General features: G+C 42.4%; 1 protein-coding gene across 1 annotated transcript; it reads right to left on the bottom strand.

Moving 5' to 3' along the window:
• Nucleotides 1-7,408: 7,408 nt before the first annotated feature.
• On the bottom strand, nt 7,409-90,653 carry ZNRF2 (zinc and ring finger 2). Its single transcript, XM_084858213.1, has 5 exons — nt 89,430-90,653; nt 49,339-49,434; nt 15,251-15,356; nt 14,354-14,435; nt 7,409-13,615 (listed from the first exon to the last, which is right to left on the bottom strand). Exons 1-4 carry the CDS (start codon nt 89,908-89,910, stop codon nt 14,378-14,380), a joined length of 741 nt encoding a protein of 246 aa, XP_084714339.1. The 5' UTR covers nt 89,911-90,653; the 3' UTR covers nt 7,409-13,615; nt 14,354-14,377.
• Nucleotides 90,654-105,894: the final 15,241 nt, after the last annotated feature.

Genomic DNA, 105,894 nt, shown 5'->3' with positions numbered 1-105,894 from the left:
GTAGAGGGGGTGACACAAATAGAGGAAGTAAATGAGGTAGCACAGAGAGAGCGGGGTGGCAGAGAGAGAGAGAGAGAGAGAGAGAGAAGGAGTGTAAGAAAGACAGTGTGTGTGTGTAAAGGGGTGGGGGAGAGAGAGAGAGAGAGAGAGAAGGGGGTGGCAGAGACAGTGAAAGAAAAGGGGACGGCTCCATGCACTTTTGGCTCTGGCCCTCCCCACTGCTGACTCCAGCCCAACCCACCATCAGCATGCAGCCCCTGACAGATTACCCCTGAGGAAATGCAGCCCTCAACAGAAAAAAGGTTTCGCACCCTGCTCTAATGTATGAATCCAAGGTTCTGTGTTCAATCCCCAGTATCTCCAGTTCAAAAAATCTTCAGTAGAAAGGCTGGGGAAAACATTTGCCCAAATCCTTGAAGCAACCACTGTCAGTCAAAGTAGACAATGCCAGACTACATGGATCAAAGTCTGACACATCATATGACAGCTTCATGTGTTCGTATATGAAAACTTAGTGCTTTTTCTGGAGAAAAAGGTACTGGAACTCTTGGATTGTGCTTCCTTGGGAGTAGATGGCGATTAAATTGTAATGAAGAGCATTAAAATAGTGGAGAAACACCGTATATATAAAATAGAATAAAAGGTGCCAGAAATCAGTCCCTGTGAGTTCTACCAGAAAAAAGCACTGTGGAAACTGGATTGCCTTTGGATGGGTTCGAAGTTCCGTGTGGAGTGCTTTGCATGTGTTCTCCTCTGGGTACCACTTTTCCTTGGCATCAGTGTTAGCTCAGTTAGAATACTCTCAATTGATTCAGATTCATAAATTGTGCTGTCACACCTGGATCCTTAAAATGCCAAGCCAAAAAGATGAAACTGCCCCAGGGGATGGCTTAGCTCCCTTTGCAAGAAACAGACCAAGGCCCAGACATTGATCCATTTGGAGCCGAGTGGTGGGCCGCAATCCAAGAAAAAGCATGTTGCACTTTGCAAGTTGATCTGAACTTCAGCACCATCAGCCAAGAACAGACAAATGAAATTCACATCATGCTTGAGAGAGAAGCAAAGCAAGCCTATCCTCAAACTTCACTGCAGTGGAGAATGTTACGATGACCTTTTTATTTCATAAGTGTGATCCTTTTCTATAGAGGAAAACTTCTGTAAACTGAGAGGCCAAAATATCCTGAGCCAAGGGAATATGATCTCAGGACACTGAAGCAAAGAATGCAATCATGCAATAGCCTCCTGCCAGCATTAGCGTGTCTTTTCATTGGCATGTGATATTCGAAGCTTTACCTTGAGCCAGGCATCAATGCTGGACCCAGCAAGATTTAACAACCAAAAATAAATTAGAATGAGGCAGCTGTTATTTTGTTAAACCCCAGGGGTAAGCAGTCCATATTTATTTAATCAATTACATTTGTAGAATAAAGAAAACAGGGTTTGACATATGCTTTGAAATGCACACTTATGTCAGAGTTGCCCCTGTGCACAACAATTGGCAGAGTAGCTTGGAGTCTGAAGAGGAACCGCAAAGCGTGGGGAAGGAAATTTCCCAGGCCTGGACAGAGATGGATAGGCCTACTCCTCAAGCTTCAAAGGCACAGCTGGATGGAGAGGACCCCTCTTCTCCCATCCCTGTGAGAGATAGCAAACAGGGAGAAGGGGGGCTGGCAGAGCCTGAATTCTTAGACGCTACACACAGATGGAGCGACAAGAGAGAAATGGCAGGGGCAGAGCTTAGGCAATCTGCCTGATTGGCCTGGAGGAACGGCTGTGTTTAGAGTGCTTGTGAGATAGAGGCAGATCCCCACCCTCACCCCTTAAGTTAGGACAGCAAGCTCACCTGTTCCTCAGATGGTGGACAACTTCTGTAGTTTTTCCTTTGAACTTCCTGAAGGTATTTCCTTTGTAGATTGTGGATCACTGACAATTAGCATCTGAATGACCCACTGAATTAAGTGGATTAAAAGCCGTGGAACTGAAGTGTCTTGTCTGTATTTTGATTTGGCTTTTGAAGTTTTACAGCAGGGGCAAAGGGAAAAGTGATAGCTTGCTCACCGTCTGAGGAACAGGAGAGCTTGCTGTCCTAACTTAAGGGGTGGGGTGGGGATCTGCCTCTATCTCATGAGGACGCTAACAGGATATGCCGCAGAAGGCCACAGTAGGGGGTGGGGGGAATCGGAGAAAATCAGGTGCCTCGACTTGCAGGACGGGAAGCATTTTTTGCTAAGGTGAAGCCACCACTGAATAGAACCCCAAATCAGGCACCTCGACTTGCAGGAGAGGAAGCACGTTCTGCTAAGGCGAAGCCACCACTGAATACAACCCCAAATCTGTACATTGATTAATTAATTACATTTCTATACTGCCCAATAACTGAAGCTCTCTAAAGGATTCTCCTGGGTAAAATGTGTTGAAGTACAGTATAAATTAGGCTGGAGGATTATTTATTTAAAATTGATAATATAATTGGAGCAGGGAACTTATTCTTGCCAGACTTCGGTTTGCTGTGTTACAGGGGAGGCCGCCCAAAGACATTCACACTTTTGCTACTGCCTAGTGTTGCAGGCAGCAGGAGAAAAATATTTTACTGATGTTGGAAGATAGATATCACTGATCTATCTTTCAAAAGATAGGTGTGTGTGTGTGTGTCCTAAAACTATTTTAAGAATAATTAGGTAAATTGCCACATCCTTATTGGTGTTCACCAAGTGACAAGTGAATTTTATGAAGCGGAATGCTACGGATTGTGTTACAGACATCTGAATGTACTTAAAAGTATCTATTGTTTGATAGTGATTCTGACTTTTTCTTGGTCTTTTGTATGAGCTAAAGCAATAAAAATGGAACTATAACAAAGTATTCAAAGGACACAGGGAGTTTCAAAGGGTCACCTTTTGCATTTGGCTAGGCACTGTGGATACAGAGGATGAAAATGTGATGTCCACACATAGTACACAGCCAGTGTGGTCTAATGAGTTAGAGTAACCTTCTCCAATCTAGTACACTGCAGATGTCTTGGACTTCAACTCCTATAATTCCCAGCAAGCTAAGTTAGAGTGTGGGACTAGGAGACCAGGGTCCAAATCCCCATTCAGTCATGACGCTCACTGGATGATCTTGGGCCAGTCACTATAACCCTGTTCAGGCAGAATTCAGCAGCAATTCATAGGTTAATTAATCCTCAAATTGCAGGGATGCCCATGGTTTGTTCTTGGGTTAACATGGGGTTGTTTAACCCACAAATAACCTCAAGTGCTCAGGTTCCAGTATCACAGAAAAACCCGGAAACTGGAAATGGCTTGTGTGCTATATGCACGAACCCTGCAATTCGTGGATTACATCCAAACAGGGTCATTCTCTCAGCCTAATCTACCTCACTGGGTTGTTGTAAGGATCAAATGTGTGACACACAATACATGCTGTCTTGAGGTCTGTGGTGAAAAGACAGGATATAATCATCACACCCCAGATTTCCTCTGAAACTGTGCCTGTATCCTATTTGCCAGTAAGCAAAGAGCCTTATGCAAGCCCCATAGCCAAACCCCAGCAACAGGGCCTCAGTGGCATTGCCTGCGAGAGATTCTCCAAGTGCCAGGAGGCAGGAGTGCTCAACACCTACCCCACAGGCAGACTGAAAGCCTTGCCTTGGCAGGAAACATCAAGACCCGCATACAATTATTCATTGCGCTCTTAAGTTGCTTGCTCTTGCTGGGAACGAAGCAATGACGTTAATGGTGATACATTTGGGTTTGACCTGGGTGGCAGGGGCAGTCATTTTGAAATATAATGTGAAATCCAGAAATCCAGTTGACATAGCCAAAAAACCACAGCATGCAGATCCAGGGCTAGCCAGAAGGTGAAGAGATCCAAATCTCACTGGGAACAGCAAGGGAAGGAAATGGACTTCAAAAGAAACAGAAGAGACGGAGCATTTGACTAGAGCTTCCCTTGGGCACATTTCCAAAACAGAAATCAGTCCTGCCATACTTGCAGCGGAATGAAAGGGCACAGAAGCAAGCAACACTCCAGTTGTCACTGGGAGGAAGACCCCAGTTGCTTTGTTCAAAAGGGAATGAAAACATTCATTGCATCAATGCTTCTCCAAGATCTCTCTCTGGAGCTAGCTGTTCTGGTTTGTCAGAACTCTGCCTCTTCTGCATAAGCGCTGAAAGCAGGGAAGCCAAGACCACAGATCAGCAAAGGCCGGAACTTTCTGAGGCTTTGCGCAGCTTCGTGCAAAGGCAAGCCTGAAGCCGCTGCTCTCAGCTCAAAACTAAATATAGCCATGTTTGGTATTTTGATGCACAGTGCTAGATAACAGGCAGAAAGATTAGAACATATTTTGAACCACTTAACAGCAGGTCTGAATCCTCTTCAACATGCTCTTAACCACCCCACCATTGTCACTGGCCAGGGACTTACCAAGTCGTGGAAGGATGTTTTTTGTCCAGCCTTTGGATGTGAGTTTACAAATTAAAGTATAGTCATTCTTATTCAGGGCAATTCTGAGTCTGCAAGCAGGGGACGGTTGTTTTTCCAGGCTGATCTGCATGGACAGTGAAGGCTGGGGATCTTGTGGTGTTACATGCCATAGACATTCCGGGGGACATTCATTTTTATGAAATGGCAATCTGGAAGCTGTTTGGAGTGATTTGGTGTCACATGGCAAAGTTTACTGAGGGTATACCTGCATCAACTCTTATTCAGGGCGGTGGTGCAGGTAGGACTGGACCTCGGGGCTGATCTTGGCCCAGAGGGGGCCCAAATGACCATCCAGAGAATGACAGGTGATGGGTTCGTGGGCTGATCTTTGTCACTGCAGCATCCTTTCTCCTTATTTTTAAAAACATTGTATAGTCCGGGGTGGGGCACTGGCTGGGCATGTACATAGTTACAGATGCTCATATTATTATGTTTTCTTGAAACATATATTATCCTTTTCTATGACCAAATGGGGCTTATTTCCAAGTAAATGGGCTTAGCATCAGGGCAGTGGAAGAAAACTCCATTTTATTCCTGTAGTCATGATTGTGCTATGATTTTAGTGCATCATTTAAAATTTACACTTAAAATGCAAGACTGCACATGCTCAGAGTATTTCTTTAAAAAAAATCAGAGTTGGCAAAGAGGTTGCTGTTCTAACATCAGGAAAGGAGAAGCACTTGTAGAACACGGGATGGTGGTGGTGTGAGGAGGTGGGAAAAAGAGAACTATTGTGTAGTCCACAACTGAAACAACACACATGGTCATCTAAAGCCCCCCCCCACCATTAAGTCCAGGGTCTAAAATGACCTAACTGCATCATTGATTCAGGGATTGATGTGTATCCAATGCTGGTGGTTCGCTTTGCACCCTCTCTCAGCCTGAGCTGACCTACCACTAAACTGCACAGCAGGCTGGGTGGGGCAGGGCACAGCTTGCACACAAACTGGTGTGATACTGACACAGGGTTCCACTATGCCACATCATGCTGAGAAGGACAGCTTGTTGTGCTTTCGTTTCCTAGCACTGAAATGGAAGAAGCTCCTTTGCTGGTCCGCCCTTAGCATAATGATTAATCTGGTCCTGGTTGGAAGCCCAGACAAAGCAGCCTTCCCATTCCCTGCAGCCCACAAGCCACGTTCCATCACTGGAATTAGGGATGTCTTACCCAAGCAAGCCTGGTGCAGGCACGTACACTACATTAACTCAAGGCCAATGAAGCACAACCGCAGTAATTGAAGGGAGAGCCGATACAGAGCACTGAGATGGAGTCGGGCTGCGAACGGAGCCAACAGGTGCTCATTTAAATTCCACACATGAACTTCTGCACCTACTAGACGGGAATAATTTCCATCTGACTTCCTACTGCAAAGTCAAAATGTGGCTATTTTGATCACTAAGGGCGCCCACAGCGAGCTTTGGGTTTCACTGCACTCATCACCGACAGGGAACCACTGGCCACAGAGACCTCCCATATTGGCTGCCATTGGAAGCAAGTTGTCGCCAAAGACGGGAAGAAGTTCCAGTCCAATTAACAACTTTCCTTTCTGAAGATCTGAGTGTGAATTCAGTCCACACAATGTCAGAGACAGTTAATTATGAAAGATCCTGCATTTCAATCACGTTTTTTGCAGCATCCTTTAAAAAGGTGCGAGTCGGGGAAGGAGGGTTCCACATGTTTTAAAGCTGAACTTCAAAATTAAACAAAAAACAAAAAACTGCAACCTGTCAAGCTATGAAAAAGGTTTGCTTTACCTCAATGATGTTGTAAAAACTCATTTCTAATTCCACCAAGTTGCACTGAGGCAGTTGTCATATTACCTTCATTCAAGTGGTGAAACTGGACGTTTTCAGGCATGTGTGTAACACCATCAAATTTAACAAATGTACACAGAGAAAGAGAGTCCTGTTCATGCTGAAGGCTAAGAAAACTCTGTTTAGACAAACAATAGGAGAGGAGAGCATCAGAGGCACAGATGATGCAATTTTACTGGAGATCATATAACATAAATCACTAATCCCCATCCAGATTTTAATCTCTCCCCACCCCCACCCCCAAGCTCCAGTTTGATTCTCTTCTTGTGTGATCACACTGCTTTGCCTCCTTAACTTGCTGACCCTGGCTCTATTGTCAAGGTCAGCAAACTGGGAAAGAGAAAGGCTTTGGAAAAACTGCTGAGTCGGGTTTACAATCTTGACTTTGCTAGAACAAATTGAAGATAGCAAGAATATGGACATAGCTGCCTTATATAGAGTCTGACCATTGGAACAGGTAGCTCAGCATTGTCAGTTCTAACTGGCAGCTGCTCTCCAGTTGCTCCCCCTGCTGTATTACTTGAGATTTTTTAAGCATCAAGGGTGCTGGCAATTGAATCTATGGCCCTAATCCAGGATTAGGCTGCAATCCTGAACACACTTACCAGGGACTAAACTCCATTGATCACAGTGGGACTTACTGCTGAGCAAACATGCATAGGATTACACTGTTGAACATGTACTCTACCTCTGAACTATGGGCTCACCACAAATGTTACCGGCCCTGCTGGCTTTTGGTGTGAAGGGAGGATTTGAATGCCTGATCCTGACAGCACATGTTGATAGTTACAACTAAGCATGGCTGGCTGGGGAATGCTGGGAACTGTAGAACTTTTTTCTGTCTAAACATGCATAGGATTGCACCGTTAGCCACTGTGCCACAGTGGCATGAGAAGAGGGATAATCATAAGACCGAAGCAGTGCACATCTAGTGATACATCAGACAAATATCCTTCATTGAAATGCTTTCTAACACCATGAAAACCCATAAGCACCAAGAGAAAAGGCACCTCATTATATTGATGCGGTTATAAGCCAGAGTTTTGACTGAGTACACTTTTCTGTCAAGTTTTTAAAAGCTCAGAAGACACCAGTCATGATGGAAAGTGTGCTTCAAAAGGTTTATTAACACATCATTGTACATATTTTACACAAATGGAATGTTAAAACATACAACCTAGATCAGTAAAAAAATCATATGATTGTATACAGGCAGAACAAGTACAAGATGTACCTTTTAAAAAAAAATCCTCAAGCCATTTTCTCAATAATACAGCTCAATTTTTAAAAAATTACAAATAAGTTTACATTAGACGTCACTAATTACATTCTTTATCAGCAGGGTAATGAAGGAAGACTTCTCGCCCATGGCCACTACCAAAGGTTACAGCATTTCTTGGTAAGCTGTTTCATGCTCAAGAGTTCCATCTAACATGGTGTGGAAACGACCAGTTTGAACAGGTGATTTACAGTGGGCCCTTCAGAGGGGCATCTGAGGGTCTGAAGAGCTCACATCTTGGTCATTACAGTTCGTCCTGAATCATCGTTTGTTAAAAAGGCAGAGTTGGCAACTTAGCTTCATTCAAATGTGCCCTCTAATATCTTAGCTCCCCCTCCCCATTCCTCAAATTATTCAGATATCTTCTCAAGGCCAGTCGGGGTGGAAATCCTACTTGCTAAAACAAAATAAACATATCAGCCTCATTTTGATAAGCACATACACTAGACGAGAGGTTTCCACATTATGACCTGGTTCGCACATTACAGCAGCATTTGGCAGCAAATTATAGGTTACTTAACCCACGATTTGCAGGCATGCACAGGGGTTTGTTCTTAGGTTAACTTTAGGTTGTTTAACCCATGAATGACCCAAGTGTCCAGGTTTGGACATCACTCTAACAATGGGGCGTTCATAGGTTGTTGCTGCAAAGTGGAAGAGGCTCGCTGTTATGTGCAAACAGCCCCTATGTTTCAGGAAATCCTTGGAAGTCTATCAGGGATTCCACAATGAGAAGGTCAGAAAGGACAGACAAGTTTCCTGTTAAGACAGCTTGCCCGCCACTACGAACCCTGCCCTGCAAAACATCGCTGTAGGGAAGTTCTGGGGATAGCGTGCACCTTCAGTTCATGCAAAACCATGGTGAGGCCCAACAGGACTGGTCAGGGGCCTATGTGAACTGAGGGAACACTCCCTAGAAACTTCTGCAACACACAGTGGCTCCTTGGCAGATATGTCAACATGGAAAGGATTCCCTGGTGGTTTGAAGTTTGAAAACTGTACACCAAACCATTTGTCTAGGAACCACCTTTGCAGCTTGCATGAACAATTCTTTGCCACTGCCAACACTTAAAGAGATAGGGGAAAGGTTTTGACAAGTGAAGACTGGTTTAAGGATTCAACAAGGATTAACTGTATAGCTCTTGCAAATGCATTTAGGGCCATCCACCAAAACGTGGAGTGGCACTTTTTGACCACTTAATCTACAGATCTAAATGCATTTTCACATTATTAAAACTTCAATATCAATGCCTTTTAAGATATTGAGGGATATACACCAGGGGAAAAGAAACTCTTTCAGTCTGAGAGCTGAATTCTATTTCAGAGAAGCTTTCAGGGACCACATTCCAGTGGTGGGTGGGGCTAACAGCAAAAGAGGCAGGGCCAAAATACCAAAAATACCACCATATTTTAGCCTGAGGCTCTTACTGCCAGTCCCCAAGCTTTACTAGTGGCATTTCAACCTTTTAGAATGGGGGAAAAACTGCACAAAAGCTGGGAAGCCATTGGTGGGTGGAAGAAAGGGGGTGGGGCAGGGCCAGGAGGTGGGGCCATCTCAGAACCACTGGGCCTAAGATTCTGTATCTCTGATGTACGCTGTAACTTAATTTAAGAAAGAAAACCACCACTTATTAGAAGGGAGGGCCATCTTTTAAAAAAATTATTTTCGATTATCGTAGGGACATTCCAGAACCAAAATGGTGCAAATAGACTGATGATGAAGGGGAGGAGGGGGAAGGAGAAGGGGTGGGGGAGAGGGAGCAAAAGAGAAGGGGTGGCAGAAAGACAAAATAGGTGACCCCTCCTTTTGCATATGGCCTCATCCACTGCCTGTATGTGGTCCTTGACCACTTTCCAACAGGGGAATGTGGCTCTCAACTTCTAAAAGGTTTCCCACCCCTGCACTAAACATACCAAGGTCCTCTCTAGAAAACGCCTTCCAACATCCTCAGAATTTTCTAAGAATAACAACATTTATTGGTCCGTTTCTGGACTGCAACCACAATTTGACCTCATCATGGAGCTAATTTAGAACAATGCACTTCTGTCTTTTTACTATATCCAACAGAACACAGTGCAGATACTGTACTTAATAAAGAATCAGGCTACAGTTTTGAGCTTCTGAGTTTTGTTGCGCAGGGCTGGATCAGAAAGTCAGAGCCATCCGAGGATAGCTACCCCTATTGGATACAAGGAAGTGGTTACTGCAAAAATGATAGAAAAGGCTCCTCCTCTGGAGGAGTCTGTGGAATGAACTGCTAACTGAGGTCATTAAGAGTGTTGCTCAACTAAAAGAGGCAGAGTAGAATAAGGCTCAGACTGTAGCGTGTGCTGGCTTAGGAGGAGGAAGTAAAGAGGAAAGATGTGAAGCTTAAAGTCTGAGACAAAGAAGTATGAATAGCAAATTATGCTATCAAGAAGATCAGCACTCATTGGCAATGGTGAAGTGGGGACTTTCCATACCAGCATGTCTGTATCACAAAGCAAAATGCGGTATCATGTCAGGAAAACCCCACTCTGGCTCAAAAACAGCCAAATAAACACATTACAGGGCTTCGGGGCTGGTGGGAGAAGGACAGCAGATATATGTTTCTGGATTTTTAAAAGTGTATTAGAGCAAGCAAGCAATATAAACATTCTTTACTGGATCCATCTGTTTTTGCTAGGAGATTGAACTGAATGGAATAAAAGCTTCTGATAACTGAAATGAACAAGGGAGCATCCTCCAATTCCTTGGAGGACTTTGAATTGATGGATATAAGTAAAAAGACATGTCTGAAAAGTCCCTATAGTGTAAAGACTTATATTTCAGGGCCATTATATGGCATCCAACCCCAAGGTTTCACAATGTATTGTTAGATATATTTATACACGCTATCTCTCTTAAGAGCTCCTGTATGATACATGAATGTCACCTTACATTTTTAGGCATTTATGTAAAATGTATGAATAGGACTTTGGAAAAGGTGAAGCATGAGAAGTTAGCGTAGGTTGCAAGAACATTTACTTTTTGAAGTACTGGTTTGCTGAGATCAGGAATGGGGAACCTCTGGCCTATCGGCCAGATTTGTCCCACGAAGCCTCCCTCATCTGGCCTGCTGAGCCCCTCCCCGTCCCCCTCCAAACTGCAGATGGAGAAACATCAGGGCTCTTCCTCCATGTCCACGTCACTGTTTTCTCTATGCACAGAGAACAGGGTGGCCTGTTTCTCTGTGCACAGAGAAAACAGAACCATGTAGACACAGAGGAACAGACCCAGCTTCTTTCTCCGTGGACAGAGTACTTTAATGCCTCTCTGTGAATGGACAAAGGGGCTGACCCTTTTCCCCATGTAGAGGGAGGCATGTATAAGAATAGGAGGGGGGATGCACGTATGAATGGGGTGCATGTGTTTGTGTGTATATGATGTGCATGTGTATGAATGGTAGGTGTGTGTGAGAGGGTAGGAGTGACCCTGCCCACTTGGGGCTGTGATTGCACCTGCTGCTGGCACATGGCCTCTGACATGCTGCCAGGTGCTAATGCAGCCCTCAGGGCAAAACAAAGGTTCCCCACTCCTGCCTTAGATTGTCCCAACCTCAGCATCTGATTCCAGCACTACTGCTCCTTGAAAAATCATTGAATCCCAGCCACTGAAGCTGAGGCTCTGATTTAAGTTAAAGGGGTGAATGTCCCTGAATAGTATGATGCAGTGCTATTCCAGGCTACAGCTGAGAAATTTAAAGCCAATGTTAATGCAAGGCTTTACTGTCAGAAGATAAAGAGAATTTGAAAGAGTAGGGAAAGAGAGTAATCTGCTGCTGCAGCTGCCTACAGGCTAATAAAACTTCACACCATGCTTTATTCTTTTCCTCTCTCTAAAATATTACAAACATATCAGAAACTACTGTAATGCTTCCTTTCAAATGACAGAAGGAAGTTTTTGGCAGAAAACACAGATGCTTCCAATGTGTAAAATGGGGTGAGGGAGACATTTGCAGGGCAGACATAGCAGAAGGAGGGGTAATTAACCCTTCCTCATCTACTGCTTTTCTCTTGCAGTGTTCTCTGGCTGGTTTTCCTTGAGCTTGATGCTGAGACCAGATTTCCCCAACAAAAAGGGCTTTAAAGGGGGAGGAGAGAAGTAGATTTCTACAAATTTTTAAGTCATGGAAAAAAACTTGTCATCCCCCACCCCCAGGATTTTCAGGGGAAAAAGAGTCAAGCACTCTTCTCCTGTTCATGGTTCCTCCTTTGCAAATCCCCATCCTGCCTCTGTTCCACACACTGCAAACAAACACAGGATTGAAAATTCTTTGTTTGCCAAATGTCTAGTTCTGTCCATTACCGCTTGTTGAGTATGATCCTAATAATACAGCAACTGTCTACTTCTCCTTTTCCTGAAGTCAGCAGTGACTGCTGGCTACCACAGAGTATGTATCTACACTAAATAAGACATTATCAGTGGATTGTACGGTTGGGTTTGTGGCTTCTGAGAGGTGGCTAAGTAGCAAGGTATCAAGTGTGCACACACATATGCATTTATGTATAAGCTAATAGCAGCAGTTGTACACTTGCATTTTTACAAATAAGATTTGTTTTTGTTTTTAGAAAAATGGTCTCAAGGGAAGCAGAATTAAATCCTTAAGAATAATGAAATGATGTGATACACATTTTTGCTAATTAAACATGTTAAAAGTTTCCATCACCTTTATTCAACACTTTTTCATCTAATTACAAACCGCAAGATACTTTAATAGCTTCCATAACAGGTCCCCCTTTTTGTGTGGAAACAAATATATTATTAATAACTCACAATTTTACTTAGTGAGCCTATTCTCTACCCTACCCCAGACAACTCATTTTACAATTTATGGTAAGCCACAGTTGTGTAGTAAAATATTATTGGTTTAAGAATATAGGTGCTTCCTTCAACCTTATGCCTACAGTTATGTATGCTTTAACCCATTTATATCAATGAGATGAAGCATGAACAACTGGGAATAGAATTATAGCCACCATCAAAAGTCTGACCAATGGCATGGATGCAAAGTACTATGATCTGCTATGACCTGCCATTGAGACAACCTTCAATAAAAAACAAAAGCACACAAGAAGTCAGTCCAGGTCCCATCCCCCTGAAACGTCCCACTTTGCCTGCCTTTGTGACTACTCAGCTAGAGTTGGGCAGTCTGGAGGTTGACTTAGTACAAGAAAATAACTACCTGAAATATTTAAAAAATACCCGTTAAATTACCTTAACTGGCAGCACTTTGAGAGATGGTAATTCTCATTTCCCTATATATTTTTTAAAAAATATATTGCATAGCTGCTAGATTATGCTCTTTTTAAAAGAATGTTGCTGCATTGATACCCACAAGCAGTAAAAGTGAATTTTAGTATACTTATACAGAAATGAACACAGTATGTGGATTTCAATAACTCTATAGCCTGATCAACAATGTAAATTAACAATCAGCTTTGATTATGTTTTGCTCTTTGGGCTGCACTCTGACAAAGCTTCACTTAGAAAAATTTCCTAAATCAAGGAATGTTGCATTCTTTCACAGAAAAAATGTGTATAGACTGGGGAATTTCAGGAGTAAGTTCACAATGTTTGACGTACTTCATAGTTTGCCTGTATCCCCCGCAACCCACAGAGGATTCCAACCCAAGAATGGCATCTTCCTTGTATAATGTCCCAGAGTGAACTAGAGCGTACAGCTTCCAGTCAAGGAACGAAGTGAGAACATCCTGCTTCTGTACACAGCTTTAAAAAAATTAAACTGAAAGTTAGTAACTTTGGCCTGTAGATACAAAATAGATTCCATAAAGTCTGTGGGAAGAGGATTTTCCAGGATGTGCAGCATTTTCAGAATCCCTGTGTCTCCTTCAGGTGAGTGGTTGGTACACTGAGCTCCCAACTTTGCATCATTTGTCCCATCCCATGTTCCATCTCTTATCTCTCCCAGTCCAAAATGAACACAGGTCCACTCTCATATTAGCTTCTGAAGATGGAACTCCAAATCCTTTACATTTGATGATCAGTGTAAGAGACTACAAAGAAATTCACAGAGAAGAAAATTATATTTCTTAGAAGCAGAATATGTTCTGTAAATCATAGCAGTCTTGTTTCAGGAAGGAAATTGTGCCTCTCTCTCTGAACACAACATCATTCTGTGATTTAAAAATAATTGCCATTATGTGTGCAGGCAGCCATAAGCACTGACCAGTACTGACAAAACCTCTCTCTTGCATTTAATGTCTAATAGCAGCTTACCAGAGATGTTGAGAAGGAATTACTTTCTCCTTGGCATCCCCCAATACATCTCCCACCCACTTATTTACACAAATAAGCTGCTCTAATGCCACATACAGTGCAATGGGGAACCAAAGCCTCCAGTATTTCCCACGAAGGCAGAAGGAAGGACAAATAGAAGGGAGGTCGCAACATGAGTTCTCCCCACTATGGGGGGAGGGGTTGACTGCGTCAGTGATCCTGCATTCATCCCCAACATTAGTCATGGGACCAATGGTCTGAAGCCTCTGGCATATTCAGTCTGGAAGGATCAAATCCACTAAAAAAGTGCATCCAATACCCAAAATAAAGTATTGTGTGAATGTACCCTCATGAAAAGGGACAACATGATCACAGTAAGAAGAGTGAATGATGGACTGGAGAGCTCTAGAACTTATTACTGCAGCCAGTAATTGAATACACAACTTTATAGATTAGGCTGGTGAGACAATATTAACTTTAACTTATTAAACAGTAGTAAGAAAAAGTAGCAGCACCTTCAAAAACAGGAACTTCTGCCATTAATCCGAGGGATGCTCTGGACAAGATCTATTTACTTCAAACCATTCATCTATGCATCTATGAGAATGAGAAGAAAAATATTACTCAGGCTGAAATACGAAGACAAGTTATTCATGAGTCAGCTCCAATGAAACCAATAATTTATTTCCAAGTAAATGCTGTTTTTATCAGAATGTAAGCATCATAATAAGTAGGATTGCCATTAATAAATGACTTTTCCATCCATTAACTGGTCTGTTGTAGAGTTATGCAAGGATTATTTAGCCTTCAAATAACCCCCGCCGACCTGGTTTGCATGACACGTATACCCCCAGTTGGAGGCTGCGTATTCATAATGGCAGCCAGAATGCACCACAGCTCCTTGAAGGTAAATTAAACCACGATGGGCTGTCATGTCGTGAGAAGCAGGTCAATATTTGCATGAATAAGTCTTCATTGTAACTATTGCCCCTCAGCAGCTTCTTGCGGTTTGTTTTATGCATTATCAAGGCAGAGGAGACCACCAAAGCAAATTAACAACAAAAAAACACCGTGGAACATTAAATATACTGACAGGATAGATTTTAAAAATCACGATTATCAAAGTTTGTTTTGACAGTTCTTTTAAAGCAGACTTATTGACAACTCCTGTTAGATTTACAGGTACCACTGTCAGAGCAGATTCCTCCTGCTTCCTGCACCCCCCTCCCAATCTGCCTTGGTGGGTTGGAGGGGCTTCCTGAGCAGATTTAGGGGGGCATGCGGGTGGTGCAGGGGAAGGATAGGAAAGGTAAGGGAAGTCCTGTTGCACAACGGACTTCTGCTCACATGATGATGGATGTAGCCCAATAATACTACATTCAGGTACTGGATTATGTTTTGTACATACTTACCCTTTATGATATATGCATAGACAAGGTAATCGTGCTATTGTATCCCCTTGCTGCAGCTCTTCCAGGCATATTGCACACTCCCCAGCATCTTTACTCAGTACATCCTCTATAAAAACAGGTAAAAAATAGCAGAGACAAATATAAGCTATACCTCTAATATTAACAATATTCTAACAGAAAACAGGCAAGACAGATGAGGTCCATCAAGTCTAACATCCCACACAGCTAAGACGCTCACAAAATCAAATCACAGTGTGATGTGATTTAGTCTAATGGAAGACAGTTGCAAAACAAGCTGTTGGGAAGTAGGGCTGGGTACAGTACCTCACATGCTTGCAGATATGAAACAACATGGAATCTGCAACAAAATATTGCAGTATGGAATGCTTCTGTTTAGGGTTCCAGCCAGTTATGCCCTCTTCCAGGATACCTCATTCCATTCCCCCTCCAAAAGTTACCTGCATTCTGTGTCCATTAAACACACTCCTGTCCCCCACTCAGCTCAAGACTTTTTTCCTCCTAAAGGTGCTTTTTTTTTCTTCATTCCTGCTAATTTTGGGGGTCTCCCATACCTGGCCACACTTCGCTTTTCTGCGTGGCTGGTGCTGTTTTGGCTACATAAGGATCCACACTTGGATAATAAGTTTGCTATTAGTATATAGGATCACTGCCTTTTTGTGGCGAAGGGGCTGGCGTAACTCAGTGAAGCCATAAGCTATGCCATGCAGGGCCACCCAAGACGGACAGGTCATGGCAGAGAGTTCTGACAAAATGTGGTCCACTGGAGAAGGAAATGGCAACCCACTCCAGTATTCTTGCCAAGAAAACCCCATGGAACGTATCACAAGGCTAAAAGAGATGACGCCGGAAGATGAGCCCCTCAGGTCGGAAGGTGTCCAATATGCTACCGGGGAAGAGCAGAGGGTATTTCCAAGTAGCGCCAGAAAGAGTGAAGCGGCTGGGCCAAACCCGAAAGGACACTCAGCTGTGGATGTGTCTGGTGGTGAAAAGAAAATCCGATGCTGTAAAGAACAATATTGTTTAGGAACCTGGAATGTCAGATCAATGAATCAAGGTAAGCTGGAGGTGGTCAAACATGAGATGGCAAGATTGAACATCGACATCTTGGGAATCAGCGAACTAAAATGGACAAGCATGGGCGAATTTAATTCAGGTGACCATTATATCTACTACTGTGGGCAAGAATCCCTTAGAAGAAATGGAGTACCACTCATAGTCAACAAAAGGGTGGTACAATCTTAAAAATGATAGAATGATCTCAGTACGAATCCAAGCCAAACCATTCAACATCACAGTAATTCAAGTCTATGCCCCAACCACTGAGGCCGAAGAAGCTGAGGTTGATCGGTTCTATGAAGACCTACAACACCTTCTAGAACTAACACCAAAAAAAGATGTCCTCTTCATCATAGGGGATTGGAATGCTAAAGTAGGAAGTCAAGAAATCACTGGGATAACAGGCAGGCATGGCCTTGGTGTACAAAATGAAGCAGGACAAAAGCTAATAGAGTTTTGCCAAGAGAACACACTGATCATAGCAAACACTCTTTTCCAATAGCACAAGAGACGACTCTACACATGGACATCACCAGATGGTCAATATCGAAATCAGATTGATTATGTCCTTTGCAGCCAAAGATGGAGAAACTCTATATAGTCAGTCAAAACAAGACCTGGAGCTGACTGTGGCTCAGATCATGAGCTTCTTGTTGCAAAATTTCGGCTTAAATTGAAGAACGTAGGGAAAACCACTAAACCAGTCAGGTATGACCTAAATCATATCCCTTATGAATATACAGTGGAGGTGACGAATAGATTTAAGGGATTAGACCTGATAGACAAGAGTGCCTGAGGAACTATGGACGGAGTTCCGTAACATTGTTCAGGAGGCAGCAACTCAATCCATCCCAAAGAAAAAGAAACGCAAGAAAGCCAAGTGGCTGTCTGATGAGGATTAACAAGTAGCTGAGGAAAGAAGGGAAGCGAAAAGCAAGGGAGAAAGGGGAAGATATATCCAACTGAATGCAGAGTTCCAGAGAATAGCAAGGAGAGACAAGAAGGCCTTTTTAAATGAACAATGCAAAGAAATCGAGGAAAACAACAGAATGGGAAAGACTAGAGATCTCTTCAAGAAAATCGGAGATCTCAAGGGAACGTTTTGTGCCAAGACGGGCACGATAAAGGACAAAGAAGGCAGGGACCTAACAGAAGCAGATGAGATTAAAAAGAGGTGGAAAGAATACACAGAAGAACTATACAGGAAAGATCTGAATGTCCCTGATAGCCATGATAGTGCGGTCACTGAACTTGAGCCGGACATCCTCGAGAGTGAAGTCAAGTGGGCCTTAGGAAGCATTACTAACAACAAAGCTAGCGGAGATGACAGTATTCCAGCTGAGCTGTTTAAAATCCTAAAAGATGATGCTGTTAAAGTGCTGCATTCAATATGTCAACACATTTGGAACACTCAACAGTGGCCGCAAGACTGGAAAAGGTCAGTTTACATTCCAATTCCAAAGAAGGGCAACGCCAAAGAGTGTTCAAACTACCGTACAATTGCGCTCATTTCACATGCCAGCAAGGTGATGCTCAAAATCCTACAAGCTAGGCTTCAGCAGTATGCCAACTGAGAACTACCGGAAGTACAAGCTGGGTTTTGAAGAGGCAGAGGAACTAGAGATCAAATCGCCAACATTCACTGCATCATGGAGAAAGCCAGAGAATTCCAGAAAAACGTCTATTTCTGCTTCATTGACTATGCTAAAGCCTTTGATTGTGTGGATCACAACAAACTGTGGCAAATTCTGAAAGAGATGGGAGTACCAGACCACCTTACCCATCTCCTGAGAAACCTGTACGAGGGTCAAGAAGCAACAGTAAGAACCGGACATGGAACAACCAAGTGGTTCAAAATTGGGAAAGGAGTACGACAAGGCTGCATATTGTCACCCTGCTTATTTAACTTATATGCAGAGTACATCATGAGAAATGCCAGGTTGGATGAATCAGAGGTCGGAATTAAGATTGCTGGGAGAATTATCAACAACCTCCGATATGCAGACGATACCACCCTAATGGCTGAAAGCAAAGAGGATCTAAAGAGCCTCTTGTTGAGGGTGAAAGAGGAGAGTGCAAAAGCTGGTTTGAAACTCAACATTAAAAAAACTAAGATCATGGCATCTGGCCCTATCACTTCCTGGCATATAGAAGGGGAAGAAATGGAAGCAGTGACAGATTTTACTTTCTTGGGCTCCAAGATCACCGCAGACGGTGACTGTAGCCATGAAATTAAAAGACGCTTGCTCCTTGGGAGGAAAGCTATGGCAAACCTAGACAGCATAGTAAGAAGCAGAGACATCACCTTGCCGACAAAGGTTCGTATAATCAAAGCTATGGTTTTCCCAGTAGTAATGTATGGCTGTGAGAGCTGGACTATAAGGAAGGCTAAGCGCCGAAGAATTGATGCTTTCGAACTGTGGTGCTGGAGAAGACTCTTACGAGTCCCCTGGACTGCAAGGAGGTCAAATCGGTCAATCCTAAGGGAAATCAACCCTGAGTGCTCATTGGAAGGACAGATACTGAAGCTGAAGCTCAAATATTTTGGCCACCTAATGCGAAGAGAAAACTCTCTGGAAAAGACCCTGATGCTGGGAAAGACTGAAGGCAAAAGGAGAAGGGGACGGCAGAGGATGAGATGGCTAGATAGCATCACCGATGCAATGAATATGAACTTGAGCACGCTTCGGGAGAGAGCGCAGGACAGGAAGGCCTGGCGTGCTATGGTCCATGGGGTCACGAAGAGTCGGACATGACTGAACGACTGAACAACAACAACAAATATAGGAAGTCGCACATGATGATGTAATTAACATTTCAAGATATGGACTGGAGATAAAAGTTTTCCCAACCTTTCCTATAGTTCTAAGATAAATGCTTGTATCATGTACCCACAATCCCACAATGGAACAAAGATATTTATTGCCTGCAGCCTGATTAATATGGCTGAGGTGTAAATCCCTTCTCCCTTCTAATATTGCCAACTTCTGGCTAAATTGCACTGAGTGACTGCAGCAGCCATTATCTGGCACCTAGAGTATAGTTTACAAAGTGCGAGTTGGACCTGTCTGCTGTCTCTGTAGGATAATGGATAATGGATGCGATCCACTCTGTGACAGCCAGATCTCACAAGGCACACCTTTCAGAACCAATATGTTTCCTCCACTCCCATCCCCCTCAATCCTTTCCACCTGATGGGGAGGTTAAAATCAGCTTCTATATTGGGCAGTATTTGTTGGCATTTCTGTTTATGGAGTAGATATGGATTCAGATTATTTAAAAACAGAAGGCACATGACAATATGCCACATATGAATTTCAAAGCCGGTCACATGACAGAGCATAAAAACCTTAATCTTTAAGACTTAAAAGGATTTTCTTCCCTTAAAGTTTTTCATTACTCTACTGAAAAAGCAGAACACAACACAGACAAAAACTGGGAGTTTAATTTTATTACAAATTCCTAACTAATGAAAAGGTAAAACGCTTGCAAGTCTACCTTTGAAACTGTACAACTGAATAATCCTCCAAACTTGTCACATAGAACAGGAGGCTGATAATGTTTTTTTTTACCTCCTGAACTAAGCCATTCACACTCTCAGTTCTTTATTATTTGCACTGGATATAATAATCCTATAAAGAATATTTTAAAAGCAGGTGTTTACATGTATACTGATGTGATGACAGCTTCAGTGACGAACCCTTTAGATTCATTTAAACATTTGAACATAAGTCAACCACTTGAAGTTTTAGGATATAAATTAACAAAGTTCAGAGTTGTTACTTCCCTCCACAGAACTGGAGCTGAAGCAAATTAACTCTGAAGTGTTATAACTGGCATAAAATTCCTGCCAAACCTTTAAGTGTTAATTTTCAGATGATTTCAATATACTATCATGAAAGATTATATTATTTGCATTATTTTGTCTTTAATAAGAATTTGCAAAAGCTGGCCTAGTTAAAACATCCTTGGATTGCAAGAACTGTAGTGTTCTTTACCTACATTTGCTTTTTTTATTTTTTTATTTTTATAAATCTTCAGTTTCCAGTCAATCATTAAAACATTGGCAAGGTTTGATTTCCAAGTTTTCGGAGGATGGTTAAAATCTAAGGGAAACACAGTTGCCTTGGACAAGATGCCTATGTGTTTGTCGACATTATGAAAAGGTTATGTTTAACCTGCTAATTCGCTTTGTAATTTAATGCATCATGGATAACTCTGGGATGGATTGGATTTGCTGCCCAGTATCGTGCATGTCTTGGATAAGCAGATTTACATAAGAGTTTTCGGCTGAATCAGTTTACAACTTCAGGGAAATAAGGATATGCTCAGTTACATCTTTACCTTTTTCCATAATGCAACAGGCAATTTAATCTAGACAAGCAAATATCAGCAGATTGAACATGTGTGTGAATTCAGCAGTCTTTAGACTGGATAGTAAGATAATAATTTAAAAATAAGTAAATTAAACCCTTCACTAATAGAGGACACTAAGCAGGTGAGGGAAAATGAAGTGAGATTAAGTGATTGTGTATAACATATTATGTGGCTAGAGTGCTAAACCCAATGTAAGAAATCTGGGTTCAAATCTCTGATCACCTACAAACCTCAACCTTGCAGGCTTTGGGTGTGCATTTTCCCCCTCAAAGTAGAATGGGTTTTTTTTTAGAATTATCTTAAACAACAACAAAACATTTTATGACGGACCTGGACAGATAAAATGACCTTTACTCTGGATCAATTAGTGGGGGTTGATTATGAGTTTTTGTTATTTTCAACTTTGCGAGATCAATTTGATTTGCCTACTACAGTGGAATGGCAGTATTTGCAATTGAAACATTTGTTGGTATCTAGATTCAGTCCTGCTGCTTTTACTGCTTCGGAGTCTCCTTCGCTATTGGAAATACCTATTGAAGCTGATCAGATATATCAACCCACAATTCATGTTTATAAACCTTTATTATCAATGAATAAATATGATACAAGTGGTTTACAGCAGGAATGGAACAGGGAACTGGAATGTCCTATTTTGTTTAATCAGTGGATTGTCATCTTGGCATCTGTATCAGACATTTCAATGGATCTTTGGCTATGCCTTATTCAGCAAAAACTTTTGTTTTGGGTCTACTGGACGCCACAACATCTATTTAATAAAGGCTTATCAAATTCGGCTAATTGTTGGAGGTGTAATGCAGTCAATGCTTCTCTTATTCATATGTTTTGGAAATGCCCAATGGCCGCCTCCTTTTGGGAGGAAGTTATATGGATAAATTTTATATTGGAAAGCTCTTTAATATTTACTGATGTAAATGTTCTTTTAAATTACTTACCAGCTTCTTGGAATGTAGCACATGGTCAGCGTAAATGGAATTTTCACACCCTTTTGGTTGCTAAAAGTCTGATATTACAATATTGGAAGGATAAAAGCCCACCGCCTATAATGCAATGGACTGAAGACCTAACAACACTAGCAACATTTGAAAGAGTGGTATATGGACGTAAATTGCAGATGGACTTATATGTGGATATTTGGTCTGCTTTTACTGAAGTGTATGTGTAACCTATTTCTCTCTCTCTTTTTTTCTTTCTTTCTTGAATATTCTAATATTTGAAACTGAGGATTTTAGAATATGCTGTTGCATTTTTAAATTTTTAAATTTTGTTATGTTTTTGTTTTGTTTTGTTAAAACTCACAATAAAAAATTGGAAAAAAAGGGAAAAAAAGAATTATCTTAAACAGACAAGCCCCATTTCAAATCACAGTAATTTACCTTACTAATGCACTTACAAGCTATGAAGGGTCATTCCCACATCTACTGTATTTTTCCCACCATAGCCAAATAAGCAGACTATATAAAAAGAAGACTCACACATCAGATCTATTCCCCAGTCCCTCTTATACAAAGAAAATGTTGTCACCATAAACAGAGAAGCTAAAACTGAAGCAGTAGCTTCCACATTTATGAGGTTTGTCGCTCTGCCCCATATCAGCAGGAAAAAAAACTACAGGCAGTTTCATTATTCAGATACATGGATGCCCACAGGTGGGTAAGCTTCGGGCCTGTGTAATCCACTTAAAATAAGAAGAACCTCATGGCCCATGTGAATGCCACCTCAATGTTCCTCAGGAACTGCTATCCAGAACATGGCAGAAGCAACAGTAGTATAACTCTTTTCTAGTGTTGCCAACTTCCAGACATTTTAAAGATCTGGAACCTCTTGTGAGGTCAAGAGGCAATGTAATAAACACTCAAAGAATCATAGAATCAAAGAATAGTATGGTTGGAAGGGGCCTACAAGGCCATCGAGTCCAACCCCCTGCTCAATGCAGGAATCCAAGTCAGACCATCCCTGACAGATGGCTGTCCAGCCTCGTCCTGAACGCCTCCAATGTGAGAGAGCCCACTACCTCCCTAGGTAACTGGTTCCATTGTCGTATTGCTCCAACAGTCAGGAAGTTTTTCCTGATGTTCAGCCAGAATCTGGCTTCCCGTAACTTGAGCCCATGATTCCGTGTCCTGCACTCTGGGATGATCGAGAAGAGATCCTGGCCTTCCTCTCTGTGACCACCTTTCAAGTACTTAAAGAGCGCTATCATATCTCCCCTCAGTCTTCTCTTCTCAAGGCTAAACATGCCCAGTTCTTTCAGTCTCTCCTCATAGGGCATTGTTTCCAGTCCCCTGATCATCTTTGTTGCCCTCCTCTGAACCCTCTCCAGTTTGTCTGCATCCTTCTTAAAATGTGGTGCCCAGAACTGGACACGGTACTCCAGATGAGGCCTAACCAGTGCTGAGTAGAGGGGAACTAGTACTTCCCGGGATAGTACTTCCCACTCATGCCAGTCTTGTCTCAGAAAATTGTTAGAAAACCAACCACACCCTGTTGATCACCAATAGTACCCATTTAAAACAAGAGAACACTTGGCATACATTAATATTTCTCAAGCTCAGGGTTTTCAAGCTGTAAAGAAGATACAACATGTGATAAGGGGAGGTTGGGTTTGTACTTTGAATTCTCCGACATGTGTTCATTGTCCGATAGACATGTTTATTTCTCTAACATGAATATTAGTCAGTGAATTGATCTCAGACTTCTAAGCACAAACCCAGCCACAGCAGTTTATTACCAGTAGTGTGATAAGTGCAGAGAAAACAACAGAGAGAGGGGTGGGGGGGGGGGAGAGAGAATGAAAAGAAACTTGAACAGAAATCTTGGAGCAAACTGACTTGAACTACTGTGGAGGCTCCCGCCACTGCACTGCCTCCACTGCCTGCTGCCACAAGGCAAGACAGAGTGGGCAGGTAGCATTTGCTCACACCCTTGCTGCATGAGATCTATTGTAAGGAAGAGGAGATCCTAAAGCTCCTGGCCCACATTTGACCTGGTCCTTCTAACTTCAGATGTCACCTGCTTGCTGTGGAAGTTCATTGGGCACAAGTTAAGATATGTTACTTACTAGTCTGATATTTAAAGATTTTAGCACTAGAGGAGATATCTACTTAAAGGCCAGTCAATCAAATGTTGTTTGCCACATCCGTGAACTATCCTGAATAACTTGGTATACTTGGTGCTTCTGTAGACAGCTATATCAAGTAGATACTGGTAAAAGTATCAGCTTTTATGCACCCAAACTGCAAAATAAAAGTAAGCTTTTCTAAGTACATGCCTATACTTTTAATGCAGGGCAAGGCAGCATGAGTAAAAGCAGACAGCAAAACAAAAAACAGTATCTTTAATAAATATTTGTTTTATGAAAGCATCAAACAAGTATCTATGCACTGCTTTATAACAAGAATATTTGGCATTCAGATGATGCATCCAAAACAAATTATCTGTTTCAGCAGAAAGAGGGGCAGGCAGGCGGAAGGGGAGAGACATAAGCACTACAACTTTGCAAATTAAAGATCAGGCATGTTACCTGAATACTTTTTTTGTTCTTGAACCCTCAATGATAGCAGACCACCACAAAAGCAGCACACAATGTACACTTGCCTAGAAAATCAAGAGTGATAATTGATTTATTTTAAAAAAATAATCCAGAAGCATCTGAGCATAAAATGCTGTTCCTTGGCCAGTGACAATTGCTTTAATTTGCATTGATACTTTAAAATTTCCATAAATGTGATCTTTGTTTTAATGACTGACATTTTAATTGCTTTCAAGCAACTTCATATCCTTTTTGCTTACTTTATAGGCCAGGGCAAACAACAATGGCACCAAATGCCTCAAAGTATAATTCTATTATATGCAAAGAGACAGGCCTAACAAGTCTGTACATTTTTAAGAAATCTTGTTTTTGTTATTATGTACTACAGCCAGTGTATAGATTCAGCAAGCATTGTAGAATTATTTCATGCAAATATAGGTAAGTTCACAGCAATCAAACTCATTTTTAAAAATGGAAAATGTTGCATGAACAAAATAGCAGTAGACAATGCTCTGGCCTGCAGAATTGATTTTAGGCCAGGGTTTGTTCAAATTCTATGTCAATTCTTAGTGGTATTGGAGGAGTGGCCTAAGATAGATTAAGTACAACAGTCAGCCATATGTTTTCTTTGGAGTTGTCCTTCTCACATTGTCTCAGGTGCCACTTCACAAAATAGCATCTAGTTTAAATTATACACCTTCTGGGCCAGCAAGAGGCTTAGTGCATAACAAAAGTTGAAGAGAGACTGCCTTTGGGAATAACACACTTCTTCCAGCAACCGCCCAGATAAATTCTTCTGAAGCACCGTGCACTCTGAGACACTCAGTAATTCTTGAATAAATGAAAACTTAATAAAAACATACAAGGTATCTGTCAAGAGTTTGATTTAGCCTTCTAAAGTCCATCTTGCAAAGAAAACAAATCCAGGATGTAGCAAATTTTCACTCTGGTTGGACATAACGTATGAACCTTGCACCATCCTTCGAAACTTCTCCATGTTACATCATAAATCCCTTTACTAGATTGTTTACAGATTGCTTTAAGAATTAAGACAGCCTTACTAGAGGAGTCCAAAGACTTAAATACACTTCACTCAAATATACATGCAAGGACTGGGATGGAGTAAGGGTCCCACGCACTAGGAATTGTGGGAATATGTACAGCTAAAGTGGATGTCATTTCATATATTGCAGCTTGGAAAATCATTGTCTGCAGGGCCAAACCTGACATCTATTTGTTCAACCTAAATCATGTTGAGTGCCTTCCTAGAACTGCCACAGGGGGAAATGCATGAGCCTTGTTGACCAATAGCTGGACTCTATGCCTGCTGAAGAACTTTGCAGTACTTATCATGTTCCTGAGCTAAATGGGTCTATTATCAGAGTTCTGAAGTGATGGGCCACAAGATCAAATGCCTAGCACCTACATCCCCTAGGGTAACTATGGAATATATCTCCATGCATCTTTGGTCTAGTCAAACTGCTTCTACATTCTGTGTGTGGGAGCTTAGCAATTGCCTCCATCATCAGTCTCTTTATTGACATGTCCTCTGCAGCAGCAGTGTAGTGCTGGGGGATCGTACTGGGGCTTTGCTCCTGCACGTTTATTGGAGCCGGCTCCCAGCCGGGTCGCAGTCTGTTGCTGCTGCTGCAGGGGCAGATGCGGCAGGAGGAGGAGGGAGCAGAGAAAGGGAGTGTGGGTGACTGGTGGCTGCCTCTCGCCTACCATGCAGAGTCAGCCGGACAAATGGGGCGAGAGAGGGAGCCTGAAGGAGCTTTGCAGCCTTCTCTTGGCACCCCCTATTCTCCTCCTCAGCTCTCGGCTTCTCCACCTTCCACCCCTTGATCAGCCACCATGCCTCGCAACTCGACCGTCCCCAGCCAGCCAGCCCCTCAGCTTCCTGACCCTTTCCCCACCCTCCTGGTTGTCCTCGCTCCATGCCTGCGTGCCTGGCGCTGCCCTCGTTGTCCTGCAGCACCGGCCACCCGTTCATGGCTGCTGCTGCTGGCCACGACAGGAGCAGGCGGTGGGGGGGGGCACTGCCACCATAATTCTCTGTTGTTCGTGCTTATGTGTGGAGGGATTCTAGTGGGCTTGATGTGCAGACGTTAGCAGGGGATCATGTTTTAGCACCATGAAGTGAAAAGGTTTCACCATCTGTTTGTTTGCACATGAAGTTTGTCCTTCAAGGTGCAAGAGGAGGCCTGGGGTTGACAGTAGGATCCTAGGCTTGTTTACTCAGAAGTAAGTCCCAATGTGCTCAATGGAGTTTATGTTGGAGGGACTAGGGCCATGAGTCACTTAATCCGAACTTGAAGGGTTAATACGAGTATGGTGGGAGGGGATCTCTGAGAGGTCCTTCTGCCTTTTCCTCCTCTCCTCCCTCTACTTTCCTATCTTCCCTTCCTCCTCCTCCAAGTGATGCTGACCTCAGCCAGCTTACCTTGAGCTATAAGTTTGTTATATCTCCAGTAAAAGTTTGTTCCTAACCCACCACTCGAGTGCCTACATTCACGGCTACTGACAGGGGGCTGATTTGGACTTAAGTTTACACCCCTAGTGAGTGTAGTTATGCTGGTAGCCTTGTAGGGCAATCCTACTTATCTATTCAGAGGTAAGTACCATTATGTTCAATGGGATTTACTCCCAAATAAGTGTGTATAGCATTGTAGCCTTAAAGGAGTTGTGGGTCACCGCAGACTAAGTTCCATTTATTGTAATGGGGCATTGCTTCACACCTAGTTGCAATGTCTCTTCATAATAATAATTACTAATAACTGTACTATGATGATGATTACATGTTTCTTGAATTAAAAAGGACTAACCTTTTTAGTCCACACTGGAGGCATTCAAGATGAAGCTGGACAGCCATCTGTCAGGGATGCTTTGACTTGGATTCCTGCATTGAGCAGGGGGTTGGACTAGTTGGTCTTATAGGCCCCTTCCAACCCTACTATTCTATGATTTTATGATTAACCAAATATTTTCTAGCAAGTTGCTGGACATGACTTTGTGTGTGTGTGTGCATTTTCTTTTCAAATAGACCTTTTAATAATTCTGAATTAGGGTTACCAGATACCCCAAACAAAGTGACTGAAAGCTCATTTGTATTGTATAATCTTACAGGGTTGTATAATTTTAGATGGGGGCATGGGTGTGAGGGGGTGTGGCTGTGACTGTCATGAAGGGACCCTGCACTTCTGAATTTGCCACTACACTACTGCTCTGGAGTGGGAAATACTGCAACTTTTCTTTGGAGAATCCTACACATTCTATTATGTAACTCATAGACACGGTATCTATGATCTGTCAACTGGTATATTGAGGAGTGTGGGTCAGCTGTATTTATTCTGTGGGTGTTGATATTGCTTAGACTAGGTAAATCCTGTTGAGTCCCTTGTACCCTTTAGCCTGGTATTCTGGTGATATGTGTGTGTAATATAAACATCATCTAGATATAGTTATTGATATGGCTGGAAACTGGATATGTGAAATCTGTTTTCAAGGTGTTTAGTAGTCCGGATGAAAATTAGACTTCGGCATGGCCAAATACAGAGGCCTTTCCCCCTTCTCCTAGGTCTGATGCACAGAGACTTTGAAGAAGAATTACACTTTGGCATGGCCAAAGACAGGTGCCTTTTATTTCCTCTGCTAGGTTTGTGAGCAGCTTGTTGAGCAGTTCAAAGAGAACTCCCCTCCTTCACAAGGTACTTATCAGGTGAAAATTCAGTGTTTCAGCTAGATGTTGTGTGCCAACATATGCCACCATTAAGGCTATTTTGTTTAGGTAGGATGCCATTTTCTTATCCCCTTGTATCTGATCCTGAACTCCATTTATTTGGGTCAATAAGGCTTTAGCCAAAAAAATTAAAACACGTATCTGTAATACTTTTATGCAGCTGCTGAAGTCTCAATATTTATCTTGGGCATGCTCTCCAACTCGTAATCTATGGAACTCTCAGGTTGGACTGCCCCTTCTGAAGGCATTACAGTACCCCGGGGTAGAGCTATAGCATACAACTTCAGCACATGTGTTGCTCATCTGCAAGAAGAACCAGAGTCTATGAGTTATTAACTTTAAGGGACCAGCTGATTCCATCTACCCATTCTGTACTAACTGTTCAAAAGCAGCATCTAGAGAAACCAACAATTTCTGATTGTCAGCTGCTAATACTTATTTATAAGGGGAAATGGTTTGAAAGATGGAGGCTTGTGTCTGCTGGGGGAATGCCCAGACCCAGAGCCTTAACCTCTATCAATATCCTGCCCAGCATACTGTGATGGATTTGCCTTTCCTCTTCTACAGGCTCATCTGACCCTTCCTCTAGAAAAGACTTGGGCGTTTCACACAAACTTTCTCTTATGCTGAAAGCATTACATGAGGGGGTAACACTAACAAGTCCTGCCCCATGCATCTGGCTCCATCACTTCCTGGCATATAGAAGGGGAAGAAATGGAAGCAGTGACAGATGTTATTTTCTTGGGCTCCAAGATCACCGCAGACGGTGACTGTAACCATGAAATTAAAAGACACTTGCCACCTAATGCGAAGAGAAAACTCCCTGGAAAAGACCCTGATGCTGGGAAGGATTGAAGGCAAAAGGAGAAGGGGACAGCAGAGGATGAGATGGCTAGATAACATCACCGATGCAATGAATATGAACTTGAGCACACTCCGGGAGAGAGCGGAGGACAGGAAGGCCTGGCGTCCATGGGGTCATGAAGAGTCGGACACGACTTAACAACTGAACAACAACAACAAATTATTTTGAAGATAGGACACCAGCACAGGAAATATAGTGTGCAACTTAACTAGGGTTAACTGCAAAACACAAAAGGGAGTTTTGTGTCACCTTAAAGACTAACAGATTTAAAGACTAACTAGGGCCGACTTCATCAGCTGCATGAAATATACTTTGAATTGGGCTAAAAGGCCATTAAGGGCGCAATCCTATGGCTGCTAGACAGTGGCTAGATGGCCATAGGATTGTTGGGTTTCCGGGAGCTGACCTCGGAGCCTGCACTCCAAGATCAGTTCCTGGAAAACCACCTTCCTGCCCCCTCCCACCTTGTAGGTGGCACAGATCATCCCCAGGATCTACGCTTCGATGAGCAGCACAGAGCAGGGCAAAAGGGGGCGTTCCTGGGGGTTGGGAGTATGGAAGTGCCATTACGATGCTTCCTATGTGTTGTCTGGCCCCCCTCCCACCACTCCGAAGTCCAGTGGCTAGTCAGCCGAAATCAGCCATCTAGCCGTGAATACAGGGTGGACGGAGCATGGAGGAGTGCTCCGCCCGCCCTGCATCAGGTAGGTGGTCATCTCTGAGTTCAGAGGTGGCTGCCTAGCCTGATAGGATTGCTCCCTAAGAGCAAAAAGTATAGTCTGTGACATTTCCATGCGAAGCTCAGTGTTTACAAGACAAGAACAGTGAACATTCAACAACACTGAGTTGGGCAGTTGACCATCAGAAAATATTTGGTCAATTGATTGGCCAAATTATCAAATTGGTCCATAATGTAACAGCTCATTGGCAGCAGTATCTTGGCTGTTTTACTTCAATCAGTACCTTCAATTTTTTCAATAGCTACGTCCAATCTTTTGGAGTCATTGGTGGCTCCAGGCACTGAGCTTTGCCAGTGATGAATGCTTGTGTTCCCCTTCGGAAACGTCTACAGTTATAGCAGATGATAAAATAGGAGACGCTGTTGCTGAGTTTGCCCCTAATTACTGCAGGACCAGGGGGCAAGCAGCCCTCATTCCTGCCCTTCCTAATAAAATGACACCATAGTGAAAATGTACACAGTAGCATTCTTAGGTTAATAGAATATTTGAGAATATTTGACCATGGGCAGATGACAGTATTTAACAGGTAAATTCACTATCATGGATAGAAACACACACTAATACAATTTCACAAGGGGTCTCCCTTTAAGGTTTCTTTGTTGAAGAATGGGATAAGACTAGATGTAATCCTATAAGGCTTAAAGTATTTTGTTGTAGATTGCTATGGTAAAACCTGCACAGCCTCCTAATTACTCCAATTTAGTTCCCTCTGTGCACAAACTGTTTAGACATTCTGTTCTTATTGTGGATGCCAAGTGCTGTGTTTCACCATTTCTCTTTATGTTGGATTTTATATACAACTCCTCAGTAGAATGCAGCCAAGATAATTATGTATTTGAAAAGTAAGGTTAACACATTAGATTAAAACCTCTGTAACTTTGCCACTATATAATAATTAAGTAGATACTATTATAGAAACACTAGATTTCACCTCTATTTAAATGTGAACTGTAACTCTGCATGCAAAAGGCTACAACTTGTTGAAACGAGAATCTTGTGACACCTTAAAGACTAACAAATTTATTATGGCATAAGCTTCTACCGACTAGAGTTCACTGCATCAGATTCATGCTGTGTTATCCTATGTTGGTGTGTGTGTGTGTCTATACACAGACAGATAGACAGGTATGTACACACACACACACACACACACACGTACGTACGTGTTTGGGCGGGAGTTGGAAGCACTGAGTTTAGAGGGAAACAAAATGCAAAGAGTGACAATTATGTTAGAGGCATTCAAAAAGTAGTGTTGATAATAAATATCCTGGCATTGGTAAGCTAGTTAATACATGTCATGGATAAACATCCATTATCTTGATTCAAGTCATGATAGAACTGAAGGTCTTGGCAAGTTGTAATTCAGCTATTTCACACTGAAGTTTGACCCTGAATTTCCTTTTTACAAGAATAGCTGCTTTAAGGTCAGCAGCAGAGTAACCTGGAAGGCTGAAATGTTCTCCCATTCATTTCTGAATATTACCCTTTCTGATGTCAGATTTGTGTCCATTTAAGAGTGTTAGAGCCATGATGGATCAGACCAAAGGCCTATCTAGTCCAGCATTCTGTTTGCACAGTAGCCAACCAGATGGACATGGGAAGCCCACAAGCAGAACATGAGTACAATAGCACCGTCCCACTCAATATTACATGTGTGCAAATCTCCCCAAAGATGAAAAAAATGCACAAAACCCCCTCTACTCCGCTAATGAGTGCATTTGCACTGATTAGTGGAGCGGGCTGTTGTGCCACAAAGGCCCATGGGATACATGCCGGGAGCAGGCAGGAGGACTAAGGGGGAAACAAGTCATGGCAAACTGCCTGATCATCTGTAGGGAGTAACATGGGTTAGATATTGAGCAACCAACCCAGCATAGCTTATTTTCAGCATGTCTTATCATGATATGTGAACCGGCCTAATATATAGCCATCATGATTAGTAGCCATTGATAGGCTTCTCCTCCTATTTATTCTTTTGCATACAGACTAGCGCTGCTTGTCTTAAACAGAATGCAAAGTGGCACTATTCTCAGTCATGGCACAGCAGGTAGTTTCCAATTCATATAATCAAAGGATTCTTCCAGGGATGCTTTGACTTGGATTCCTGCATTGAGCAGGGGGTTGGACTGGATGGTCTTATAGGCCCCTTCCAACCCTTCTATTCTATGATTCTATGATTCTCTCAATAGTTTAGGCATGCCTATGCAAACTGAAAGCCAACAAAAGGGGGAACCCCACAAGAATTGCCAGAAATGCCAAAGGCAAAGGGGTAGAAAAAAGTGTGTTTAATAAAAACACTCTGAGACCTTTCGGACCCTCAAGTCCTTTTTCAGGATACTTCGTTAGAATGCAACGGATATCATTTATTCCATATTCCAGACTGAGAATATGGAGAAAATGATACCATTGCATTCTAACAAAGTACCCTGAAGAAGGACCTGAGGGTCCGAAACGCCTTGGAGTTCTTTTATTCAACATCCTTTTTTCTACCCCTTTGCTCTTGCTTTTATGCAAATTTAAATAAATAATGGTAATAGGCGTGTGCGCGCGCACACACACACACACACGCACGCACAGAGTCCTCTTGCATGATAAAATGGATTGTTTGGTTTTCAGATTAACAGGGATAATTAACAGAAATATATTTGTTTGAGATAGGAAAAAATCTCATTCCAGTGTAAGTAGCACTATCACAGATTCATAACCCTGGAGAAAATCTAAGGCAGGCACAAACTACAACTATATCTGGTGTCTAAGATACTGGAGAACACGGTAATATCCAGAGTTTTCTTTGCTACTGACTCATACAACATCAACTCCATGTTGCAAAAGATGCATTACATATTTAGTATTCAATGTAAACAAAATCTTAACTTGGTATTTAAATGTATTTTTAGATATATAAAGTGTGAAACACAGAACACAGTTTGACAGAAAGCACTGGGGGGGGGAGCCTGCTTTACTGAATCAAGCAGCTAATCTACAAAACAATTATGTTCTCTTATAAGATGCTTTGTTGTTGTTGTTCAGTCGTTAAGTCATGTCTGACTCTTCGTGACCCCATGGACCATAGCACGCCACGCCTTCCTGTCCTCCGCTGTCTCCCGGAGCGTGCTCAAGTTCATATTCATTGCATCGGTGATGCTATCTAGCCATCTCATCCTCTGCTGTCCCCTTCTCCTTTTGCCTTCAATTCTTCCCAGCATCAGGGTCTTTTCCAGTGACTTTTCTCTTCGCATTTGGTGGCCAAAATATTTGAGCTTTAGCTTCAGTATCTGTCCTTCCAATGGGCAGTCAGGGTTGATTTCCTTTAGGATTGACTGATTTGACCTCCTTGCAGTCCAGGGACTCGTAAGAGTTTTCTCCAGCACCACAGTTCAAAAGCATCAATTCTTTGGCTCTCAGCCTTCCTTATAGTCCAGCTCTCACAGCCATACGTTACTACTGGGAAAACCATAGCTTTGATTATGTGGACCTTTGTCAGCAAGGTGATGTCTCTGGTTCTTACTATGCTGTCTAGGTTTGCCATAGCTTTCCTCCCAAGGAGCAAGCGTCTTTTAATTTCATGGCTACAGTCACCGTCTGCGGTGATCTTGGAGCTGCTTCCATTTCTTCCCCTTCTATATGTCAGGAAGTGATGGGGCCAGATGCCATGATCTTAGTTTTTTTTAATGCTGAGCTTCGAACCAGCTTTTGCACTCTCCACTTTCACCCTCAACAAGAGGCTCTTTAGATCCTCTTCGCTTTCTGCCATTAGGGTGGTATCGTCTGCGTATCTGAGGTTGTTGATAATTCTCCTGGCAATCTTAATTCCGACCTGTGATTCATCCAACCCTGGCGTTTCTCATGATGTACTCTGCATATAAGTTAAATAAGCAGGGCGACCATATGCAGCCTTGTCGTACACCTTTCCCAATTTTGAACCAATCGGTTGTTCCATATCTGGTTCTTACTGTTGCTTCTTGACCCTCGTACAGGTTTCTCAGGAGACAGGTAAGGTGTCTGGTACTCCCATCTCTTTCAGAATTTGCCACAGTTTGTTGTGATCCACACAATCAAAGGCTTTAGCATAGTCAATGAAGTAGAAATAGACACTTTTCTGGAATTCTCTTGCTTTCTCCATGATTCAGCGAATGTTGGTGATTTGGTCTCTAGTTCCTCTGCCTCTTCGAAACCCAGCTTGTACTTCCGGTAGTTCTCAGTTCACATGCTGCTGAAGCCTAGCTTGTAGGATTTTGAGCATAACCTTGCTGGCATGTGAAATGAGTGCAATTGTACGGTAGTTTGAACACTCTTTGGCATTGCCCTCCTTTGGAATTGGAATGTAAACTGACCTTTTCCAGTCTTGTGGCCACTGTTGAGTGTTCCAAATTTGTTGGCATATTGAGTGCAGCACTTTATCAGCATCATCTTTTAGGATTTTAAATAGCTCAGCTGGAATACTGTCATCTCCGCTAGCTTTGTTGTTAGTAATGCTTCCTAAGGCCCACTTGACTTCACTCTCTAGGATGTCTGGCTCAAGTCCAGTGACCACACTATCATGGCTGTCAGGGACGTTCAGATCTCTCCTGTATAGTTCTTCTCTGTATTCTTTCCACCTCTTCTTCATCTCATCTGCTTCTGCTAGGTCCCTGCCTTCTTTGTCCTTTATCATGCCTTTGCACAAAACGTTCCCTTGAGATCTCCGATTTTCTTGAAAAGATCTCGAGTATTTCCCATTCTATTGTTTTCCTCCATTTCTTTGCATTGTTCATTTAAGAAGGCCTTCTTGTCTCTCCTCGCTATTCTCTGGAAATCTACATACAGTTGGATATATCTTCCCCTTTCTCCCTTGCTTTTCGCTTCCCTTCTTTCCCCAGCTACTTGTAAAGCCTCATCAGACAGCCACTTGGCTTTCTTGCATTTCTTTTTCTTTGGGATGGATTGAGTTGCTGCCTCCTGAACAATGTTACAGACCTCCGTCCATAATTCCACAGGCACTCTGTCTATCAGGTCTAATCCCTTAAATCTATTACTCACCTCCACTGTATATTCATAAGGGATATGATTTAGGTCATACCTGAATGGTTTACGTTCTTCAATTTAAGCCGAAATTTTGCAATAAGCAGCTCGTGATCTGAGCCACAGTCAGCTCCGGTTCTTGTTTTTACTGACTGTATGGAGCTTCTCCATCTTTGGCTGCAAAGTACATAATCAATCTGATTTCAATATTGATTTCGATCTGGTGATGTCCATGTGTAGAGTCGCTTCTTGTGCTGTTGGAAAAGAGTGTTTGCTATGATCAGTGTGTTCTCTTGACAAAACTCTATTAGCCTTTGTCCTGCTTCATTTTTTACACCAAGGCCATGCTTGCCTGTTATCCCGGTGATTTCGTGACTTCCTACTTTAGCATTCCAATCCCCTATGATGAAAAGGACATCTTTTTTTGGTGTTAGTTCTAGAAGGTGTTGTAGGTCTTCATAGAACCGATCAACCTCAGCTTCTTCGGCCTCAGTGGTTGGGGCATAGACTTGAATTACTGTGATGTTGAATGGTTTGCCTTGGATTCATACTGAGATCATTCTGTCGTTTTTGAGACTGTACCCCAGTACTGCTTTTCCCACCCTTTTGTTGACTATGAGTGCTACTCCATTTCTTCTAAGGGATTCTTGCCCACAGTAGTAGATATAATGGTCACCTGAATTAAATTTGCCCATGCTTGTCCATTTTAGTTCGCTGATTCCCAAGATGTCGATGTTCTCATGTTTGACCACTTCCAGCTTACCTTGATTCATTGATCTGACATTCCAGGTTCCTAAACAATATTGTTCTTTACAGCATTGGATTTTCTTTTGGGCTATCAAATGCAAACCACTGCATAAATGCAGTGAAAGATAAGGCTCAGTGTCTGCCGTCAAGTGCAGTTCCCAACAGTCATAAGACTGCAGCAATTGCATACACTATTTAGGATATCCTCTGAATGAACTCTCAGGTTAAAAACTGATAAAGTATAGGACATTTTAGGTAGTTCCTATCCAGCAGAATCACATAAGGCAGAGGGCTATCACTGTGCATTTGTTGTAAGAGCATTCGTAAGTACATACAAATACTTCGGCCCTTTCTTGCCGACAAAGATTAAATAGCAAAATTATCTTACACATACAAAAAAAGACACTGTTTTTTCTTAAATCTTTTCAATGGTATTTTGTGGACTTTTTATTAGCATCTCATTAATATTTGTGGAACTATCCATTCCAATGGCAGAAGTATTTCAGTTACCTTCTCAGGGGCAAAAAGCTTAAGAACATAAGAAGAGCCATGCTGGATCAGACCAAGGGTCCATCTAGTCCAGCATTCTGTTCACACAGTGGCCAACCAGCTGTCAACCAGGAACCCACAAGCAGGACATGAGCGCAACAGCACCCGCCCACCCATGTTTCCCAACAACTGGTGTACATAGGCTCACTGCCTCTGGTACTGGAGGGAGCACATAGCCATCAAGACTAGTAGCCACTGATAGCCTTTTCCTCTAGGAATTTGTCCAACCCCCTTTTGAAGCCATCCAAATTGGTTGCCATCACTACATCCTGTGGTAGTGAATTCCATAGTTTAACTGTGCGCTGTGTAAAGGAGTCCTTTACACAAATCATGGATTTGTATAAGGGCAGTATGATACTGGCAGTTTTATTCTCAATCCCTTTTCTAATTATGCCTAACATGGAGTTTGCCTTTTTTACAGTGCCACATAGGTTGACATTTTCATTGAGCTGTCCACCACAATCCCAAGATCTCTTTCTTGGCTGGTCACTGCTAGCTCAGATCCCATCAAGTTATAGTTGAAGTTAGGATTTTTTTGCCCCAACGTGCATCACTTTACACTTGCTTACATTGAACCGCATTTGCTATTTAGATGCCCATTTTCCAAGAAAGAACCCTTTGGAGCTCTTCACAATCCCTTTTTATTTTAATCACACTAAATAATTTGGTGTCATTGGCAAAGCGGGCCACTTCACTGCTTACTCCTAATTCCAGATCATTTATGAACAGGTTGAAAAGCATTGGTCCTAATACAGATCCTTGTGAGACCCCACTATTTACTTCACTTCATTGGGAGAATTTAACATTTATACCTATTCTCTTCTTTCTGTCCTTTAACCAGTTAGTTACTGATCCATAAGAAAACCTGTCCATGACTGCAAAGTCTGTTCAGGAGTCTTCAGTGAGGGACTTTGTCAAAAACCTTTTGGAAGTCCAAGTAAACAATGTCTACTGGATCACGCGTGCCTACATGTTCATTGACACTCTCAAAGAACTTTAAAAGGTTAGTAAGACAGGACTTACCTTTGTGGAAGCCATGTTGATGCTTTTTCAGCAGGGCTTGTCCTTCTATATGCTTACTAATTTTATCTTTAATAATGCCTTCAACCAATTTACCCGGAACAGATGTTAAGCTAACTGGCCTGTAATTTCCCAGATACTCCCTGGATCCTTGTTTGAAAATTGGTGTTACATTGGCCATCGTCCAGTCCTCTGGTAGAAAGGTTGATCTTAGGGACATGTTGCATATTTTGGTTAGAAGATCAGCAATTTCATATTTGAGTTCTTTGAGAGCTCTAGGATGGATACCATCTGGGCCTGATTATTTATTTGCTTTCCATTTATCAATAAGGCTGAGAACTACATCTTTTGTCACCAAAATTTGCCTCAGTTCCTCAGACTCCCTTCCTGAAAACATCAGTTCAGGCGCAGGTATCTGTCCTATAACTTCTGCAGTGAAGACAGATGAAAAGAATTCATTCAGCTTCTCTGCAATCTCCTTGTCCTCCTTCAGTACTCCTTTTGTCATCCAATGGTCCAACTGCCTCCCTAGCTGGTTTTCTGCTTCCAATATATTTAAACAATTCTTTATTGTTGGCCTTGGTATTGTTAGCGATATGCTCTTCGAAATGCTTTTTTTGGCATCTCTTATTGTCTGCTTGCATCGCACAAGCTTTGTGCAAGCTTGTTCTTGTGTTTTGTTTTCCTCAGTTGGGCAAGACTTCCATTTTCTGAAGGAAACTCTCTTTTCTCTAATAGCTCCCTTAACACTGCTCGTTAATCATGCCGGTGACCTCTTGGACTTGCTGCTACCTTTCCTAACCTGTGCTATATATTTTAGCTGGGCTTCTATTATTGTGGTTTTGAGTAATGTCCAAGCATTTTGAAGGGATTAAATCCTCAACTCCCCCTTTTAACTTCCTTTTCACCAGCTTCCTCATTTTAGAGAAGTTTCCACATTAGATTTACTTAGTGTGTGGGATTCCCAATACGGCTAGTAAAATTGGCTGAGGGGAAGGTGATTGAGACATCTGCGTGCTCTATCCCCTTCCGGTCCACTTCCTAACTTCAGTCATTCTGGTGCCATGCCTAAAGTCCCCTCTAGCCTGAAGGTGTTGTTAATGAGTGCTAGGTAGGCTAGTGGAAAAGGGTGTTATCTCCTCTAATCTTATAGCTGAAGAGCACGCCAACTTGGCCTGTATCACTAAAGCCTGGTTGGATGAATGGAGAGGATCAGTCTCTCCCAAATGTGTCCACCAGGGCTTCTTATGCAGCACCAAGCTCAACTAGAGGGGTGGGAGGTAGCCTTGATCTATAGGGATTCCATCTCCCTGGTCAGATACCCCATCTAATAGTCAGCCAGTTTGGGGAGTTCATATGTGGTGCTGGGCATCCGAGACATGATTGGGATTCTACCGCCTACTCTGCTGCCTAACAGTCTCCCTGTCTGAGCTGACTGAGGTGGTCTCAAGCATAGTATTGAGGACCCCAGAGCTTGTGGTCTTGGGGGATTTAATGTTCATGCCGAGACTGCCTTGTCAGGAGCAGCACAGGATTTCATGGCCACCATGTCAACCATGGGCCTGTCTCAGATCATATCTGGCCCATCATATGTGGCAAGGCACACTTTGGACCTGCTTTTCTGTGCTGGATTGGGAGAAAATGATCTGTGGGTAGGGGAGCCAGTACTGACTCCATTGGCATGGACAGATTTATCTGATCAGTTTTGATCTTCAGGCTACCTGTAACCTCTGCAGGGGCGGGGGACTGAGTTTGATTGTCTGCCACTGGAGGCTGATGAATCTGGATGGGTTTCTGACGTCTTTGGCGGATTTTCCTGCAGGCTTAGCTGGCAGTCCTGCTGAGCTCCTGGTCACTGCTTGGAATGAGGAGATGACCTGGGATATCTATATGGTCACTCCCAAACGTCCTTGACCTAGTCGTAAAACTGTGTCAGCTCCTTGGTGTTCTGAAGAGCAGAGAGTGATGAAACGACTATGTTGACAATTAAAGCACAAATGGTGGAAGACTTGTAACGAATACAATCGAACACAGGTAAGAATCCATTTGCAATCTTATTCTGTGATGGTGGCAAAGAAATCTCACTTCTCTGCCACCACTGCATCTGTTCAGTGTTGTCCAGAGGAGCTCTTTCAGGTGGTTAAAGGCTTCTCAGGTGTAGGCTCTATAATACAGCAGGTAAAACCCTCAAAGGCCTGCTGTTAGCAATTTGCTAGACATTTTGCAGATAAAGTTGCTTATATCAGTGCTGGCTTGGATGCCCTTGCTCTAACAGAGTCTGAGATGGACAGGGCTAGTGCAACACCTAGTCATGATATAGATACCTTTTGGCTTGTGCTGCCTGAGAATATGGACAAACCGCTTGGAGGACTTAGGCCTATAACTCACTGTTTGGATACTTGTCCATCCTGGCTTATGAAATCTGCCAGAACTATTAAAATTTGCTAAAGCCAAAGGAAGTAACCTAGTTATTCCGGCTGTTTTTGTTTTTGTTGCAAAGGTAATTTCACAGATTACATATGGGGCAGAGATATGGGTTTTTTCAAAGCTATGTTCGCTAAAGTCTTTACATAATAAATTTTTAAGAATGCCATTGGGTCTCCCACCAGGTACATCTGCCAGTTATATAAAGGCAGAAGTCAGAGAATGCCAATAATATACTCTATTTGGTGTGCTGTGTTCTTATAACTCACTGTGTAGCAGAGCAGAGAAGCTTTACTTCTAAAAATTTCTGGTTAACAAGATATGAAGCAAGTCTGAAGAAACTTGGGTTTGATGCTATAGTTTTAGCATCTAGTGATATAGAGTAAAGCTGCAAATTAATTAAAGAACAGATGCAAGAATATTATGCTAGATTAGACGTTGAAGCAATCAGGATACCTAGATTCTCCTCTCCCCTTCATGGATCACTGCCTTGTTGTGGCGAAGGGGCTTGGGTAACTCAGTGAAGCCATAAGCTATGCCATGCAGGGCCACCCAAGATGGACAGGTCATGGTGGAGAGTTCTGACAAAATGTGTTCCACTGGAGAAGGAAATGGCAACCCACTCCAGTATTCTTGCCAAGAAAACCCCATGGAACGTATCACAAGGCTAAAAGAGATGACGCCGGAAGATGAGCCCCTCAGGTCGGAAGGTGTCCAATATACTACTGGGGAAGAGCAGAGGGAATTTCCAAGTAGTGCCAGAAAGAGTGACGCAGCTGGGCCAAAGCCAAAAGGACACTCAGCTGTGGATGTGTCTGGTGGTGAAAAGAAAATCCGATGCTGTAAAGAACAATATTGTTTAGGAACCTGGAATGTAAGATCAATGAATCAAGGTAAGCTGGAGGTGGTCAAACATGAGATGGCAAGATTGAACATCAACATCTTCGGAATCAGCGAACTAAAATGGACAAACATGGGCTAATTTAATTCAGGTGACCATTATATCTACTACTGTGGGCAAGAATCCCTTAGAAGAAATGGAGTAGCACTCATAGTCAACAAAAGGGCGGAAAAAGCAGTACTGGGGTACAATCTCAAAAATGATACAATGATCTCAGCACGAAACCAAGGCAAACCATTCAATATCACAGTAATTCAAGTCTATGCCCCAACCACTGAGGCCGAAGAAGCTGAGGTTGATTGGTTCTATGAAGACCTACAACACCTTCTTGAACTAACACCAAAAAAAAGATGTCCTCTTCATTATAGGGGATTGGAATGCTAAAGTAGGAAGTCAAGAAATCACCGGGATAACAGGCAAGCATGGCCTTGGTGCACAAAATGAAGCAGGACAAAGGCTAATAGAGTTTTGCCAAGAGCCAAGACACGCTGATCATAGCAAACACTCTTTTCCAACAGCACAAGAGGCGACTCTAAACATGGACATCACCAGATGGTCAATTTCAAAATCAGATTGATTATGTACTTTGCAGCCAAAGATGGAGAAGCCATACAGTCAATAAAAACAAGACCTGGAGCTGACTGTGGCTCAGATCATGAGTTTCTTATTGCAAAATTTTGGCTTCAATTGAAGAATGTAGGGAAAACCACTAAACCAGTCAGGTATGACCTAAATCATATCCCTTATGAATATACAGCGGAGGTGAGTAATAGATTTAAGGGATTAGACCTGATAGACAAGAGTGCCTGAGGAACTATGGACGGAGGTCCGTAACATTGTTCAGGAGGCAGCAACCCAATCCATCCCAAAGAAAAAGAAATGCAAGAAAGCCAAGTGGCTGTCTGATGAGGCTTTACAAGTAGCTGAGGAAAGAAGGGAAGTGAAAAGCAAGGGAGAAAGGGGAAGATATGCCCAACTGAATGCAGATTTCCAGAGAATAGCAAGGAGAGACATGAAGGCCTTCTTAAATGAGCAATGCAAAGAAATCGAGGAAAATAATAGAATGGGAAAGACTACAGATCTCTTCAAGAAAATAGGAGATCTCAAATAAATGTTTTGTGCAAAGACGGGCATGATAAAGGACAAAGAAGGCAGGGACCTAACAGAAGCAGATGAGATGAAGAAGAGGTGGAAAGAATACACAGAAGAACTATACAGGAAAGATCTTAATGTCCCTGATAGCCATGATAATGTGCTCACTGAACTTGAGCCAGACAACCTAGAGAGTGAAGTCAAGTGGGCCTTAGGAAGCATTACTAACAACAAAGCTAGCGGAGATGACAGTATTCCAGCTGAGCTATTTAAGATCCGAAAAGATGATGCTGTTAAAGTGCTGCACTCAATATGCCAACACATTTGGAACACTCAACAGTGGCCACAAGACTGGCAAAGGTCAGTTTACATTCCAATTCCAAAGAAGGAATTGAATGTTCAAACTACCGTACAATTGCGCTCATTTCACATGCCAGCAAGGTTATGCTCAAAATCCTACAGGCTAGGCTTCAGCAGCATGTGAACCGAGAACTACCGGAAGTACAAGCTGGGTTTTGAAGAGGCAGAGGAACTAGAGATCAAATCGCCAACATTCGCTGCATCACGGAGAAAGCAAGAGAATTCCAGAAAAACGTCTATTTCTGCTTCACTGACTATGCTAAAGCCTTTGATTGTGCGGATCACAACAAACTGTGGCAAATTCTGAAAGAGATGGGAGTACCAGACCACCTTACCTGTCTCCTGAGAAACCTGTACAAGGGTCAAGAAGCAACAGTAAGAACCAGATATGGAACAACCGATTGGTTCAAAATTGGGAAAGGAGTACGACAAGGCTGCATATGGTCGCCCTGCTTATTTAACTTATATGCAGAGTACATCATGAGAAACGCCAGGGTTGGATGAATCACAGGTCGGAATTAAGATTGCCAGGAGAATTATCAACAACCTCAGATACGCAGTTGATACCACCCCAATGGCAGAAAGCGAAGAGGATCTAAAGAGCCTCTTGTTGAGGGTGAAAGAGGAGAGTGCAAAAGCTGGTTTGAAACTCAACATTAAAAAAATGAAGATCATGGCATCTGGCCCCATCACTTCCTGGCATATAGAAGGGGAAGAAATGGAAGCAGTGACAGATGTTATTTTCTTGGGCTCCAAGATCACCGCAGACGGTGACTGTAGCCATGAAATTAAAAGACGCTTTCTTCTTGGGAAGAAAGCTATGGCAAACCTAGACAGCATAGTAAGAACCAGAGACATCACCTTGCCGACAAAGGTCCGTCTAATCAAAGCTATGGTTTTCCCAGTGGTAACGTATGGCTGTGAGAGCTAGACTATAAGGAAGGCTGAGTGCCGAAGAATTGATGCTTTCGAACTGTGGTGCTGGAGAAGACTCTTACGAGTCCCCTGGACTGCAAGGAGGTCAAATCAGTCAGTCCTGAAGGAAATCAACCCTGAGTGCTCATTGGAAGGACAGATACTGAAGCTGAAGCTCAAATATTTTGGCCACCTAATGCGAAGAGAGAAGTCACTGGAAAAGACCCTGATGGTGGGAAAGATTGAATGCAAAAGGAGAAGGGGACAGCAGAGGATGAGATGGCTAGATAGCATCACCGATGCAATGAATATGGACTTGAGCACACTCCGGGAGAGAGCGCAGGACAGGAAGGCGTGGCGTGCTATGGTCCATGGGGTCACGAAGAGGCGGACACAAGTGAACGACTGAACAAGCAACAAAGATTCTCCTCTAGTTTCCCTGCCCTGAAGAGAAATATCTGTCTGAGATCACGTCACCCTTCCTTCGCAGGGCCTTTACAGCCCTGCGCATTCAGACAATGAAAAATAACATTAGAGCAGGGAGACACAAGAACATCCCTAGGGGACATTTCTGTATTTGTGGTAGTCAAGTGGTTGAGGTATTATACACTATGTGTTACATTGCAAGTTATATAAAATCCAAGATAAATATTTAATGAGAAGTTTAGCACCTCTAGGTACCCTTAACGATAGGGATAGAACTATATATTTGTTGTCAAGTACATCTAAGTTTGTTATGTTTAACACAGCTAGATTTGCAGTAAATGCAGCTCGACTCAGAATAGCCCACGAGAATAATTGTTTTGTCTAAGAAATGCGGTTTCTGTATTTACATAGCCTTGTAAGGTACGAAATATTTGTATACTGTATGTTGAATTTTAACTTCGTGTAAACTTTGTATTGTCAATATTTTGCATTGTATTGTTCAGTTGCTTGTTGTCAGTTCTTTAGCTATAACCTGTACTTGGTTGCCTAATAAAATGTAAGTAAGTTAAATTCATCTGTACTTTCATCCTGTGGCTCCCCCAAATTTGCATCTCAAAGGAACGTCCACTCCCAACTGCAGCAGAACTCCCCCATTCATGTTCACTCTTACTGTACTAAATTCAGAACGCAAACTAAAAATGCAAAATGCAGAAAGTTTCATTCAAGTTGCATTCATGCTCCTCCAAAGACTCGTCCAAAAATGGCAAGCCAACAGATGCAGCACCTGGAGAAAAATCTCAGGTACCTAGCTGCCCAGTGTTATGCCACTGCCAAGAAATTTGAAATATTTATTCTGGCTCGCAAAGGACTTTTATCTAAAAGTATGATATTGGCTCCAAATAATAGATTAAAACATTTCTCCAGCATGGAGAATGTGGGATTATAACTTAATTTTGCTGTAATGTTTTTCTGTGTCTTCAGCTGTTTGCACATAGTCCATCAAGGTGTGCTGAGAATCCCAGGAGTTAAAGGGAAAAAAGAACATTCTGTGCTTCCTGTATTGCCAACTTTTGGTGTATGGAAATTGGACTCCAATTGTAAAAGTACAAAGCACAGAGTTCAGCTTTTCATAACCTTGAATCCTTGCCTGTGTGTGAATATACATGCAACGTGGAATGAAGCTGCCCTAGAGCAATGTATTTGAATTTTGTGCTGTTCTCTGACACATACTATAGTGCATCACTCTCAAAACATCAACTACTCTAAGGCAGGAGCCCACTGCCATCTCCAGAATTCTGAAGGAAAGTTAGAAGACGAGTCCTCCTCCCTCTCAGTAATGAGTTTTAAAATGTTAGATAATAGAAGTCAACAGGTCAGCCATTGATTTTTAGGGCAAACTTTCAGTTAGATACTAGATTAGGTGTGGGAGACATCATCCAAGCTGTATTTCATTATCAGTGGTATGAGTCCAACACTTACATTATAGATACCATGTTAATTTTTCAAGAAGCCTGTACAGGCTTCTGGCAGCAATAATCCTTTTGGGGTCTTCACTGCACTGTGCAACATCAGCATATCACACAAAGTAAAATTAAGTATGGCCTTGAAAGAGGAAGAAGTGCCTCTAAATGAATTACTACTACTGCATTTTTTTTAAAACCCAGAAGCAATTATGCAATTAAGCACATTTGCTCAAATTGTATAATTTATACAAGTCACAGAGTTCATTTTTTCTGAGTGCAGAATAATTTTTTTTAAAGCATGGACTACACTTAGTCCTGTCCTTAAGGAAACCAGAGCAACAATTTATATGTCTATGGTGCATGGCACACTAGCGCCTCATGCCGAGTACAAGCAAAGCAGTGTTCCTGCCCTCCACTCCATTAGGAAAAGCACTGATAGTGACAGACAACACCGGCACACTCTTATGAGTTGCGAACAGTAACATGAGTCAAGTGTGAAAAAGCTTCTCTACTCAAATGGGAAATCTTGCTACTTAAATGGTAAGGTCATGAGCACCATTGCCTGACATCTGTGTAACCAGCGAAAGAGGCAGTGACCAGCTGTCTGCTCACAGAAGGCAGGTGCTGGTTTTGTTTCCAGTGGAAACATGACAGCTTTCTGCACAGGCAAGACACACTTGTGCTATAGTCTTTCCATTCTGCTAAATATGTATAGCATGTCTATCTTCCATGGTCATAGGAGTATGGGACGGGGGGGGGGGGGAGGCCAGGGGAAGCACTCTGCATAACAAAAGGACATTTTAGCAGAGGCCCTCCAGCACATAACAGTAAACTTCCCACTTCAGCCTTTGAGATTTGGTGAATACTGATGAATGTGTGGAAACATATCATGACATGGATGCAAACATTTGGTAAGCCAGTTGTTTGTAATCATCCTGGGTGGTGAAAAGAACGATGAAGAGAATTTTTACCATTTCCCTAATCCCTCCAATTTCTCATCAGGAATGTAAGTGTACTAAGATTTTCCCTCAGCATTTGGTAAACACAAACTGCTATCACGTTGTTATATGCAATGGTCAATAAATAGTGGCCAGATTTGTATGTAACAGTAAGCAAGAATTCTGGAGAATCCTGGCTTACTGTTCAGGAGTGCTGTGTTTGTGCATGAAGCACTTTTACTCCTGTTTCATTCTTCCTGCCAGCAAGATTAGCTAAACTAACCAGGAAAGGATAGCTTAGTGTGTCATCTGAATTGGGGATCCTGGCTTGTCACTCTGTCTACAAGTCAGAATTGGAAGCCAACAACCTGGTTCGCATGTAACAACAAACCAGACTTTACCCATGATTTATCTGCCAGACAATCATGCAAAGTACAGGTAAGTCCCATGGAACTCAATAGGACTTAAGTCTTAGTAGAAATCTATAGGACTGCTCTGTAAGCTATAATTTCCAGGTTAGTTTAGCTGCTCCCGCTGGTAGAAAAAGCCAAGCAGGAGCAAGCAGGCTGTGTACACTAGTACACGAGTGGTATGCCAGGCCATAAGTATTCATACATTGTGGCTTGGCAAAGCATTGCAGTTAATAAGCAATGCTATAAAAACTACAAACACCTGTAAGACAGTATGACACTGGATTGATAGGTAGGAAACACACACACACACACACACACACACAGTATGTGAATGAAACGGGCTTAAAGATAATGTTCCAATTTTGTTTGACTAAGGAACTTACCAGGGTAGAAACCAGAGTTGACAGACCTTTCATAGCTGTGACTACTAGTCTCTCAAGCAAGGTAAGTTATATTGAGGAGAGAGGCAATTTCCCAACCCTAAACCTGCAGTCCAATAGCATCAGTCAGCTTTTATATTCCTAGACATTTTAAAACAAAGAGCGAGACTGATTAGATATAAAGAGGATTTGAACAAAGAATGAAAGAGTTTCAGTTTGCCATTGTGACACTACTATTACTTTCAACTGGGTCATATATACATAACAAACTTTCTTCCTAACTTTAGTAATGTATTGGAATAGCGATATACAAATGTTACATCTTAAAATCTATACAAGGTCACTGTTGTCATACTGAAATATTGAAAGTAAGAAAGATTGGAGATGTTAATCAGAACTGCGAGGATCTGATTTTTGAATTGTATAGCTATATGAGTTCACAAGTATATCATATAAAAAATTACTATTTTTCTGTAGCACAGTTTTGTATTTAAGTACTAGCCTAGGTAGCCACAGGCAACGAAGAATGGCATGCAGGTGAATAAGTGGGCTGGTGGAGAAGGATGGAATGCTCTGTCCCTCCTCTGCACCCAGCAGTGAAACCAAGCAGGCTGCTTGAGTAAGCAAGCCCTGTCCTCTGTGCCCAGCAAAAAAAAAATAAAAATGCAGCTCTCTCTATCCCTTCTCTGCCAGCTCCCAGAAGTCCAGTAATTTTTTTCAGGCTTGTCACCATTTGTGGGCTTATTTACAAGGTTGTTATAGCAATTTCAAGGATTTTGAGATTTTCTCAAGCTGATGTACATCAGTGGTTTTTAAACTGTTTGGGAATCCTAAAGTTGTTCAGGGGTTCCTCAGTGAGAAGATCAGTAATGGTGAACAGTTTTCCACTTGTTCATCACTACTCATCTTTAACTACATTGAACTACTGGAGAGTTTTACCTGTGTTCCAGGGTGAATTTACAATTCACGGAGCCAACGATGAGGCTTAATAGGCTAGGCTGGTGCTCTGCATAAATGGACTGGTTTGATATGTCTTCTAGTGATTTGTTTAAGTATACTAAACACTATATTGGTTGTATAGTAGCTTTACAAACTTTAAGCTATAGCAATACATGTATGATCTGTTTTAATATCCACTTTATAAAATTGCATGTGCAACATCTATCCATCTATCCAACTATCCAACACAACAACTCACAATATTCTGAATTTGTTCCTCCTGTGTCAGAGGATAAGCCCAGAGAACCATCCTTCACTAGACTGAGTACCTTCACAAGTAGTTTGGAAAAATAATTCAAAGAAAAAAAAGCAAAGTAACATGAATTACATTCATAACACATAAATATTGAGGCAAAGACAGCAAGCAACTTCATATATATTCTCCTTGCATCATTGCAAAAGGCTACAAATGCCATAGAACACTTTAGAAAATAACACTGAATATAACTGAAAGGGTCTCTTATTAGACATTCTGTATATTGTAACACAAATTACACCCCCCCGCCCCAATGCTCCAGTAAGTTGTGGCTGTGTTCATCACTTTCATGGAGTTAACCATCCACTTTGGGCTGCATTTCCAAGCAGTCTGATTCCAAAAACACCTGGTCCTGATACGCAGGGGGGCTCTACAACCTCACACCATCCACAGGCATCTCTTATTGATTTCACAACCTCTTGAACTCTCTCTTCAAAGTTCTTTTCAACTTTTCCTTACAGTACTTGTTGACTATTGCTGGTATTCAGCCTTAGAGGAGTTTACATCACTTTAAGCCATGAACTACAGCTTACAATATAAACCAAAGTGTGAAGACACAGCATGCTAGTGCACGCAGCCCATTCAAAAAACAACAAAAGTGATACAGGGTCACACAGATACCTGTTTATTTTGTGCCAACTTGCTCACTTTTCAGATAATATTTCCTTCCTCAGGGGCTCCCTGCATTAAACAATATTTCTTATCATTGCACATTCAGTGCAGGGAATCCCTGAGGAAGGAGATATTCTCCAAAACACTGGGCAAATTGGTACAAAATAAATTGGCACCCTTGTGATGCTGTATCACTTTTGTTGTTTTTGGCTACTTTTGATGCCTCCTCGTTGTTGGCTGTGCATGCAGCCCATTCACTCCCACTTTACCCACCCCCTCTTGATGCAAGCAATTAAACAAGCCAGGAAAGGGAGAGCATCATGTGATGTCTGTACTCTGGATTATGATTTCTTATGCCCAAACTAGCCAGGATTCTAAGTCAACTTTAAACCTGGGTGTGTTGTTGGCTTACAAATCCTAGCTTGTTTGGGTATAATAAACTATAATTCCAGATTTGGAAAAATATTTATAGGTAGTTTAGGAATTCTCTTAAATAATTAAATTAAAAAGTAGCTTCTTACAATACTTTTGTACTCTGATAAGAAGCTTGTGTAAGTGCACATCAAGCCAGACAAAAAAATAGGCAAGAACTTAACTCCTATTCTCTAAGCCTAGATAGGCTTTCTGCTGTACATGCTCACAGTCTGTCTACTCCTCTGACCTTCTCTGTAGACTTAACGGTTTGTGTTCACTTTAAAGGTTACCTATAGTTGCCAGAATTTCTAATGCCACCAATTTTCACTTCTGATTCTTCACTTCGGCCATATTGTAGGAAGAGGGAAGTCACGGCTATCACAGAGGATGAGAATCTTTCATTCAGATCCAGGTTCAGATAATACAACAAAAGTTAAGGAACTAGAAAAGACTATCACTTCCACTTCTGAAATACCAAAGATTACATGCCCAAACAGTCCCTTAGTTACATGGACAACTAGTTTTCTAAGTACAGTAATTTTGACCTTTAAAGAATACAAATAATGGAAGAGCATCTGGGAACACCAGGTGGGAAATGGAAAAAATAACCAGCAGAAAGGGTCAGCAGAAAGCTGGGTATGTCTCAGTGTTGATTAAGCATTGGTAACCAATTTATTTTATTTATTACATTTCTAATCTGCCTGATAACCAATGTCCTCTGAACTAGGATCACTGTACTTGCTAGCTTAAAAAAAGTATCGAATTGGGAAGGTTTAACTAATAATATTCAAATTCCTGTACTACAAGTAGTAATTAGCTTACTTTCTTACCATTATAGGTTATCCTTGGTTTTGTCAAGCACATCACAAGATGTAAATCCATTTCATCAGAAGATACAAATTTGGAACAAACAGGGCACTTGAATCCTAAAGTTTTAAAAAACAAAGAAAATATTTAGAAGTGTGATAACCTTTCTGTATAGCTCTATATTTGCACTATACATAAATCAAAATAGTTCTTTAGATTATGAAAATGTCATTATGCATAGCTATTCAAGGGCACCACTGTTTTAGAGGACAGGTGCTTTGTACTTAAAAGCTGAGTTTGCTATGTTTTAGCAGCTATATACATAGTTCCTTCTTTGCATTTTTATGCAAACTGGGTAGCCATAGAATTGTGTCTGTGTAGAAGTAGTCCTGTTCAGGACTACAATAGACTGTAAGCTCAAAGACGATTACATTGCACTATCATGGGGAATTGCGTACTAATGTTAAGAGCCAATAAACACAAGCTTTATTTCAGAGAGGAAAAAACAACAGAGAAAGAAATGGAAATCCATAAGACAGTGCTATTTCTTAATGTATCTGGGAAGGGAGAATTAAATCAAAATGCCTTTTGTGAACTTTAAAAGTGGCACTCAACAAGGAATAGCAATCTAGCTGACATCCATTTCCAATGTGAGAATGAGTCAAGATTAAGATAAAACTGGTCTATATAATTGTAGATTTACGTTGTCCAAGGTTTATCCCAATGGATGTGATCTCTTAAATTCTTGTTGTGGCCTTGTGACTTATGTAGGAATCTCACTGTACTAAAATCAACCCCATAAGTAGGACTGGGAAGGATTAAATCAAACTAGATTAGAGAGGTTAGACAACCACATGACCACAATCACACAACAAATTGTGAAGTTTGGTTTCCAGTACAGCATCTGTTGCAATACAGGAGAAAGTATCTAGCCCTCCTGGCTATACAATAATATAATGACAGTCTCACAGTTTCATTTATTGGCACAAATTCAAACATGTCTTATGTCCAATAACATAGCTATTTTAAATATTTCTACATGCACAAATCGTTCTGTCCACCAGATAGGGCTGCTTCTTAAGCACTTATACAGGAGTTCAAGTAGTGAAAGTATGACTTCCCTTAATAATAGAATACAAAAATGTACCATTGCTCTGTCCACCCTCCCTGTTAAATCAGAAGTTAGGATCTAGTAGAGCTATAGTAGGTGTTTTTGCCAAAAGCCATAGCAATATGCAAAAGTTAAATATAAGCCTGTACTATTGATAAAAACTTTTCTGGAAATATCATTATGTGCATCTAAACAGTGGTCAAGCACACTGCCATACAAAGTAATGCAATAGACCATATTAATGAAGAATAGACATGGTTCATATGACTTTACAATTACACCATTAACATTAACACACATCACCGTAATTGTTTAATTGTTGTAAACCACCCAGAGACCTTTGGCTATTGGATGGTATAGAAATGTAATAAATAAATACAATATTTTGCATAGCCCTGCTCCATAGACAGATCCCTTAAGAGTCTATGAAAGACACTATTTCCACAGGTCAAACTAACTATTTGTGGCTGGGAGGAAATGTAGTAGTGGTTCTAAGTTCCAGAGAAACTCACAGTTGCCCTTTAGTTTCTCTTTTCATCCTTGAATTACTCTGTTTCCAGTAGCAGTTACATCTGATTTAATACCAAATTGCCACTGATCAAGTGCTAGTGTGAATGCAACCTCTGATTCTGCATTCTCTTTCATCTCTGAAGTATTAAGAAAACTTTACTCTTCAGAAGTTAATCCATAATCTACGTTTACAGTAGTCAAGGAGCAAACAGCCTGGACACTAAAACAACTGTATGATATTTGACATTGTACAGTGTGCTTTGTTAAAGAACGACTAATGTTGCAGCACACATGGGCCAGGTATGCTGCTGGCCTAGAACCTCTGCATTTCAGACTGAAGACAAGATTTCCACCCTCCAGCAACTGCAAAATGTCAACAACATCAACAACAACAACAAGGCTACAGACCCCTTTACTGGGACTAGGGGTCCACAAACACACTTGCTGGAGTGAGAAGAAATGTAGTTCTGGCAAGTAGCAGGGAAAGCTTTCAGTATATTCCACCATAGGAACTTTTTGTTTATGCCAGAAGTAAACCAATACCAGTATGCATCTTGTGTTAAGAAAAAGCATAAGTGTCATGGGTTGGGAGGGTGAGCTGCTATAAACGCATATATTAGAGCTGTGCGCAAATAGCCTCTTGAAATTCTCCACCTTACTTGTAGGCAGAGAAATTTGGGAGACAATTTCACCAAATTTCTCCAGGGGGAGGAGAAATTCTCACAAGTTTCTCTCAGGTAGGGGTCCACATTGGCAGGGGATGTAACACAGCTTATTTTTTTTTTTTCCTAAGGGTTTTTTGGGGGGCGGGGGGATTGTGCTGAAGCAGCATCAACTTGTCTTGGCAGGCTGGCCCCCAGTTTGCATCCACCGCAATGCAGGTAGGGGCAGTGTTGTGTCTAGCTCCAGGGTTGAGGCAGAGTTAGTGCTCTGCCAAAATCTGTCCCTCCATTTCCTGAAAGTTTTCTCCCCCTATGAAAGAGGCTTCCATTGTTCTGCCTCATTCAGGATGTTTTATAATGTATCTTTGTGGTGTTTTTGAACTTATCTAATCACAGCTAGCTTCCCAGGCTGCCTGCACTCCTGATCTGAAAAAGCCCTGTGGGAGGAATTGCCTCATGGTGCCTTAAACTGGGCTTTAATTGAAGTGTAGAAAGCCGAGGAGGCTCCAGGCTGCCAGAGAGATGATTGTACAATGAAAAACAGGGTACTTGTGCTCACTCCTCATCCCTTGAGTAAGGTAAGCCCAAGAAACCTAAACCCAACCCATGAAAATTTATCCAAAATTTCTTCATCATTGAATTTCTTTAGGAAGCAATTACTGTTCTATGAAATTGAATGAGATGGCTAAAAAAAAAATGTGGGAGATTTTTTTGGCACAGCACTAACATATATATTCAATCTAGCTGATCTTTCATCACTCTCCCCCCCCCCCCGCCATGTAAAACCTCAACAGGTAACAGGAACAGAAGGGGCACATTTTCTTCTATGAAGCAGGAAGCAAAAAAGCTGAGCCTTCACTGGCCACTAATAAAATAAATGGTTGGCTACAAAACCATCGAAAATTTGCCATCTGGGAAGTTCTCTTAAGATCTGACTGGCCTCTGAGAAGAGCCCTCTAAATATTCTGGTTCACATCAAATTCCAAATCTGATCTCAGCCTGTCTGCCTGTACATAAAGACTATGCATGTTCTACCCCACAATACGGGCCTCCAATTCCCAACTATTCTTCCCTGGTTTTGCTCCTGCCTGCTTGCCACTTCTGCTTTTCATCAGCTTTCATAAATAACCACCCCGTTCCTGGATTTTTTTATGCAACATCTGAATCTAGAACTCTGGGTTGCTGAGGGGCAAACCCAGAGTTTTAAGCCATGGTTTGTTGCTGGGTTAAAACTCTGGGTGTTGTTTTGCCCTCAACAACCCAGAGTGCTGGGTTCAGACGTTGCAGCAAACAATCCAGGAATGGGGGCATTCCTGGCTTGTCTGCTAAACCAGATGCAAAGTGGAAGCGGTGTGTGGGCAGTTGGCCACTTGCTTGCTCCCGTGTGGCCCTACAAATCCATGGGTTAAACAACCCATAAGCTGGCATTGTGTGCAAACCAGGTCATTGTGCAGACAATCTTCTCAAATCAGATCCTCGCCTTGAGTCCATACCAAAAAGTATTCTCCTGTCAGCTAGGTTCATGAAAAGAGTGAAGCACAAATTAAACAGCTGCCAAAAGAACTGCTCACGGCAGACTGGACACTGGGGATTATATAATCTCTTGACAGAAAATAGGTGCCAACCTAGCCTTATCTAGTAAAAGGTAGCAGACTCCTACCCCAATCAGCTCTATCTTTCTGTTGGTAAGCCAAATGTCCCAGTCTGAAGGAATCTTTTTGCACTTGCTTGGAATGGAGAACATCCAATGCTGACTTGTGCTAGCAGGGAGTACAGCTAGTGCAACTGGAAGCTAGCAGTTCCTGAAGCAATCGGAACCAAGCAGAAATGCTAATTTTCGCAACGTGGTAGGTCACAGAGCTCACAGACCTGTCCTGTTCCAGAAATGAGCATTTCTGTACATTTCCAGGGTTGCTTTAGGAAATGCTAGTTCCTGTTGTGCTAGCAATTGGTCCCACAGGCACAAAAGAATGACCGGAGACTCAGTGGCAGTATTGGTTACTGCCCAATAGTTCTCTAATCTACTTGTGTTGCAGTTCAGAGATAAGACCTGTGTAATGTAGGGAAAATGTGATGTGTGAAAAATGGCTCTGTGTGTGAATATCCAGTAGTCTACCACCATTTCCAAGATATCTATCTTATCATATGTGAAATTATAGATTCTTCTTTTTTGTTTTTATTTGGCTTAAGAAAATAATTTAAATTTTGACTGTCAGTATGGCCCCATACTGAAGAAGGAAACGTACCATTTTAAAAACTGGCACAAAGGAACATGTGGCAGAAAGATGTACTCAGCAAAGTCTTCTGGATTCCTAGTCTGAGAACTGGAAGGATACAACCCAGCATTTCCTTCTAGGGAAGAGACCCTTCCCTAACTACAGAAGAAATCCAGGAAGCCCTCCTACTTTACTTAGAAGAGAAACACCACTTAACCATTATGTGCATTCCTGTACTTGTAAACAAGAACAGAACCGAATGCTATACAGACACAAGACTCAAAAAGGAAAGCAATTATTACTTTATCAAACTTTTAATGATTACCATTTATTTATTTGATTTGTTCTCTACCTTTCTACCAAGAAAAATAGCACTCAGGGTGGCATTTAGAGTTCAACTAGTGTAAATTGTATATTAAAGTTCTGAACCTATCATCACAAAATATCATACAGAACTATCAATGAGTGTAAATATACTGACAGAGTACTATACATTAATCCTGTACCTTTCATAAAACACAGTCCCTCCATATCAAGTTCCACAGATGCTTTAGATAATTTCATTTTCATTTAAAAGTAGACATTTCAAGCACTCACCGCAGAAAAAGGAAACAATAGAGCAGATTTTGAACACTCAAGAAATAGATGGTGGTTTCTCTCTCACACACCTCTACTTACCTTAACTAATTGCTTAAAAAAATCAGTTTCAAAGCTAACCCCTTGGTTTTCAGAGGTTAACTCAGTTCAGAACTATCCTAATCAAAATATATAATCATCATTGAAGGATCTGCAGGCGAGGAAGCTTATTGCACTCAACTAAAATGAAGAAACACTGCAACATGGACTTACAAACTCCATTTACGCAACCAAAAACTGTTCTTAAATACTAAGTGTAAACTGATAGCTACATTAATTCATGGCCCACACCTCCTGTTTCCAAACCATCCCAATAACTTCCACTTGCTGTCTTGCCCAAAAAACTTGATAAATGGCCAGAGAGAACTGCAATAGGTTTTACAGGCATAGTTAACCATTCAGTATATTCCTGCTGAATTTAATGGAAAAATTATGGCTACTGGGTAATTAGCTATATCCTTCTCCACCATAACATGCCTCTAGTGTTCAGCACAAAGTACCACAAGGTTTTAAAATGCATAAGAAATTACTTCCTTCAGTCAAATGCTGAAGGAGAAAACACACACACACCACCTTACAAATGGAGATGCTTGAGACTCCAGAGATTAATTACTATTTTTATCTCTCTTTGCTTGCCAAACAAATTCTATCAATAGCCTAGATTGGTATTCTTTGCTCTTTGGATATAACGTAAAGAAAGCTCAGTTAGGATAAACCATCCCTGACTTCTGTTCCACTGGGACAACATACTATTCAGGAACTCTCAGGCACCATACAAGCAAAACAGCTTAAAAGCTTTCATTAAGTAGCAAGCAGAACATCCCCTTTCAACATAAAGTTTGACACAAAAAGCATAGCAATACCACCACTTTTACTTGTTGCAGAACTGACATTCTTACTCTGATTCAAGGGAACTGAAGAGTGTAAATGCTCATTAGAGACTTTGCCTAAGTGGGCACAAGAGGGAGAAGCATGTTTTCTCTCCTGCAATTTATGCCAGAAGTATGTTACTGGGGAAAGTGAAGCAGAGCAATGCTGGCTTAAATCATCTGTTTAAGATAATCTAAGTCAGGGGTAGGCAGACTTTTTGGGTCCAAGGGCCACATGTGGCGCTGGGTCAGGGCCAAATGCACACTCACATGTGCACCTGCATGATCAGAAGGCAAAGGAAAGGTTATTAGATTCCTGCCAATTTTGCGCTCCTCTGTGCTCTTCTGGAAGGTCCTTTGACCCTCAGGAGTGGCTGGGCAGGGGCTACAGTTGGAAGGATGCAGCAGAAAAGCCCCTTTCTGGAAGCAGGATGCCACTCATAATTCTTAGGATTCAAACTACCATTGGTCCCATCTATCCCCCGGAACACTATTACTGTATAAGATCCTCTTCAACAGAACCATGATGAAACCTCATGACAAGAATATGGTTAAGAGTGGGACTAAAGCATTATGATGAAGATTTAGTGGGGAAAAAAGGATGCAAAACTGCCATATCTGAGTGATAGTTAACAAGAGCAATAGTATTTATGACAACTAGCATCATAACAGCAGAGAAATCTTATGTTCAGGCTGCTTTACACATTTTATCAAAGAATAGACTGTCATAGAGGACTCTGCACTTAAGAACAGAGCAGACAAATATAAGAGAACCAATTCCAGACATCAGTGCGTTGTGGCCAAAAGAACGGATGCCCTTGGAAAGCATGTGAAGACAAAGGCTGTGTTCAGACATCATGATATATCATAGTTTATTGTGATGGGGGAAAGCTCAGGCAAGCCTTGGGCTTGTGTGTTCCATCCCCCACCTTCCTCTGGGATGGTTGCAGGGAATTCAGAAGCTTTTGCTTTTACTTTTCATGAACTGCAACTTCCTTCATCATCTATACCTGACAAAGTGTTATTCTTAACTATGGTTTCTTTGAAACAGGCCAGCTTCAAACCATGGGTTACAAAGCTGGCTTTCTTCAAGGAACCATAGTTATGATTAATCACAGTTTAGAGTTCTCATGTAATGCTAAACTGTAGTTAATCAAAATAGAAGCAAAAGCTTCTAGTCTCCTCGCAGTTGCACTAGAGCAGAAGGGAGGGTGCAAGCCCAAGGTTTGCTGTGGCTCATTCCTGTCACAATAAACTAGGGATGTACGAAAGTCACTTACCTTTCCGCGGCGAAAGTCACTTACCTGTCCGCGACACAATAAACTAGGGATGTATGAAAGTCACTTACCTTTCCGCAGATTATGTTGATGGGGGGGGGAGGTGTTCCATCCCTCCCCCCGGAATCCTCGACGGGGGGGGAGGCGATCCGTTCCTCCCTCCCGGAATCCTCCACGGCCGGCTGTGCTCTGCGGCAGCTCCACGGAGCAGCCGGCCAGGCCCAGCCAGGCCAGAGCCATCCGCAGCCGGATTTCCGGCCACGAAGGGCTCTGGGAAAAAACAAAAACAAAAAACCGCGTACGCAAATGGCAGCGGCTATGGCCGCTGCCAATTGTGTTCCTTATTTTTGGCCTTTTTAATCTACGCAAATATTTACGTAGACTATGACGGCAAAAATAAAGGGGAATGCAAATAGCGTAGCGGGCGCTATTTGCGTCCCTTTTTGATTCACCATTTTAGCCTACATAAATATTTACGTAGGCTAAAACGGCGAATCAAAAAGGGACGCAAATAGTGCCCACTACGCTATTTGCATTCCCCTTTATTTTCGCCGTCATAGTCTACGTAAATATTTACGTAGATTAAAAAGGCCAAAAATAAGGAACGCAAATGGCGGTGGCTGTAGCCGCCGCCATTTGCGTACGCGGTTTGTTTTTTTTTAAACCCAGCCATGATAGGCTACGTAAATCTTTACGTAGCTTATCACGTCTTTTTTTTTTTTTTAACCCAGCCATAATAGGCGACGTAAATCTTTACGTAGCCTATCACGTCGTTTTGTTGGGTTTTTTTACAAGACTGCAAATGGCGGCGGCGGCAGCCGGTGGGAAGACCAGCTGCTGCAGCCGCTGCCGGAGCCGCCGCCGCCGCCCGGAAGATCCTCCCCAGGTAAGTCTCATCCCCTGGAGGGATCTGCGGGGTGGGGGGGGGCAGGCCGTTCCGCCACGGAGTTTAGGGGGCCGAATGCACTGGCATTCGGCCTCACTGAGATCTGTGGCGGAATTCTCTGACATCCCTACAATAAACCATAGTTTATCATGATGTCTGAAGACAGCATTTAGTGTCCTGGTGAATCTCAATTCTATCACCTCTCAAACAAAGCAGTAATAATGATCTGAGAAAGCACAAAGATAACAGACTTGTCTGTAGTCTACAAAGTTTTCACAAGGTCAGTGGAGGTATACTGTTCTCCCTAGTAAAACTTTGTAAAATCTGATTGAATTGAATGGTTCCTGGTGTAACACAGCAGTGAGAAGGAAGGAAGGAAGGAAGGAAGGAAGGAAGGAAGGAAGGAGGCAAGCAAGCAAGCAAGCCTTATCAATGAAAAAAAGAAGACAGAATGAAACTAAAATATGAACCTGTGATAGAAACTTGTTAGTAATCATAGAATCATAGAATAGTAGGGTTGGAAGGGGCCTACAAGGCCATCGAGTCCAACCATCCGCTCAATGCAGGAATCCAAGTCAGAGCATCCCCGACAGATGGCTGTCCAGCATCATCTTGAATGCCTCCAGTGTGGGAGAGCCCACCACCTCCCTAGGGAATTGGTTCCATTGTCGTATTGCTCTAACAGTCAGGAAGTTTTTCCTGATGTTCAGCCGGAATCTGGCTTCATGTAACTTGAGCCCATTATTCCGTGTCCTGCACTCCGGGATGATCAAGAAGAGATCCTGGCCTTCCTCTCTGTGACTACCTTTCAGGTACTTGAAGAGCGCTATCATATCTCCCCTCAGTCTTCTCTTCTCAAGGCTAAACATGCCCAGTTTTTTCAGTCTCATTCATAGGGCTTTGTTTCCAGTACCCTGATCATCTTTGTTGCCCTCCTCTGAACCCTCTCCAGTTTGTCTGCATCCTTCTTAAAGTGTGGTGCCCAGAACTGGACACAGTACTCCAGAGGAGGCCTAACCAGTGCTGAGTAGAGGGGAACTAGTACTTCCCGGGATTTGGAAGCTATGCTTCTATTAATGCAGCCCCAAATGGCATTTGCCTTTTTTTGCAGCCACATCACATTGTTGGCTCATATTCAGCTTGTGATCAACAACAATTCCAAGATCCTTCTCGCTAGTAGTGTTGTTGAGCCACGTATCCCCCATCTTGTATCTGTGCATTTGGTTTCTTTTTCCTAGGTGCAGAACTTGGCATTTATCCCTATTAAATGTCATTCTGTTGTTTTCTGCCCAGCGCTCCAGTCTATCCAGATCACTTTGAATTTTGTTTCTGTCTTCCAAAGTATTAGCTATCTCGCCCAATTTTGTGTCATCTGCAAATTTGATCAGCATTCCCTGCACCTCCTCCTCCAAGTCATTCATAAAAATGTTGAAGAGCACTGGGCCCAGGACTGAGCCCTGCGGTACCCCACTCGTTACCTCTCCCCAGTTTGAGAAGGTCCCATTGATAAGCACTCTTTGAGTCCGATTCTGTAGCCAACTGTGGATCCACCGGATCGTTGTTTCATCTAGCCCACTTTGAGCTAGTTTGCTCATCAGGATATCATGGGGCACTTTGTCGAAAGCTTTGCTGAAGTCGAGGTATATGATGTCTATAGCATTCCCATGGTCCACAAGGGAGGTGACTTGATCAAAAAATGAGATCAGATTCGTCTGGCAGGACTTGTTTTTGACAAATCCATGTTGGCTTTGAGTAATCACGGCATTGTTTTCAAGGTGCTTACAGAGTGATTGCTTTATCATCTGCTCCAGAATTTTCCCAGCGATTGATGTCAGACTGACTGGTCTGTAGTTCCCAGGTTCCTCCTTTTTACCCTTTTTGAAGATAGGGACCACATTAGCCCTCCTTCAGTCATCTGGCACTTCCCCCGTCCTCCATGATTTGGCAGATAACGGCAGATTCTGCACAATGACTTGGTTAGGACATAACGGCAATTCATGGGTTAACCGATGAATTGGCAGGGCCACATGGGAACAAGCAAGTGGCCAACTGCCCACTCACCACTTTTACTTTGCATCTGGTTTAGCAGACAAACCAGGAATACCACCATTCCTGGATTGTTTGCTGTGACATGTGAACCTGGCACTCTGGGTTGTTGAGGGAGAAACAACCCCCAGAATTTTAACCCAACAATAAACAATGGGTTAAAACTCTAGGTCGTTTGTCCCTCAACAACCTAAAGTTCCGTGTTCAGAGTCACATCAAAAAAATCCAGGAATTGGGCAGTTGTTTATAAAAGCAGACACAAAGTGGAAGTGACAAGTAGGTGGGAGACAGCACGTTCATTCACTGCTACACAGCCCCCATTAACTATGGGTTGTTTAACCCATAGTTAATCATTATGGGGGAGATTGTGCCTCTTCTTCCAAGTGTCTGCACCTAACTGAGGGAGCCCAAATCAAAGTATTCCACAGAAATTAGGGCTGCCTAGGACAGCCTTTCTGAACCTGGCACCCTTCAGATATGTTGGACTACAACTCCCTGCATCCCCCAGCCAGCATGGTTCATGTGGCCTCAATGTTTATCAATTTTATACAGACAAAAAACATTAAAACAATTTAGAGGAAGAATTAGGCATCTCCACTGAAAGCGCTTATTCTCATACCAAGTCTGGTAGCAAGCTGACTAAAAGGAAGGAGAGGAAACAGGATCACGAAGGCCCCCGCCCCCTGTTTTAGTAAACACAATAAAAAGAACAGAAGAGTTATATCATAAGACACAAAGTAGTACAGGATCCACAGGGGGATAGGACTCATGCAGTCTTCCTATTTGTACAAAAACCCTGATCTGTAGACAGGTCCTGGAGGAGATCACACCTTCATCAGCAACTGATTTTAAAGTACCACACTTAACACATGAGAAAGCACAGGATGTAAGCAGAACCTGCAGCAAATCTGCAGCACATTTGCTACTGAGAGCTGCTGAAGGCATTCATGCTGTAGAGGGGCGGCCATGTTAGTTTGTTGCAACAAAAGCAACAGAGAGCCTGGCACTTTTAAGCTTTTGTTTTTAAGTAATACAATGAACTAGGATAAATTTCTGTGCAAGTAGAGTAGTCTGGGCTGTAACATCTTTATTTCATATCAGCAGAGCTACTAAATAACTAGGTTCTGTAGAACAATGCAAGCGCCACCTCTGCATTCACTATTTCCTGCGTGGAGTAAGTACAGAATACACAAGGCACAATACACAAAGCACAGATTGAAAGTAGCTTTGAAAGAAGCTAAGACAAAATGCAAACAAGGTAAGGCCTCCATCTCCATCTTGATGCTGTTGTTGTGCTAAAGGCAAATGAAGGGTAGGAAAATAGCATCAGGTGTCCAATGTAATTGCTGTCTTGATAACATTAGGCTGAGACCAAATTTATCCAGGAATAAAACCGAGGGGAAAAGCAAGTGCAATAAGGATAAATTTATTTCTCATAAAAATACTTGAGTGCCAACACAACTATTTTTGTAAACAACATCATTGAGAAAAACATTCAGTCTTGTGGGAAATCAGAATATTAATCCTTGTATACTTTTGGCATCATACCTGACCACAAAGAAGAAGAAAAAAATATATGGGGTCAATTGTTATGTGGAATTTCAGCCCACCCCATTGTGGGATGCATGGGTTTTTAACAATGCAATGCTTTCACTAAAACATTTAATACATGTATTAATCACTTTTCCGCTAAGCAAGCTCCCAAAGCAATATGAGTTAATATTACTACTCTTCAGCAGCCTCTGGTGGAATGGCTAGCCATTAAGCAGTCAGTTGGCTTCTCTGGAAGATGGTTATGGGTGGGGCGGGGGGAGAGTAAGTACTATGCAAAGATATTGGGCAGTCCAAATGATTCCAAACACATACTTATAGTAAACAAGGTGTGAACTTATACTAATCACAATAGTGTATCACATTGATGCTGCGGTCATGGTAAGGAGTTATTCTTTCAGTATTTTTTCTGTTGCATGGATTTATTTCTAAATCAACCAATAGAGTTCTGCAAGGCTGCACATATGTTGCTGCTGCAGAAGTTAAGTATTCATGTTTCAGCAGTTCTTATTTAAGTTACAGAAAAGTCAGAAGTCCAAGAGCGGATGCCCCCAAAAAGAAGATTGGGAAGGTTGCCTCCAGGAGATTGAGAATGGCAAGTGGGGAATAGAAAGGTGACACCTCCAGCGAATAGTATCAAAGCATGTTGTTGTGAACATAAGTTACTGAAATGGCAAAGGTTTACCAGATATGAATAATGGAGGATGGGGGAAGTGCCAGATGACTGGAGGAGGGCTAATGTTGTCCCTATCTTCAAAAAGGGTAAAAAGGAGGAACCTGGGAACTACAGACCAGTCAGTCTGACATCAATCACTGGGAAAATTCTGGAGCAGATCATAAAGCAATCCATCTGGAAGCACCTTGAAAACAATGCCGTGATTACTTGAAGCCAACATGGATTTGTCAAAAACAAGTCCTGCCAGACAAATCTGATCTCATTTTTTGATCAAGTCACCTCCCTTGTGGACCGTGGGAATGCTGTAGACATCATATACCTCAACTTCAGCAAAGCTTTCGACAAAGTGCCCCATGATATCCTGATGAGCAAACTAGCTCAAAGTGGGCTAGATGAAACAACGATCCGGTGGATCCACAGTTGGCTACAGAATCGGACTCAAAGAGTGCTTATCAATGGGACCTTCTCAAATTGGGGAGAGGTAACGAGTGGGGTACCGCAGGGCTCAGTCCTGGGCCCAGTGCTCTTCAACATTTTTATGAATGACTTGGAGGAGGAGGTGCAGGGAATGCTGATCAAATTTGCAGATGACACCAAATTGGGCGGGATAGCTAATACTTTGGAAGACAGAAACAAAATTCAAAGTGATCTGGATAGACTGGAGCGCTGGGCAGAAAACAACAGAATGACATTTAATAGGGATAAATGCCAAGTTCTGCAGCTAGGAAAAAGAAACCAAATGCACAGATACAAGATGGGGGATACGTGGCTCAACAACACTACAAGCGAGAAGGATCTTGGAATTGTTGTCGATCACAAGCTGAATATGAGCCAACAATGTGATGTGGCTGCAAAAAAAGGCAAATGCTATTTTGGGCTGCATTAATAGAAGCATAGCTTCCAAATCCCGGGAAGTACTAGTTCCCCTCTACTCAGCACTGGTTAGGCCTCCTCTGGAGTACTGTGTCCAGTTCTGGGCACCACATTTTAAGAAGGATGCAGACAAACTGGAGAGGGTTCAGAGGAGGGCAACAAAGATGATTAGAGGACTGGAAACAAAGCCCTATGAAGAGAGACTGAAAGAACTGGGCATGTTTAGCCTTGAGAAGAGAAGACTGAGGGGAGATATGATAGCGCTCTTCAAGTACTTGAATGGTTGTCACAGAGAAGAAGGCCGGGATCTCTTCTTGATCATCCCAGAGTGCAGGACACGGAATAATGGGCTCAAGTTACAGGAAGCTAGATTCCGGCTGAACATCAGGAAAAACTTCCTGACTGTTAGAGCAATATGACAATGGAACCAATTACCTAGGGAGGTGGTGGGCTCTCCCACACTGGAGGGGTTCAAGACAAGGCTGGACAGCCATCTCTCAGGGATGCTCTGACTTGGATTCCTGCATTGAGCAGGGGGTTGGACTCGATGGCCTTGTAGGCCCCTTCCAACCCTACTATTCTATGGTTCTATGATTTACCTTCTACAGAAAAGGAGAGGATAAAAATAACAGTTCAGTGTCAGATTTCTAGTGACTGGAAATTTACTACAGAAAAGCAAAGAGTAGGCAATAAGACATTCCTAGATATACCCCATATTTGAGAGGCTAGAAAATCAAGACCTCCAATGAAACCATCCAGAACCTGCTCTGCACCAAAGGGCTGTTTTCTAACAATACATTTTGTACCTGATCAAAATGGAGAGCCAGTTAGTGATTAGAGTGTTGGACTGAGGCTTGGGAGAACCAGGTTTCAGTCTTCACTTGGCCATGAAGCTCACTGGATGACTTCGGGCCAGTCACTGACTCTCAGCCGTTACAGGGTTATTGCAAAGATAAAATAGAGAGCAGGAGGATCGTGTACGCGGCTTTGGGCTCCTTGGTTGAAAGGTGGGATATAAATACAACAGTGAAAAAAGAAGTGCCAATACAGAAACATATTGCAAATTACAAAGGGAAAACATATGTATGATGCTCATTGATCAAATAACATACTTTGCATATGAGGTCCTTAACGTCACCAAATAAAATATTTTAAGTAGCAGAATATGAAGATACTTCTGTCTGAGACCCTAGTTCATTTATATTTTAAATTCTTCCATCTGAAATACCCACAAGGAGCAAAAGAGAAAAAGTCAGGCTCCAACATGCAAGTATCTTGAAGAAAAAATATAAAAATTATATACATATGCACCCTTCATAACTGATGCTACGACACACACATTATCAAAGGCAAAGTACAAAATACATTGCAGAAGGCACCCTGAGCAAGTTTTACTGTCTAAATGGAAGATAAGGAATTTGTGTTGGTGCAGCATATTGTACAGCGATTGTACTAGTTGGAGGGACAACATATTTCCCTGGTTTTATTTACTCTGTCATACAAGTGAGCATGAACATAATTTCTGCACAACAGACTAATTCTAGACTATATCACTTCGAGCAGGGACAATCTTCTCCTTACCCATTTTGCACTATCCCAAATAGTGAGGATTATGGACCTTTGTCACTCAGTTATATTTTGTACAATTAAACAAATTCACAGGATGAACCCCAAATAGCCTTCATGCTGGGAAAAACAGAAGCCATAAACATGGTCTGTTTACAAGCCAGTATAGTCTCAATGTGCAGATTTTTAACATTCATCTCACAAGAACTGTAGATAGCACCCAGGAGGATTGATACAAACCATACCTCTCCTAGGGAGTCCAGTTTCCCAAGCCAACCTAATAAATATTGATAGATAACACTTTAACATGAAAGCACTGGAATAATAAGGCAATCAGAAAAAACTCCCTACATATGGAAAAATCAGTACAGACTGCTTAAATCACTTCCCAATAAGCTATTTTTCTACATGCAGGGCATTTTCCACTTTGGGGATGTGGGAGGAGACATTATGGGCACAATCCTATGCATACTTAGACAGAAAACTGGCTGGCTTGGGAATGCTGTGAGTTATTTTTTCTAAACATGTGTAGGATTGCACCCTAAGCATGACACTTTTCCTTCTATAGTGTACCATTCAATTTGCTTAAACTTCTAGCTTTGCTCCCCTTCTCTCTTGCTGGAGAAAGGGGAGAATAATCATAAAGACTAGCAGGTTAAGTCCCCAGAGAATTCTAAAACACAAGTCATCCCATGCATCTCAGGGTGGAAGTGCCCATACTAACTAACCCACCCAAAGAGGATAGGGAATGGCAAGGATTTGTGAAATGGCTCCATTGTCAGTCTACGCACACCTTTCTGGATTTCCTACTTCCAAACCAGCACAAAGCATCAAATTTAGCCTGCACCTTCTGTGCATGTGAGACCAGTGATTTGAGCTAGACCCATGGTTATGTTGGTCATGAAGTCTCAAAATGTCCCCCTGAAGAGCCAGTCTTATCACATTTGATGAAATCACCCAGGACATTAAATCTGGGCATCCTCAACACCATCATCTGGCAAGCTTAGTCAGGCAGCCTGCTGTGTAGCAGCAAAAGTCAGTACGCCAGCAAAAGCCTAGCATATCCAAGGTCTTAAACATCTGGAACACACATTCCATGTCAGTTAAAGTAGTTAGGCTCTGAGTACCTTCATAAGTCGTCTTTCTGTGTAGTCACCACTCAGCCCCAGGAGCTACTGGAGGCCAAGACAAGATATTCTGGGCAATTACCAGCCTAGATATTTCAACCAACCAGATACTTAAGATACAAGCATAGACCAATTGTGTTATGTAGTCATTGCCTGCAGCAACTGTAGAAAAGCACTAATAAAAATACCTAATCAGTCAGTTACAATTTAAAAATTGACAGCTCTCTATGTGAAAAAGTTGAGCGAGAAAGGAACCGGAAAGTCTCAAGTATGCACTCTACTGACTGCCATCCATCTTCTGTTTATGCTTCACAAATTAGTAAACACCATTGGACTTTGGACACATGAAGTTCAGCGGAGAGAGGAAAGAGGAAGAGTCAGCACATGCCTCTTGCATTGTGTCAGGGTTCACTCTCTATGCATGTTGTGATTTGAGAGAAATAATTTGGCCAGCTAGATTTTGCATTAGATTTTTTTCTTTTGCTTATCAATCTATTTTGTCCTCCCGTGTCTACGTGTAAATGCATAAAATGACAAATTGGGAGGGGTTGCCACAGCAGGGTAAAAATGGGACCTCCTACCTTTGCAGAAAAGATCACAGGGGGTTGAAATGACCCCCTAAAACCATGATGTGTCAGAATGCTGCAGATGTGTACTTCACTCATTATTGGGAATATCCCTGGGTAGCAGAAAAGATAAGAGCACAGTTGCTAGCACTTGGCATACTGGGATAGGGAGTTTTGCTGGAGAAACGAGCAGCTTATTTCTTTGCTTGGGCCTGTTCTGCCCCTAAAATACATGTGGGGGCTATGAGTCACCAGGCCCCTTCTTACCACCTCTAGTGCTTAAACAGGCTGGTGACCTTGTGTGGGTGGGCAATTCCTTCTTTCCTCGGAAGTGTAAGAAAAAGAAAAAAGGAGAAAGGAGCCAGCAGAAAAGCAGGAAGAAAGATGCAAGATACTTCTCTCATTCCTCTGGAATGCCTTGTGCTCCCCCTTGTACTTTTCTAATGATGACACAACAGACAACTGTTGAAAACTCAGGAGTACAATCCATAAACAAGAACACACATCTCTGTTTATATGTTTTAACAATAAAATATTTGCTTTGCTGTTTTTAAGAGGAGCAGAATTCATAAACTCTTCTACAAGGCCTGTTGAAATTAATGAAGATTCATGAGTATCTCCTGTTAGTTCCTGCAGGGTTTGTGCAGAAGACATAAAAGACGGGAGTGTTCCTTAAATTAATAGGTATTGCATAAGGAAGAACTTGACTGTTTCAGTTACGAAAGCAAATTAGCTCTGGAAAGTAATAATTTCATTAGGGAGGATTCTCCTCTTGAAGCTTGGAAAACAGAATGTGGATGGAGATCATCTCCAGGATGCTAGGTCTAAAATAAGAAATTCAACAAGATATACAGCTTCTTTCATAAACATCTAAGCAAATTATTTGAAGTTGCAAGTATGAACTTATTCTTTTAATGAAGAGTAGCCGTTTAGAAATTCTTTAGCTTTACTGCAACCATCTCTCTAGATGCAAACAGAAGGCATTTCCAAGTAGTAAAAAATCTACTCTGTTAAGTTTTAGGCCAGAAAAGTCATCTCTTGGGGCAGTGGTAACTTTTTGTGTTACATTTTACTATCTGTACCTATTTCCATGCTTTCAAATATGTGCAGGATGCCACAGTTTTATGAATGCAATCATGACAACTCCTTTTGCACTGGACAGGTGTGCATTCCATAAGCAACACACCCATGGCTCCAAATAAGCCAGAGACTCTAAAAAGCACTCCAGCACCACTATTCGTGACTGGAATTCACACACCAGGGGAGTATCAGTACCGGATCATTCTGTACCATGCCACCCTATATGAGATAGCTCATAACTTTTTATCCTTCCTGTCATGGCAGACCAGCGCTATATGTGCTAATAGCTCAATTCCCACGTGCTTGCTTGCTCTGCTCTCACTCACTCCAATTCCATCTCTTACTTCCTGATTTGCACAAACTATAGTATGTTTGGTTCAGATGTGATAGTAAACTATGGTTTACCTGTGGGAGGGAATCTTAGCATGCAAGCCCAAAGCTCAGGCATAAATGACCAAATGAGTGTGCAAACTGGCCCTTTATGCAAATACTTACACACACACACACACACACACACACAGCACAAAATGAAAACACACTTGTGCAAGACAGCAAAGAACCCCAGTGCTCACTGATGCAGTGGATTCTCAGCAGCAGTGCTGTTGTCAGGGGTAGGCACTGTTGGGCACCTCCCAAGACCCACATGCCTATTGGGGACCCACTATCAATGCCCAGAGCTTCCTAGACAAGCTGCCCTTCCGCCCTGCTGTCACTGCCTGTTCACCTGCCCTCTCTCCACATGCAAGGAGTGACAGAAGTCGGGCGGAGATAGAGCACTATCCCAGCTTAGCCTTCTTCCTGGGCTGTTGTACAGGCTGGGCCCAGAAAGAAAGGCCATGTGAATGGGCAGCAGAGACAGAAGTGAGGAGATAGGCCCACACAGGGTATGGACCCCAAAAACCTGGGGCCGGCATACCCGGAAACTCTTTCCGAGGAGCTGTACCACAAAGTATCAGAGTAATCTGTTGCTGATGCCAACCAATATGAAAGGAAGAAGAAATTGTGCTTTACATACTTGGCAAAAGTGTCATTAAAGCAGACATTCTTCTTTGCAAATATGTTCACCCACCCCACTCCTTCAGTGTCACAAAATGCCTGAGAGAACACAACAAGACTCAATACAGGAGATTCACCATTGCTGGCCCCTGACCCAGAGAAGATGTGTTCTGGGGTTTTTTCTAGTCCAGAAATAACACAAATCCATAAGAATGTCTAAAGAATCAACACACCAAGTAAATTATGTTGGAGAAAAAACTTCATATAAATTCTTCTGGTACTATCCTTCCTCTGTTCTATAGTTGTCTTGGTCAAGACCAAGGTCCGCTTTAGTGCATGTTACCTCTGTTATGGCAAACACAATACCACCTAGATTATAAATAATTCAGTTTATAAACATCATTACCTCTTTCTTCTGAATTACGCACCTAGCTCTATATCCCTATCACACCAATATTGTGAAATTGAGGGAGAGTATGATGGAACCATCTTATTTCAACAGGAAACTTCATAAACATCTGTCAGTCCAGTTTCAATCAACAATGGGATGCACTGGTATTTTCCGGCTTACACAAAAGTGCATAGCGCTTAATCAAAAGGAAAACAAACAAACCCTAATTCTAGCAAACCACTGTTAAGAATAAAGTTGCCTATTGCCTTTCACTTGGTAGTTGCAAGTCCAGGTGAAAGGCAGTACTCTGAAACCCTGTCGTATTGCCCATCTGAGCAATCATCAGATAAAGACCCACCATATTCTGTCTCCCAGACAGACCATCATTTAAATGAGTTATTGGCCTTGTCCGGCACATAACACTAAACCATGGTGTGGTTTGTTGAAATCTGGTTTGTCGTTATGTGCAAGCTCATCCCCACAAACTACAAACCACAAATAAACGTCATGGTTTGTTGTTGGCTTGCAAAGTCTGGCTTGTTTAGAACATGGCTTGTTGTGATGTCTAAACCCCAAACTGTGGCTTATCCCTCATTTGTTTGCACTGCTGTCTGCTGTACACCTGAAACAGAGGCCCCCAGCAAGAGCAGCCTGAAAACGAAACCGCTCTGAAGGCTGGCAAAATGGGCAGGAGAGGAACAGAAATAGGGAAAACAAGTTGTTTACTCATTTGCAAGACCATTCATGGCTAAAGAAACAAATCATGGTTAACAAACAATAGGTTGGATCTCACCCTCATGAGAGTGTAAGTCTGTTCTCATGCCAGGACTTCCCCATTCTCTCCTCGCCAGCACCTGCCCCCCCACTGCATGCCCCAAATTCACTCCAGAGGATTACCCTCTGGAGCAGATTTGGGGAGGCATGCAGGGGGCTGCAGGGGGTAGAGGGAAATCTGTTCTTCCTGCGGTTCCCTCCTGCTGCCAGAATGTATACAATCCCATGGCTTAGCATTATGCAAACACAGTCAGTCCCATGCAATTTTACCTATTACATTATATTTTACTACCATCAATCCAAAATCTCTTCCCCCCCCCAATAATGCAATCTAGTGTTTAAGTTCACTTTGTAGGTAATGTTTCTTGACTTTTACAATGCAAAGTTCCAGTAAAATGTTTACTCTTCTATGTAAACTTCACAGATTCATATAGACAGAGATCCATTGTATAGTAAGAACACCACACCCTTACTATGTGTGTGTGCGTGCGTGTGCGTTTTTAACATGTTCTATTAAACATTTCTCTGAACTAGAGGAAGCACACATATTTTGAAAAGTAATACATATATTCTACTGTTAGTAGAATACTAACTTACTGCGATAAGAAAATAAGCAAAAATCAAAGTAACAGAGTACCTTCCTACAATCTGCTTCTGTTGCTGTTATTTCAATTGTTGTGTTCTATTATATAAAATTATCCAGTAAAAAGGTTTGGAATGAAGTGTCTCAACTCCCAAGAGTTTCAATACATTGACATGGTTTGTATGGCACGACAACCCACCATGGGTAATCACCCATGGTGGGTTGTTGTGATGTCCAAACCTGGCACTGTTTCTGCAGGGTGACTTATTTTTCAAGAACAAGCCACCTTGACAACCCATGGGTTGTTGTTGGGTTGTTCAGCGTGGCTCGTGATGTCTGAATTTGGCAGGTCAACTTCATCGTGGATTGTCTGGAATGGCCAGAGAGTTGCCTGGCAGTAGCAGTGAAAGCCCCTGCTGCTCCTCGCAATCTCGCCGGTGCCACTGCCATCTTCCTTCATCCCTTGTCAGTGCCCTCTGCCCCATCCTCCTAAAAATCGAGAAGAAACACTCTGTGTGTCCCGAACACACTCTCAACCGTTTTTTCATTCTTGCACAAATGCACAGATGCAAAAATTTGCTGCTATGAAATGTATTTTCTTCTCAGCTTTACTGCTCCATCATGAAATCTGCATACTTTTAGCTACTTGCCCCACTGCTCTGCCATGGAAGTTGGTAATTTTCCTCTCAGTTTTACTCCTCTGCCTTGAATTTTGCGTATATTTACTAATCCACCCCACTGTTCTGTAACCCACATGTATATCCGACAGCTAACAACGGAGATCAGTGGAGGGAAGCAACAAGCATGAAGGGGAGTGGGGTGGAGCTGAAAACGGCCAGCAGCTGCAGGAGAAGGAACTTTTGTGGGGCAGGTGTGCTTACTTTGGGAATAGGTGAAACAGTCTTTTTTTTTTTTTTTTTAAGGTGTTCGCTAGCAAGGGAAGCCCTGAAGGGGAGGATGAAATTGACAAGGACTTTGACAAGAGTGGGATATCTGTATGCTTGGCTAAATAGCAGACAGAGGTCTTGCACAATACCCCTTTAAAAAAAATGTGAACACATTACTGCATTCATAAGGGCTCAGAAAATTAATTCCATTTGACAATCTGATGTGTGTGTATGGGAACTTCCCTCAGGAGCTGGCAACCCCAGCAGACCAATTGCAGAAAGGGTGCTGATGTAGGGACCGAGGAACTGAGGAGATCTGCCACAAAGACACCTGAGATACATGCTGGGAGCTGGTGGGAGGACTGAGGGGGAAACAAGATACGGCAAACTGCAGAGACCCCAATCAGCTGGTGGGTTAGCGAGCCAACAACCAGCCCATGGCGGCTTATTCTCAGGGTGGCTTAGCGTGACATGCGAACTCACCCACTGTCTCGGTTTAGACAACATTATAACCCACACTTCAAGTTCCCTTATAGATTGCAAAATCAACTACATCACCGCAATTTCTCAACTCACTACTTCATAGAGTAATCTGGCATCATATTGCCTAAAGAGACCTGAAAATTTTAAATGGGTCTGGGTCCTCTGAGATGAATGTATATAAACTAGTAAGGAATGTCGCTCATCCTCTTTCTTTGCCATAAAAGGAAGATTCCAGCAAGAAACACCTAAGCCTACATGGAATGCAAACACACAGGAATCAGATGCAATTCTGATCCATATTGCTTTGACATCATTCCTTCTGTCTAGGCCAGGGGTAGGAAACATTTTTGGGCCATGAGCACATTTGGCAATTTGAGAAACTGTTGGGGACACCACCACAAAATGCCATGGGAGGCATGGCAACGGACAAATAACTTGCTTAGAACACTGAGTACAAGACGTGGGGTCTGAGCCCCAACACAGTAAGCAACTCCTTTGAACTCTCAGTTTTCAGTACCAACAGAAACCTATTTCACAGCCATCACAGCTGCCAATAAGAAAATGTGTTAATTAAAATAAAGTGGGAGAGCTAAGGCATCTTGACAGGTGCTAAGAAAGGTTGCCCAGGAGCGCATTCGTGCCTGTGGGAACCATGTTGCCTACCCCTTGTCTAGGCTGTCCACGACATTAGTCCTTCAAGCATATAATTATACTTGCTAGGGCTACAGAATGCCCTTCTGTAGTGGGAGCCTACCTTTTTGACTGCATGACAGTGACATCTGATAGCAAGAGGCAGGAGGGATGGTTTTTTGCTCCCCAACCCTGCTGATCTTCTAACAAAAATATGTACCATTTCTCTAAGATCAATTTCTGTACCAGAGGACTGGAAAAAGTGGCCAGTGTTAACACACATTTTTAAAAAAGGCATCGGGGGTAGGGGAGGAGGTATGCAAGAAATTACTAGCTGGTTAGTTTAACATCTGCTCCAAGTAAATTGATGGAAAGTGTTATTAAAGATAAAAGTATAAAGCATTTAGAAGGACAAATGTTGCTGAAGATGACTCAACGTAGCTTCTGTAAAGCTAAATCCTGTCTCACTAAAGAACTTTTAGAGTTCTTTGAGAATATCAACAAACATGTGAATAGAAGTGAACCAGTAGGCATTGTTTGTGTGGACTTCCAAAAGGCTTTTGACAAAGTCCCTCACCAAAGACTCCTGAGCAGACTTCGCAGTCATAGGATAAGAGTAGACAACCTCTTATGGATTTGTAACTTGTTAAAGAACAGAAAGCAGAGAGCAGGAATAAATAGCAAGTTCTCACAATGAATGGATGTAAACAGTGAGGTCCCCCAATGATCTATATTGGGACCGATACTTTTTAACTTGTTCATAAATTATCTGGAGTTAGTGGTGAGCAGTGAGGTGGCCAAGTTTGCTCACGACACCAAACTATTTAGGGTGGTTAAAATAAGAAGAGTGAAGAGCCCTAAAAGGATCCTTCCAAGCTGGGAGAATGTTAATAAAAATGGCAAATGCAGTTCTGTGTTGATGAAAATGTCAACCCAGTTCACAGCAGTTGTGAAAGCGATTAATTTCATATTGGCAATCATTAGGAAAGGAACTGAAAATAAAACTGCCAATACCTTTATACAAATCTGTGGTGGAACTACACTTAGAATACTGTGTCTAGTTCTGGTCACCACACCTTGAAAAGGATATTGAAGGGCTGGAGAAGATGCAGGAAAGGGCAACCAAAAAGGACAAAAAGCTGGAATACTTTCCCTATGATGAAAGGTTACAACATCTGGAGTTCTTTAGCTTGGAAAGAGGCAAATAAATGGAGACATGATCAAGGTGTATAAAATTATGCATGTCATGGAAAAAGTGGAAAGGAAGTTTTCCTCCCATTTTCATAGTTCTAGAACCTGAGGTCACTGAATGAAGCTAACTGGTGGAAGACTCAGGACAGATAAAAGGAAGTACTTCTTCATACAGTACTTAGTTGAACTATGGAATTTGCAAAGACAAGCTGTAGTGATGGCTTTAAAAATGGATTAGACAAATTCATGGAGGCAGTAGCTATCAATGGCTACTAGTCATGATGGTTATCTCTAGTATCAGAAGCAGATTACCTCTACTACCAATTGATAGGGAATACAAGCAGGAGAATGCTATTGCACTCATGGTCTGCTTGTGGGCCTCCAACAGGCATCTTGTTGGCCACTGTGGGAACAGAATGTGGGATCAGATAGGCCTTCGGTCTGATTCAGCATGGCTCTTCTTAGGAGAGAGAGAGAATGTGTGTGTATTATATATATACACATGCACACACACACACACAAACACACACAAATGTACACTATGTATTGCTTTAAGATTTTAATATTTCTATTTTGGTAGTCACTCTAACATACATCTCTCTGTGTGTTGCATACATGTGTATGTATTACACATAGCCACAACCCATATCCCATTTAGAAGCAGGCACCTCCTGCCCTGTGATTAACCACAAGCACATTAACTTTTGTCTTTCATAGATGCTGTGTGCGTCTTGTTTAATTTCATTTTAAGCACATCTTGTAACTCTTTAGGTGCTGCTATTCCTGTGGCGCTGAATAAAAGCTAAGAACAGTTTGACCTCAAGTACTGTTGACACATTTATATTTACACAACACTGAAAGCTATAAATAAATATGGATAACTGTAGCTTAGAATCTGATTACCTCTTACAAAACAATGAAACAGGAAGCTCCAGCCTACAGTCTAGTTAAAATGGCCATTGGCAGAACTAGTTAGGATCCTATGCTTACACAGCAGCAAAGTCAAATACCTAACAGCCACTGATGGCTAACATAGCAACACCAACAGACTCTCCAACAAGAGTCCCTGGCAATTGTCTCCATTTGCCAATTAAAGGTCACTCACCCCTCATTAGCTAAGAACGGAAGGCACCAAACAGAAAAATGAAGACAATGTCACAGGGCCAATTCCATACACTTTCCATCGCACAATGCACAGGCAAGCTGCCAGGAAGTGCCCACAGTGTCTCCCCCATCAAAAGCTTCCATAGCTTAAAATGCCTATATGTAGAACCCATACGACATTGGCTTACCCAGAAGGTTTCAACCCTACTGCAATAGCAGTACTGCCACAAAGATAATGCCTATGTAAATTTAGAAAGGTGCCACCACCTGGACGCTTCTTTTCTTCTTTTGCATGCCTTAGCTAAGGTACTTTCCCACCGACTATATACTCAACCTGGCATTCCTTCTGACATTTCTCTTTAGGAATTCATCTGCTGGGAGATAATGCCACCAGGAGAGGCCCATAATCTGCTATCCAACTTAAGGAGTTGCATTGGAACACTATCTCCAGTTACCATTTGTTCTGCTGCCATGATTCAACCATTTGAGCAGAGTATATGCTGTTGACAACCAAAGTGTTCATGTTCCCCATTGCCTTCTAAAGTACACGGTGAAAGCCCTTCTGGATTTGAGAAGTCCCATCCTCACGCCCCTTTACGCAAACTGCATACCTATCCTGCAGAAAATACTGTCACCACGTTTTGAATAAAGGACAATACATAGCCAGTACACAGTTTCCCTATATACTCGAAAATGGGGCGGGGGGGGGGGGAAGAGAGAGAGACATTGATGCCAAAAATGTTTCAAGTGGTCTGTATACCTTGTGGTCAGGGGTACTCTTTAAGATACTCTAAGGTATTATCTCCCCTCGCCCCGCCAATCAGGGTTCCTCTTACTTACATATGTGGGGTGATTTGTTGTTGCAGCCCTAACTGTATCAGCAGAATTGAGGTTTCTAGTGGAACTTTGCCTTGGGACTCGGACAGAGATTACTAAGAGTCAGAGATCAAAGTGTTATCCATCTGTCCTTCCTACTTCATGCAGACTGCTACTTCCCTGTTACAATTTCCTAACTGGCTTTCCAGAGTATCTAAAAGAACATAACCCACTGAAAATTAACCAGTGCATATCATCTATTTTTTAATGCTCTCAAAACTACAAGCTCTGGAAAATAATCCTGTGAAGGTGTGACTAAAAATTGCTTGCAGGCATACTATCTTTTGCTGGAGCTCTGTAACATACTGTAATCTTCAAAATATGGTCAGTTTTGTGTGGGGAATGCCTAAATAGAGGCTTCAGGAAGTAAATCTGGTTCCAGAAAGTAGTTCCTCCCAAGTACTGAATCAGCAACTGTGTGTGGGCTGTGTTCCATGAGTAGTGCCATTTTTGTTTGAAATAATCATAGTGCAGTTGTTCACAATAGTAGAGGTATTTAATGGGTTGTTGAAATAGTATTGTGGGGAAAACTGAAAATATGCTGTTCACTTGTGAAGGAGGACATGAAGCTCCTGCTAACATACAGCTCCACAGTATAGCAAGGGCTGGGGAGCGGTGTTGCATGCTTCCTCCATCCTCCCAGGAAACAGCAAAGATGCTGGGTACTGAAATGAGCTATGTCTCTGTCTGACTATGGAGCAGCAGCAAGCAACACTGCTGCCAGTAAGGGGTCAAAGCTGACTCTCTTTACAACTTGTCCCCAACATCTTGCTACAACCCACTAAGAGTATAAAAACACACACATGGAAGCACAATTTGTTTGCTTTGTTGTTCTTTTCCAGTAAGGAGAAAGTAGGATGGGAATAGCAGCAACAGGAAAAAGGGTATTGGCAGTCTATCAGCCACAGTATCAGAAATAGACAGAAGATGGATACCATTCTTTCCCGGCTCCTAAACGCTACCTGTTCTTTACTCTTACTAGTACAAGAAGATTCCTCACCAGGACATACAGCAGCATCGGAAGAGTACTTGCAATGGTTTTTTGCAGATACATATTTACTGGTACGAGACCAAAAGCCAGTATGCCAGATACTGTATTTAACAAATGTAAAAGCATAATTTACTAAAGGATAAAAACTGGCCATTGACGAAGCAACTTACAATCTAATGAAATGTATGGAAACATTAGAGACAAGGATGTAACAATAGTGGATTATATTCTAATAGCATGTTGTTTTAAAGACTCTGAACACCACACATAAGACCTTACAGTAGCACAACCAACCCTCCTTGCCAAAAGATCTGCCCATTTATTGGGAACTTAATAGGTATTAATAGGTAATTAGTAGGACTTAATAGGTATCTAGGCTGCAGATTGGGAGGGCGGGGAGAACCATTCCCAACGAGATCTGTTTCTAAGATGACAGGAGAAATGAAACACTCAAATAGGGTGAAACAGTTTCTATTTAACAGAAGAGGAACACAAGATCAAAGCTCCCACACCCTATTTTCCGGTATGTTTCCTCTCTTTTCCAGAAATACTGGTTTTAGCAGTAATGTCTCAATCAGGTTCACTTTAGCTTGTCTTCAAATTCTTTGCTTGACTTAAGTAAATGGCACAAATGTTAGCAACCTATATGGGAGCTTCTGAATGCACAACAAATTATCAAGGCTAGGTGAAGTCTAATGAGTACTAAAAGCCCACAGAAACCTAAACTTTAGGATCTCAGAGCAGACTATTGTTTGCTCACATGACAATATATTGGCTACATGAATATGTTTGACTACATGAATTTTACTACAAATAGATTTTCTTTTGTGTGAAGATAATCTGCCTCTTGATGGCTTTAGGTAGAGTTCCCCAGAGCAACTGAATAAACAATCTTCACTGCAACCTTCCATTGAAGAAAAACAGAACTTTAGGGCACAATCCTATGGGGATAGGTGGCCACCTCCGAACTCGGCAGGGCAGGAGAAGCACGGAGTTCCCCCCGCAGCAGTTCCCCCCGCGCTTCTTCTGCCCTGCATTTGTGGCTAGACAACCGATTTCAGCTGTCTAGCCATGGGAAGGCGGAGCAGGGGACGAGGCTGCCAGACGACACATAGGATGTGTTGTACCCGCACTTCCACCTTCCCTGCCCCGGAACACCCCCCAGAATGCCCCATTTTGGCCTCTCCATGCTCCTCTTCCGAGCGGAGGGCAAAGGGCCATTTCATGCTGCCTGCAAGGCAGTGCATAAGCGGGGGAAGGTCGGTTCTCCGAGAAGCGCGGGCTCTGAGCTCAGTTCCCAGAAAACCACATATCCTATGGCTATCTAGCTGCTGACCAGTGGCGATAGGATTGCTTCATAAGAGATTTTATAAAAATACTGAATCAGGAATGAGACAGGGTATTGAGTTTATGTAGAAAGCTACAAGACAATGCCCGAAACACTTCAGAATTAAAATTAGGCTAAAGGCTCTCCTATGACCTACAATTTTCTTCTGAGAATTACACTATTTTTATTTTTAATTCTACTTAAAAGAACACCAACAGCTTAGTTTTCCATTGTGTGTTACGGAATAACAAAACTAAACTAAATAAAAAGACTGATAGAATCTATTAAAAATTCCAGAAGACAGAAAGGAGCAATTATTTTATCCTCCAACATTGTGGCTCTCGTATTTCCAGTACCTCTCCACTCCATAAACACACTGTGATTTTTCTTTTTTAAAGGCAAAAAATACATACACACATACAAAGAATTCTGGAAGGTTATGAAGGTGCCTTTAAACTGCCAATTCAAGTTGGTATTAGCATTACTTTGATAGCCAAAATAAACATTCATACATCAATTTAAAAATTAAGACATCGTCTCTTTTCTTTCTACCAGGTGTGGTCTATCTAGTTGAATTCCTCACACATCTGCTTATCAAATTACAGGAATTTAATTTCACTCCACTTCTTTGGTCCATCTAAGGAGCATACCTGGTAACTTTGACTCTGTTTGTCATCATTTCAGCATTAGAAAATTTGAGGTGGCTTTTCACGAATTACTTCTTACAATATTTGAGCATTAGTCTCCACTATACAGGCAAAGAGAAAGGCAAGTAGCTCTATACTGGTGTCATCCTTTGCAAGGAGAGGCATACATTTCTTCCTTATATCCACAACCCTATTTCCAAACTCAAACTGTATATACATTCATTTTTCATTCTATTTATGCTCATAAATTAGCATAAGACAGCTTCTCAGTATTAGGTTACATCACAGCTAGAGCTGGGATGATGTCTATAGACATGCCAACAGCTCCAGGTTTTTATTATTCCATTAAAGTGGACTAGGGGTTACTTCTTACGCAATGGAGGAACTCAGAAGCTGAATGTTTTAGCAAGTAAAATAGGTACAATCGCAACGGAGGAACCCAGAAGCTGAATGTTATAGCAAGTAAAATAGGTACAATCAAGGAAGAGTTAAGAACAGTGAAAACAGGCCTTCACTGGAAAGGTTTAGACAGAGGATCTGGGCAGTACTGGAGAAACCAAGGGCATGTACTTTTACAGCTCCCCAAGGCCACTCCCTTAAGCCTCTTCTCGGCTAACCAGAACAGATGTTACATGTGAGTTCCATGGCTGAATCTTCTGACTTAAAACACACACAGCCACCTTTAAAGCAACTGCTGCTGGGTTGATTTTGATTGGGGAATTAGCACTAGGGAGAGTTTAACCCTTTCCCCATGCCTTTCTCTAGTCTAAATTCCTCCCTCTCCCCCAAAAGCTGCCATCGACAGAATATAGGCACCATATGTGTACCTGGATTCCCCCCACACAATGGAACTAACAGCAGATAGGGGAGGGGGGCATTCATATCAAGAAAATAGCCCAGAGGAAAGGGTTAGAAAAACCCACTGCCAATAAATAATTGAAGCTTCAGCAGCTGCTTTAAAAGGTTCTCTCTCTTCTACACACGCCAGGAGTTCTAACTGCCCTCTGTCCCACGCCCACACACCAGGCTCCCTCCCTCCTTGGATTTGCACTTGGGCAAGACCACATTTCATTTCGATCCCATAGGCTCAAAACCACTTGTTTCTAAGTTCATTGACACCAAGTATAACGAAGTTCAGGAATTCTTGTCTTAGATTAAAGTTACTGATTGGAAATTTGTTACAGCAAGACTATATTAGCATCACTGAGCAGACATGGGAAGTAATCCCATATATAATACATTAATTTTATCTAGGATTTTAAATGTGTTAGTTCTTTTTAGACCTTTGCACCGTTGTTGTCCTGTTGTTGGTTTTTACTTTGGTTTTATTATTTGACTGTTTTAATTCATTTTAGATCTCAGGCCATGTTTTATTTTTATGTTCTAATATTTTATAGTTTTAACCTCTATCTTGTAAGCTGTGCAGAAAATTTAAGTTATTGGGTGGCATGGAAATGTAGTAAATAAATAAAATAAAACCATCAAGCTATGTCACACCCCAAAAACAACTTCTAAAGTAGACACAAGGTCAATGCCATAATGTAAGTGTAAAGCGAATAATTTACTTTTAAAGAATGTAACAGTAGCAGCTATTCACTAATGAAGAATGTAATACTAGTAGCGTGGCTAGGTTCACAAAACACGACAATCCATACTCAAGGTTGAGTATTGGTTGTCGTTAAACCATGGGTTGTTGCTGTGGGTTGTTGTGTTGTGTGAACCCAGCTGTGTGTGTGTTTCAATTAATCTTTTATTGTTAATTTTTAAAAAACAAAACGAACTGAAAACATTACAAAACCTAAAAAAAAGAGAGAATGAAACCAAGGTGACCAGGGCCATTTCTGTCCCATGCCCAGGCCTGAAAGCCCGATTGAAATGGATCTAGATATTGGCTTCTTCCAAGTGTGCCTTCAACTACATTGCCACCACCTGCTCAATCACCTTGCGCAAAAATGGAAGATTCGAAACGGGGTGGAAGTTGTTCAGAACTTGGGGATCCAAGGAGGGTTTTTTTTAACAGCGGTCTTATCACTGCCTCCTTGAGGGCTGATGGCATCACTCCCTCCTCAAGGGAGGCGTTCACCACCGCCTTGATCCCCTCACCCAGCCTCTCTCTGCAGCTCATAATGAGCCAAGATGGGCAAGGATCAAGTAAGCAGGTGGTCGGCCTTACAGATGAAAGCACCTTGTCCACTTCATCAGAAGGAAGAAGCTGGAACCAATCCCACAAAACCGGTGTGCCACAGGCCACCTCCTGCTCACTAACTGTATCCACAGAGCATGGAATAACACTCCTAATCCGATCAATTTTATCTGCAAAGTGCCTTGCCAAGGCCTCACAGGAGGCCTTAGAATGCTTCAGTGGTTCTGGAGCAACTGGACCGACCAGGCTCCGGACCACTTGGAACAGCCTCCTGGGACTACCTTAATATACCGAGAACCTAATGCCATCCATTTAAAGAGAGACTCCAGACAAGAAGATTCCAATACTGACCACAGAAGAAAATCTAATTTGAGTGGAAAAGACAAAAATTTAGTAGAGGTCAGTAAATAGGCCTGATGGTACATAGCTAGATCCAGAAAACTGACCCAGCCTTCATTAACTGGAAGTTGCATCCTCTTTAAAGATATTCTTGGTGGAGAGGAACCCCAAAAGAATTTACGAAACAAAGCATTGAGTTTTTTTGAAATATTTGCCAGGTATAAGTATAGGAATCCCTCGTATAACATAAATAATTCGGGCTTTGGTATTCATCTTAAGTGTATTCACCTTACTCCATAAACTCAACTTTCAAGATGCTCATCTGTCTATATCTTGTGAAAGATGTGTTAAGAAACCATGGTTTGTTAATCAGGAACAACCCATAACCCAACAACAAACCATGGGATCTCTTTGTTGGTTGTTCATGGTTAACAAAACATGGTTTGTTAGCAGGGCTGGGTTCACACAACACAACAACCCATGGTTCAATGACAACCCATACTGTGTCATGTGAACCCAGCCACTGTGTTTTTCCAGTACACACTAATCCCAATTCACTGAGATTTCTGAATTCAAGAGAACTATGTAAATTACAGAAAGAAAAGTAAACAGAAACAAAGACTCATGTCATATTGACAAGACACCATGGGTACAACATTACCAAACACAACTACGTATAGTTCACTTTAACTTTTCAACTTAGCTACACAGTCAGGTGAAGCTTCCCCCTCCCACCCACTGCTGGCATACCTGTCAGTCATCTCCCTCCTTAGCTTTTAGTTTTTGAACTAAGCACTTCTGATTTTCACCATCATTTTTTGTTGCTGTTGTTGAAGAGGAAAATAGGAAATTTGATGAAAGCAATTCACTATTACATTAGTTCTGCCTTGGCAATTGGCGGTCCAAGTACAATTGTCAGCTAACAGGTCTTTTAATACAAATGGGATACCAAAGGCGCTTAGGATGACAGCCAGGATAGTCAACATGACAACAGCCAACTGGAGTTTGTTCTACAGTTGCAATGCCGATGCATGAAATTAAAACTCAGTTTTAACACAAGAAAAAGATCAACTCAGAATGCTAATATTTTATTGTTTAATAAAAATATAGATTATATATTATATTATATTATTTATATTACTATATTTATATCCTGTCTTTTCTCCAGGGAGCTCAGGGCAGCATACTTGGTCTCCCTAATTTATCCTCACAACAGTGTGAGATGGATTAGGCTGAAGAGATAGACATAAAGCTAGCTAACCCATGGTTTATTTAGCCCCAGGGTTGTTGAATTCTGGGTTGTCATGATGTGTGATTAGAGCATCACACATCATGACATGGTTTGTTAAAAAAACATGATTTGTTAACCACGAACAACCCAGAAAGAGAACTCAGAGGCCCAGTTCATACGTCACAATGGCAAATTGTGGGTTATTTAACCCACAATTCACAGGGACACACACTGCCTGCAAGAGACTTCCACTTACTGTAAACATCCTCTGACCACACTGGCAACCTGTGATTAGGCTGATGTTCGAACCCAGAATAATGGATTGTTTAATGGCTAAACAACCCAGTGATAACCCATGGTCTGTTGTTGGATTAACTAAGCAACCCATCAGTCTGGGTTCATACATCACACTGAGAAGCTCTGATTGCGCAAATTGCAGGTGGTTCTCAAAAAAATGGAAGCCGCTCACATGCGCCACACATTCCTGCAAATCATTGTGTTAATTAACCCATGATTTGCTGCCGTGATGTGCTAACAGCCCCATGGTTTGTTGTTGGGTTGTGAACTCTGGATTGTTTAAACCATGAGTTGCCATTATGTGTGATCCCAGAACCATGGGTTGTTCATGGTTTTTTTCCCACTAGGCTATAGAGGTGGAAGGCAAGAGCAGTAAAAATTAACAAAAACCCCCAGCTGCTCTACATGCCAGTACTACAAGGCTGCCAAGTCATTTGCAGGAACAGGGAGGGAATGGGCAAAGGAGGAGGAAAATAAATAACACAGAGATTGAGAAAACAAACCATGGCTTGAGGCTGAATGTGGGTTGTTGTTGAACCATGGCTTGTTGTGTTGTGTTAGCTGTGCTAGCAAACCATGATTTGTTAACCATGAACAACCCATGAAGAGAACCCATGGATTGCTGTTGGGTTGTGAACTGTGGGTTGTTCATGGTTAATAAACCATGGTTTGTTAGCGTGGTTGGATTCACGGTTCATACAATACAACAACTCATAGTTCAACAACCCACACTCAACCCATACTCAATGTTGAGAATGGGTTGTTGTGTGAACCCAGCCAGTCACTCAGTAACCTTCATAGCTGAGTGCGGAATCAACTCTGGGTTGTAGACTGGACACTAGTCTAGACACTATACCATGCTGGCACTCTATAAAGGCAGGGAGAGGGACGACGACATCACACACTTTCTCCTGAAATCAGCTGGACCTATTATTTCCCTATCACAGCAACCATAAAAAAGGGGACATATTTTCTTCCAGCAGCAGAGCTTTACACCTCTCAGGTAGCTGCGATGGGAAGGAGGAAGCTGAGAACCTCCTGTGTCTCAGTGGGAACACTGCCCCAAATGCTTTGGATATGCACTAGGGTGTGAATACTATGTTCTCTTTTGTTCCTCCAAGCCTCCTTCCATCCACTATATCAGGCATGGGCAACCTGCAACTCTTGGCCTAATTTCAAACCCCCTCACAATTTCAGCCCTATAGCAACAGTAATCTGTCCTTCCCCTGGCAGCCCACTATGTGGGGAGGAAGAAAAGGGGTGGCCCTGCCTGCTGCTTGTATGCAGTCCCTAACTATTACCCCAAGAGAATGCAGCTACATATAGTCACATTTATGAGAAATGAGGTAAACTATCCTAAAACATTTGGATATAATGTGTCAAAAACTAAAAGAAGAATTGTACAGTTTTTATTAAATGGCTCCGAATATCATGGAAAATAATTGCAAATTAGCTCCCATGACAGAGTTATAGTATCTCATATTATAGTTTAAATTAGATATAGGCTTAAATATTGGGTTTTTAATATTTTTCTTACAATTGCAAAATGAAAGCCACAAAAGAACTATTTTGCCACAGAAGAACTCCACATTAATTGCAGACATAACTATTTCAGCACTTATTCCTATATGTAACATTGTTAGCTACTTTAATAGCAAATGGTTTACTTAATCTATAGCAAATGAAAAACCTAGTTTCAAAATGTTCATTTCATCTAAGATTGCAGAGTGCAAAAACAATGATTTATCACAAGTAGGTTCACAATACGCAAGGCAACTGCTAGGAGCCACACCTAGGCAAGCTTGAGCTAGTTAAAAGCAGCCCTCCAACTCACTCACTACCAAGATTAATCTTATTAACATATGAATTACTGCAAGATCATGTGTACTAAGCACTTCAATAAACTGTTGTGATTAAATCTAGAACACTGCTTGCTTACATTGTAGTGCAAAGTTATGTCGGTAATGACACAGAATATTTGCACGACAATTAGAAAAGCCCAAGTTTTGAGCTGTACAGCATCATTTCTGTTTTAAAGAAAATGAAATCTTTAAGGCTCCAATCCTATACAGAGTTACAAGTAACTCAACCCATATAGGATTGTGCTGCACAAAGCCATTCAAAGAAACCCCCAGTATTAAAGGAAAGATCCAATTATTATGCAATTTACTGAAAGTACAAACTATTGTTATCAAATTTCCCCCAAAGAATGAATGCTTAAAAACAGATAGGTGCTATTTTATTGTATAAAACTGATAGCATCTTGAAAATTATTCTGCTGTTTAATACCCAGCCCTATAAGCTATATGGGGAACAGCAGCAAGAAGTCTGGGGAAGATTGCAACAAAGATGGCAGAGAGTAGCTAAAACCTCCATTTAAAGCTAACAGATTGGTCTAAATTTGTAAAACAAATTCTATTCCGATCAATCACTACAAATGTCCTGAGACACATGCAAACGTATTATTTTTTTATTTGTAGCTCTGTACTCCCATTGTATATTTTGAAATGTATGGTCTTTAAAAAAAAAAAAAGGCAGGTATATCTATTTCTACTCAAAGTAAACGTGCATGGCAGGTGTAGGTGAGTTCACTTTAGTCTTGAGTATTTTAAAATTTATAAAGCAAGAGGACATAAATAGGATCTCTTAACAGTTAAAGTATAACTAATGTGTTTTAAGCATTCTGAGTAAGCACTACCACTTAGGAATATAAGAAATGTTTTGCTTGATCCAATTAACGGCTTGGATCCAGACTTACGCTGGATCAACTGTGCTGGCGGAAGTGGACTTCCCTACCTCCTCCTTCCCACAGCAGCCTCTCCAGCTTCCTGAAAATGCTACACAAAGACCTGGTTCGCACAACATGGTGTGGCTCGTCATGGGATATTTAACCCATGCCAATCCGCACCATGTGTGGGTGCCATTTTGCATAACCAACCCCTACTCAGGGGTTGTTATATTGTGCGAACCCGGTGAGTGTTGTTCAACCCTCACATAATGCATGGTCTGTTCTAGTGCCCCAACAACTGTAGTAGAACTCTGTTGAAATAGATGAATGGCTGACAGAATTTCATGCACAGAGGACGACACATTTCCTCCTTCCCCGCCCTGGAACACCCCGTTTTGGCCACTCTGCGCCCCTCTTCCAAGCGCGGGGCTGTTCCACGCTGCCTGCGAGGCACTATGGAAGGTGGGGATGGGGGGTTCTCTGGGAACCGACCTTGGAACATGGGCTCCAAGGTCGGTTCCTGGAAAACCACATATCCTATTGCCGTCTAGCTCCTGACTAGTGGCCATAGGATTGTTCCCTTAGTGTGTCAACTGTTTTCAGTACCTTTGCTTTTTTTTTTTTTTTTTACATTTAAAAATTTAAACATAAGTATTGCTTCATTAGAATAAGACAGAAGTTTAAATCCATCTGACTTTTTTTTTTTTAACTGAGAAGAGCTCAACTAAAATTGGTTTGTAAAGCTTGATTAGCTAAAGTTTACTTCCTATCCTCATTATCCCATCTGCATACAATTTTTACTTTCTTCACAGGTGGCTTAAGGGCTTCTCCACATCAGGTTTTTATCCTGCAACTTTACTGGGGCTTCTGCTGCTTCCAGATGCTTTGTGGGATTACAATGGGCTCCTTCACACACAGTTCCTGTCTCCTACAACTGAGGATTGCCTTTATCTGCAAGTTCTATATGTTTCATTATACGGCCACTAGATGGCGCTGTTATTATAGTGCCACTTCCTCTTTACACAGACAAATTCAAAACGCTCCTTTTTATTACCCCATTATCTCAGTTTCAAATAAAGCCACATAAATTGTTGGAAAGCATGGGAGAGGTGCTGGAGGTTGACAACATCATGCAAAGGACCCTGTGAGTAACCAATCTCAATCGCAGAATAAAAGCCCCATGTGGAGAAGCCCTCAATGTTGTCATGGCTGTATATAGAAAAACTAGTAGTGTTTAATACTCCCTATGCCATGCTATTGTACAAATTCTAGTACTAGTGTACATAGACTCCATGTAGTTGGACAATATGTGTAAAGAATACTGCTTTTATCACAAGGGAGCGCTTTTCAGCAGTTTTCATGAGAAGGCGTAATATCTGAACTAGTCTTAACATACAATGTTTGAGAGAATCTTAAAGCAGGAATATTGTCAACATATTTCTCAAACCCCATATTACTCTTAAGTGTTCTGTAAGTATTATTAGCAATTGTACACTGGAAATGTGCACAGGCTACATGGAAATAAAGACTAAGAAAAGTTTCACAAATATCATGGGCATGTCTGTGGCACTTGTTACAACTACATTCCACACAGCAATTACAATAGCTATGAACCTCTAGGAATGCACTACGTTTTCCCCAGATTGAGAATACTAATGTTTGAGTGTTTAGAAGAAGCACTCCCACCACATGTGATTTGATATATCTGCCATAAAAATCCTCACAGGACATTCACACACCTCTCTCTTACAATGGGAGATTCAAGTTATACCCCCAAATGGTTATACTAGTCCCACAAATTTGGTGCAATGACAGAAGTTATATTTAATACACAAATGATTGTTCTGACAGAAACACCCTACTATCACTTTACTGTAGTATCACTTTACTATAGGAACACTTAAGGTTTCCTTCAAGGGAAAACTGCTGCTTGGAACATAGGCTTACAGTGCAATCCTATACATGTCTCCTCAGAAATAAGCCCACTGAGTTCAATGGGACTTACTTCCAGGAAAGTGTACATAGGATTGCAACCTTAATGGGCCACCACAACAACAAGGTGTTCAAAGATGAAGTAGCGAAATCAGAAATGGTCTGTCTTTATACAAACAGACAGCCAATATAAGCATTTATCAGTTGAACACCAATGTCACATGCCTGTAGTCAGATGTTGAGAAGACCTTCCACTTGATCTACAGTTTGAACTATCCTATGCGCTTTATCAAAAGCTTAAATCAAAGCATCTACATTAACATGATATGCTAAAGAGCAGATCTACCTGTCATCAAAGCAGTTCAGTTCATCAGGGAACACCAAGAAACAACTGGAGCCAAGCAACATAAAAAATGCTGAACAAAAATCCTACATTTTTATCATTTATTCTCTTCTTCGAGGGAATGTATTTAGTGTATACAATAGCTATTGAAACAAACAACCCTAGATTTGTTTTATTAGATGGGAATTTAAGAGTGTTGGACTGGGACTTCGGAGATCCAGGTTCTAGTCCCCACTTGGCCATGAAGCTCACTGGGTAACTTTGGGCCAGTAACTGACTCTCAGCCTAACCTACCTCACAGGGTTGTTGCGAGGATAAAATGAAGAGGAGGAGGACTATGTAAGCAACCATGGGTTCCTAAGAGGAAAAAATGCATGACATAAATGTAAAAACAAAACAAAAAACTTCATAAAGTTAAGGAACACAGTAGGATATGCTGACTGTACAGAACAGTATTACCAATGTACACACACTACATAATAGTGATGGGTCAAGAATGGTCACTATGCTGGTTATATTTTTTTCTCTTTAAAAATTTCAACATATCCAACCAGGTGCATCTTTCACCATTTGCCTCAGGGCTCCCACAGTTTTGAAAGTAATGTTTCACTCATTTTACATCATTATAGATGCCCAAAAGATGAAGCAAGCACCTCACAGATCTCCTTTAGAAGACTGCTGCCATCATACAGGCTTAAGACTTCTCATTCAACCATGGTTTTAGAGACCTCACACAGGCAAGCAACCATTAAGAGTAAGGGAGACAGTCAAAAAGGGATCTACTGGTCATATGTTACCCAGCCCCACGCTAATAGAACTGTTATAAAATAAGGCTGCTACAAAACTGAGTCTTTTCCCATACAAATGCAGAACTAAGAACAAACATTTGGCTCATTCTTAGTAGTACATCCAGATCACAAGCTGCCTATTGCATTTTAAGAGCCAGTATTTCCCTAAGACTAAAATTCTATGTAGACTTACTGGGGAGTAAGTCCTACTAAACTCTCTTGTACTTACTTCTCAGTAAATCTAATATGACTGACTGTAAAACTGCACAGACAGTCATCCTTGACTATCTTCAATTTCCCTCCTTTTTCAACACTGTCTATTTCATCTAATTAAAAATAATCCTGTACTATCATCTATAAAGTTTGACACTCGAACTACTCTTGCCCCATCTGAATGTTTCTGCCTATGGAGACAAAAACTTTGTTTCAACTTACAGTTGCAATAACTTAAAAAAAAAAAAAACCCTCAGAGTGAACAATTCATTAACCTAAAAACAGGAACAAAGTCTTCTTTTTCTTAAACCAGCATCTAAATAGAGACGTTGGTCAGATTTAAATACACTGCATGATGCACAAATACATTATCCAATTAAGTCCTAATTATATAAGTAGTAGGCAGGAGAATTTACAGAACCACAGTAACGGCTATTGACATTGCAGGCCAAATGATAGGGCTGAAGACTTAATTTTTTAATTTTTTCAGTTCCTTTTCTAAGACTATTTTTAAAACAGAACCAGCAAAATAGAGGAAACCACAAAAGCCAGAGAGTGAGAAACAAACTCAAATCTTCTGAATTTGGAAGACACTATTCTCTGTTAATCATTCTAGAAGATCCAGAATAAGAAGCAAAGCTGTGAAAAAGATAACCCACCAACAACACCCATCCCCTTGTAACATTGTGTTCATGTGAAGTCCAAAAAGAGAAATCAGTGCAATTGTGAAAAGTTTCAGTATTCCTTAAATGGCACTAGCAACCAAGATGCAGGTGAAGAAATACTGCTGAAGAAAACCATCCTTTTTCTAGAAGTAAACCAAGAAGTCCTCAACACAAAACCTTTTTATACATCATCAGTTCCTATTAGATATGTATAAACTACTAAGTACAACATGTATTACTGTTGTCCCCTGTAGTATACCACTGTAAATTTCCAAGAGCAATCAATGATAGGAAGAGAAACAGTTACTGCTAGCGTCGTATCACCTCGAGTAAAAACGCCCGTGACAGCGCAACTCCAGATAAGTCTACTCTGAAGTAAGTTTCACGGAGTTCAAGCTGCAATCCTAAGAACACTTACTAGACAGTAAGTCCCACTGGACTCAGTGGAGCTTACTTCTGAGTAGACATACATGGAGTTGCGCTGTAAGGCTACAAACCTAGTCAGTCACACTGTACAGGAGGCGAGCCCCATGAGTTCAGTTAAAAGGCGTGTGTAACAAGCGGTGGCCGTCCTCCGCACAATGGAAAGCTTGCTGATACCTGTCAAATGGAGTTGTAACTCCTCTGGGTACATACACATCCATGGGGGTAAGAAAAAACGATAGCAAATCACAAGACGAAAAACAAAAATAGCGTATCGGGATAGTCCTAACTCCGCTCACCAAAATTAGAGAAGTATTTCCCCCGACATCTGGAGATCTAGGAAGAAATATTCCCACTCTTTCTTCTCCCAGCCTTCATTTTGTAAGAGATACTCGACTGCTGCTCTCCCACAGCACGTGCTCGCTCTCTAGGCTCCCCACATACAAAATAAACACGTTCCCCCGTGGCAAAGACGTTTACCTCCGAACAGGTGAGGCGAAAGGTGAGCGGGCAGCGAGCCGATTACTAGCCGGGGCCCGCCGCTGCCCCCACCGTGCCCTCCTGCGCCGCTGCCTCCCGCCGCGGCCCGCCCCCCTTCCTCGGGGGTGCTGTTGACCGAGTCCTGGGAGCCATAGAGGCCGCTGCTGTTGGGGATGTTGAAGGCAGAATGCGCGGCTCGAGTCCCGGAGGCGGCCGGCCCGCCCAGGGACCTGCTCCTGGGCGCTGCCACAGGGGGGGCCGCCGCCGCCGCCGCCCCACTCGCCGAGCCGCCGGGGCCGGCGTGGTGCACTCCCGGCGCCAGGTGCGTGTACCTCCCCGCTCCTCCTCCGCCTATCGGCCGGCCGCCAGTCCCGTTAGCGCCGCCGCCGCCGCCGCCGGTGCTGCTGGAAGGTAAGTCCCCGCCAGAATAAGCCCGGGTTCGGCCATTGGCGGCGGCCGGGCCGCTCTGCTTGGCACCCATGGCCCTTTCCTCTCCACCCCCGCCTCTTTCTGCTTCCTCCTCCTGCTGTGGCTCCTCTCAGGCTCCGCCGCTACCCTCAGTGGGACCCGCCGGCGGGGCGGAGTAGGAGAGCGCGAAACGCCCGCTGGTCCTTCCAGTACGAGTCCCGAGCTAGTAGAGGGGAGGGAGCCGCGGTTCAGCTGGCGGCCCCGGGGCTGCGGCGGCGCAGCCTCCACCGTGGCGAGACCCTCGAGACGACGACGGAAGCAGCGACGGGGCACGCTCCGGCAGCTCCCGCCGCCGCGGGGGGAGGCGTTGCTGCTGCCGCCGCCGCCGCCTCTGCAGCAGCCTTTGCCCCAGGGCTCAGACCCGCCGTTTCCGCCATCCTGCTCCCCGTCCCCCGGTCCCGGCCGGCCGCAGAAAGAAGTCGCGCCAACCGCGGCGGCGGCGGCCCCGCCTGAGAGGCCGCTTCCTCGCCCCGGCCCGGTTCCCCCGCGCTCACGCGAGCGTGAGGCGAGGGGGGCAGCGCCACTGCGCCGCCGCTCCTCGCGCGCGCTCTCTTTCTCTTGCTGTCTACCGCCGTGGCGCCATAATGGAGGGAGGAGGTTAACAGACTGTTGGAGCTGCCTCCGCCTCCTCTCTCTGCTCAGCCCGTAGGTAACGCTCCCCACCCCCTTCCGAGGGGGAAGCGAGCGCGGCTCAGCGAGAGGTTTGGTGCCAGAGGCGAATGCGAGAGCCACGCAGCTCGCCCATTTTCTCGCCCCGCCGCCGCCCCCCCCCCCCCGATATGCCTCCTGTACCTTTAACAGCTCTCCGTCAGGCAGAAATCCAACAGTCGAAGTTTTTCCCGCCACAGAGCTGTGGTCGTGAGGAAATGCTTTCCTAGTACGTTTTTGCTCCTCTGGGGGTGGGGGAGAACGGTGGCTACTCTGAAAAAGCCAGGGTTACAAGTACTGGTAATTAAAGACGTGCAAGTATATGAGAGAGAGAGGGGGGGGGGGCTGGTGTAGCGGTTAGTGTGTCGGGTTTAAATCCCCTCTGACCCATGAACGTCACAGGGTGACCTTGGGCGAGTGAATTTCTGTGCCTCAGTCAAAACTACTTTACAAGGTAGAGTTCTTGAATGAAGAGCTGGGATGAACGTGTCACACGACAGATAAGAACTGCCCTGTGTAATATGCGAGCATTGCTGCATTGCTGAAATCGGACAGTGGAAACCGTCACCCCTGGAAGTGTAGAGGTATTGCTTGTTGTTGCTTCTTCAGGAAAGAGGCAAAATACAATCTGCACATGTCCAAAGACATTGTGTGTGTCTAAAATTGGGGGTTGGACTCGATGGTCCTGTAGGCCCCTTCCAACCCTACTATTGTATGACTATTCTATGAAAATCGGATTATGGGAATAAACTGGTGAGTCGTGCATAACATAAAACATGCAGACCTTTCACGTTTGCCTAAGACTTAAACATCAATCAGATCATAACTGCCACCCTTATCAAATGAAAGCAATTAAGAACTGTTAGGTCTGAAAATTTATTTATTTATTTCATTTTTATAGCTGAAGCTCTCTGGGCGGTTCGCAGCAATTAAAACTATAAAATACAACACGATACAATATAAACATTTAAAACGGTGAACAGAGCCCTAAAAAGCCTTTTTGAGTGCCTCCTCCTGGGCTAATTTTCCTGGACTAGTGTTGTTCAACTTGCCTAGTCAATTGTGCATGAGGCCAGCTATAAACATGACTGCCTTGGGATGTGTTGGAACCCCTCACAGGGAATGCATCACCTTTTTCCCACTGTTACAACATAATTTTTAAAACCATAACCAATTTATGGTTCGGAAACTGCAGCTGGTACAGAACGCGGCGGCTCGCCTGATTAAAGGCAGCCGCCGGCGAGATCACATCACTCCAGTGCTGAAGGAGTTGCACTGGTTACCAGTTGTTTTCCGGGCCAAATTCAAGGTGTTGGTTTTGACCTTTAAAACCCTATATGGTTCCGGCCCAGCCTATCTTAAGGAGCGCCTCCAGCAACACCAGACAGGCTGCTTAACAAGATCAGCCTCGGATGGCCTTCTCTCTGTCCCATCAGCCAGGACAGCTAGACTGGTGGGGACGAGGGAGAGGGCCTTCTCTGTGGTGGCCTCCACTCTGTGGAACTCCCTCCCTAGGGAACTCCGTCATGCCCCCTCTTTAATGAGCTTCCGTCGTGCATTAAAAACGTGGTTGTTCAGGCAGGCATTTGGGGTGGGTTAGGGTATTTTTTTTAAAAAAAAATTATGGTAAAATTTTATTGTTTTAAATTGTTTATGGTGGGTTGTACATCGCCCAGAGTGGCTGGGTGACCAGTCAGATGGGCGATTAATAAATTTAATAAATAAATAAATAAATAAATAAATTTGAGCCAGCCATTTCTGCAGGCATACTGTGCATAACCAGGGGCAATATGTGTTCACTGGGTTTACATTTAATGGGTCACTGAGGAGACTTGTAAATAATATTGGTGGCATCCATATATGATGCTGAAGCCACAAATTTCTCATACATACACATTACACTATTAGGTGTACACCTTAAAAATGTAACATGTAAAGTAGCTCTGACTGAGCAGCCAGTGTGGTACAGTGACTCCAGAGTTAGGCTTAGATTTGGGAGACATGTGTTCAAGTATTACCTCTGCTGTTGACTTGGGCAGGTTGCTCTTTCTTAGTTTCAGTTTCTCACTGCATGAATAATAATGACTTACTGACCTACCTCATATAATGGTTGTGAAACAGCACAAGTAAAGACCTGTACAACAGTCTACAAAATTTAATAGTACTAGTTAGAAGGATGAATAACAGTCATAGTAAAATTTGTGATGTTTGCAAACCATACTTTTGTAAGTAGGTTGAGCTGGGCTGTTGGAGGGGATGTGTTTCTACTACCTCATTGTTGTATTTATACACAATATTTGAATAAACCTGGCACAAAATTGAGCGTATGTGCCAATCTATAATATGTTGTTGTTGTTCAGTCGTTCAGTCGTGTCCGACTCTTCGTGACCCCATGGACCATAGCACGCCAGGCCTTCCTGTCCTGCGCTCTCTCCTGGAGCGTGCTCAAGTTCATATTCATTGCATCCGTGATGCTATCTAGCCATCTCATCCTCTGCCGTCCCCTTCTCCTTTGGCCTTCAGTCTTTCCCAGCATCAGGGTCTTTTCCAGGGAGTTTTCTCTTCGCATTAGGTGGCCAAAATATTGGAGCTTCAGCTTCATTATCTGTCCTTCCAATGAGCACTCAGGGTTGATTTCCTTTAGGATGGACTGATTTGACCTCCTTGCAGTCCAGGGCACTCGTAAGAGTCTTCTCCAGCACCACAGTTCGAAAGCATCAATTCTTCGGCGCTCAGCCTTCCTTATAGTCCAGCTCTCACAGCCATACATTACTACTGGGAAAACCATAGCTTTGATTAGACGGACCTTTGTCGGCAAGGTGATGTCTCTGCTTCTTACTATGCTGTCTAGGTTGGCCATAGCTTTCCTCCCAAAGAGCAAGCGTCTTTTAATTTCATGGCTACAGTCACCGTCTGCGGTGATCTTGGAGCCCAAGAAAGTAAAATCTGTCACTGCTTCCATTTCTTTCCCTTCTATATGCCAGGAAGTGATGGGGCCAGATGCCATGATCTTAGTTTTTTTAATGTTGAGTTTCAAACCAGCTTTTGCACTCTCCTCTTTCTCCCTCAACAAGAGGCTCTTTAGATCCTCTTCGCTTTCTGCCATTAGGGTGGTATCGTCTGCATATCGGAGGTTGTTGATAATTCTCCCAGCAATCTTAATTCCGACCTCTGATTCATCCAACCCGGCATTTCTCATGATGTACTCTGCATATAAGTTAAATAAGCAGGGTGACAATATGCAGCCTTGTCGTACTCCTTTCCCAATTTTGAACCAATCGGTTGTTCCATATCTGGTTCTTACTGTTGCTTCTTGACCCTCGTACAGGTTTCTCAGGAGACAGGTAAGGTGGTCTGGTACTCCCATCACTTTAAGAATTTGCCACAGTTTGTTGTGATCCACACAATCAAAGGCTTTAGCGTAGTCAATGAAGCAGAAATAGACGTTTTTCTGGAATTCTCTTGCTTTCTCCATGATGCAGCAAGTGGACAGGACAAATTAAGGAGTAGGACTTCTCCAAATTGTCTGAACCAACCTAAGAGAAAGTGAAAGATAGTATGCTGAACACAGAATTTGCACCTATACCTGTGATATTGTAATTAACAACATTGCACACAGCTGGGCAAGAAGATACATGTGTTTTTGTGTTTAAGGTTAAAATTGAGGCTACGTGCTATACGCATATGGAAGTAAGTTCCATTTTACATAATAAGGACTTCTGTGTAAATATCACAGGACTGATACTTCCATATGGAAGTAAGTTCCATTTTACATAGTGGGACTTCTGTGTAAATATCACAGGGTTGCACTGCTAGTGTTCCAGAAAGAATTTTGTTCCCTGGGATATCAAAACTTTAGGCATTAACTTATTTTAAATTCTTTTAAAGTTACCTTTGCTTACAGTTTTGTATAGTATATTATTCAAGTAAATTTGTCTTTGAATGAGACCTCAAAAGCATGGCAAATAAATCCTCTGCAAAGGTATCCTAGGGTGAGTATGACATTTCAGTTTTACAGCTTGATAATGTGTATTTGAGTCATGGTGGAAGTTACTGCATAAGTTAATTAAAAATTAAAGGCTGCACTTTCATATTAGCTAGCTGTACTGCAAATCCAAATTACATCCCCTGAAATGGAAACATCAGCATTAATGGAGGGGGTGGGTTACCTTTTTGGACAAGTCTGGTTTTCAAAGAAATTGTGTGGGCATCTTTCATGCATTCTTCCACAGCATTTAGATGAATTAAAAAATTTCCCTGAATCCTCTGAGACAAAGTAATTGCGTAAGTCTATATAGATATCTTTGTACAACAAAAGCAATGCCTGCTCCAACTGTTTTTCCCGAAATATATCCTGGAGCAAAGAAAGGCAACAGTTGCATCATTCACATGGTCCTCAGTAGTGTCCCTGACTTGGGTTTCCATTTCATGAAAGAGGTACTAATTTTCCTGCAATGTTCCCTCTGCAGCAACAAACTTGAATACCTGTCCACAGCCAAATTACTTCCCTGTCACTCCATGCCTATCCTCTTGGAAGTAGTAACAGGCCAAAACATTGGGAGCCAGACTATTGCTTTGTCACCATTCCAGCTATTTTTAGTAAGCTAAAGTCACAATAATGTTAGTTCCCTACCCATTGGCTATGCTGGCTGCAGCTGATGGAAGTAGAGTCCAACAACATCTGGAGGGCCACAGATTTCCCATCCCTGAGCTAAGTATTCACATGTAGAAAACCATACACATTTTCCACCCACCAGTTCTTTGGTTTTCTTTGAGCATATATCCAGGCCTTACTTGTCAAATTAGCAGTTCTTGATAAATCTTTTTTCTACTCTGACTCACCTCATTTCCTGGGGAAGAAGGCAATTACGTTCTGTCAAAATAACAGGTAACAGAACACAATGCGTTGTCTTGAATCATCAGAGTAATCCACAGATCCAACCAAGACACTCAGTGTTCTTAAAAAAGGGTTTCAGTCTCATTGAAATAGGTAGGAAGAGAAAATACCAGGGAATATATAACATCATGGAAAATAAGAGACACTTAATCATTAAGTGCACAATCCCATACTGAAGATCCACCAGATGAGGGGCTATTGCAGGGTTGTAAACTTCTTTCAGCCTGAGAGCCAAAATTGATTTCAGAGAAACTCTTAGGGGCTGCATTCTAGTGCTGGGCAGGGCTGAAGACAAAAGGGGTAGAGCCAAGGCAAAAGAGGTGGAGGCAAAATACCAGCATATTTAGCTTCAAGCTCTTACTGCCACTAATATAACTAAGCCTCAGAAGTGGCATTTCAACATTTCAGAAGGGGGGGGGGACTGCACAAAAGCCAATAAACCATGAAATGATCAGTGGTTGGGAGAAAGGGGTGGGGCCAGGGGAAAGGGGGCATAGCTCTCTGGGAAACCCCAGAGAGCCAACTTGGGGACCCAGGGGGGTGGATTTGGCCCCTGGGGCTGAGGTTCTGCACCCCATGGGCTATAGAATTCAGCAGAAGCCATGCTATGTTGGTGGAACACAAGATACAATGTTGCCATGACAGATGAGGCATTCAGTCAAGGTGGAGAGGAGGGGGGTGTTTAGACGTACTGGGATGCTACCCAGCGGGCTGGTCTATCAGGCAACACAGGGGGTGGGTGTCACATAGGTTGTCAGGGCAAGGGATGGGCCAAAAGAGCTGGTTAGCCCATGCGGGGACTAGGCTATTGGTCCATGCAGCAGTCCTCCTGATTGGCTCAGGCGTGCCTGGTATGAATAGTGTGGGCTTGTCTCTTGGATTCAAATGAGGGACCTCTAGCATGTAAAACATAAGCTGTTCCACCAGATCAGGGCTCCTCCTGCAATGGTTGTGCTCCTGCCATCTCGAACTGGTTAAGGCTGGGGCAGAGCGGAAGACAAGTGCTTCATAATGTGTCTGCTGTCTGCTGCTGTGGCTAAATAGTTAGGGAACTAACTCATTGGTGGACCTTGCAGTGTGGATTTGAGTCCTGGGAGTTCCCTCTCCTTTTCCCCGCACATGATTTATTTTGGCCAGGCATGCAAAAAGTGAATAGGGCCATATTTGCCTCTGCCCCCTGGTGGAACTTGAACTCCTATCTTCTGCTTCCCAATGGTAGGTCCTATGCAGTGAGCTGCTGGAAGCTGCTGCTCTTTGTGTGTCCTGGCCCCTTCCCTTGGCAGCTTGGCAAAAGGATTGTTCCTCCTGGGTGGGTCTTGAACATGTGTCCCAGCAGGTCAGTGTGTGTCTCTATAGGCCCCCTGCCCAGGGAGCTATGTGGGTGCTGTGTAGTGTGACTTCTGTGTGGTGTGGCTTCTCCTTCCTCTCCTTTGTATGTGTTGTTCTCCTAAAACAGTAGTTGTGAGTGCTCTAGGGATGCCTGAAGATTGGCAATAGCTGGGTCATTGCTGCCTGTATCACTGGGGCTGATGGAGTGGGAGTACTGTGGCATGCCTTTGAGTGTTGTGTCTTTAGTGATGTTGAGGGCATGTCCCTGTTGTGAGTTAATTGGTTCCCCCTATGTGTGGACAGTATATGGGCAGCAGCAGCATAGTTCCTGATTGGTAGGCTGTGGCAGGGACACTGTGGGTGTGTCTGTCATTCTTATGCCATGTCTGTATTTTCTACTTGTGTGTTTTCCCCCTTCCCTGGCAGGCTGAGTGCACATAGGGTACAACAGCCATCCTGCTGTCATAGTGGCAGCTCTGGTCCCAGTATAATGTGAGTATATAATTGCTCTGCCCATGTATGTATGACTCAGTGAGATTGCAGTTTAGAGAAATGGTCAAACTGGATATGATTTTGAGTACAATGTAGTTTCCAGTACAGAAAGCCATAAAAAGTTAGAAGTGCTAAAATTAAATGGAAAAATTTGAAAGAAAGATATACAGTAAATCTAACCAGCATGGTTGCTTATTAAAACCAATGAGGTATTATTGCCAAATGTTACTTTACTCCTTTTTCAGTATCCAAAAGAAGTCTCTCTCATTCCAAGAGTTTTTGAACATATGTTTAGTCAATTTGTTCAGCTCTCTGCTGCTGACAAGCTCTTTTGCAACCATATCATTAAGAGCTGTAGATTGCTGTTCATGTGGCTTTTTGACCACAGCAGCTTGTGCAATTTTACATATGGAATGTTAGTTTCTTATCAGATATAACAATGCAATTATTAGGTAATAGTAGTCTTAGAAATATAATAATAGATCAAAACCCAGAGAAAAGCTCCTGATACATTCAGCGCTAACTGCTGTTCCCTGAAAAGTGACATGGCCACACTTCTGAATTTTCCTGGAATAGCTACGCTAATTCTGACAACAGCTACTAAGGTTCCTCTTGTGACCAAAGACCACATGTCTTTCCTCCTCGAAGCAGTTTACACCTGCACTTTGATGCAGTACAGAGAATGTAGCGGGAGGGGTCAAATGCACATAAATTGATTCAGGAAGCTTCTAATTGCAGTATATCATAGGGCTCCCTTGCAGTATGGGCCAAAATGTTCATCTTCAATAAATGAGCTAGAAATCAAACAGCTATCCAAACCACTCTAGAAGTCTCCAATCATCATAGAAGTTTTAAGGATGGATAGATGTGATCCAGTGCATATCTGTCATCCCACAGTTTGCACATTCCAATAAATCTTTCCTTCACTGGTTCTCTATATCTCATAGAATCATAGAATAGTAGGGTTGGAAGAGGCCTATAAGACCATCAAGTCCAACCCCAATCTCCTTTCCTCTAGTCCAGGGGTGGGCAGAAGGTAAATATCCAGATGTTTTGGACTTCAACTCCAAAAAGCCCCTGCTAGCATGGCCAATGGTCAGGAATCCTGGGAGTTGAAGTCCAAAATATCTGGAGAACTGCTTTCTGCCCACCCCTGCTCTAGTCTATGCAATATAGGCACTATCATAGCATAAAAAATCACCTGCTTCCACATACTCCCTGAATAGCCTTTCTACTAGCTTCTTACTTTCCTGATTTGGTGTACAAGCACTGTACAAGTGTCTGCCTCAATGCAACTTCAGACTAACTTCTTTATCAGGCAAGTTCCAGGAAAAGAAAAAAGAAAGAAAAGACTTTGATCATTAATTCAACACAGGTCATAGGTAACAGACTGATTTTTAAACAACTACCTGCCTTCCTGAGAATCTAAACTTTTTAAATGTAGAAGTTTCTAACCTTCATTGTTGCTGTGCAGAAAGATTTAGAAAATGTGTTATTTGCCAAAGGGGATATTGGCCAGTATTTTCAGTGAACAGGAACAAAGTATTTCTGTTTTGTAATGCTTTTTTATTCACACCCAGGGTCCTACCCTCCGTGTTCCCGCACCCACCAGTCTCACTACCTAAACATGTTGTCTTCTTTGCTCACACATAGCAAGGATTATACAATTGTGATTGTGAGATATTTTATGCAAGTATGTTTAACATTAGCTATTGTGTACTGTATTCAGCATGCTAAATACTAGTTAGATTTTATATTAGCGTACATGGTACTTTACAGAGTAATATTTACACAGGTCTCTACCCTCAGGAACTCCCCTTTTTTTTTAGATGTGGAGCGGGAGAGAAAAGGGCAACAAGCCCGTAGAGAGCAGGGTGGAAAGGGTAACTGGGAAAATATTTCTTTCTGCCCTATCTCAAGGGATCAGAGTGGGTTTTCAGTGCAAGCTTATCATTTGCTTTTTACAGCAACCCTGTGAGGTAGATTACATTTATGATATGCTCCGGACCATCTGGTGTGTTTTCTGACTTTCCTCCTAGAAGCAGATGCAATTAATACCTGTGCTTTGATGTGGTACAGAGAATGCAACTGACAGGAATTTGACCTTGGGTTTCCACATCCAAACGTTTAAGGCAGGACCAAATACTATGTTCAATAGTGTATTTGAGAGACACAAAATAGGGGAAGTGATATATTTTATTGGACTACCTTTCGTTGAATATGAAGGAATGTACAAGCTTTAGAGTTGAACATAATTTTTTGCTGAGCAGCATCCAAGATAGCTAATCCATAGTGCAATCTGAGCACGATACTAATTAGAGCAAAACCTCTAAACCGTGATCCTAAGCACATCTTTATGAAAATAAGACCTTTCAAATTAGTGTAACATACTTTGCTACATGTGCCTATTAAGCACTGAGGTGTCAATCATTTCAGTAATTGATGGTCTATGTTTATACAGACTATAGACATTCATGAAATGGGGCTTTCCTGCTTTTCCCCTTTGCAGCCCCCTGTGTCCCCCTGAAAAACTGTTTCTTGGGGTAGGGGAATCCTTGGAAATGGTATGGGATTTTGTGCAGAGGGCTGCAGATGTAGAGAGGAAAGATGATGGAAATTATGTCCCCCTAAGGATCCAAACATACGTTATTTTTATTTTATTATATAAAACTGTTACAAACATATATTGATGGAAGTTTGCAATTTGTGCTGGAGGAGACCTGTAATTAATAAATACATATTGTTCACTCCAAGATGAATTTTCTATCATGCGAGAGACAAAGGTGTTCAGAATGGATTGAGTCTATGAGTATATGGATAATTAAAAATACATAGAATTAATAAATTGAGGATACTGGTTGGAAGATTCCCCCCTGCCCCAAATCAAAATATTGATTACTTAGGACTACATACTATTTTATACTATAAAATACATACATACTATTTTAGTAAGACAATTGTCTTTCTAACCAATATAGAAAAACATTTTTTTCCTGGGGAAAAGGATACAATAAACTAGTCCACACTGACACCTAGTGATAATAGTTTTGGACAGCTCAGTGCTGAAACAAAGCAGCATTTGGGACTGAGAAACAATAACACATACCATCCCTACCATCTTTATAGAGAAAAGCAATAGTTGGACTAATTCAGCAGGATTCTCATTTGCTCACTGGCATAGAGGAAAGAAGGGGAATCCTGAGCCACTGAATTATTGTCTTTATATGCCTTATTTTTAAATTGGATTTTTATAACATATAGTACTTTTTGTTGTTGTTCAGTCGTTCAGTCGTGTCCGACTCTTCGTGACCCTGTGGACCATAGCACGCCAGGCCTTCCTGTCCTGCGCTCTCTCCCAGAGCGTGCTCAAGTCCATATTCATTGCATCAGTGATGCTATCTAGCCATCTCATCCTCTGCCGTCCCCTTCTCCTTTTGCCTTCAGTCTTTCCCAGCATCAGGGTCTTTTCCAGAGAGTTTTCTCTTCACATTAGGTGGCCAAAATATTTCAGCTTCAGCTTCAGTATCTGTCCTTCTAATGAGCAGTCAGGGTTGATTTCCTTTAGGATTGACTGATTTGACCTTCTTGTAGTCCAGGGGACTCGTAAGAGTCTTCTCCAGCACCACAGTTCGAAAGCATCAATTCTTCGGTGCTCAGCCTTCCTTATAGTCCAGCTCTCACAGCCATACGTTACTACTGGGAAAACCATAGCTTTGATTATGTGGATCTTTGTTGGCAAGGTGATGTCTCTGCTTCTCACTATGCTGTCTAGGTTGGCCATAGCTTTCCTCCCAAGGAGCAAGCGTCTTTTAATTTCATGGCTACAGTCACCGTCTGCGGTGATCTTGGAGCCCAAGAAAATAACATCTGTCACTGCTTCCATTTCTTTCCCTTCCATATGCCAGGAAGTGATGGGGCCAGATGCCATGATCTTAGTTTTTTTAATGTTGAGTTTCAAACCAGCTTTTGCACTCTCCTCATTCACCCTCAGCAAGAGGCTCTTTAGATCCTCTTCGCTTTCTGCCATTAGGGTGGTATCATCGGTGTATCTGAGGTTGTTGATAATTCTCCCGGCAATCTTATTTCTGACCTGTGATTCATCCAACCCGGCGTTTCTCATGATTTACTCTGCATATAAGTTAAATAAGCAGGGCGACAATATGCAGCCTTGTTGTACTCCTTTCCCAATTTTGAACCAATCAGTTGTTCCATGTCTAGTTCTTACTGTTGCTTCTTGACCCTCGTATTTATTTATTTATTTATTTATTTCATTTCTATACCACCCAATAGCCGAAGCTCTCGTACAGGTTTCTCAGGAGACAGGTAAGGTGGTCTCATACTCCCATCTCTTTCAGAATTTGCCACAGTTTGTTGTGATCCACACAATCAAAGGTTTAGCATAGTCAATGAAGCAGAAATAGACACTTTTCTGGAATTCTCTTTCTTTCTACATGATCCAGTGAAAGTTGGCGATTTGATCTCTAGTTCCTCTGCCTCTTCGAAACCCAGCTTGTACTTCCGGTAGTTCTCCGTTCGCATACTGCTGAAACCTAGCTTGTAGGATTTTGGGCATAACCTTGCTGGCATGTGAAATGAGTGCAATTGTACGGTAGTTTGAACACTCTTTGGCGTTGCATTTCTTTGGAATTGGAATGTAAACTGACCTTTTCCAGTCTTAAGTGTTAAGTGTTCCAAATTTGTTGGCATATTGAGTGCAGCACTTTAACAGCATCATCTTTTAAGATTTTAAATAGCTCAGCTGGAATACTGTCATCTCCGCTAGCTTTGTTGTTAATAATGCTTCCTAAGGCCCACTTGACTTCACTCTCTAGGATGTCTGGCTCAAGTTCAGTGACCGCACTATCATGGCTATCAGGGACGTTCAGATCTCTCCTGTATAGTTCTTCTGTGTATTCTTTCCACCTCTTCTTCATCTAACCTGCTTCTGTTACGTCCCTGCCTTCTTTGTCCTTTATCATGCCCGTCTTTGCACAAAACGTTCCCTTGAGATCTCCGATTTTCTTGAAGAGATCTCTAGTCTTTCCCATTCTGTTGTTTTCCTTGATTTCTTTGCATTGTTCATTTAAGAAGGCCTTCTTGTCTCTCCTTGCTATTCTCTGGAACTCTGCATTCAGTTGGGCATATCTTCCCCTTTCTCCCTTGCTTTTCACTTCCCTTCTTTCCTCAGCTACTTGTAAAGCCTCATCAGACAGCCACTTGGCTTTCTTGCATTTCTTTTTCTTTGGGATGGATTGAGTTGCTGCCTCCTGAACAATGTTACGGACCTCCGTCCATAGTTCCTCAGGCTCTCTATCAGGTCTAATCCCTTAAATCTATTCCTCACCTCCACTGTATATTCATAAGGGATATGATTTAGGTCATACCTGAATGGTTTAGTGGTTTTCCCCACGTTCTTCAATTACTGACTGTATGGAGCTTCTCCATCTTTGGCTGCAAAGTACATAATCAATCTGATTTCAATATTGACCATCTGGTGATGTCCATGTGTAGAGTCGCCTTTTGTGCTGTTGGAAAAGAGTGTTTGCTATGATCAGCGTGTTCTCTTGGCAAAACTCTATTAGCCTTTGTCCTGCTTCATTTTGTACACCAAGGCCATGCTTGCCTGTTATCCTGGTGATTTCTTGACTTCCTACTTTAGCACTCCAATCCCCTATGATGAAGAGGACATCTTTTTTTGGTGTTAGTTCTACAAGGTGTTGTAGGTCTTCATAGAACTGATCAACCTCAGCTTCTTCGGCATCAGTGGTTGGGACATAGACTTGAATTACTGTGATGTTGAATGGTTTGCCTTGGATTCGTACTGAGATCATTGTATCATTTTTGAGATTGTACCCCAGTACTGCTTTTCCCACCCTTTTGTTGACTATGAGTGGTACTCCATTTCTTCTAAGGGATTTTTGCCCACAGTAGTAGATATAATGGTCACCTGAATTAAATTTGCCCATGCTTGTCCATTTTAGTTCGCTGATTCCCAAGATGTCGATGTTCAATTTTGCCATCTCATGTTTGACCACCTCCAGCTTACCTTGATTCATTGATCTGACATTCCAGGTTCCTAAACAATATTGTTCTTTACAGCATCGGATTTTCTTTTCACCACCAGACACATCCACAGTTGAGTGTCTTTCCGGCTTTGGCCCAGCCGCTTCACTCTTTCTGGCACTACTTGGAAATACCCTCTGCTCTTCCCCGGTAGTATATTGGACACCTTCCGACCTGAGGGGCTCATCTTCCGGCGTCATCCCTTTTAGCCTTGTGATACGTTCCATGGGGTTTTCTTGGCAAGAATACTGGAGTGGGTTGCCATTTCCTTCTCCAGTGGACCACATTTTGTCAAAACTCTCTGCCATGACCTGTCTGTCTTGGGTGGCCCTGCATGGCATAGCTTATGGCTTCACTGAGTTACCCAAGCCCCTTCGCCACAACAAGGCAGTGATCCATGAAGGGGATATAGTACTTAATTCACATCTAAAGATTGAATACTGAAATACTTGTGACTACATAAAAAATTGCAAAGTAAATCATATGAATGCCCATGTTACATCTATAGAAATTTGACCTTTAGCACTGCAACAATTAATTAAAAGGTAAATAGTTTCCTGCAACATATTTATTTTCTGTCTTCATAGAATCATAGAATCATACAATAGCAGGGTTGGAAGGGGCCTACAAGACCATCGAATCCAACCCTTGCTCAATGCAGGAATCCAAGTCAAAGCATCCCTGACAGATGGCTGTCCAGCTTCATCTTGAATGCCTCCAGTGTGGGAGAGCCCACTACACCCTAGGTAATTGGTTCCATTGTCGTATTGCTCTAATAGCCAGGAGGTTTTTCCTGATATTCAGTTGGAATCTGGCTTTCTGTAACTTGAGCCCATTATTCTGTGTCCTGCACTCTGGGATGATCAAGAAGAGATCCTGGCCTTCCTCTCTGTGACCACCTTTCAAGTACTTGAAGAGTGCTATCATATCTCCCCTCAGTCTTCTCTTCTCAAGGCTAAACATGCCCAGTTCTTTCAGTCTTTCTTCATAGGGCTTTGTTTCCAGTCCCCTGATCATCTTCATTGCCCACCTCTAAACCTTTTCCAGTTTGTCTGTATCCTTTTAAAACTGTGGTGCCTAGAACTGGACACAGTACTCCAGATGAGGCCTAACCAATGCTGAGTAGGGATGTATGAATCCCTTACCTTGTTCCGGTGGCGGCATCTGCTGGAGGGGGGAGGCGCTCTGTCCCTCCCCCCGGAATCCTCCCCAGCCGGCTCCGCTCCACGGCAACTCTGCAGAGCTGCTGGCCAGGGCCGCCTGCAGCCGGGCATCCAGGGACGCAAATGGCGGCCGCCGTAGCCGCTGCCATTTGCGTCTGTGTCTTTAGCCGTGATAGGTACATAAATATATACATAGCCTATCACGGCAATAGGGAGGAATGCAAATGGTGGCTACGCCATTTGTGTCCCTGCCCTGAGCCATGATAGGCTACGTAGATACTTATGTAGCCTATCACAGCTTGCCAGGGATGCAAATGGCAGCCGGCGTAGCGGCTGCCATTTGCGGCCGCAGCCCAGCAGCGGCTGGAGCCGCTGGAGCTGCTGCTGCCACAGGAGCCACCACCGCCAGAGCCAGAGCCGCTGCCGAAGCTGCCACTGCCGCAGCCGCCACTGCAGCCAGGTAGGCTCCGTTTTGTGGGGCTTTCGCGGGGTGGTGGGGCAGGTTGCTCTGTTCCTCCACGGATTCCAGGGGCCTGGATTCACTGGAATTCGGCCTCCCTGAGATCTGTGGCGGAATTCTCTAACATCCCTAATGCTGAGTAGAGGGGAACTAGTACTTCCTGGGATTTGGAAGCTATACTTCTACTAATACAGCCCAAAATAGCATTTGCCTTTTTTGCAGCCACACCACATTGTTGGCTCACATTCAGCTTGTGATGTACAACAATTCCAAGATCCTTCTCGCTTGTAGTATTGTTGAGTCAAGTATCCCCCATCTTGTAACTGCATTTGGTTTCTTTTTCCTTTCTTTTTGTCTTGTATACCTTGTTAATTTAGACATAACAGCATAATCAGCTAGTTTATTTTCCCATCCTTTTGTGGTAGGAACTTTGTTTATTCTCCAATATTTTGCATATATTTTTCTGGCTGCACTAACTATATATCCTACACATTTCAGTGCCTACAAATTACTTCTTTTTTGCAACTAAATAAACACAGCAAAAGGATCCATTTTACTTTAGATCACTCCTGAAAAACCTCCAGGTACTGATTCCCCACCCCCACCATTAAGATCTGGAAGCAAAATGGGTAGATAATCAATTTATACCCTGCAGCATTATCTTCCTGCTAACCTTACATGCTGCTGTTCAGAAATACAATCAGAATTAACAGAGTAATCCTAACCCTGCTTAGACAGCCATAGTTCCTGAAATGGGGCATTGTGGAGGTGGGGTAAAGACAGCTTTGGATCTGTTAGATCCGAAGCCACTTTGTTCTCCCAAGAGGGGCCTGGATCAGCCCCTCAGATACACAAACCTGGAGCTGACATAGCTATTTCCCATGCCACAACCCCAATTGGTTTCAATGGGAGAAAATCACACACATACCCGCCAGGCTACAAATA

This window comes from Heloderma suspectum, chromosome 5, assembly GCF_057233095.1.
Source record: "Heloderma suspectum isolate Gila_16-S chromosome 5, 16-S_ref, whole genome shotgun sequence".
Taxonomy (NCBI): Eukaryota; Metazoa; Chordata; class Lepidosauria; order Squamata; family Helodermatidae; genus Heloderma; species Heloderma suspectum.
The sequence above is the reverse complement of the archived record's forward strand: the minus strand, read 5'-3'. Positions and strand labels throughout refer to the sequence as shown.

What these genes read in the sequence shown, in the direction of transcription:
- ZNRF2 (XM_084858213.1), bottom strand. Translation starts at nt 89,910, where the DNA reads ATGGGTGCCAAGCAGAGCGGCCCGGCCGCCGCCAATGGCCGAACCCGG. An exon ending in TTCGCCTCACCTGTTCGGAG is followed by an intron (nt 49,435 to 89,429) that starts GTAAACGTCTTT and finishes TTAAAACTTTAG; the next exon opens with GATTCAAGTGCCCTGTTTGT. An exon ending in ACCAAGGATAACCTATAATG is followed by an intron (nt 15,357 to 49,338) that starts GTAAGAAAGTAA and finishes CTGTTTTTATAG; the next exon opens with AGGATGTACTGAGTAAAGAT.